The 124,141-nt window shown below is 41.1% G+C and overlaps 2 protein-coding genes across 4 annotated transcripts; both read left to right on the top strand.

The window, feature by feature from the left end:
• Positions 1-19,121: 19,121 nt before the first annotated feature.
• Positions 19,122-68,684, top strand: TRANK1 (tetratricopeptide repeat and ankyrin repeat containing 1). Of its 3 annotated transcripts, none has more exons than XM_032104773.1 (24): positions 19,122-19,147; positions 29,116-29,250; positions 30,330-30,453; positions 31,440-31,590; positions 32,586-32,704; positions 35,661-35,744; positions 38,490-38,628; positions 39,047-39,178; positions 40,900-41,067; positions 42,865-43,020; positions 43,380-43,631; positions 44,507-44,683; positions 46,107-48,980; positions 49,585-49,784; positions 50,246-50,383; positions 52,459-52,599; positions 53,307-53,463; positions 54,331-54,419; positions 58,418-58,521; positions 59,977-60,109; positions 60,966-61,111; positions 62,129-65,205; positions 66,776-66,877; positions 67,821-68,684. In XM_032104773.1, exons 1-24 carry the CDS (start codon positions 19,137-19,139, stop codon positions 67,931-67,933), a joined length of 8,922 nt encoding a protein of 2,973 aa, XP_031960664.1. In that variant the 5' UTR covers positions 19,122-19,136; the 3' UTR covers positions 67,934-68,684. The 3 variants fall into 3 exon arrangements, with proteins under 3 accessions (XP_031960664.1, XP_031960675.1, XP_031960653.1); XM_032104784.1 differs by lacking the exon at positions 19,122-19,147 and adding an exon at positions 19,304-19,357; XM_032104762.1 differs by lacking the exon at positions 19,122-19,147 and adding an exon at positions 19,414-19,644.
• A 24,029-nt stretch (positions 68,685-92,713) lies between these two features.
• Positions 92,714-123,473, top strand: DCLK3 (doublecortin like kinase 3). Its single transcript, XM_032104751.1, has 5 exons — positions 92,714-92,900; positions 106,068-107,956; positions 115,999-116,131; positions 117,027-117,194; positions 118,153-123,473. Exons 1-5 carry the CDS (start codon positions 92,840-92,842, stop codon positions 118,347-118,349), a joined length of 2,448 nt encoding a protein of 815 aa, XP_031960642.1. The 5' UTR covers positions 92,714-92,839; the 3' UTR covers positions 118,350-123,473.
• The last annotated feature ends 668 nt before the right edge of the window (positions 123,474-124,141 follow it).

The raw sequence follows: 124,141 nt of genomic DNA, 5'->3' as shown, positions 1-124,141 counted from the left end.
GGAAGAGCATTGCCAGCAGGTCGAAGGAGGTGATCCTGCCCGTCTACTCAGCCCTGGTGAGGCCACATCCGGAGTGCTGTGTCCAGTTCTGGGCTCCTGGGTGCCAGAGAGACTTGAGCAGGTCCAGAGGAGGGCAACAAGGATGACTGGGGGACCGGAGCATCTCCCTTACGAGGACAGGCTGAGGAAGCTCGGCCTGTTCAGCCTTGAGATGAGATGACTGAGATGGCACCTCATTAATGTGTATAAATACCTAAAAGGTGGGTGTGAAGGAGATGGAGCCAGTTTCCCTGGTGGAGCCAAGCAATACAATGAGAAAGGCAATAGGCAGAAACTGATGCACAGGAAATTCCACCTGAATATGAGGAAGAACGTCACTGTGTGGGTGACTGTGCACTGGAACAGGTTGTCCATAGAGTCTGTAGAGTCTTCCTCACTGGAGACATTCAAGAACCACCTGGATGCAATTCTGTGCCATGCGCTCCAGGATGACCCTGTCTGAGCAGGGAGTTTGGACCAGATGACCCGCTGTGGTCCCTTCCAACCTGACCCACTCTGTGCTTCTGTGAACTGCTACGAGCACTGTGGCATGTGTGTCCATCAAGGCTGAGCTCTGTGCCTATGACAGCAGGACTGCACTGGCTGTGTGGCTGCCACTACATGTCTCCAGTTGCAGGATGCTTTCCAGGGTGTTCCTGTGTCCACAGTGATATATGTCTGGGCAGTCACAGTTACATGTTCTTACTCAGTAATTACTTAAAAATATAAAGCAGATCCTTATTTGTGCAACGGCTAAAACTTGGCAGAAACTCCCAAGCTTTGGGGTCTCTTGAGGTTTGGAGACATTTGTCCAGCAGAGCTCTTGCTTTCTCTGCCAGTGCATATGGAAAGGGTGGTTAAGTATTGGAATGGATTGCCCGGGGATGTGGTGGAGTCAACAGCCCTGGTGGTGTTCTGTTACAGCGGGGATTACTGTAACAAGCATATATCAAACCAGGAGTCCCGTGGAAAAGAAGTATATAGACAGATTTGTGGTAGATGTTTCAGGGAGGTTTATTTCTCCAGCTGCATGGCCGGGGCAGTGCTCAGGAACTCCTCCAGTCACAGGACCCGAGGGTCCTTGGCCACACAGGGGAACACAAACCAACCAATGGGGAATGAGGCTGAGCAGGGGCAGGGAAACCCCGTGTCTCCCCTCGGGGCCCCTCTCCCAGGGCTACATGGCAGGGGAGGAGACCCCAACATCTCACCCGTTTTATTTTAATAAAAGGAGAATGAAAACAACTGCATAAACATAACAAGAACAGTTTCAAAACAAAACAAGCCACCCTCCTGAGTCTTTAAATGTCCAAACAGATTCTGTGGAACATCTTAGGGCTGACAGAAGGGAGACAGAACTCTCCGGGCATGCTTTGTGGGGAAACTGAGGCAGGAGAGGGTTTAATTTCTTCTCTCCCTCTTTTCATCCCCCCCTTGGCATCGGAGAGGAATTGTAGGGAAATGGAATTGTATAGGGAAGCCATGGGGTGAAAAACAGATTAGGAATAAACTGGGGATAGGGTAAACTTAGGAAAGGGTTCATATTGGGTATAGGGTAAAAGGGGAAAGTAGGCTGTGGGTAGGGAAATTGCTGGGATGGATATTGTTTATAATTTTGTGCATAATGGCTGCCTTTGATTGGAATACCCCCAGGCCCAGTAACATTTGCTGCTTGTAAACCCTTCTTTCCTTGCACTATATCAAATTGTACAACTTCCCCATCTCCTACACTTTGCAGGTAATTTTTAGGGTTATTCCTTTTAATGGCAGTTCTATGGATGAATAAATCTCCCCCTGTATCATCTTGTGTTATAAATCCATAGTTGTTTTTTACATTGTACCATTTCACAGTTCCTGTGACTTTCGTGGCTACAACTCCTCCTATCACGTGCTTGCGTGTTCGTCGTGGCTGCCGGTCCTGCATGGCCGCCGCCTCGCCGGCTCCGACGTCTCGGCCGGGCCCCCGCGTTGCGGCTGCTCCGCACCCTCCGAGCGGCGCTGCTCCGGCGCGTGTCCGGGCTCTGCACGGCCCTGCGTTGCCATCGCCACTGGCTCCGCGCCCTGTGAGCGGTTCCGCTCCGCAAACTCCACGCTGCTTTGAGAGCGGCCCCGTTCCGGCTCAGCGCTGCGCTGCGCGGCTTCTCGTGTCGCTGTGGGAACCACCGCTTCTCCCTCCGCAGGGCTCTCCGAGCCGTGTGCTCAGAGCGGGCTGCCACGCCGATGCCCGGTTCCTGGCTGCTCGTGGCCCACGGCACCCGCAGCGCCTGCGGCATCGCTCCCTCACTCGCGGCCGCGTGGCCGGGGACCCCGAGGCGGGGATGGGGTCCGCGATAAGGCGCGCGCTCCCGAGGGGGCCGGGCGCATCCAGCGCAGGCACCTCTGCTGGCACGGCTGCAGTCATGTGCTCCCGGGATGGCGGCCGCGCGGCCTCGGCCACGGGATAAGTATGATCTTCTGCTTTAGGGGTAATGGGACCATACAAATGCTCCTCAAGAGCTTCCCTGATTATAAGGTATGCACGGAAAGCTTCTCTTTGATCCCTTACCTTATCCCAGATCTCGTCCCAGAAACACCCCTGACAAGATCCAGGAGGTTCGATATCAAAAAGTAAGTCTCGAGAAATATAGGAGAACCTTTTGAAAAGCCAGATGAAAAAATGTTCTAGATCTCCCAGTTGCATTACTTTTTTGTTTTGTTGTTCAAGGATTCCTTTTACTTCTAGATACATTTTTTTCTGTGGCTCAGAGAGCCCCATTTCCCACGATTCTTCCATAGTCCAGAGAGAATATCCAAACCAAGATGAGAAGAGAGAGGTCTAGAGTGGTTATTTTACTCCCGAATCTTCCTCAGGGATTGGTATCGTTCTGCTCACAATTCTCTACCATTTTGTTACAGCGGGGATTACTGTAACAAGCATATATCAAACCAGGAATCCTGTGGAAACGAAGTATATATGGACAGATTCGTGGTAGATGTTTCAGAGGTCTTTATTTCTCCAGCTGCATGGCCGGGGCAGTGCTCAGGAACTCCTCCAGTCACAGGACCTGAGGGTCCTTGCCCACACCAGGGAACACAAACCAACCAATGGGGAATGAGGCTGACCAGGGGCAAGGAAACCCTGTGCCTCCCCTCAGGGCCCCTCTCCCAGGGCTCCGTGGCAGGGGGAGGAGACCCCAACAGTGTTCAAGAAACTGTTCTATGTGGCACTTGGTGCCATGGTCTTGTTGACAAGGTCAGTCAAAGGTTGAACTTGATGATCTCAAAGATCTTTTCCAGCCTGAATGATTCTGTGATTCTGTGATTCTGTACCACCTCATGCATTGTTCTGGGTCTCGCGGTTGGAGTATGACCAGTGTACAGGAGACGGGAAGCTGTTCCCTTCTTTGCAGTGGAGAAAGAGACCATGGCCCTGATGCAATGAAACCTGTTGCTCTCAGAGTGATCTTGACTAGAAGGGTTGCACACAAAGGAGTTAGTGGAACACACACGAATTAAACTGCTGCACACCCAGCATGGATTTGGGCCAGTTCTAATACATTCTTTTAGATATTATCCCCAAAAGCTTCTCCAGGATGCCAGTGTCACTGCAGTGCCTTGTCAGGGTGATGTAGCAAGTGTATTGCTTTGTAAAACACCAGAGTATATTCATGTTTGTTGTGTCTTGTTTGTAGCTGCAGTGCCAAGAAATGGGCATCATTCCACTTGAAGATGCTCTACAACTGGCATCTCTTAATCTAGTGTAATGTAACTTCAGCTTCTTCTCATCCTCTTCATAAACACCTGTCTTCATCTTTGAAACTACGCATTAATTGTGAAATGTTGACAGCAATAAACAAAGCAGTTTTCATTTTGCAGAAGAGAGAAGAAAAAAACTCTATCCTGCAAGTATCCCTTCACAGGTGTCACTTTAAACAGGATGATCCTGGCCAAGGGCATGAAGAAGATACAGTCCCTCTGAGGAATGAACATGTAAAGCAAGAAACAAAACCACTTAAGTGTGTGACTTGGACTGGTGGTACCTTGCTATAAGGTGCTTTGCCTTCCAAGGACATTTTGTCCTCAGCACTGTCTGGGATGGTTGCTACAAAGTTTTGCTCTGTCCAATTCCCTGCCGTGCCCTCAGGCATGACAGATCTCCACAAAAGACCCTTTTGAGACTGACTTCAGGTTCCCCAATTGTTGACCTTGGCAAAAATACCTGGATGGAAGACAGCAGTCCTGCCCTGCCACCTCCCTGCCTGTGGCTTCCTGAACCTCCAGGTTGCAGTGACAACTATATTGGCCACGGTGCACTTTTGCTTTGACTTGCAGGAAGAGATTCAGGAGCTGTTAGGATGAGTGGGGCAGGGAGCAAAGGGTTAATAGGGACAAAGAGAGGGCGACCTACTGTACACTAACCTTGACTTTGTACTGGCCTGGGAAGCACCAGGAGTGTGGGGAGCACTGAACTTCAGATCCAATGAATTTGGCTCTGCTCCAGGATCTGAACTTTGAGGAGGAATCTGTTTTCGATGGCCTTGGGCAGTCTGCCACAAGCCTCACCCAGAGCAGCTGGAAATGGGAGTAGGAATCTGCTGGATCTCATACTCAATCTGGGACAGAAGACATTTACTCCAATTCTTCCTTGTCCATGCTGTTGCTGACAGCTATTTGCCCTGTCAGTATCTGCCCTGGACCAGCCAGTAGGAAAATCTTCACTTTGTACCTTATACTGGTGTTACAGTTTGTAGCACAGAGATGCAGCTCATTTTACTGGATGTCGCCTGTATGAAGCTTTAAAATTTTGTTTGTCTGTGCCAAAATCCTAATGCCCATGTGGAAGCAGTGTGAAGAAGTCTATTTCTCTGTTTGGCTGCAAGCAGCCGTCAAAAGACTTTTTCATATTTGCATCGCAACTGCTCCAACTGGAGGTCAGCCCTGCCTGCTCATACCTTGCAAGCTTTGCTCTGACCCATTCCAGTTTGGATTGTTTTGTGTGACAGCGTGTTAAAAAATGAATTTGTTTTTATTAAAGCAAATAAAAACCAAATTATTTAGATTTCATTTTAAATTATTTAGGAAGATATAACCAGTGTATTTTGGTGCCAGAGCTCAGAAATGGTGTTGGGGCAAAAGAAGTGGTGAAGAATGAATGGAAACAGCCTGTTGGACTCTTAATGCTTTCCAAGATCCCAGAGAGGAAAGCTGATATATTTAGCAATCAATGCTATGAAATTTCAGAAGGCAAGAATTAGTTTCCTAGAAAGACATGAAACTGAAACAACTCCACAGTCATCAGAGAAATGTAGTGACTTTTTTCCATTGACACAAGGAGGATCATTTAATTTTAAAGAAAAAAGTAAATAATGCAATGGAAGAGCTGCAATCTTACCAAAATCTTTCTCATGCTCAGAAGAGGTGGCCTAAGTGTCAATAAACAATATGGATTTTGAATGCCTTTTTTTTTTTAATTATAAAATCTATTTTCTTAAATGCAAAGATCTGTCTAGTTTTGGGTCTGATAATATTAATCTAATATATTCTTTTAGATATAAGAAAGAAGTTTTTTATAATGAGAGTGGTAAAATACTGGAACAGGTTGTGCAGGGAGGTGGTGGCAGCCCCATCCCTGTAAACATTCAAGATCAGGTTGGATGGGGCTCTGAGCAACCTGGTCTAGTTGAAGATGTCTCTGCTCATTTCAGGGGGGGTTGGGCTAAATGGTTTTTAAAGGTCCTTTCCAATCCAAACTGTTCTGATTCTATGAGACTTTATACCATTTTGAAGTCCTACCACTCATTACCTGCAGCGCGTACTTACTATTCCAACTCAAATATATTAGGAACCCCAGGAAATATATTTGAAGCTTATTTGTAAGTTGTTATTGACCCCTTCAAAGTCAACATTGCTTTATTTGCCTTGAGCAGTTAAAAGAGAGTATTAAGAAATAGTAAATAAGGTTTAAGAAAGAATTGGAGCATGGGATTGTAACACAGGGGAAGCAAATAAAGTCTGGCTGGCACAACACTGTCTTCTGTGCGAAACTGGAACCAAAGACTACATCCTGTAACATGAGACATGGCTGAAAAAAAGGCAGAGATCTGCTACACTGAAGAAAGGACTGATGATTGTTGAAATCAGGTTGAAAGCTTAAGATTATTAGGGTTTTAGACTGCAACTCAAGCAGAATAGGAAGTTAAAAGATGAGGATTGCTTGAACAAAAAAAGCCTGATTTTTTGTTTGTTTTTAAAGAGAAGCAAGTTGAGCAGCATTCCAGTATGCTACTACTTTTACAGAATTCCTTGTAAAAAACAGCTGCTTTTTTTTTCTAGGTGACCTGCCTGTATCTGGAAATGTCTTCTCATTTGCCCTTGAATAATTTCCCATGATGTGCATGTTAGTGGAAAATGGCATATTTCACCCCTTCTTACAGTTTTTAATGCCAAACTGCAGCATAGTTTAACATAGTTTCTCAAAAATGTCTCCAGTTGCCAAGGAAGAGATAACTGAAAGAATGCAAATAACCTTGATTCACAGACCTCTGCTTCCTTTCAGCTTGTCTTGACAAGCACCCAGAGTGTCCAGACAGTTCTTTTAACCCTTATTATTGCAGAATACAGACCCACACTTCTTGCAGTGAATTCTTTAGGATGCAGAATAAAGTATTAACACAAAATTCGTGCAACAGAGGTTAGCCGTGTATCAACAACAGAAGAAACAGTACTGGCAGTAACGTTGTGTTACTAAAACTATTTACAGACAAGGAGCTGCTTTGAGTTAATGCAGTGCCTACCTAACCCCGCCTGTCCCACATAACCCCCCATCCCATGACAGAAAAAAAGGGTCTCAGACTCGTTCCACTGAAATCAGATGATCCCATATATAATTCAGGACAGTAACTGACATAGGATCACTTGTTTAGCCACAGTAATTTTATTCTGGGTTGGTCACTCATGGTCCAGGCTTTGGTGAAAACGTGCTTCTATGAGTAGAACAGCTGCTCAAGAGTATGTGTCACACTCTGTTATACACAGCATCAGGCATTTGTGTAAGGCAAGAGGAGTTTTTGCTGGACAATATTGCCCCAATTAAGATGAATTTTTTTCACCCTAGTTTATAGTGCATTTTTATGAGTTCTGAAGCAAAACATGTTCTGGAACCTCATGATGAGAAAATAACTGAAGTATTTGCATCCCCTCGTCACACCCTGCTCATGCAGTCCTGTCAGGTAAGGAGTTCATATTAAGTCCACTTGAGCTGGCCCTGGAGCACTCAGAGGAACAGGATGATTTGTGCAAGGCCCTATAGGATATGCCTGATAGAATTTGGAATAATTCTTTTTTGTCAGTGTGTTAACCATAATATGACTTCTCTACCTAGAATATGGGCATTTTTTTCTATGGACCTTAAACCACTCATAGTTGCATTTCCTAGGGAAAAAGAAATACTCTGCTGTACAAGCTGAAGATTTGTTACTCTCCAAGTCTTACAGGAAAAAATGGTGCACACTATATAGGTGGAGTTCCTTTAATGCAGTGTGTGTAGGGGAACTTGCTCTCTATTGGTTCCCAACTGTTCAAATTTCTGTTCTTTCTTTTATAACTGAACTGGTTTAACAAGCTTATCTTCCTGTAATGACCACTGTGGTTTGTCCTCCCAGCCTGGGATCTCTGGTACCATCCCATTTTTGGTTCTTTTACCTCCAATTTTGTTCTAGGATAACAGATAACGCAGTCAACAGAAAGTAACTTTGTGTTGTCACAATTAACTAAAGGTAACCTAAACCCAACGTGACCACTGGGTGGTTGCTATCGCCTCTAAAATCTATCAGAATCAGCCTGGGCCAGCATAACCCAGACAAATCAGACAAGTGCTGAGACCCTGCCCTGTCAAGCTGATGCAAATCCTTCAGGCTTTCATTTGTAGTAGCAAAATTGATGTTTACTTGACTGCAGACTAAGTCCTGATTTTTAGAGAGGGCACAAAGGACAGTTTGCATTTGTCCTTTGCAACCATACCAAAGCATTACTTGTTATCTCTTTGTCTGGCATTAAAAATTGTCACAAGCAAGATGCTTGTGACAATTAATCACATGTTATTATGAAGACAGCATTTTCCATGGTCTTAAAATGGCATAAAGATGGAATTTTTGAGACCAAATTTATGCCACCTTTTTTTTTTCCCCCATTACAGTAATTGCATCATTCCATGGTGTTTAGATTTTTCCACGGTGCTGTTCACAATGATAGTAGTTTTTCTGGTATTCTACTTATATTTTCCTGTGAAACAAACCATCTGGGCCATTCAGGAAGTATGAAACAAAAGGGCTGTTTTATTCCTTCATTTTTGTAACTTATTTCCTGTGTGACTGTGTATTCTTCAGCATGTAAGAGTTACTTTTATGAAGTACTTTGTGAGGTCTGGATGGTGTAATACTACTGCATAATGTTGTATGTATTCTGTTACTGGTTTTTTCCGAAGAGATTTAGTATTTCTGAAAGATCAGGTTTTTTGGCATAGTGTCAGAGGAAGCTTGAGATGAACTTAAAAGTACTATACTAACTACATAGAATTATTATATATTAGTGGAAAAAATTTGGAGAAAAAAGTTTTGAATTATCTACAGGTGTCTTCATCTTGAGACATAAGAAAGAAATTTTTTACAATCAGAACAATCACTTACTGGTAAAACCTCCTCAAGGATGCAGAAGACCCCTCCCATCACTGGAAGTTTCCAAGGTGCAACAGGACATGGTGCTAGATGTCATCAAGGCTCCATTTCCCACCAAAAATTGGACTGGGTGAACTTTGGAGGCCCCTTCCAACCTGGGCTCTTCTGTGGTTCTATGTTTATTGCATGACTGGTCTACAGGAAAAAAATTATTGTTTTCTAGTATTTTCATTGCCAGTAAATACTGGCAGTGTTTTAACCTAATTTTTATTGTGAATGAAGTCCCATTTTGATTTTGCTCCTTAACTTCAATACATTACAAGAATGGACAAAATACGTGTGCTGAAGTTTCAATACCTTGGCCTTTCCTGTAATAGATGAACTAGCTCTTGAGGGACATCTGAGTCTTGGGCTAAGAAATCTCTAAAGACCTCAATTTTACTGAACTTTCTAAGGTAAAATAAATGAAAAAAAAGCAGCTTTATTTCCAGAAAGAAGAAAGAAGTGCAGTAGAGGATCAGCCATATACTTTTTCACAGCCAGTCAGTGACCTGCATGCTTTAAAATGTACAAGTCACATTTTAGGATATAGGTGATTCAGATACTGGGCAAGGTCTGGAAAAATTTTACCACTGTTCTCAGGATATCTATTGTCTTTTTAATGGACATCAAGAGTAGCAAAAGCACCATGGACTTCAGTCAGCTCTGCCAAATTTTCACTTCTGAGTTTCTCTTGTGTGGAGACACCATGCTCCAATAACAAGAAAGCCTAAAGCAAATAGCTACAAACCCAAACAGAGAGAGATCCCTTACTGCAATATGGGCTATATTCCATAACTGTAAGAACACCATGACCTCCAGATACACAAAACATTTGTGTCATATTCTGCAGAAATTTCTGGGGTTTTTAGATAAAAATATCTGCAGCAGGTAATTCAGAACTGGTCGCCCGCTTGTGCTATAATGAAAAATATAATGAAACAGTTCTGTAAGCCTGTAGGAGTTAAAAGAGCTGTGGAAATCTTTCTGAGACCTTTGAATAAGTAGTATTCAGATGCTAAATTAAAGCGATCCCTGCTATTTTTGAAGGTAATCAGAGTATATCACAGCTATATTGTCTTCCTCTAGTAGTATGACAGTAACTGTGTAAAGCAGATAGGCCTTTTTTCAGATGAGGCTCTTTTTTTTGACAAACTGGAATGGACACATCAGCAAAGTTTTTCACAACTTCCTCTGTGAATGAGAGGGTTGGGTGTAGTGCTTGGTAAAAAGTATGTAATTCAGGAAGAGTAAATCCTGCCAGCATCTCCAGAACAAGACAAAAGTCTAGATACAGACCAAACGAGCAGTCCTACAGCTGGAGGAAACGTCCTGCACAGATGCTCAGTTGTGCAGGAATGGCTATGTCAGCCACGCTGTACCCCTGGGACGGAGGGGATCACACTGGCTCCACTGGAAGGTCCTGGAGGATGGGTGGCAGAGGGTGTCCTTTTTAGAAGTCTTTGTCATGGATTCGTTTTGAGAGTTTGAATCACAAAAGGGGACAAGAGAAATTTAGAAAAACTGTTCGCACTTTTGAACCCATGATGGCGGTGCCCACTGTCGTCACTAAAAACAAATACCTCCTGCTTAAAACTTGACACATACTCATTACAAAAACAAACACAGAAAATCCTGCCAATCTCTCCTGGTGTGCTGCCAGAAGCATGCTAGTGCTGAGATGCGGATTGGAACGTATTTGAATTAGCTGTCCTAGTAAATGTGCACAGATTCTTGACTAGTTTCCTGATACATAAACATCTCCTGACCTTTGGACGTCTCTTCCTAGGAGCGATCGTCTTCCTTTGTGTCACCAGACTGTCACCTCTGCTTCTCATGAAGTAAGGCTCAATGCCACTCTCTCTTGCTAAAATCCTGTCCAGTCCTTGGTGTTGTAGATGGACATGTTCTTTGCTGATTTAAACTTGGTCTTCGTGCTACAGAGCACCTGATAACCCTCTGCTACGGTTATTTTCACAACTGGCTTCATACAGTCCTAGTGATCTCAGGGAGTCGGCATTTGCATATCACACAATTGTGAGAGACTGAACTGCTGAGGGATAATGACTCAAAACGTTCCCCCATTAGTGGAGAAGCCAGGGTGCTTTGCTGAAATGGAGGAGGTGAGCTTTTGGGTGTGTAATGGCTAATCTCTGATCTGATAAAACAGAGGCTGAATGATGGGCTATGAATAAGTTAGGAGATAATCCTTAGCGATTGGATGGTGCCTCTTGTCATGTGTTGTCTAAATTGTCCTGCCTTGCACAAACCACTGGGTTGTGGGGCTCCTTCTACTCCTCAGATTTTCCTGGGGATTTTTCCCCACTATTTCTTTGGGACTTCACCCCCACCCGGTAGATCTGGTCTGCAACTACCACTTTGACCAAGACTGCACAGCAACCAAGTCTTGTCCCTGGGCCTACAGGTGGTGAGAGCCTCACCCCCTCATCCTTTCTCTCTCTCTCTTTCTCCTCCCTTGGGCACGTCCTTAGGTGATGTTGTTGCACTTTCGTATTGCGATGCTTCCATGTTGTTATATTGTTATAGATAATAAAACAACCAAAATGGCTACATTCCTGTTTTTCTTTGCAACCAAATTGTACTATAATAAACCCAACATATGTATATCTACAAACACCAACCCTTTAGTGTTTTTTCACTCTAATCTGCCCCAAGGGATCTATTGCCAACAACTTGGGTTACCTTTGCCTTCTGCAGTGGGTTGTAACAACCATACACAGGTGTCTGCACCCCATTAGAACATACTGGGATGGAAGCAACAAGGACATGAGTCTGAAGTTACTGACCCAAAATTACCTGAACAAGAGCTGGGGAAAATTTATGTATTTAATTCAAAACAAGAGTGTACAAACCCATGTATCTTTGTTTTATTTTTTCAGTTTTTTTCCAGGATAACTCATCTCTGACCACAAGCCTCGTGGTTTTGTTTGTTCTGCTGCTGCCAGCTGTTGGTTGCCAATTCTCCAGATTCCTTCAGGCACCACACTGGGGAGACTTACCAGTCCCAGCCTGCACCAATGAGCCTCAAGAAGTGCCTTTCCCAAAACCTTCATTATGTCCTCTGTTCTCCACCTTTCTATTTCTTCTTTTGCCCTCACTCCTCCTTGCTCAGCTCTTTTGCCTTCAAAACAAATAGGCTGAGGTGACAGGTGCAGAAGAAGCGTGTTTCTTTGCCCTGGTTACACTTATTACTCTCCCTGCCCATTCTTCGTCCCTCACTTGTCTCTGTAGAATTATTCAAACTGCTTCCACAGGAGTGACTACACTTTATGTAAGCAGTCTGAACTGGCTGGGTTATTCCAAATTGTTTAGCAGCCAGAAATAAAAATAGCAAAGGGAGGTAACTATTTCTGTGATACTAAGTGAGCTTTATGCTGTGCAGTTTCGATGCTCCTGTCAATAGCTGGGTTAAAGCCTAGCTAAGAGACATTGCTAGAGGTCTTGGCATGCACAACAGATTATATTGCTTTACTAACAGGATACACAGTTCTTGCTGCCATAGGACTCCAGTCCCGACTTAGGACATACTGTGCCACAACTGCTTTATGTATGTAAAGAATAGGACTGGAGAATGGCTGTGTTGGTAGCAGACACAAGAGGAACAAAAAGCTTTGTCTTGGAAAGAGCACCAGAGATTGTGTGTGCATCACTGACAACTGTACAATCATACAGACTTCTTCATGGGGGACAAATAGTCTTTCAGGTGGTTTTCGAGTATACTGGCCTATATGATTCTGGGACAGGCATGGTTAAGCAGTTGGGCTCTAAGGAAAAGGAGTAACAGAGAAGGATAACGTGGAAGAAGCATTAGACAGGAGAGATGCAAAGGGATTTTTCAGCATTAGGGCAACAGGCAGCAAAATAAAAACGTAGGCATGTATTTGCCATCAGTTGCACTGTCTTTTAATTATTATGTGCTTAATTAAAAGTTCTTTTAAAGCTGTTATTCTGAAGCACCTGATTTCTCTGTAACCTGTTTCTTGACCTCAGAAATAAGCCATGGCAAACAGAAGTCCATCACCAGTATTACTATATCAGTTTGGAGATAGGCTTTTAAAGTCAATTAAACATCCTGAAATAATCATGCTGGTGGAAGCTGCAGCTTTCCGCAAAACCACACCTACATCACAAACTTTTGCCCTCATAGCTGTAATAGCTGGAGATATTGTTTATGGCAGGTGTATTTTTGTTACCTAGCTGTCTTGTGTGGGGCACAAGAAATATACATACCAGGAAATACATGTTTTTCCATGTATGGTATCAGGAAGCAGCAGGGGCCAGTTTCTTCCCAAGGGTTGGTGACATGTGGAGATCCCCAAGGGACAGGTGAAGCAGAAGCTTCCTCAGCCAGGGTCCATTCTGTTGCCTTCAGTGAGGGAGGTGGCAGGATGGGGAAAAGCCAAGCACAGCCCCCAGCCCAGGGCCCATGGGGATGGGCTGAGGCCAGGTTGGGATATCTGCTTGCTGGCATGGGTCAGAAATAGGCTTGGTGAGGGGAACTAGGGTCAGATTCAGCCCTGGGATTGCCAGGCCCATGTGTTACCAAATCTCCAAAAACTGGAATAAGACACCTTAACACCATTTTTTTTGTGTTAAAGAGGGTGTCATTTATTTAGGTGCCTGGAAGGCATGGGGGATCACTCCTCCTGGCATCTCCCTGATTGTTACAAGTGTGTTGCTAATATACAGTTAATACATGCCTATTATAATTTGGCCATTACCATAAAAAAACATGTTCCCCAAGTTCCCAAACTCAGTCTTCATTTTGGCTGTAGCTGTGTTCCTTAGCCAGATGTCCCCTCTTTATCTTCCAATGTCCTTGCATGGAGAATAATTTCTGCACACCTCGCTTCTCTGCTAAAGGTCCACAGACCCAGTGTCTTCTCTGCTAAAAGTTCTCAGCCACAGTGTCTTTCTACTGAAAGCTTACAGTTACAGTAGTAATTGAATTAAACTTTTTGGTATCACATGGGCCAAAGGGTGCCCCAGGTGAGGTTGGTCAGGTCTCTTGGGGCTGGTGGGTGTCCCCAGGCCCTGAAGTATGGTGTAGTTTGTCCTCAGGGGAGAGGGAGTGATGTTTGTTTCCCAGTTCCAGTTGTGCTGGTGTCAGGCGCATGTTGCCACTGCAATAGATGCAGTGCCTTCAGCTGAGAGCTGAGTCTGCCTTGCACCAGGTGAAGGTCTGTGATAAGACACAGCAAGATCTGATGCAGGCTTGGCACTGTACTCTCAGGAGCCAGAAGATGCTGACTGCACAGGAGAGTGAGAGCTGCTGGTGGAGTAGCTCTGCCAAGCTCAACATGACCCAAGGCCTGTGACATGCACTGCAATTCTCTTTCCTGGATGTGTTATGAAGGGTATTCTTCCCCTCAAAGTGAGGTTTTCCCATCATTGAAAAAGAAGCAGAGATAAAAAGCAGGATTGCTAACACTATGCCAAGACCCATCCCTTCCATGCAATGGATGCACCTGCACCATGAGCTCTGATATACAGGTACACAAGGAATTTGGGGGATCTATTACTCAATCTCCTATGCAAAAGAAATGTTTTCCCTTGGAAATTTACCCACACGGACACCTCTACTCTACAGTGACAACAGAAGGGATTTAGGAACTATGTATAAAGGGCTTTATACATAATTTTCTGCTGCCTTACTGGGCTTTATGAGCACCTCCTCCCAGTGCTCTTTGTTCTTTATGAGCATCCCGTATCAACCAGTACACCTAACCCCTTACTGCTTACATACAGTACTGCCCCCCCAAGTGGGTCCACCCTTTCTGGTTTCTGCTGCTTCTCTGCTCATATAGATGAGGAAATGCAGTAATTTGAAGACTCAATAATTCACTGGCAATACATATGACATGCTGCATGAGAAGGAAACGCCCTGCTGCACCCAGAGAGGCTTGCAAGCTGCCAAGTTTCATTTTCACTGAGTTATAAAAAAAAAGAGTTTAGTTTTCTGTCTCATGACTGTTTTGACAAACACACCCACAGCATGCCAACAGATGTGACAAAGACTGTTGTGTCAGTGTTTAGGTCAGAGTCCCTTCTGAGTCAAAAAGCAATGAGTTCCACTTTCTGCATTGGTATTAAAATGGTTGGTCCTTGGTTTCTCTGTCTGCACATCCCTAAATAAATAACAATGATGGGGAGTTTAGAGGTGTCAGAGACTGTAAAGATTGATGTCTTGAGACATTTTGGGATGCATGTGTATGGGGGAAGAGGCAGGTGAGCCTTGCCCTGGCGAGGCAGTGTACTACCCTGTACACCCCTCCTGCCCTAGAGCCTGTATCCCAGCCCAACAGTCCCTGGCACAGCAGAGGAAATCTCTACACCTGCCTCTGGAGCCCCTAACCCAGCTCCAGAGTGACCAAACGACCAGAAGACTCGGGGGAAGGACCCAGGAAGGCCAAGGTGTATTTAAAGCTGAACATGAGGCAAGCATATGTCTTGACCCTACCTCCTCTTGGAACTTCTATCTGAACGCAGCTGGAACCCAGTAGTGGGTAGCTGTATGTGTCCTTTTCTGTATCTGTCTTTCTCTCTTCTTCTTCTAATTTCCTCTTGGAATTTTTGAGTAACTTAAAACTGAACAGGCTTAGAGTTTGCTAAGTTGAATGGGCCAAGTTAATGCTTTGGGAAGTGTTTCATGTTGGCTGAATGCTGCTTTAAACCTTTTGCTAAAGTTCTCTGATTTTCTAAAGTGGCCAGTAAAGTATTTTTTATTGTTTTGACCTTTTGAGCATATCTTGTCAGTATTTCTCTCATGCGCCTAACTCAAGAGTACATGAACAACTTTAAGCCCTTCTAAAAGTCCCATCTAGCAAATTTTTTTGGGGCCTTACAGGAGGTTACAAGAAATTCCAGATATATTAGCATCCATCAGCCACTCATTCCTATATTAGGATCTCTCAGCCACTCACTCCTCTCAACATTTATATCGTGTTGATTCACTCAGGCACTTTTGCCTGATTAAGAACTCCGAAATCTCACCCATGTACTTTGATTTCTTTAAGTCACTTAAGAAACAAGTTTACACTGTACTTTTCCCACCTTGTGTGGATGCAGCTACAAACAAATTTTGGCTGTATTTTCACTGCCTTCTTTAAAAGTGGCCTTGCCTGTTATTTTGATGCACTCCACTAGGAGCCAGGTGATACAAAACCATCTGTGCCAAGGTTAGTATTATGTCATTTCTCTAGTCCCTTAATGGGTAGCAGGGTAATTTATATGAAATCTCAGTGCAGAAGATGGATGAGTAGCAGAAATCCATTTTTAAATGAGAACGGGATGAGTTGACCTTGGCTGGGAACCAGGTGACCACCAAAGCCACTCTATCAGTCCTCAGCAGGAACAGAGGTGGGGAATAAAGTGGTGAAAAACCCTCACGGGTCAAGACAAAGTCAGTTTAATAAAGCAAAAACAATGGCTGAGTGCAGAAGCAAAGAATAACAAACGATTTGTTCTCTATGTCCCTTTTCCTGGGAAGTAGGGTTGTAGTATGCATACTGGTTACTCTGCCTTCTATACAGACAATTCTTGGCACCCCTCGATCACTGAAGAGATCCAGATGTGCTCTGTGCCCCTGTAGCCTGATGACACCAGAGTATACTGTACACCAATGCCTACCAAGGCCTTTTACTTCTGTGGTAAAGGTCTTCCACACCTAGGCATTAGTGAAGAAATTAAAACCCACTTCTTCTACCATTAGTGAAGAGCCCAAACCCAATCTTCCAGAGCCATTTGTGAAGACATTAGCACCCATTTTTCCTACCATTTGTCAAAGGACCAGCTTCTTGATCAGACCTTTACTCTTCTTCCTCCTCCTCCTTTACTAATTGACAATATGGATCCATTTATTTCTTCATCCACTGTTTCTTTTTCAGTACTGGGAGAATTGCTGTAGTTGTTCCTGTCTCAACCACATTCCTCTGAGAGTACTGAACTGGCTCCATAGGCACAGGCCAGGACCCAGTACAGTACTAGAAGCTGCTGGTTTTCACTGGGATAGGCAAGGCACCTTTCTATCCGTTTGTGGCACATCAATTTGTCAGGGTAACCTGCCTCTTCAGGTGTGAATTTCCAGGATTTAGTAGGTGATAACTGCCCCAGGAATCTGCCCAAATCCTTCCACACACCCTGCACCCCAGGACCAGCTGTCTCAGGGCACATTTCAGTATCACTTCATCCAAAAATTGTCTTCTCCTAGATCAGGATGATATCGGATTCCACAAACCCCATAATATGCTAACGGTGTTAATTAGTAGTATTAAACAGCTCATGTTGGGAGGAACAAGGACCTCAGAAGCCGGCACAATAAAAACATCTGCATCATTCCCGGGTATGGAGAGAGATATATATTTCCTCATTGTGAGAAACGAAGCCCATTCCTGTTTTTGGGGTTTTATATATTTAATAAGGGACGATAGGGGACAAGGGTCACTTAGAGCAAAACCGACAGCGCTGGGTGCTTGGCCGTGGCCAGAGGCACACAAACTTACACAAACTTCCAGTTTACATGCTTTAACATTATACATACTAATAAACCACAATGCATATGCATAATTTTTCTAAGAACTGATTTACATTTTCTTAGAAGGGATTAACATAGTTCCTCCCCCAATCTGCCTTTTAGAGCATGCATAACGTGATCGTGGGGGTCTTCGGGGGTCTTCTTCGATGAAGGCTCAAGGTCTTCCTCTCATCTGAACTTTTATACCTTGTCTTCGGAGCACGCACAGTTATGGCGTTTCTTGGTCTTTCTGGATCTAACTGGTTTAAATTCCCCACTTTGTGGCTAACTGACTTTACATTTGCCAATTTCTCATTAGTACATCCTGCTGCTTCCCAATATAGCGATACTTGTCTATTTTTGAGATTATTCACCTGGTGAGTTTCCATTTATTTAAGCATTAAGCGATTAGTTAATCATATACTAGCTATTACACTGTACAGAAAGTTATGATTCAGGTTATATTGGTATCTTATAACTCAAGCTACATAAGCATCTTGTAACTTTGACCCTAGTTATAATGTTAACTAGTTAATATCTGCATAGCAAAGTTATTCTTAATGTATTTGCACATAATATTTCCTAACATATTCTGATACATAATATTTCTTACATTTTACTACCTGTGAAAGCCAATGTTTCCACAAGATACTTCCTCCAGAAGAGCAAGGCCAGAAATACCAGGGCAAAGGACAGAGCCATTGTTTTTATTAACATGTTCTCAAGCTCAACTAAATAAAGAAATAAGCAGTGCAGCCAACAATCTCTGTGACCTGCATAGGAGCTTGATGCTGAATAACCATACAGCTGTAGCGCACTTCTCATAAAACTCTTGTTCTTTCATGCCCCATATTGGGCATCAAAAGGACTGTGATGGGTTCATTTTGTCGGGAAATCATGAGGCCATCAAGCTGCTCTGTCACTCCCCTCCTAAGCAGAATGGAGGGGGAAGGAACTAACATGGAAAAAACCCTCATGGGTCAACATAAAGGCAGTTTATTAAAGTGGAAGCTCAAGCAAAGGTAAAAAACTCCAAAAGATTACCCTCAACTTCCCATCAGCAAGCAACATCCGGCCATGTCCTGGGAGGTAGGGCTTCAGCATGTGTAGTGGTTGCTCTGGAAGGCAAATGTAAATAATGAACGCCCCACTTTCATACTCCTTGCAATTAGCTTTTATATTTGAATAAGCGTCATATGTTCTGGAATATCCTTTTGGCCAGTTTGGGCCAGCTGTCCTGGCTATGTCCCCTCCCAAGATCTTGCCCACCCCCAGCCTACTGGTGAGGGAGGAATGCTGGAGATGAGTGGCCAAAGCACCGATGTGTTATCAACACTTTCTAGCTCCCAAAGCAAAGCACAGCACGCTGGGGGCTGCTGGCGGCGAAATTAACTCCATCCCAGCCCTCCCGAATACAGGGGAAGACGTGCAGGCGATAATACTCAATGCCAGAGAAAAACTCGCTTAGAAACGTGATTCACAGGGAGGTGAATTATTGAACGATCGATCTCCTGTGAAGTACTCATCTTTGGCTTATTGAGCCGCTCTTCACAGTGTGAAAAGACCATGGGAAACGATAAATTAGCAAACGATTGCATCGCAGGAAGACAAGCCTTCATTCCCCAGGTGATCCCTGCACAGTGGAAGTCCAAAGCAGCCACAGCTTCCTCTAAGCGGGGGCTGCCGTGAGAAGCCAGAGGGACAGCACGGCGCCTCAGGACGCGGGGTGCCCCTGGCGCGGACGAACGCTGATTTTCCAAGTATCCTGAAGGCACCGCTAACGTCATTTTAAAAAATGGCACTTTCTACACTTCCCGCTGCGGAGGGAGCCCAAAGCCATCCCAGAGCCACTTCCTGAACGTTCCGCCGCGGAGATGGACTCCTGGTACGACCCACCCCCACTGCGGGTCGGGGGGCGGGGGACGGACATCCCCCGCGGGCGGGGCGGTCTCGTTTCGATTTCCCGAGGGCGATGGATTTGTTTCGATTCCCCCCCTTCCCCGGTGACGCGGGCGGTGGGGGCGGGACGCGGGGCGGAGAGTTTAAGGGCGACAAGCGGTGCGCGCCCCGGCGGCGGCGGGGGACGGGCGGGCAGGTAGATGCGCTTCCTTGGCGACCCCTTGTACTCCCCTCACTTCCCCGGTAAGGCGGGCGCGGGGATCGGCCGCCCGCCGCTCCGTGCGGGATGCCGGGGTGCGGCGGGAGAGCCGCCGCAGCGGGAGCTGCCCGCGCCCCCCGCGCTGCTCCGTCGGTGCTTCGTGCAGCGCGGGGGCAGCCGCGGCCTCCTGGGGGTGGCTTCCCATCTCGGTGGAGCTGCTGGGAGCTTCCTGCGTATTGGAGCAGTTCCGGAGAGGGGACGTGCTGCCCCGAGGAGGAGCGTGGGTGCGGGATTTGGCGTGTGGGCAGCGGGGGTGGCTGTGCTGGTTGGGAAGCCTGCCAGGGAATGTGTGGGGTGGTTGAAGGAGAAGGGGAAGAGTGCATTCTTGCTCCGGCCAGGCGTCTGGGAGTGTGTGTTGGCCTGGTACGGTTTGCGCGGAGGAGCTGGGGGAGATGTGATGCCGTGTCCGTGCTTGAAAAGAAGAGGGAGAACTCCTTTAGCGTAGCCCGGAGCGAAGCATTGTCTTCAGTGGTTTTGGATCCTTTCCCTGAAAAGCAAAACTCTTCTACAAGGTCATGGAGTGGTCACTTAACAAAACAGACTTTTTCGACTGGAAAGGAGTTTGAGCACAGTGTGCACTGCAAAAGAATAAATGCAAAAGGATCTCTCACCAGCTTTTGTATTTTTTTTTTTTTTGGCGATTTACAGAGAATTAACTTCAGATTTATTGCGAATGAGAAGAGGCTTTGCTTTCCCATGAAAACATGCCAGAGGGAGTATTTCCTACCAGTGTTTTTTTACCAACATGCAATTAAGGTTTGTCAAGCATTGGCTGTGAACTGCACACGCTTGAAAACCTTGGTGTTAGGGCAGTCTTGGTGTTTTGGTCTTGAGGTATTTTTCGTTTGTTTTTTCCTCATTCCAGAGTCAATACCCTCTGGAGTGAATCTATACAAAGGAAATATGCAGGCTGTTGGTTGCTGTTTCTCTTACCTGGTCATAGAATCATAAGAAATGCTGAGTTGAAGACTCACCTTCCAACTTTTCAGGATCATTGAGTCCAAGTCCTGGCCCCTCACAGGACACCCACCCTAATAATCACACCATGTGCCTGAGAGCGTTGTCCAAATGCTTCTTAACTGAGACAGGCTTGATGCTGTGACCACTTCCCTGGGGAACCTCTTTCTGTTATTCAATCTAAACCTCCCCTGACTCAGCTTCAGGCCATTCTCTCAGGTCCTGTTAGTGGGCACCACAGAGAAGAGATCAGTGTCTGCCCTTCCTCTTCTCCTCACGAGGAAGTTGCGGAGTGCAACGAGATGTCCCCTCAGTCTCCTCCAGACTGAACGAACCAAGTGACCTCAGCCGCTCCCCATACAGCTTCGTCTTCAGACCCTTCACCATCCTTGTGGTCCTTTGGATATTCCCTAACAGCTTAATGTCTTTTTGATTTTGTGGTGCCTGAAACTGCACACAGTATTCAAGGTGAGGCCACACCAGTGCAAAGAAGAGCAGGATAATGATGACAGGAACATTGCTAGGCTGAGCAAACAACTCCAGCAGCGTAAACATCTCCCTCTTGGACTGAGTTAGGTCTTGAATGGCTGAGCTAGACTAGGGATTTTAAGATTGTTGTTTCAGAGAGAAACAGAAAGGTTAACTTTTCCCACTCTTGTGAGGTTTTGGTGGTTTTTGTGTTGACATAGTAATGACACTGCGCGAACAGAATATTGAACATACTTTTGCATCTTTTTTTTGTATATAAAAGGGAAAATGCAAGTATTTTCTTAATTTACTGTAAATCATAGGTATTTGTATGTATAAACAGATGTGTTTCTTGAAAAAGCAACTCCAGACATGGCTCAACCTTATGTTTTCTTAGGTATAACTTGTTTTCGGTAGGTTACAAAGAAGGAAAAATCATTTGAAGCTGAAGGCAAAGAAGCCTGTTTTGTTTCCTTTAACAAAACAGGATGTGCTGGGGAGCAAGGCCAGACCTATTGCTGCTGCAAGCTGTGAAGCAGTCTTCAAGGAAGGCTAGTCACATGTGTTTGGCCTGAGTTCAGCTTGCAAGGAAAGGAGGAAGGATGTTCTGAGGTGTCATCTGGTTTTGGCTGGGATAGAGTTAATTTTCTTCCTAATAGCTGGTACGGTGCTGTGCTTTGGATTTAGGATGAGAATAATGTTGATAAAACCTTATGTTTTTGCTGTTGCTAAGCAGTGCTTATCCTAAGTCAAGCATTTATCAGCTTGTCCCATCAGTGGGGAGGCTGGGTGGGGGCACAGGAAGCTAGCAGGGGACACAGCTGGGACAGCTAACCCGAACTGTCCAAAGGGATATTCCATACCACAGAATGTCATGCTGGTCTGTCAGGTTTCTGTTGCCCTGTCCATGGGTTTCCCAGGGTCTAAAGTAGGTACAGAGCTGGTGTCCTGGGGTGTGTGCACCCATCTCTTTTTGTGAAAGGTGTTGTCTTGTTCCTGGTGATATGCTTCTGATGTCCATTTCCTTGCTGTGTCACTTCCTTGCCTGGTAACCTTTCCTGTGTGCAAGTGAACCACAAATCCCTGCTGTAAAGATCAGTAACATTTCAGTGTCCACGTATTGAGGTTTTGCATGGTTTTCTGCTCACCAGCAGGGCTGGCCCAACTTCTGGCTGGGTTTGGGTCCCGTTTCTGTAGTCCTGTTTGGTACTCACGCATCTGAAGAGCTGAGCTGCCAGGCTGTGTCAGCTGTGAGTTTGGTACGTGGCTAGCTGGAGACATCAGGTAGCTAGGCTTTGTTATTAATAGCAATTGCTTTCTGACAGTTTGCACAAACAGAAAGCAACAGAAAGCAACATACAGTGGTAATCTGAAAAAGGAGGACCTCAGGAGGTCATTCAGGCCAGATATGCCCAGAACAGGGCCCTCGCCCAGACTCTTGTTGTGTGTGTATTCCACTTATATCCCTTGTTTCATTCAGACCTTGCACATGTCTTCCCTATCTGGTTTGTATGTGGTGTTTGAGGTGTTAACAGGCCTTTGAGACATCTGTGCTAATCGAGTCCTGGGCTGCATTTGCCAAATGTTGATAAGGATGTTTGTCTTGTTTCTGACAATGTCTGTGCCCTACAATCATCAGTTTACTACAGAGCACATTTCCAGGGAAAAGCTTGGTATAAAATGAAGTGCAGCGTGGGATATTCTGTCTCATTCTCTGCTCTCTCACCCCAGCCATTTAACATCTTTTGGAAGCACAGCCTGAACTCAGAAGTCTCACAGCTGGCTTCTAAAATACAGAAATAGTTCTTGCACGCTAGACCCAGTTCAGGTGAGAATCCCTTCTCAATAGTGAGAGGTGCTTTGTGCTGTCAGGGTGTACTGATTCAGTGTGGCACTGCACCGGTGGAGCTACAGAACAGTAGCTTGATTTCCCCTAGTACTACTTCTGCCTGAACACTTAGGAAGGAAGGATATCTGGAGAAGCAAAACTCTGTAAGTGGTGTTGAGGATTGCTTGTGTCCAGTGATGGAGGTTGTGTACATGTCTCCAGTTCAGACTGAAACAACCCAATAAAGTTTTCTCTCTATTCTCTTACCTGGGAAATGGTTTGCTTTGTCTTTTTAGAGGCAAAGAGCTCCAGAGATGCATGCTGTCTTTATCTTTGGAGTACTGTGATGTATGGGACGCTGGCTGGCCATAGAGCCCAGAAGCAGTAAAGAAACTTCATTTGGTCCAATTTGTGCTGAGTTCAGGACAACATAATAACTGATAAAAAGCTATCACTATTCTGCTCTGATTACCCTAATCTAATCGAAATCTGCTTTAGAATCTCATTCATCATTTTCCAAGTGGTGCTGGCTTTTACTGGGAGCAAAGGGTCTTTGGCACTTCCAAGGTCTGTTACAAATCTGGCAATGTGACTTCTTACAGAATTTTATTTTTTTTCTTGTTTCATAGGGCTGAGTGAGAATCTATCTATAGATAGGCTATCTCCATCTATTTATCTGAATATATCCCTAATGGTAGGGATGTCTAATGAGAAGCTGTCTAAATTATAGGCTCTTCATTTGAGTTGACCAGTTTCTCCAACATGAGCTCACATTTTACAAGGGCTGAACATGAGATCTTCATGTTCTTGTTCATCTTCAGTATCTCTCTTCGTGAGACACTGGCTGAATATTCAATTAAATTATTGTTCAGATAGTTGCAAATACCACTGTGACCTTTTTCAGACTAAACAGATCCATGAGGATGTCCATGTCTAAATCTCAGCTTCTTTCCTCTCTTCTACGGGAGCTTTCCAAATGTGTCTGCTTGTAGCCTGGTCAGTTAAAAGCTGTTCATTTTTGTCTCTGCTGTTTCTTCAGGGTCTCCTCTGAAAGTACAGGTGATTTCCAGATTTTTCATTTGACTTTTCAGCATTCAGTGGAAAACTGAGAGAAGTACATTTTTCCCTGCTTTTCACTGTCAAGGTTAGGCTTATACACATTCAAAGGAGTCTGTGTTCTCTAAATATGTCTTTGGTAGCTGTTGTTGTCAGGAAAACAGGTAAAACTGGCTAGCAGGCAGAGCACTGCCATGGTTACGGCCTCTTACAGCCTTGTCAGCCTATATTTTTCCTTCTTTTACTGGATCTGCCCTGACATTCACATATGCCTATATCAGGTCACAAGGGAAGTGTCATTTGGAAGACCTGAATGCAGTGTCCTTTTGGTGGGTGACTGCAGGGCTGCCTGCAGGTTCGTGCCAGTGGTGGGCACGTGGCTGCTGGAGTCCGACTGGTGTAGCAGAAGGGGTGACATGACAGTTCTTTCTTGGTGGCATCATGCTCTTGGAGCCAGCATGCTTTTGTTGAATGAGAGCTAATAGAGTCCTAAGGTTTCCTGTTGAGAAAACATGAATTATTCGAATGCTGATGAAATGTATTTAGTTGTAACTAAAGCCATAGTGTAGATGCATTGTTGGGCTTTTTCTCTCACTGCCTATTGTCAGTTTGCAATGTCTGCTTTTTGGGTTAATGAGGAAGAATGAATGATTCATCTGCTTAATAGGACTGAGGAAAGCACAGTCTTTAGAAGTCAGATCTCCTGAAAATAGGATTCTTATTTGTCACCATTCTTTTAATTCAGATGCAGAGCTCCTGAGATTGCTGTACTTCATTTGCTGCTTGCTTTATGAAAATCTACTGTGTCCAGAGAATAATGTTTTTATTCTGCCACTGAGTAATGCCATACGGATGTATCCTTAAAGCTTAACTTTCAGGATCAACAATAATAAAAGCATGGCTGTGTAGCCCTTGTACTTTTTTTCCTGTGAATTTAACACTGTCATGCAGTTTCTCTTTTTAAAAAGTGTAAAGCAGATGCAGCCAGAAAAACCAATGGCTTAGGTTCACTCTCAAATTTCTAAAGTTTTTAGCACTGCCAGCTTCAGATGTTCAGAAAGCACAAGCTGGCCTCTTGAGACCGATAGCTGGCATAAGGAATACAACATTTTTCAATAGTGACAAATGGCTTTTCTGGGCAGCCTCCATTTGTGTTTTCAAAATTATCTTCTGAAGCGAGGGGAATCAAAACTTAGCATTGGAACCACTCTAAATCTGCCCTGCTTCTGACAGCAGTCTGACTGAAGCAGTTCAGTGGGACACTGACCAGCACAGTAACATAAGAGTTGACAACACGTAAAGTAAATGGAAATTTTGACCGCTGGCAGCAGTAGGGTTTGGAGCAGATTGTTTCTGACTTAACTGTATAATCTTTTGTTTTAATTCTGTGAGTAAAAATTAATGTGCTTCGTTTTGCTGTCATGGTTGTGCTGGTGGTCTCAGGAGTCATAAAAAACCTAAACAAAGTAGATCTTGTTGTCTGATTTTTTTGTTTGTTTTGTTTCTGTTTTATTTCTGTGATTGATAAGGTCTGAACAATGCACTTCTAGACCTTAGGGTGTCCCCACACCTTTATGTGTTTCATAGACTCCATAGCTTAGGAGAAATCCCCGCTTCATGAGGGGAACAGGTGTCTGGCTGGGATGGAGTTAATTTTCTTCATAGTAGCTGGTATGGTGCTTTAAATTTGTGAGCAAAACAATGCTGATAACACAGTAATGTTTTAGCTGTTGCTGAGCAGTGTTTGCACAGTGTTGGGGCCTTCTCTGTTCCTCACTCTGCCTCCAGGTGAATAGATTTGGGGGGTGCACAAGAGGTTGGGAGGGGACACAACTGGGCAGATGACCCCAGCTGACTGAAGGGATAGTCAGTGCCATGTAGGATCATGCTCAGCAATGATAATGCAGAGGAGGGGATTTAGGGGGTTAGCCTTCCCTGTCTTGGGAACTGGATGGGCATTATTCTGTGTAGGGGAGGTGGTTAATGATTGCCTTTGCATCGCTTGTTTTGTTTTCTTTCTCTCTTCTTCCAAGTCTCTTTTGGTTACTGAACAATTTTTATCTTGACCTACACATTTTCTTGGCTTTACTTCTTGCTTTTCTCTTTCCCCATCCCACTGGGCGGGGGGGGGGGAGGGATGCAAGCACTTAGCTACCCACCAGGGTTAACCCACAGCACTTACCCCCAAAAATTCTATCTATAGTTATATCCAGATACAGCTTTGACTTTTACCTGTGCAGTTAAGGCAGAGTAATAGACAATAGTTTTGTTTAATGCTCCTCACTCTCAACAGACTTTACATAATAGGCCCTCAGTTAGTCCACTGGTTTTGAGTTAAAATTCTTTATGCTGCAGGAAGATGTTGAGCAATAGCAGGACATGCTGTGCTAGTCTGCACGGCAATTCTTTTGGATCATTAACTTAGATGTCAGATTTGCATGCCCACTGTATCTCTTGGGTCTGCAAACTTGGGTGTAGTTGCTAAAGCCCTCAGCAGACGTCCCAGTTATTCAAAAGATCTACAGTTTGAAGGTTTGGCTGGGAAACTCCAGATCTGGAAAAGGATGAGAAATTGTGTTCTGGTGAAAATTCCTGTTGCCTGGAAAGGGGAGGGCATGCCGCCCTCTGGTCTGAAACAGGGAATTCAGTTCCAGAATTTCTCAGCACAGGACACGTTTGAAAGGCCTTTTAAAATGCTTGTTGCTGCTTCTGCTGTACTGTGGAAAGAACAATCTTTTACATGTCCTGTAAATATCTTTTATTTGTACTTGTACTTTTAGTATATTCCAAAGAAAAGTAAGATAAAAGTATAATTCTGGGGGAAAAAATCACACTGAGCAGCAGCATAGGTTTCTTAAAAAAAAAGAAAAACCTTGAAATTCAGCCATAATTTAGAAAACCACCGGTTCACGTGTATTGTTTCTTGAAGAAACTGCTGTGTAGCTGAACTATTTTGGTATTATTCTTGAGATAATAATTTCTCAAACTTTTGGATGATAAAGAATTGAAATCTGAAAGAATTACACAAAAGATGAGGTAGAACCATCTTTTAGCACTTGTTTTTTTTCCTTTGTTCTGTTGCTCTATTTTTTCCTTTTTCTCACCTTGATAAGGCTCATACCATGCAGTGTAAAAGAAGTCCTGAATATGTTATGAGTACACTTAGTTGGCTGTCTGGAGAAGTAGTATTTTTAAAGTGTATGCTGTACATACGTTGCTCAGTAAAGTGATTACTTAATTTGCCTGGGATAAATGTAAAAATTACTCCTCTAGCATGACTGGTTGTTTTATCTCCCCCACGTAGATGGGACCTCTTTTTCTTCAATTTAATTTTTAGCCAGGATTTAATCTGTTCTTGGTGCTTCCCTGGAATTAGCAAGGTAATGATTTGATTACAGACATTAGCATGGACTGTTTATGTGTTTAATTAAGACATAACTTCTGACAGGTCATTTCCCAGCCAGTCTGAAGAAGTTTGGATCTGAGCTTTATGGTTGCACCTGGTTCTTCTGCTGTTGCCTCCTCAGAGTTGTGGGCTGCTGCTCTTTTGTCTGCTTAGTTCATTTTGAGCCTGACAAGTGCTTTTTGTGCCTGGATAGATGTGAAGGCACAGTACCATCCATAGTGTGCCTCATCATACCTCTGTGTTCACAAGACAGCCCCAATTCTCAGTGTTTCAGGCTCGTTATGAGGAATACTACAGAGAAAATACGTCAGTAATGTTTCTTGCTTTGTCTGTAAATTCATATACTTAAAAATACCTAGTTTGCTCTGTTGTCAAGAGATCTTGCAGATATTTTAGTCCTGCTTTCAGCTGGGATAATTTTCTGCTCAGTAGCTGGTACAGTTCGGTGTGTTGGATTTAGTATGAGGTTAGTGTTGATAACACACTGACGTTTTTTAGTAGTTGCTGAGCTGTGTTTGCCCTAAGTCAAGGACTTTTCAGCTTCTGATGCTGCCCTGTCAGCTGCAGGGGGACTCAGGAAACTGGGAGGGGACACAGCCAGGACAGCTGACCTGAACTGGCCAAATGGACACTCTGTACCATAGAATGTCATGTATATAAATTAGGAGGGAAAGCTGTCCAGGGGCTGCTCCTCAGGAACTGGCTGGACATTGGTCAGCGGGTAGTGAGCAATTGCAGTGTGCATTCATTGTTTTGTATATTCTAAGTTTATTATTAGTAGTATCGGTACTAGTATTTTCCCTTCCTTTTCTGTCCTGTTAACTCTCTTTATGTCAACACACAAATTTTACTTTTTTCCCCTGATTCTCTCCCCGATGCCACTCGGGGATTGGGGGAGTGAGCTAAGGTCTGTGAGGTGTTTAGCTGCCTGCCAAGACTAAACCTTGACATTATGTTAGCAGGTTGCGAAGGTTACAGATTTTATGGGTTTTGTTACAGGCCTGTTAATACCTGGATAATAAGGAAATCTGTGCATTCCTATTTGGTGAATTAGTCTTACTTAATTGCACCGAGATTTGTGAGATTCATACAGGTTTTTACAGGTAATGGAAACAGCTTTTAATAATAAAATCAATCTGTGAAGAATGATTCTACACAACACTTTACCATTGGATATTTCTCTTGCCTGTTTCTAGTGTGCTGTTTCTCAACATGTAGCTGGTTTTCCTCTTGTGTTTGTTTCTTTCATCTAGCTGCCTGACCATGTGATTAGTTTTGTTTAATGACCCTGATTTTAGAATTTTAATGATGAAATAAGTTCAGTAAGTTACAGTTGAGTCTGGTTTCAACGTTTGTTTTCTTTGGCCGCTTCCTATTTTCATTTTCATAACTGTCTAAGTGTGATTCAAGGGCCTCACGCACCATTACTATACTATGTTAGAATATTTTCTTACAGTAATTAAGTTTCTAAGTAGTTTTGTATACATTGGATTGTTGAGTGTCTAGACAAAGGACCTGGACAAAAAAGTCATAAATAAAAAGCAAGTAAATGAGTTTTGTGTTTCATAAATTGAAATGTATAGCTTCATGTGTTTCTTAAGTATATAAATGCTGTTTGTTTTCTCAGATGTTTCCTCCTGCATTGAGTTTATGTGCACACATTGAAATAATTTTGAATCTTAATTTAAAAGATACAGTGTAAGACCTGAGGAGAAAAACTGAAAAAAATGGGTGGTAGATCTGGTTAGCTGAAGTTTATTAAAAAATAGGTGGGAAGTTGACATCAACAGCAAAGATGAGGCTGTCATCTGAGTTCTATTTTACTATTCCAACTGCAGCAAACAGAGAAGATGTGCTCTTTTGTCCTCCTTTTCAAATATGCAAAAACTAAGATAAAAATTTAAGTCAATTTTAGAGAAAGAAGTGTCTAATAAGTCAGTGGTTTTGTTTTTTTAATTTTTTTTTTTTTGTTTTCCTTAGCATGGATCCCATGACATATGCACAGTTGAAGAGGCAAGCTGGGAACCAGGATTTTAAAAATGGAAATTACTCTTTGGCCATCAAAAACTATGATGAAGCTCTACAAACGCTTGGTTATTTAATGCAATGGGTCCCGTAAGTATTCTTGAATTGTGAGATGTAAACCACAAGACAAGCCTGAAATATGTTAAGATGTACAGTTGTACAGTTAATTCAAAACTCTATTTTTTGGCCTAACACTTGATATTCTTGTATCTTTTTATAGTTACCCTGTTCATTACATGTATGTGGGAGATTAATTAATGACTTAAATCTGAATATTTTTACATAAATTTCAATTACAAGTTAGTGCAATTAAAGCTCAAATTGATTTTCCATAAACTGCTCTGGTTTCTGTTAAATTACTTCTGTTTCTTAGTTGACATGTTGTGGATTAATCCTGCTGTGATTTTGCCATGTCCTGGCCTGTTGTTACATGAGTCATTTGATTATCTGTAAAATGATTCTTGCAGGTTGCTTTGTTCTTGTTATTTGGTCTTCTTAGTATTCTGAGGCTTGTTAAAAATAATTTTTCAGCAGAAAATTCCTTTGGGTGTTTCTTTCCAGATGTTAAGTGCTTCTCCTCAGTTAACATCAGTTGTTAATGTTATTAATGATTAAATAGCTGAGTATTATGTTGACTATTAAGTATTCATTACTACTGTATATTAACACTGCTGTTAACCTAACTTAACACCAGCCAGTCATTTATTTTAAATGTGGATTTTTCTGTTGACTTCACCATGTGGTGATAAGCTAAAATGCATTGAGGTTGTTTTTTGGTGAGTTTAGTACTCTTTCCATCCCACAGCTTCCATTCATGTGTCTGTTTTCCCCTATTCCCGGCTGCTGGCTTTCACTGAGCCATATGTAGGTGTATTGAGGTGGTCTGAACTCTTTCTAAATCCTCATACTTCATTATTCCAGTGGGTTGGCTTTCTGCTTCAGAAGAGACCAGGTTATCATTATGGGTATCACTAAGGTATAATTAGGATGTCTCTAAGACATTTTATAGCCAATATTCAAATGATCTTTATTATCTACAACTACGTTTTTTACCTCTAGTTTTGTTACGTGGGTGAATGTGTAATTTTTTCAGTTTTTTCATATCGCTAACTATGAAGTATGATCCTTTTTCAAGTGAATAAACAGTAATGCTAAAACCATATCTTTAGGTGCTCCCGGGACATAGCTGTGTTGTTGTGCAACAAATCAACTGCCCTGTACTGCCTGGGCAAATGGAAGGATTCAATGGTTTTAGCCCGCCAAAGCTTACAGTGGGATCCGGAGTATGTTAAGGTATTCAGATGCTTAAGCTGACAGTTTTTGCATGCCTTCCATGCTTTTTTGTTTTTTTAATAAAAGTGTAATTATCTTCTTTTGAGAGAGGTACCAATGCTTTCAAGAAATGTAGCTATTAATATCCCAAAGAAGGGTTACCTGTTAATAAGTCGCCAGTTCCTGGGAGTGGTACTTGGTGATTGTGGTCCTATTGTATTTCCAGTGAACAGAACAATACACTACACTTAGCTCGTGATTAAATACACATTGATTAAGTACACCTTGACTCAAATAGCCATCTGTTAGGAATAAGTAGGAGTTGTACAGTATTTATGATATGGAGGCATACTCTTGGATTGGCTTTTATGTGCAATAAACAGTCTTCTGGTCTAACCACTAAAGACTCCCAGAGGCTTTAGTAGAACGTTTTTGATTTAGATATGGTAAAATTGCATCCAAATACCCTTTTAACTTGTGCTGTGTTGCAGCATGCCAGTTATTTGATTTGAACAAATGAACTCCACTGTGACCCTGAGCCGGTACAACCTAATTCAGGGATGCATATAAACACATTCAGGTGCTGTTGGCTGAAGAATATATGCAGTGTGGGAAATACTGCAAAACGCAGTGATGTGGAAACATAAATATATATTCTGGACCTTGTGACACAAAAAACCCCAGTCTTGTCCAGAGGAGGTTAACATACAGCTGCTGAAAGTGTGTCTTTCAACCTGTAGCTAATTTCCAAGCTTTGTATTTCAGGATTTATCACTTTTAGTATTCGTGATAATATCAGCAGAATATTGTGAATTTCAAGAGATTAGAATAGAATAGTTATTGCATTTTTTTTTTTGGATCTGTGTATAAGAAGCTGTAGAAATAGTACTACATGTCATTTTTATAACATAATGTGAGAATATAAAAAAAAAATTACAACATTTTGTTCTGTAGTAAATATCTCTGAATATTTTCCCAGTATCTTTTTATTGTCCTTTTTTTTCCAGGCTTATTATAGAGCTGGCTACTCATTAATCATGTTATCAATGTCTTATGAGGCAGTTGCTATGTTCCACAGAGGGTTGGTTCTCCTGAATTCTTCTGCAGATCGAACTCAAATTGCTGAGTTTATAGCAGGAATCTTCATAAGCGTCAATGGTAAACTCAAATTAAGAGCTTAATTTTTCTAAGAGCCTTCCAGTAGTGATGACAACACTTAGTAGCATGTCCTTTGTGAGATCATTCCTTTGATCCTGCAGTGCCTCAGGTCCGTTTGAGGATTATGAGTATATTGAGGATGTGGTGAACTTGGTCCATTTTGTATACAGCAGATGCCAACAATCTCAAAACACTGCAGGGGAGCGAGTTGTCTCACAGGAACATTTCAATTATGGAATAGTTAGAAAAAGTCAAAATTTAGAGTCAGGGAGACAAAATTGGAGGTTTGGAGCTCCAGATCCTGGAGGCTTTAAGTGTGTTTTCTCCAGACCACTCTGCTTTTCTTTTAGCAAGATAGATTTGAAGATAATTAGAAGATAGGCGGTTAAAGCATTTTTACAGTGCAGTGTATTTCAGTGTGGAGGACTTTCCCTCAGCTAGTAACGGACAGCAATGGAAAGAGGAAATGTGACCTTCCTGTGGCACTGTGTGCGTTTCTTTGAGCAATGTCCACCCTAAGTCTCCCTGTCCTCCTCTCAGTCTCTCCTCCTCTGCTTGCTTTTTAGTCTGTTTAACATGCTTCGTCTGATGGGCCTGCAGGCATGCCAGAAGATTTCAGGTTGTGCCTCTGCTGCCTTTTCTTGAGCCTGTAGCCCCATGTTAAGCCCCTTGATTAGTTGTTACAGTCAGTATCTGGTTGACCCGTAAGTGGGAGACCTGCCATGAGGTTCGTTGAAGCCTCAATGTCTTGGGGCTTTGAGGTGTTTCCTGAGAGCAGGAATTAATTTTTTTGCCCTTGTTTAATGAAGTCTGGTGACTGATAACAGGGTGCTAAAAATCAGTTGTGTGACCAGCATTTCTTAAGCCCCCACTGGGCAATCCCCTGGGTATTAGTCAGTGCTAAAATTATCACTGTGCGATGAATTTAGTTGGAGACTCCAACATTTGAAGTGCTGTGTGTACCAAATAGTTTTCTCTATTGCTTATTCTTGCAGATGACCGAATCTTGCCGCCAACTTTCCACCCTGCATATGATTACATTTTCAGTGCAAGTTTCGATGCACTGATTTGGCAAGCGGTGATAGAAAGGCTGGCCCAGAAAGGGAAGTGGCGGGTAAGTGTGTCAGTGTGTCACCATGTCACCATGTCACCTCCCACTGGATGTTGGGCATTCATGTCTTACCTCTTCAGCGTAAGCTCGTGTTACCTTTAAAAGCCAAAACTGTGAATATATGTTGCTGTCTGGTTCAAATGTCTTGATTTTTAAGACTTTGAAAAATGCTTTTAGTGATAAATAATTCCTGAAATTCCTTTCTGAAAGGGATACGATGGACTTGAAATCCTATTTGTCTCGTGCTGCTGTCTGTTGTCTCTTATAGTGCGACCTAGAGTCATTATTCAATTCAATAGTATTCAAATGAGAGAAACAGCCCTGTGAGCCCCGGGGGTGGAGAAGGAGGAGGTGCTCCAGGCCCAGAGCAAGGGGCTCCTTTGCAGCCTGTCACAAGCAAAGTGGAAGCTTCAGTTGGGGTTTATCAGGGAAAACCTCCTGTTGAGTCATAAGGTTCAGAAGGGACCCACTTGCTTTCCAGACTCCTCAGAGAGGTGCCTGGGTGTGGCTGGATCCAATCCTACTCCCAGACTTGGTGAATGGTTTATGTTTAAAGGATTATATATATGTAATCGAGCCTCTATACAACTTTGTCCCACAGGATTAAGGATGACAAACCAAATATATCTATATGAATAAAATAAATAACTTACTTAAATTGACAATGATAATGATCAGACTAAAATACTTTAATCAGAATTTTTTACCTCACAGTATAGATAGTTATAGCAGCTAGTAAGTATAATGTACTATTTATTGAAGCAATATTGACGTGTAGGTATTAAAGATAGCAAAATAGTTATTAAGTAGAGATTGATGTTACTCACCCATGCCAGTGGCCATGGGCAAAACTCTTTTGCTCAGCCTCCAGGAGTAACCTTGAGGGGAATCTCCACTCAAGGGAGGAATTTACACGCACGCTTCAGGAAGGGGTTTGTTAGAAGACCCTGCCTTTAAAAAGTGTTGACTGTGCTTTTATAGTATAAAGTGACTGTCAGTCATGTGTTTCTAGGCTGGCTGTGTCAGCTTAGCAGCTTTCGATAAGTTATCAGTAGTATCACCTGTTGGTTCCTTTATCAGGAACTTTGCTGCATCGTCACTGGTACCAGTTTCTGTCAGGAAACATTGTTTTTCACATCCTCAGAATGTGTAACTTTGGGATTGATGATTCAGGCGGGTCTCAGCATTCTTCAACACCATAAGCAGTGTGACTCTCCCTTCTCTATCCATCACTGATAACTTTTACAATTTAGGTAAAGTTCAAGCTGTTTTACCACCATTTAGGGTAGAGTATCGTGCTACACAGCCTGTGGAGACACCATGAGGGAGCAGGCTTTTGACAGGAACCATAGCCTATGGAGGATCCACACTAGAGCTGTGGACTCACTGCAGCCCCACATTTCCCATCCAAGCCTCCTGCTGTGGGCAGGGACATCTTTCACTAGATCAGATTGTAAAGGGCCTGTCCAACCTGACCATAAACACTGTTAAGGATGGGGCATTCAGAGCTTCTCTGGGCAGCCTGTCCCAGTGCCTCACCACCTGTATCATAAAAAATTTTTTCGTTATGTCCAATAAAAACATACTCTCTGGTCAAGACTGTTGCCTCTTGTCCTGTCACAAATGCCTTGTTAAAAAGTCTTTTTTCTAAACCCCATTTTTATATTGACCTTACTGCAATAAGGTTTCTCTGAAACCTTCTCCAGGATGAATAACTCCAACTTTCTCAGCCTTTCATCATAGGAGAGGTGCTTCATCCCACTAATGATTTTTGTGGCCCTCCTCTGGACTCACTCCAACAGATCCATGTTTTTTCTGTGCTGGTGACCCCAGAGCTGGATGTAACATTCCAGGCTGGTCTCAGCAGAGTAGAGAGGTAGAGTCACCTCCCTTGACTTGCTGACCATGCTACTTTTCATGCAGCTCAGGATACTGTTTGTTTTCTGGGCTGCAAGCCGCATTGCTGGCTTTTGTCCTATTTTTTCATCCACCATTATCCCCCAGGTCCTTCTTCCCCAGTCTGTATTGATACTGGGGATTGCCCTGACCCAGGTGAAGGACCTTGCACTTGGCCTTGTTGAACTTCCTGGCGTTCCCCTGGGCCTGCTCCTCAACCCTTTCAGAGTCCCTCTGGATGGCATCCCTTTCCCTCGAGCGTTATCAACTGCATCACTCAGTTTGGTGCCATCTGCAAACTGCCTGAGTGATTGAGGGCACCCCACAGTCTGAGTGGTGATGTCATTGGTGAAGATAATGAATGTACTGGTCCCAGTACAGGCACTTGAGGGACACCACTCACTACTGGTTTCCACTTGGACAGTAAGTCATTGACTAGAGCTCTTTGGGTGCAGCCATTCTGCCAGTTCCTTATCCATCCAACAGTCCAGTCATTAAACTCATATCTCTCCAATTTAGAGCTAAGACTTGTGGGGGACTGTATCAAAGGCCTTTCAGAAGTCCAAGTAAATGGCATCCATAGTTCTTCCCTTGTCCTCTGGTGAAGCTTGGTGGGTTTTCAAGGAGCAAGGCAAAGTCTTTTAGAGAAACTGAGAAAAAAGAAGAAAGTAGAAGAAGATACAATATTTATTTCTTGCTCTCTGCTTGGGATGTTGGTGTTAGCTGGAGAGTCTTGTACCCAATGTAAAGGTCCATTCCTAAAGCAAAGGGTTACTTCCAAGTGTTGGAAGTATTCCAAGTATTGGAGAATCTTTTAGAACCTAACCTTTTTACATGGTTTTTATTTCTGAGGAAACGTTCATCACTTGCAGCTTCCTACACTCTACTGTATATTACATGAATTCAGGTGAAAATTAGAAAGGGAGATTCAGTTGGGATCTTACGAAAAGATCTGAAATACTGTTAGCCTGTGGTAGTTTTCCTACAAGATCTGATGAGGCAGTGAAAAACAAAGTTTTAAGTGTACTTATACGAGCGTTAATGTTTGGGATTTTTTTTTCAGTCTTGTCTGTTGTTGTTGTCTGAGAAGCAAGAGTTGCCCCATGATCTCAGAGTTAACCAGGTATCTCTGAAGAATCTCTTTGAGGTAAAGTAGTGTTTTTTATTTTTTCCTTGTATTTATTTCTTTTCTTCCTGATCACTTTAGTGAGAGATTTTCCATCTCGAACCAAGAAAAATAAAATGAAAAGTAATATACAGACATTTTATGATTATGCTTTATCATCTATTCATTTGAAAATTTAACTTCATGTAATGTAATATTTCTGAATGAAATTTAGTATTTCCATGGTGTATTAGTATTACAAAGGTGTAGTTGGCAGTTTTCTGTGAGCCAGGAGCTGCTGGGAGTTCACCAGCTCTGCAACTCAGGAGCAGCCAGTTTCCATAGCAGTGACATATCAGCTTTCTAAAGGCATCTCACAATGTGTGTGAGAAATTGAGAAATTCCATTGGGCTTTACCATAGAGTCCTAGAATGATTCGGGTTGGAAGGGATGTTAAAGTTCCACCATGGGCAGAGGCACCTTCCACATCCCAGTTGCTCTGGGCAACCTGTTCCAGTGCCTCACCATCCTCACAGCAAATAATTTCTGTATTTCTTACAGTTTCTTCCCTGGCAGGAACTTTGGAAGATGTTAGCTGTAGGCTACACAGGACCTTTGCTTGGTGTTTACTGCCTGGCAAGTTAAGGTTGAAGGCATATTTGTGGAATATGCTAGAATTTGCCATTTGGCTGTTGGAGTGCTTGTGGTACTTGTCATAATAATTTCAAATGGGTGCTTTTTCCATGATTGTATTTCAGTTAGGTGCCTGACAGAGTGAGCAGGAGTAATTCTGAGGGTAATGCAAAGGAAGTAAATTCACGTCTCTTCCCAGGCTTGTTTTTAGGGATAGAAGAAGAATTAGTGAATGGATAAATGCAAACGTGTCTTGGTTGGGTATCATTAGGCAGATGTGCTGTGCCAGTGCTAGCAGAGTAACTCCACTCTGGAAATGAAGCATGGCAACACAGCAGAAGACCCATGCAGAGGGTCTTAGCAAAGTATCTTCCTGGACAAGCAAAGCAAAATGCCTCATTGAGATAGGAAAAGCGGGCAGCCTTTCAAAATAGTACGTCCTTTTTTTGTTGAACTGGCCCAACCAGTCTTATCTGTTCTGGTGGGTTTGTTGTGCACATGGCAAGCTGAAAGAATCAAGATGAAAAATCCCTAAGTGCTGATTCTCTTTTGTGAAAATTAGAAAATATGGCTTTCTGACAGCTCGAACTTCCCCTGCTGCTGCTACATTCTCCCTGTAATCTGTTATATTTTGATTTGATAACTGTGCTCAAAGAGTATTCTTGCCAGTCAAAATTTGGCATGAGGTATTAGAAAAAAATATTTATTTGTAAACGTTGGAAGCATGTGTGAAAACTGCTATTTAAAGAGATGACTGGCACAAATGGAGAAGTTTTGTCTGAACACTGTTTCCGACCACCTCCTCATGTCCTGATCCTTCTGGCATATTGTCTCAATTTCCATCCTAGCTTCCACTGCACACCTCCAGAGTACCCTATATTGCTCTACCCCTTGTAGACTGTGCTTCATCTTCATTAAGTCCTTGCAAGAACATACTTTAAATTCAGCTGGCTTCTGCTCAGGCTGTGTGCTTTCTCACAATCCCAGAATCATCGAGGTTGGAAGAGACCTTCAAGATCAACCCGGCACCACTATAATCTCCCCTAAACCCCAAGTGCCACATCCAGATGCCTGTTGAACACTTCCAGAGATGGTGACTCCACCACCTCCCTGGGCAACTTATTCCAATGCCTGACCACTCTTTCAGTGAAATTTTTTTCCTAATATCTGATCTGAACTTCTGCTGGCACAAGTTAAAGCCGTTTCTTCTCCTTATTTCACCTGGGACATGTGAAAGAGACCAACCCCCAACTGGCTACGGCCTCCTTTCAGGAAGCTGTAGAGCAGTGAGGTCTCTCCTGAGCCTCCTTTTTTCCAGGTTAAACACCCCCAGCTTCCTCAGCCTCTCTTCATCAGACTTGTGCTCCAGACCCTTTACCAGCTCCACTGCCCTTGTCTGGACACGCTCCAGCACCTCAATCTCTTTCTAGCAGTGGGGGGCCCAGAACAGAGCACAGGATTTGCAGTGCGGCCTCACCAGTGCCAAGTAGAGAGGGACCTTTGCTGCCGCGATCCTGCTGGCTACTCTATTCCTGACATCAGTTTGTCGGATTAAGTCTAGGAGAGGCCACCAAGATGATCAGAGGAATGGAGCACCTCTCCTGTGAGGGAAGGCTGACAGAATTACAATTGTTTAGCCTGGAAAAGAGAAGGCTTTGTGGTGACCTAGTTGCTCCTTCCAGTACCTGAAAGGAGCCTACAAGAAAGATGGTGAGAGACTTTTTACAAGAGCATATGGTGACAGGCAAGGGGGCATGAATTCAGACTGAAAGTCAGTAGGTTTAGTTGAGATATTAGGAAGAAATTCTTTACTCAGAGGGTGGTGAAGCACTGGAATGGGCTGCCCAGAGAAGTTGTGGATGCCCCATCCCTTGAAGTGTTTGAAGCCAGGTTGAATGGAGTTCTGAGCAGCCTGTTGTAGTGAAAGGTATCCCTGCTGGCAGCAGGGATGTTGAAATTAGATGATCTTTAAGGTCCCTTCCAACCCAAGCCCGTTCTATGAAAGTCTGTGAAATAAATAGTTCCATTTTACGGTGAATATGGCTTGGTTGTTGTTCCACTGATTCTCGTCATGAAAATATGGAAAATATTAAAAAAGAAATGCTTTTTGTGTATGTAAAAATAATGTGTTGTAATTGTTCTCTTTGCTACCAGACTTCTGAGTTGTATGGTCGCGGTGAGAAGCTGCAGGAGGTAGCAGAGTTAGTCAAGTGGCTGATTTCTATTGGGGCCAAGGCTGAGTCCATCGGAGTGTATCCGCTGCATGCTGTTATCAGACTGTGTATCAAAGCAAGTGAGTGACATCTGCAGCTAAAATAAAACAATGCTGGCTTTTATCAGAGAACTGACAGCTAGACCTTTTTTAAATTAAAAGAAAGTCCCAACAACTCAGGTCAGGTCATCTAGGTATAATCTTGCACATGCCAATAAAGCACTTGCTTAGAAATGTTGTAAACACTCTATTTGATCACCCATGCCTGATAGTGGTGGAAACCTAATATAATTGTTCTCTTCTGTGGTTTGAAACAAAAGTGTGATTGATATGGCTCTTCTGTAACCCAAATATATCAGCTTTAAAAAAGGTACAGTGTTTCTTCCTGCCATCTCAGTGTGGAGCAACAATTTGTGTGTAATAGATTTGCATCTTGCCACTCCATAGGGGAAAAAACCCCAGGATCTGTTTCTTTAAGAGCGTTTTTTTATCATTTCAGCAAAGAACCGTCTGTTCAGATGGTTGCTGACTTGGAGGCCAGAGCTGAAGGAGAGGATCAACCAGAAAGACAGAGATGGACAGACCCTGCTGCATATTGTGGCCTCTTCCAGTGAATATTCACAGAAACGCAGTACGTACAATTTTCTGTGTGTGTGTGCGTATGGTTTTGTTTTCATATGGCAAAATCTATAATGGAAGAAAGTTTCAGACCCTGGTGTTTACTGTTTCATGCTAAGGAAGAAAATGAGAAAGTATCTGAATGTAGACCTGTAGTGGCAACTGATAATTAAACATTTCAAGAATTCTTTTTTAAATTTGTGTGCCTTATGTGTGACCATTTCCTCTGCTCTTTGGTTTGGCTGGTTAGGATTTTCTCACAAGTATGCTGCAGTTTTTAGAATCACAAAAGTTACCTTTTGAATTTTGATGTGCCCTTAAAATCATGTTAGACCACCTGGAGGCCTGAAATGAGGAGTTTTAAATCTCACAGCAAAAAGCTGTGAGATGAACATTCCTAATAACAATGTTGTGTCAAAATTGGGAACATATTGGGAATTTATTTGCCACAGACATATTCAAAGAAACAACAATTTTCATTCATTTATATACATTATAACATCCAACAGTTTTTTTATAGACACTCCCAAAAGCCCACCCAATTTCTTGCATCATGGTATAGGTGTTTTGTTCCTCCTAATTACCACCAGAGCATCTCATCTATCTTTGTTTAATGGATAACCCAAATTTTATCCAGCTAAACAGTGCTTTATTATTACATTTGCTGTCCTGGTTAGACAATTACTATCGATTAAGTTTTCTGGGGTGTGTAAGCCTATGAATTGGCTCCATTACTGCACCTTCAAAGTATTAATCACGTTTTCTGGATTGTATAGGCCTTTGACTCCTTAACTCTCTCAAGATACCTTTCTTGTTCGATGGCATTTAATTCTTCTCTAGTTACATTACACCATTAGGCAATCCTTTATTGAATTTTGTTCTTCAACTATTAAGTTCTCTAAGGGGTATGGGTCCACAGAGTTTCTTTCTGCAGGTCAGTGAGGTAATTTCTCAGGGTTTTCTACTGACACTCAGCCAACACAGATCTAAATTAAAACCAACTAAAATGACACAGTCAAACATTCCTTACCTAAGTAAACATAGTTCATTACAAAATTTTTAAAGGCTCACAAAATTCCTGGATAAGTAAGATACAACTTGCTGTCAGGCCTCTCCTGTTCCTTTAAATAGGTTAAAATTAAGACCTAGATAGCAGCCTTGTCAGAGGAGGAAAACGAAATGCTTTCCTTCACAGTTTCTGTGGCATTTATGAGCCTAGCTTTTTCCCTTGTATTTCTTACTCTGCCCACGAGGTGGCAACAGGAAGCAAACATCAATGCCTAGGTAACACCAGACTTATGGGTCGATGTTTAAAATTTATTTAGTAATATTCATATGGTATTTTTTATAAAGAGAGTATATATTTTAGTATGTAATTATTTATTTTATTTTGTATCTTTATATATTGTATATATTAGTAGAAAACATATAGCTTTACATGTATCTATTAGTTTATTTTTTTATAGCTATATATTATAAATATTATAAACCCTAAAATCATAGAATACAATCACAGAATCATTAAGTTTGGAAAAGGCTTCCAAGATCTTCAAGTCCAACCTTCGACTGATCATCACCCTGTCAGCTTACGACACTGGAAAAATTTAGACTTTTTAAAGTTAAAATTGTGCTAGAAATTGTGCCAGGTAATTAAAAATAAAAAGGAAAACAGAACAAAACTCCTGAACAATGTGAATTATTCTTCCTCTAATTTTTATTCATGTATTGCTTTAGGACAAACAGAAGATGTGATCATGCTCCTGAACTTTGGGGTTGATCCCACTGTTCCAGATGCACAATCAAGATATGTCATAGATATCTTGAAAAAGAACAAAAACTTTGATGCTGTAAAAGAAGTCAGCAAGCACATTGAGAAACACACTTCCTCTGGGAAGCAGACAGGTACTACATACAGTGTATGCTTTTCCTGTTTTAAAATTATGACCTTTAGGTACAAAATTGTTTTATTTCAAAGAAGTAGTAGTGGGTGTGTTTTATGTAATTTTCCCTGTGAGTTGTCACCGTGATCTCCTACCAGTCAATAGCGAACGTTTTGTCCTTGCCTGAAGGCAGCTGCTGTCCAAGTGATGTTCAAATCAAGCTTGGCATAAAGCAAAGATTTTAGGCTACATCTCAGTTTTCATGTGTGTATTGCATATACGTTTATTGGAAAACACTGGGTTTCATTGTGCTTGCAGCTTACGGCTCCTGGCAAAGAAATTCCCACAGTTTTTTTTCTTTGCCATGGAGATCTCTACTCTGGAGAAGGTTTTAGCACAGTGGTTCTCCATTAGGAGGTTAACACCAATACCTCTGTGGTAATGATCTCTTTGGTTGGCATTTCAGGTTGCACAGCCTATCTTCTGTGGCCAGGGTTTTTTTTTTGATTTTGGGGTTTTTTTGGTGATGCACAGCCCACAAGAGTTTTCTAAGCTTAGTACAAATGAGAGGCTGGAGAATAAGCTCCAGCTTCACAGGGGCTTAACAATCTGAGGTTAGTCCTTCTTTCTAAAAAGATGACCAGCCTTGTCTCTCTCTTTGTCCTAAGAGGTAAAGCTACTGTTTTGTTTGGTCTTTCATGTATCTGAATTCCTTAAGGCATTTAGGAAATTCAAGCCAAGTTTTTTGGTGTTTATTTGAGGGCATTTACTGGGACATCATTTAAAATCTGCTATTTCCCATTACATACATATCTCTTTAATTTGCAGATAACATTTTGGTGTGGTGTATATTTTTGTCTTTGTTTTTTAGTTTTAAGAGGACAAATTCTTTTATGGCTGTATTTTTGAAGTGACACTGAGGAATCAGACAAGCCCATTAAAACTGTGCTCTGCAAACATTACCAGGTTTAGTCATCTACTCTAATGATATAATTGTGAGGCAGAATTTTCCTGCCTGCATACAGAAGCTATTACAGTTTTCAGCCTAGTGAATTATGGTAAACAGAGCCATGGTTTGACCTCAGCTGGCAACTAAGTACTGAGCAGCCACTCACTCGCTTCTCCCTCCCTCCTATGGTGGGTTGAGATAAGAACAGTTTAAAATTTGAAATAAAGTAGGTTACTACCATTCCTATTATTATTAAAGTTATGAAATGCAGAAAGAGAGAGGAATAAAACCCAAGAAACACAAGTGATGCACAGTACAATTGCTCACATCCCACTAGCCGATGCCCAGTCTGGCCCCAGGCAGCAATGGTGCCTTCATGGCCAATTCCCCATAGTTTATATACTGAACATGACATTCTGTGGTATGGAATATCCCTTTGACATTTGGGGTCAGCTGTCCTGACCATGCTCCCTCCCAGCTTCTTGTGCACCTGCTCTCTGGCAGAGCATGGGACATGGAGAAGTGCTTGTCTCAGGGTAAGCACTGCTCAGCAACAACCAAAACATCACTGTGCTATCAACAGTATCCTCATCCTACATCCAAAGCATGGCGCACCATACCATCTACTAAGAAGAAAAATAACTCTAGCCCAGGCAAAACCAGGACAAGAGTGTATTTGATGAAAGTATCAGATTTCCTTTGGGGTCAGAAATCCATCACAGGACTGGCATTGGCAGTAGAAGTTTCAGCCATCTGTTTTTAATCTGCCACTACACATTTCTTAGAGCCCTGGGATGTAATGCATTACAGTCTTGCCCTGAAAACATCCTGGCAAGGAAGTGGATTTTCAATTTCTGTAATGTTTTGCAGGAGAGAAGGAAAGTGCCACAGCTGATACAAATTCTCTCCAGGATGTTGTGGAACAGTTTGTCCAGTTCTACAGGTGTGAAAATGGAGCACATAATAAAAATGTATTGAAGGAAGATGCAGTTAAGCAATTTCTGAAATGGCTGTCTTCTGTGAAAGGTGCAGTGAGTTCCCATTTCTTCCTTTCACAAAACTTAATTGCTGTGAAAATTGTGCTTGATGCTAACATACACTTATTGCCCTTTTACCCTTCCTTCTCTTATCTCTTTCTGTAACTTTTATGACTGGAATAATGTGCTTTTAATTATATTTAATGTCGTGTTTTGCACTCAAAACCAATGGAATATGCACAGAAATTCATGGTGCATAAAAATGTTCAAACTTTCTTGGATGGAAAGATACATTTTGCTGTTCCTTACTTTCAATTTAATGTGTTAATTATTCTGAAATTTGTTTACAGTGAAGTGGATTTCATTATATGGCTTTGAGTGAGTTACATTGTCTTGACTGTCTTGTAGAAATCCCTGAAGAAATCTCATGCAACATCTCCAATGCCTGTGCTAACAGCTTCATAAAACAGTTGCTGGCGAAGCAAATGTGGCATAAAGTTTTGCTGCTGCTAACAGGGAAAGCCAATGGGGAAAATCCATCAGGTGGAGGACTCTTCAAAACCTGCAGTCTTTCAGATGTTGACATTGGCAGCATTATCCAACAGTGTGAAAGATCGGATACACAAGTGCACCTCATGAGATGCTTGCTTGAACGAGGAGGTGAAAAACTGCAATATTAATGTGCTATAAGAGATCTAGTATGTTATTTGACATGTTGGGAGCAAGATGGTCTCAGAAATACCAACACATGGGGTTTTTTGTGGCTCTGTATAAGTGCAGCAGCTTGTTGGAGTGCAGTGCATTGGCTGCATCTGCTGTGTGGGACATGGGGAAGCTAGTAAGGCTAAATGGGTGGAAGATGTTTATCAAATGAAGTTTGTCTGTTAGGGTTGGTAAAAGGCCAAGAACTATTGTTGCTCCTGCGCCTGTAGTTTGTTTTGGGCATTAATTTCTATGTCTTCAGCCACAATATTGTCCTGACAGAAAATGTAAGACACAGTCTTTCAGTTCAGTCTGCTGTTATGCCACAAGGAATGGACTACTTAATTGATTTCAAAGGCATGACCAGATGTCTTTCTTTTTTTAACTAGTGTAGACATCATCGTACTTGTTTTGCATGAGCTTATTCCTAGGATCACTCTGGCATATTTCATTTAATCTTATAGCTTGATGTTAGCTGTAAGCTATGGACACATGGTCCTGTTGAAGCCTTGTGAATGCCAGAGGTGCAAGGAGGCTTCTTGTTTTAGTCAGTGGCTGACTGACTTGGAGAAGGTGTGTTCTGGCCTTTATGTCTTCCTATCGCAACAGAAGGACTGTTTGCTCCGTTTAATGGGAGACAAAGGGAAATGATGAAGATCTTCTTAGTCAAAAAGTGTTTTAACAGAAACATGTAAAAAGCTGTGAAAAAAAGAAGCAGCTTACTGTCACCTGCCAGGCAATCAGCATCTGACTGCTTCTGTTCAGAACTTTCTGTAGTTAGCAGATCAGTGTATCAGTTTTAAACCCTGGTATTTTCCTGTCCTTCACACCAGCTCTGCCTGATGGGATTGGAAGCAGTTCTGAAATACCACTAAAAATATGCCTCAGAAAGAATTATTTTGAAGTGGTGTATTTGCTGCTGACCAAAGGCGCAGACCCTCGAAACCTCTCCATTACACAAGGAGATACTCCTTTGCATGCTGCAGTTTTCATCTGTTTAAATAATAAAGGTAAGGCTTTTGCTGTTGACAACATCCCCATTCCTTCCCTGCCCCTTCTGCTGCTGCAGGGACAGTGGATCAGGTTGTCTTACTGTGTCTCACTCAGCCCCCAAAGTCTGCAGGCCAGAGGATACACCCAGTCTTTGTTAAGCTGATGTGCTCTTGTTTGTGGCGGTGGTGGCTGGGACTGTGAGGAGAGGTAATGGCAGCTCAGGTGACACGGGGGAGTCAAGGAAGGCTCCTCTCTGAAACCCTGTAAAATGAGTGCTAGGTGGGAATATGTGGGGTGGAAGTATGTTGGAAGAAACAAAGGTAGAGTTAGAGCAATGGCAGCAGACTTTGGAGGAAATCCAGCAGTGGCATCTGAAATCTGTTTATCAGTTTTTGTTCAGTCGTAAATCAAGCGAAGTTTTCTTCAGGGGAGAATTGAGTGAAAGAACTGTAGGGCTTATGTAAAAATATAAAAAATTAAGACAAACTGTGAAATTAAGCCCCCAAATCAGGTTTGACTTTAACTTAAAAAAAAAAACCCAACAAAACATTTTTGAGTTGAAGGATTAAAATAATTTAAAATATTGAATTTATTCATTTTTAAAGCACAAACATTTCATTGAATGGCTTTAGGGATATTAAAAGCATAGGTAATGCTGGTTGTCATTTTTAAATCAAAAGATTAAGAAGTCCCATGACAATATGTTCTCTTAAGTATTTTTCACTGTGTAAAGTTTTTGATGTGCAATTTCTTTACAATGATTTTGTCATGTCACTGTTTTACAGCTGGAAAAGAAATGTTTCACATATGTTGTCTCATATAAATCACATAGATTATCTGGGGGAAATCCAGAAAGCTGTAGAATATATATGTATTTTCTTTCCCCTCAGGGAGGTAGCTGATCTTGTTTTGTAGGAACTTGCTCCAGGGACCTCAAATATAAGGAAATAATTGGGATTTCCTGCAGGTTATTTTATTAAAGCAAAGTTATCTGCAGCAGATTACTTCTGGGTAGCATATTAAAGTGAACCAAATGACCCCAGAGCACTACCTCGAGCTGCTGCTTGTCTGGATGACAGGTCACCAGTGTCCCTTGGGTAGCAGTCAGGGCTGATGTTGGAAAATGAACAAATCTGTCTGTACCCGGAGGTTAAAAAAAGAATGAAACTGAATGATGCTATGGGAATAATTGCAGCACAAGGGATTTCTAAAGCTTTGCTGCCTTTGTATTGTTTTCCCTGAATCTTGGGAAAGCTCAGTTTTGAGCTGTTTTACATAAGCATATTCTATAAGCATGAAATGTAGATTTTGTTTTTCTTTTTAAAACAAATTTATTTTAATTTAGTAGCAGCAGAAAAAGAAAGTATTGAAAATTGTTGGCATGCAATGCAGCCTTGTAAAGCAAGTTAGTTTATTTTCTGTTGTTTCTTCTGCTTTCAGATGGCACTGGTTTAAACATCCTGAACTATCTACTTGACCTCTTTGCTTCAAGACCATCTGACTTTCCATATCTTAATCCAAACATACAAGATGAGAATGGAAATACAGTGATGCATATTGTTTTCCAGAAAGGATTTTCAAAGCAGACTAAGAGAATAACAGAGTTACTGGCAAAATTTGACATTAACTTTAACATAAAAAACAAATCAGGAAAAGATGTGATGCATAGAATTAAAAAAAAAGATCCACTGCTACTTGCCTGGAATAATGCTGCACAGGAGAAGAAGAGGCACCGCCAAGATAGAGCAGGGCAGTTGGGTAAAACGTCTAAACCCATTCCAGCTTCTGAGATTTCACAGTCAAAGATCACAGGGCATTCTTCATCGGGGTTCTCATTAAAGGCACCATCTGGCAATGCAGTGCATAATGATTTAAAAACCCCATGTTCTGTAAAAACAAGAAAAGATCATTTGGGAAAGCAGGAAACAGAAGGAATGACCAGCTCCTTAACACTGCAGGAAAGTCTTGTGCAGGCAATCACAGCTTTAATTCAGCAATTGAAAGTGAGTGACACCGTGAAAAAGGATCATCCTCTGGTGCAAAACCCATCGTCAACCCAGACTAATTCGGAAGAGGGAAGGAGTTCCTCACTACCTTGTGAAAGCATAGCTCATCCTGAAAGAAAAGGGGATGACTGGGAGAAAAAGAAGGGAGCAGGGGAATTTAGTATGGCCCTGCCTAATGGAGAGAAGGAAGAACCAGAGGAGGAAAAAGGGAAGAGTCTGGATATTGAGGCATATGTGCAGTTTGATAACATGACTTGGGAAATAGAGTGCACTCCTGAAATGCTAAAGACTTTGAGCAGCAAAGCTGTGCCTCATTATCTGAAAGCTAAAACTATAATGACAATTAAGCGGCTTGGCAATGGGGAATGGTCTAGGGGCCTTCAGAAGCCACTGAAACACTTGAAAGCTGATATCCAGCTGTATGAAGCCAAACTGGGCAAAGGTGCGAGAATGCTATGGGAACTTGCGATTGACTTTTCTCCTCGTTGCAGCGAGAGCCCAGAAAAGATCATGGAGACAGAACAGACAAAAAGTCATTCAGAAAAATCAGGTAGAGTTTACACAGAAATAATTAGAATTTGGGCCATTGTTCTTGACCACTGCAAGCTGAACCGTGCCTTAGAAAATATATGTATTTCCTACAACCGTGGCTTGTCCTGCATTTTGAGGAAAAAGCTCAAGGGTATAAATGAAGGACATCAGAACCACAGTGTGACAGCACAGAAGCGTGTTCCACGTTGTTATGTTGAAGACATGGAGGCAGAAAAATCAAAAGAACATACCATGCCTGAGTATTTCCCTCCAGCTAGTGCAGCAGAACTGGAATACAATATAATGAAATTTCACAGCTTCAGTACTAACATGGCACTTAACATTATAAATGATGTGCAGTCTTCTGTTGATTACCCTTTCCGAGTTGGGGAGTTGGAGTATGCAGTAATTGCTCTCAATCCAAAGCCTATGGAACCAATCATTTTAATTGGGCGAAGTGGGACAGGGAAGACGACTTGCTGCTTGTATAGACTTTGGAAGAAATTCTATTCATACTGGGAAAAATCTACCTTGGCAGAGGGACCTCTGCTGGAGAGGCAGACATGGCAGCAGAGACAGTGCAGTGATGTTGAAAAAGCTAGTTCAGGGAAGGAAGAGAGTGAACTAAAACACGAGAGTGATGATTCAAGTGAGGAGCAGGTGAGTGATGAGCAAGACCAGGACAGTGAAGGTGAAAAGGTTTCTGTGGGCACAGCTGGTGCAGAAATGAATTCGTGTGGTGTCCATGAAGAAGACCAAACATGTGGTGCAGAAGCATCAAACGGGCTGGAGCACCTGCACCAGATCTTCGTAACAAAAAATCCTGTCTTGTGCCGAGAAGTTCAGAGGAATTTCATTGAACTTAGCAAGTCTTCCAAGGTGACCAATCACTTCAAGCCTCTGGACCCAAATATTCACAGGCTACAAGACATTAAAGATGAAAATTTTCCACTGTTTGTCACCTCCAAGCAGTTGTTGCTGTTACTAGATGCATCCATGCCTGACCCCTTTTTTCCAAGAAATGAAGATGGAAGTCTTAAAAGAGTCATTGTTGGTTGGAGTCCTCAGGAAGACTTGGTTGTTCCAAATTGGCAGGATGAGGATGAAGAAGCTAATCTTGAAGCAGAACATGGTGATGATGGAGGAGCTGCAGATGCATGCTCTAGGGAAAGTGATCCTTGGACTTTTGTGACTTACAATGTATTTGCAAATGAAATATGGCCAAAAATGATAAAAGGTAAAAGCTTGTACAATCCAGCACTGGTTTGGAAAGAAATAAAATCCTTTCTGAAAGGCTCTTTCGAGGCACTGAGTTGCTTTGGGGGCAAGCTTACTGAGGAGCAGTACAAAAAGCTAGGCCGAAAGAGATCACCAAACTTCACGGAAGACAGGAGTGAGATCTATCACCTCTTCTGTCTTTATCAGCAGATACGATCACAGAGAGGTTACTTTGATGAAGAAGATTTGCTGTATAATTTATCTCAAAGACTTTCAAAGCTCAGGGAGCTGCCGTGGTCCATCCATGAGTTTTATGGTGATGAGATACAGGATTTCACGCAAGCTGAGCTAGCCCTGTTAATGAAGTGCATCAATGACCCTAATGCCATGTTTCTAACTGGTGACACTGCCCAGAGCATAATGAAAGGAGTTGCTTTTCGTTTTAGTGACCTGAGGTCACTGTTTCATTACGCAAGCAAGAGCTCTGTGAACAAGAAGCAACGTGTTAGGAAACCGAAAAGGATATATCAGTTGTACCAGAACTACAGGTCCCATTCAGGTACAGTAACAAATTTATTTATAACTTCCGCCTGTGCTCTTCAGATGTCACTAATTATTGAAGTTTTCTACTGGCCAATTCAAAATCAGTCTCTATGTGGCCTGTTTTTCAAAAAGATTAGATGGACAGCTTTTTCTGATTTGTCAGTTCTGTTTTTTGACATCTCAACTGGAAAACCAAAAATGAATGTTTTTAAAATTTTCAGTTTTTGAACACTCATGCTTACTGCATGCCTCGACAGTGTTTGTGTGAGGGAAAATTTAACAAATGATCAGACCTGTTTCTGTTGTCTTACCCTCAAAGCACTAGATTTTGCAGCATTGGTGTGCTGCTTCTGCTTTTCTTACTTGTTTCTCATTTGTGACCTTTATTTTGTGAGAATGCTGCCATGCTGATGTAGCATGTTTTCTGATCTTTGGAGGCCCAAGAATGACATCCACTCAAATTGGCAGAAACATAAATTGAAGCTTACAGGTTCAGTCTTCCCTGACTAGTGTTTTTGTTGTTGTATTTCTTGATTCCAAATTTCTAACAAAATCTTGTTAAAAGTGTCTTTTCAAGGACTTTAGGCTGAAGTTTAAAACCTGTATTCTGCTTTTTTCAGGCATCCTCCGTTTAGCATCTGGAGTGGTTGATTTGCTCCAGCATTATTTTCCAGAATCTTTTGATCGCCTTCCTCAGGACCGTGGTCTCTTTGATGGGCCGAAACCTACGGTCTTGGAGTCCTGCAGCGTTAGTGACCTTGCAATTCTGCTGAGGGGCAACAAAAGGAAAACACAATCCATAGAATTTGGGGCACATCAGGTTTGCTTTTCTTAGGCTTTTTGCAGATTCTGCCAGTTCTGTTGCTAAATAATAATTTTGTATGAACTGCCCACAACTTTCTTTTTTAAGCCCTTGTCTCACTGATAAATCAGGCTTTTTAAACTTAGGAACCTTTTTTGTGTTGGTTTCTCTTTCTTTTTAATACGTCTGGTACTTTTTGTTCTTTTTTTGGCATGGGGTATTGTCTGACCTGTTCCTTTCTAACTCCAAATTTTCTTACACCAGATCTAAAACTGTCTGCACATACCACGCATTTGTCAGTCTTCTAGTGGCAGCTTTGTGACCTTTCTTGTGGAGTGTGCTGAAATATCTCTGTGAAATGTTGTCTCGTTTTGAGAAGGCTCTTGTATTATCATAATGTTTGTCTTTCTCTGTGCAACTGTTTTTTTTCCTTCTTTTTGTTTCCTAATATGGTTTTTTAATAATGTATTTTGTGGCAGGTGGTATTAGTGGCAAATGAAACTGCAAAGCAGAAGATACCTGAGGAACTTAGTTTGGCACTTGTACTGACAATTTATGAAGCAAAGGGCTTGGAATTCGATGATGTACTCCTTTACAACTTTTTCACAGATTCAGAGGTATTTAATTATTCACCATTTTCTGCATTTTTTCTAAAGTCGATCTTATTTGTAGTCTAATTGGTGTTGCAGCTGGGAAAGGATTCCCTCTTCTCTGAAAACAGAGGTCATAGGTTTATAAATTGAGAACATGTTTACTTAAGTGCTGCATTTTCCACCAGGCTTACTGTTACAGTTTAAGGGAGAGCCTTGGGGTACACACAACATTGCACCCACACACACACACACAGACACACACATACTTCTCCTGCACACCAAGACTACTGCTTTGCCCTTAGCCAGGCAAGTATTCCTTACTGAACACACCTGCAGATGCTCCATGTACCCCTGACTGAGTTGCTCTGCGATTAAACATTCAGTGTGAACAGCCCTGCTGCAGATGTCCTCTGCCTCTACCCCTCAAAACAGTGTCTCATGTGGTTTTCAGCAGATGAAAACCGCTAGAAAACTGAGGGCAGCTTACTGGTGGCTCTTCACAGAGGTTAGTGAATGTTATGTGATGAGGGCAGAAGGAAGGAGCTTGAGGTAAATACTGGCTGTCATTTCTCAAAGTTAGATTTGGTTCTGGTGATGCAAGTTGTAATCAGAAAAACAACAAGCCATTTTTCAGAATTTAGCAGAATCACTTTAGCAGAGTTGAGTTGTGTAGAGCATTTTAGCTTAGACTAATGTATGTCAGGCCTGCAGAACTGTTTTCATACAATTCTTCCATGTTCCTGTGACTCATGAGTAATTGAGTTGATTTGAGCAGCTAAACAAGCAGTCAAGAAAGCAGCTCACCCTGAGTTTTTCTAATTTAAAAAAGCTGAATCTGTGAACCGTTGTAAGCACAGCAGTGTGGCTGTGTGCACTTTGTAAAGTGTTGGGTTTTCTTTTTATTTGTCTTGAAAATGAGATTTAAGAAGAGTCTTGTTTCAGGAAGCAGATGTGACTGAAGAATCTAGAAGGCAAAAAAGCCAAATCCCCAAAACACAGCAAGCTCTTGAGCAAACTGATATCTTTAGTTGGTTGTCACATTACAGTCTATGAGGGCTTAGGAATGTTTTCATTGTTGATTTTTTAAAATCTTAACTTCAAAATACATTTTGCAGGAAAGATTTCCTGCTTTTATCCCTCATGGGAAGACAGTTAACTTGTTTGGTGTTGCTCAAAGCTCAGAAATATATAGATTGTAAAAATGTTGTTATGGCGTTACCATGAGTATTTTTTATTTTGTGCCAGAAACTTGGCAGTATTTAATTGCATGTCAATTAAATACCAAAAGGGAGAAATGAACATAACTTAGAATATAGTCACGATTTAAAGGTTATTAGTTTTGCAGGGGATGAGGAACCTGCAGAATGGTGTGATCAGGAGCTGGCATTTCCAACATGTCATGAGAGTGCACAGCACTGATCTGCTGCCACACTTAACTTGTAGTTAAGGGTGTCTGTGCATATTTATAGACATCTTTCACATGTCTCTATGTTGGAGTCCAATATTTTCTGACCACGCTTTTTTAGACTTTCCCCATGAGTGGGTTTTTTTGCTCACCTCTGAGTGTTCTTACAAGAGGAGGTGTTGGCAGGTGCCATTCCACCCCCTGGCTGAGACCAGCACTACCAGTTACTGGTGTTCAACACCAAGCTTAATACATTCATCACATGAATGACCAGCCAGATCTTTTCTGGGAACCCTGAGGGTGAGAATATATGCCAGCATGGGATTTGTGTGGGTCTAACTCACCAAGCTTGTCAGTTTGCAGAGTCAAGGAGACTTAGTGGCTCCCCATCCTAACCTGCAGGCCAAGTTCCCTCCAGCGTATCTTAGATAGTTGTTTATATGCCTTGATGACCACCTGGTACAGACAAGTATCTCAAGCAAAGGTTGTGTTGAGATGAAGTTCAGCTTTCTTGATGAAAATTGCTGATTATTCTTTACATTCTACCCTGAGATAATTTTTTCCCCTAATCTCCTCCTCTAAGCCTCCTTGCCTTGTAGGGGTGAATGGGTCACAACATACAACCTTATCTTGTGCATATGTAGGCAGTAGTGGTTACTACAAACAAGTAAGCCTCATTCTCTTGATATTTCAGGCTAGCAAAGAATGGAAGATAATTTCTTCTTATAGTCCTGATCTGGATGTGCAAGTGGGAAGCAACTTGCTAATTGAAGTGCCATTAGAGGATGACAGTGGTATGCAGGAAAGGACTCCATTTAATGTAGAAATGTACAAGGTGAGTTTTTTGTTAACACTGGAAATGGGAAGGACAAATTAAATTCTTAAATCTTAAAAGTAGGGAAATTTCTTAAATCCTTTCATCCTGTAGTTCCGTGTTTATCGAGGTTGCTTCCCCTAAAATAACTATCTTTTTGATAGTTGTTCACATTTGTATAATATCATAGCAATAAAATATAATGTAATACTATACTGATTTTAAAAAAATAAGAGATTATTTGCAAATGTAGTTTGATTAGAGTACAAAAACCTATGTCATAGAATTTTGGGTATATTTGCAGAACAACTGTGGTTAAAGCAAATAGTAAATCAGCTTGTCAATATTTATTATTACTGTAGTCTGGTTGCTGATTGGTGTCATTACCTTGAAATTAAGGAAGTTTCTTAGAATCTGGTGAGTCAGATATTTTCAGGATTAAATGGTAAATAAATAATTCTATGTGCCAGTGATTAGAAGGAAAATAGCCTGTCATACCTGCAGCTGATTTGTACCAGTGGTTGCTTGTAAGTTAGCTGGACAATGGCTTATGTAATTGAAATCCCATATTTAATATTTAGTCTTGCTTACTTAAAAGCACTTTCTTACTTGTTATTAATTCTGTATAAATTCTCTGTTTTCTTATAACTTCAAAGTATGTTTCTTTCTAGCAATTTAGCTCATCTGGTGTTTCATTTATTTAATTTAATTTTTTTGTTCTGCTTCAGATGCTGAATGGAGAACTCAAGCAATTGTATACTGCAATTACAAGAGCCAGAGTCAATCTTTGGATCTTTGATGAGGACCGTGATAAACGGGCTCCAGCTTTTAAGTATTTCATCAAAAGAAAATTTGTTAAGGTTGTCAAAACAGATGAAAAGAAAGGTAAAGTTGTCCTAAAACCTTCTTAAAAGACTGTCAAACAGGACAGCCTACTCATGCTTTCTTGCTTTTAGGCTGTGTAATAAAGAAGGTTAAATTCCTTGATCCTTCTAACGATGCGCATTGATAACTGCCCTTGCAAATTTCCACTTATTTCAGTGGATCTTAATTCTTTTGTTTCTAAAGATCAGTTGTATATGTTAGAGTATAACTTTATTGCTAACTCACTAATTTAAGTTTTCTTGTTGTCACAGGAGAAGAGTCAGTGATCCTTCAGACAGATCTGATCTTGTAATTAGTTTATTGAGTTCTAGCCAGTAAATTCAGATATGTAAAATATTCATTAAGTACAGATGAATTGGTGGTCAATACTCTACTTTTTACATAAGCCTGCTATACCTATCTTAAATGTTACACGCATGCAAAAATGTCATTTACCAGCCCGTTGGTGTCTGGTGTCAGGTAAGGGATCTCTCAGCCTTGAGGGGTGACCTTGAGAGGTGTTCCTACATAAAGGGAGATCAGGTCACTGCCGCTCAGCCAGTTACCGTGGAGAGAGCTCAATGGACCCTGATGGCTGCAGATATTTATAGCCTAAAGTGGTCAATTTGTAGTCAGATCTTCTGCTGAGTTAATGCAGCTTCAGCCACTTACCAGCCCAGTCTCCAGCCAGACTCTGGGATTTTTTGTGTTCTTACTGGTAGCTTCGCACAACAGTATTAACACACTTGACTCATAGTTACTGTTAGTGGTTTAAGCACAAATCATAGAACTTGGAACATTGTGAGATAATGCTTAGTTTTGGTACATGATAAGTGGTTTCTGTGGTTTATCCATTCTAACATAAAATGGTTGCCCCTGCCCTTGTAGACTTAGATGATAGCATGTTTGCTAAAACTTCAACCCCAGAAGAATGGATTGCACAGGGAGACTACTATGCCAAACACCAGTTCTGGGAGGTAAGAACATAATGTTTATTTGAAATAAGGATTCTTGCTTATTCTGAAACCTTATTATTTCCTCTGTCTGCATAAAATCATCTGTAAACCTTCAGTTGCTCTATAGCAGTCTGTCTTAGTTTGTGGTTTGTAGCTGTGTGTCTACTTGTAAATGACTTACAAGAAGTGAGCAGGAAGCGGAACCCTATTGTTTGTAATCTTAAATTCACTGCCCAGAAATTTGCAGTCCTATGAGGGAAAAACATTTTAATGCACACAAACAAAAGACAGTTGGAAAAACAATTATTAGTAACAATCAGAATTGACTGAAATGTGTGAATCTAAACCATGTTCTTGACAGTATCGTTGCACATACAGTAGGAAAATGAAAGCATTTTTTGGAAGTGTATTAATTTGGGTAGTAAAATGATGGTTTCATCCCCCTTCTGTTTAAAGAACATGGAGATTTTACAGTCTTTGGTTTCCTAGCATCCTAGTTAATACAGTCCACATATGGGATGACAGTTAATGGGATGGAAGCAAACTCAGTCAGGACAACAACATCAATTAAATATTCTGCAGGGGGATAAGGGATATCTCTAGATCAAATGCTCTTGTCCGTATGAGTAATTTTAACTTCCCAGACATCAACTGGGAAAATCATACAGTGGACACAAAGAGGTCCAGGAAATTTCAGGAGCATGTTGAAGACAACTTCTGGGTGCAAGTACTAAAGGAGCTGACTAAGGAGAGGTGACCTCCTGCGTTTGTTGTTTGTGAGGAGAGGCGTACTTGTGAGTAAAATGGTGACTTGTGTCTGTCTTGGTCACAGTGGCTACAAAGTAACTGAGTTTCAAATTGTTGTCTATAGAAGAAAAAGTCTTGCAAACCTTTGACCCTGGATATGGGGAGGGCAGACTTGTTCTCCGGAAGGAGCTAACTAGTAAGGTCCCTCGGGAATTCATGAATGCTAGGCACTTTTTAAGGGCCATCTCTGAAGAGTGCAGAAGCAGGAAATTCCAAAGTGTCGGTAGCCAAGCAAGTGTGGCAGAGTGGCTTGGCTGAATAGGAATCTTCTTCTTGAACTTAGGGGAAAAGGGAAAGTGTGTGGACATTGGAAGCAAGGGGAGGCGACACAGGAAGACAACAGAGATTCTGTTTGTCACTGTAGGGAGAAAATTTGCATGGCCAAAGCTTGAATAGAGTTCAGGCTATCCAGCACTGTGAAAGACAACAAAACAGTTATTTTAAAACACATTAATAGCAGAAGAAGGATTGGACATAACATTGGTCCTCTACTTGATGAGGTCATTTACCTCACAAGAAGGGACATAGGCAAAGCAGAGACATTTAAAGCCTTCTTCACCTCTAACACTGGTGATGTGCTGAAACACTGTGACTTAGGGAATGATAAACTCCCAGCTGACTCTGCATTAGTTTGAGACTGCTGCAGCTGGATGCACATAAATCTATTGGGCTTGATGGGATTTGTTCCAGGTACAGAATGAGCTGGCCCATTTTACTGTAGGGCCCCTTTCCATTGTTTTTCAAAGGTCTTGGGAGTCTGGAGAGGTCCCAGTCCATTGGAAGCTGGCAAATGTCCCAGTTTTCAAGAAGGGTAAGAAGGAAGACCCTGGTAATTACAGGCCTTTCAGTATCACTTTGGTGCCTGGTAAAATTATGGAGGAGGTTATTCTGGGAGTTACTGAAAATAACACTTGAGAGACAATGCCATCATTAGTCATAGGCAGCATGGGTTCACTCTCAGAAAGTCCTACTTAACCAACTTCCCTTTTGTGACAAGGTCACTCATCTAGTTGACCAAGAGAAGCCAGTAGATGTGGTACATTTTGGTTTTAGCAAAGATTTTAATAGTTTCTCTCACAGTCACTCTTCATTCTGGATGAAATGTTCAGCACACAGCTAGACAAGTCCATAATACATTAGGTGAGAAACTGGTTGACAAGTCTGGCTCAAGGAGTTATAATAAATGGGGTTATCAAGTTGGGGGCCAGTCACTAGTTGGGATTCCCCAGTGCTCAATTTAGGGGCTAGTGCTCTTTAATGTTTTTATAAATGATTTGGACATAGGAATGGAGTGTACATTAAATATGTTTGCCACCAATACTAAATTGGGAGGACACTAAATTGGGAGGAGCTGTTGATTCTCTCAAGGGTGGTGAGGCCCTGCAGAGAGACCTTGACAAACTGGTGGGCTGTCACCAACCGTATGAATTTAACAAGTGAAGTGCTGGTTTCTGCACCTAGGATGGAGTAATCCTGGTTATACATTCAAATTAGGGAATGAGAGGCTGGAGAGCAGCCCCATGAAAAGAGATCTGTGAGTTTGGGTTGATGGCAAGTTGAATATGAGCCAGCAGTGTGCCCTGACAGTCAGAAAGGCAAACGGTGCATCAAATACAGCATTGTGAACCAATCAAAGGAGGTGGTTGTCCCTCTCTGCTCTGTGCTGATGCAGACTCACCTTGAGTACTTTGTGCAGTTTTGGGCACCACAATATAAGGACATCAGACTATTAGAGTGTGTCCAGAGGAAGGTGACCAAGATGGTGAAAAGTCGTAGAATCGTTGAATGGTTTGGTTTTGAGAGACCTCAAGAATCATGTAGTTCCAACCCCACTGCCATTGCCATGGGCCGCTCTAGAGGACACTTCTTAAGAAGAGCAGCTGAAGTCGCTTGGCTTGTTCAGCTTGGAGAAGAGGTGGGTGAGGGGTAACCTCATCACAGTCTACAACTTCCTCAAGGGAAGTGGCAGAGGAGGAGGAAGTCCTGATCTCCTCTCTTTGGTGACCAGTGATAGGACATGAGGAAATGGAGTGAAGTTGCATCATACAAAGATCAGATTGGACATAGAAAAGGGCTCTTCACTGAGAAAGTGGCCTGCCGCAGGCACCCCAGGAAAGTGATAATGGCATTTAGCCATGAGTTCAGAGTTCCAGAAGCATCTGGATGACACTTTTAGTCATGTGGGTTTGTTTTAGGTAGTCCGGCAGGGAGCAGTAAGTTGGCCTCTGTGATCCTTGTAAGTCCCTTTCAATTTGAGATGTTCTGTGATTCTGTGAAATAAAATTGTAGATACTTTTTTGATCATGGCAGAGGGAAAGCTTCTGTGTTTTGCTGGTAACAACATATAATTCTCTGAAGGGAAAATAGATATTTATAACAAGGCAAAACCCCAAAATAATCAGCTGCTACTATACAGACAGTCTTTATTTCCCCTTGAAAATAAAAGGCAATTTCCTAAATGGACAGAAAAGAGTTTAGATAAAAAACTCACTCAGCTAAAAAAAATTAATCTTGAAATCTGAAATGCATTACCTATATTATCTGCTAATCTGTTTTCTTTATAACCCTGATCTTTGCTTGTCAATGCTACCTTAAGAAGACATTATCTGATGACTTTGGCAGTTCTAAGAGTGGCTTGCAATGTGCAATTTCCAAACAGAAGCAACACTAAATTAATGGATAGAATAAAGAAATCATGGTGTTGCAGAATAAGCAGGATGATAATGAAGCCAAGCTCGCTAGGAGCATGGCAACTCCTGGTGTTTCTGTTTAGTTTTCACAGAAAGGGCCCAGTATGATAAAAGCATTGAGTAAATGTTCCTTGCTTTTTGATTTCACTTGCACATGTTGGTTTTCTTCACTTTTATTAATATGGGGCAGCTGCCTGGTGACTTACCAGTTAATGGTTTAGGCTATCCTTCAAATTGCATATGGTATTAGTTCTATCAGCTTACCAGGAATTCTGCTTTCACTACTTCCATGGACAATATTGTAATTAATATTCTAATTTTGCTAATCGCATGTGGACTGACTTCAAAGCTTTTCTTTTTGTCCTAAAAATATACCACAATGTTTTACCTTTTCCTTTTTCCAGGCACCCTGCCAGTCTTTGTGCTTTCCATTACAGTGACTGTAAAATTAAGTATTGCTTTTATGTGATAAGCCATGGGCTGGATGCACATCTGTGAATGCTGTGTGTGATTTCACCCCAGGTGGCCGCCAAATGTTATCAAAAGGGAGGAGCAGCTGAGAAGTCAAAACTGGCCCTGACGCACGACGCTGTTCTCAAAGTGCACGCGAAGAAAGCCAGCCCAAGGTAAGTGTCAGTGCAGCCGAGCGAGTGCCACTCTGTGGTGCCAGACCCCTTGGGGGTGCAGGGGGCGAGATTCACACCACAGCTGTGGGACCGGACCGGAGACGTCGGAGAGCAGTGCAGGAGGGGTGTCTTTAGGTGTCTGTGGGTTGCAAAAGAGATTTAAGAAATTGGAAGGTCTCGCACAATAGGATCCAGGGCACTGCTCCCTGTGGAGAGTAGTGGAAGAGCTGTCTGAATGAAATGTGGCCCTTGCAAGGGCTTACTGGTTGTGTGAGAGAAAAGCAACAGGATTTGCATTATGTCAAGAGGCTTTATGTCCTTAGATATGGATAGAAGAGCATATGCCATCAGCAGTGCTCAACTTCGGTTAATCCCACTGCATATTCACTCAACAAAGAAGAAGGAATGGTGGTGTACATTGGGGAAGAAAAGCTGCTAGCAAAAGTGAGCTTTGGGTAAAATTGGTGTTACAGTCAATTTAAACTAAACAAGCTGAACTAGATCTGAACCATAGGACAGTTTTAAAGGAACAGATTTTGAGATGAATCATTTAGTTCATGATTTCAGCTAAGTAAAATAGCTCAAGGATTTGACAGGGGAGAGAGTTTGCAGTTTCCTGAAGAGGCTTGGAAACTCTTTGGGACTCATCTCAAATAAGACAAGAAAAAACTTAATGGAGAAAGATCTAGACCGAAGTGAATCAGTTCCTGCTCCTGCTGGGGAGACCAGAAGCTAGCAGTGATAGCAGAAGGGGAAAGGAATGACTAGATCAAAGGAAGCTGGCACACAAGGGGGAGGAGGGAAGGTCTGAAGAAATGCTGTTACTGGAGTTAGTTGAGATTTTATCTTCCTTAATTACATGCTTTATGTTAGTGGCCTGGGTTAAAAGTATAAGGATGCTCATAAAATTTCATGATTGTAGAGAAATTGTTGATGGGACTGATAAAACTTTTTGTCAGTTCCCTGTATGTTGGGGTGCTTGTCAACTGCGTAAAATTTGAGGAGAAGGAATTTGATGTATTAGGATATGTTGACAGAACATATGTAATAATGAAGCTGCCAAAGTTGATTTTTTTTAATAGAGGTATTAATGCTGGTGTAAAAAGCTTAAGTAAGATCTTCATATGAAATGTTCTGTACAGTTCTGATTCTCCAGGCTTGGTGCTTAACAGCAGAAAGGAGAGAAAAAGTTAAGAAAAGAGAAGCAGTACAAAATCACAGTACTATACATTACTTAAAAAAACCTCAAAAGAATCTGCCAGAGCAGTCATATTTTGGAACAGATTTCTGGACAGAACAGTGTCATCCCAAAATATAACTAATTGTAAGATCATAACTCATCAGGTAATGTGTGAAGAATAATGTGTGATGTCAGTGTTGGTTGGATTCAGTGAAGATCACATGATCCTAAACTTAATTTGGATGTTAGTGGTAATTTTCTCTTACTTTCTACAGGGAGAAACAGATGGAATATATGACATTGGCTAAAACTTACTTGGAATGTGGAGAACCAAAACTATCACTAAAATGTCTGATTCAATCAAAAGAGTTCCGTCTTTGTGCAGAACTGTGTAAAAAATTAGGAAAGGTATTAAATCCTCACCTTTTCACTTTCCTTTTCCTACACCTTGTTTTCCTCTCCTATTACTCAGAAAGTATTAGTATCTTTTTGTGTCACGGTAATAGCTGAATGAAACAAGCTCTTTAAGCTGGGCTGTTCAAAGAGAATCATTTGTTAGAGAATAGGCAGAAGAGGAATGAAGTGGAGAACGATGCAATTATGAAGGCTGGCTTTATTTCTTTGGCTTTCCTCAAACACCATCATCAGTCATTTGCAGTCAAAAGTTAGTGAAATGACTGATGTCCTGAAACTTAAGCTGTTGCTTCATTCAGTACTCTGATGATACTGAAACTTCACTGATTACAGCCATTTAAATGGAACCTTAAAACTTGGAAATATTAGTGTGTTAACAATATGTAATGTTTTTTATTTGCAGTGTATTTCCACTAAAAGAATGTAAAATAAATGTTCCCATATATTTGAAGTTCAAGGTACAAGGCTAGGGTTCTCATTCTGCATCCATAACTGTTTTAATTTAGTACTATCCATTCTGACAAATTTGTAAAGCATCAGAAGCATGTGTGGTGTTTTCTAACAACAGGCAGAGCTGGGTAGATAGAATTATTTTGAAAATCCTGTATAATACCTTTCATTTTACACTCTAGTTTTTCAGACACAAATATTTTGAGTTTTTTCTAAAATATTTTGAAGTTTTAGTGATGGTTACTTTAACAAGTATTTGATTACATTCAGATAGTTTAATTACACTTTATTAAAGTGTACTTCTTAATGAGACACATGATGGAATGACAAGATTTATTCTGTTCCTATAGTTCTGACTGTTTACAGCACTTCAGTTTCATTACTGACTTCTGCATTGCAGATGAAAGATGCTGCAGTTTACTATCAGAAAAGCCAGTGCTACAAAGAAGCATCTGAATGTTATGAACTAATTGAGGAGTTTGATCTGGCCATTAAAATGTATTGTCGGGAAGAACTCTATGAAGAAGCAGCAAAGGCCGTTGAAAGGTGTGTCCTGCAAGATGGTATTGGAATATAATTATCTTTTCCATTTCCAAATTCCATATAATGCAGCTGGTTCACTGGGAAATTTTCAGAAGGGTTTTGTCTGCTGACTTTGTTTTACATAAATCCTTTGTGATGTACCTTTAGTAATGGTAGCTGCTTTTTTGAAGGATTAAAGCTTCTTTAATATGTAAAGATTGTTTGATGACCAAAAAGTTCAAGCATTAAAGGCACTTTACCAACTAACAAGTTTTTAAATCAGCCCCCCAAACCATTCATGCAAATTTATCAGCATAGACACAAAAAATCTGCACTCTGAAGTTTATCATGAGAAGATGATAACAAAAAGCTAACGATAATTTACTCACCCAACAGGAAAAAATTACTCGTTCTCAGCTTGCAGGAGAGACTATTTCACAAAACTGGCTTAGGGGATACCTTAATAATTTTACATCAGCCATTAACAATGAATTACTGAATATTCTAAAGTGCATGTTACGAAAGATGCAACCAGGTGTTTTGCTCAGACACTCAATAAGCTACAAAGTATATGCAGATACGTACAACAGACTTGAAAGAATTCTCTCTAAACTGACAAGTTTATGTAAATTTTACAGAATATTGTATATATTGACCCATGGAGAATTCACTGAAACTCATATTTATTTATAAATGGAAGATTAACACTGATAAAATGTGTTAAAACAATTTTTACATTGATTTGACAGTGTGGAGAATGCTTCACTAATGCTGTAAACCTTGTGATCTTGTTTGTGCCAGAAGTTTTAATAATCGTGATTCTGACAGCCTCATGTTGTAATTAATTTCCTTCTGTAGATCTTTTAAGATGATGTGATCCTCTTTTGCCTGGCTGGCATATCACATGAAACAGTTGGCCTTTTTGAAGGAAGGGCTTCTAGGAGCAACTGTTTGTTTAATGGTTCTTTTTTTTATTGCAGTGCTTTTTTTTTTGTCTAGATTTTTCATCTGTGGTAGTAAATTGATGTATCTGTATTTCAGATATGAAGATACGTTGAATGCAAAAGGACAAATGGTTTCCAAACTCTCCTGTACAGCAAATCAGTTGTATTTGGAAGCAGCTGCAAAGTACCTGAGTATGAACAGGACTGAGGAAATGATGCGAGTCCTCTCAAAACTTGATACAGAGGATCAACTTGAGTTTCTGAAGTCTCGTGGATGCTTGCACCAAACAGCAGACTTACTGAAAAGGAAGGATCGCCAGGAGGAGGCTGCAAAGTTGATGAAACAACACGGGTTTGTTCTGGAAGCAGCCAACCTCACGGCTATAAAAGAGTTTCGTGCATCGTGTTTGCTTGCTGAAGCGCGTGCCAGGCTGAGTCGTGGTTCAGAATTACACCTGGGGAACGTGGAGAGCATCCTAAGAGAAGCCCTCGAACTCTGTGAGCAAACCAGGCAGAAGTCTGGCATTGCTGAGGCTGTGTTTTTGCAGGGAGCTCTGAAAGGAGACTTCAAGAAGCTGAGCAACGCGTACAGTCAGTTCCTATCTCTGAATCACTCTGCTGGTGCAGTTGAAGCTCTCTTTGCATTATGTCGCTGCAGCACTCCTAGTCAGAACATCCTCTTCATGGCAGCACCTGGCTTAATGGCTCTTCTGAGTCTTGTTAGCGGTCTGAATAAAGCAGCCACCAATGCAGAGAAAGATATGGTGAAGTTATGCTTTGCCTATTTTGGGATTGTCCCAACAGGTGACAGTTGCCAGGTGTCTCAGAATGAAGCTGAACCCATTCTCAAGTTTTTGTTAGACAAGCTAAGTCTAAAAGAGAGGAAGGCAAAAGGTGATTTCTCAGTAAGCACAGAGAAAGTAAAATCAGCTTTGAAGCAGCACTTGTTAAGCAGGTTGTGCTTTATCACACGTGAGTTACTGAGCAGGAAGTACCCTGATATTTGTATGAAGTTCATTGCCGGATTGAACTGTGAAGATGAAACCTGTGAGGGTTACCACAAGCCCTTGTTGCGCCATGAAGCAAAGACAATATTTCAGTGTAAAATGCATCTGGTGGCAATAAATGGACTGTTGTTGGAAGCCACATGCACTTTCCCTAAAGAGCTACTGAATCAGTGCAAAAGCTTCAAGGACATTTTGACTTCTGACATATATGCATCATGTAAATCCCTCCTAGGAATGTTTTTTCCTAATCATTTTCATTTGAGAATACTGTCTGAGAACCCAAAGGCATGCAAAGAAATATTGCAATTCAGTAGTATTATTTCCAAACCTTGTAGAGAGATGTTGAAGAAGTACATCACATATAAGTTTACTAATGAAGACACTGCAGCCAGAAGAGAATCAACTGACTTGTGGCTAAGTGCCATGAAAGTTCTTATCTTATCTTCAGGATATCCTGGAGAATTTGAGAAGCTTCTTTTTAAAGAAGAGGATGATTATAACAAAGAGCTAAAGTTTGCTTTGGCACAGGCAAAAAGTTCCCCAAAGAATAAAGGCCAGGGAGAAAAGACCAAAGGAATAGAAGGCAGACATGGTATGTTGCTACCTGACAAAAATGCTGAAAATGCAGGAAGAACACACTTGTGCTTCATTCGACTTCTTGAAAATTCACTTGAGCAATTCTATGTTCACAAGAACCCGGAAAACTGTAAAAGATTTTTTTTCCGTTTCATGAATGTCCTGATCAAGAAATGCACAAGATACCTGATTCCAAGCATAGGAAATACGGTGATGTTGTTGGAATTCCAGTATATTCTCTGCTGTGCTGTCCTGATGCGACTCTCCAAGAACATTATTCTCAGCCTTCCAAAGAGTTACATTGCTCTCCTTTATTACTGGGACTTTTTGTTCAGACGCAAGGACCATTACAAAGAACTTAAAGACACATTTTCTATTATACAGGAGTACAGACCAAAGGACACAAATGCAGCTGTATACCGTTTCAGATCTCATCTCTGTTACCTGTCAGAAGTCTTGTGTGGTGTTCATGGAAGGTTCAATGTCCTCCTGGATGCATTCAGGGATCCCAACTGCATAACTTCAGGGGAGGCTGAGCGGACAGTAGTGCTGTGCTTAGTGATGTTACTGAATGCTGACCAGGTGCAGAGTTCTAAAGATAGATCCCTCTTACGCCACCTCTTTCCTGCAATCAAGGCGATGCTGGAATCAATGAGAAAAGCCTCTCCCTCTAAAGTACCTGGAAGATTGCTGAGGGTCGTGGAACAAGTGAGTGATGCTACACATGTAAGAGAAGTTGCTGCAGGCCTGCAAGAGCTGCTGACAGAGCGAGATGAAGAGCACTTGGTTGACTGCCGCTGGAAGTCGGACACTGCCTACACTCAGGGGCATTCACCCATACGGGGCATCCAGTATGAACGCGTAAACCTTGACAGATTTATAACCTCTTTGGATGAAACAGAATATGCTGATGAGCTGGAAGAGGAATTTGAAGAGGTTCATTGCTTAGAGGACCAAAAAGATCCCCTGGAAGTCATTGCACTCAGCAAGCAACAGAAGCAAGAGCAGAAAGCATCTGCTCAACGCCAGCTGTATCGTGTGTTCCATTTCATTTCTCTATACATGAAGTGGAAAAGGAAGGCCCGCTCCAGAGTTCATCCTGTTGCAATGAAAGAAGAGGAATTTTTATCAGAGATATTCAAAAGAGCAGATATTGACCAAACCCAGTGTGACCTCTGTGGAGTCAGATTCATCCAGAGCTCTGAGAACTATTTCAGCCGGTCAGAAAGCATGGAGGCAGACACTTCTGAACCTCTGACACCAACAGAGAACAGTGGGGAAGAAAAGTTGCATGCAGAAGGAAATGCAATTTCTGTGGCCAATGAGGCCTACATGGAGCACAGAAACACAGAAGAACACACAAATAACCATGCTGCCTACAGACACTATGCCGAGTTTTTCAGAACAAAGATAGATCCAAGAATACATGATGGACTGGAAGTAGCGGAGGCCATTAGAGAAAGGGGTTACACCCGAGACGGTTTGGCATATAAAGAAGGTTCCAACTTATGCCAGAGGAAAATCAAAGAGAATATTAAAAAAATTTCAGATGCAGTAGAGGAAATATATGAGAAAAAAGCCTGGGCTAAAGGTAGGACCTTTCCAGTTTTCTTTAAACAATTTAATATGTAATTTTTTGGCCAGACCTCTAGACCTGACAAAACTCTGTTTGAAAATCTTAATGTGGTCAAGAGAAAGGTACTTCAGGTATCTGAGGAAAAGAAGAACTGAGAGAGCTGGAAATACTGAAAATGTATTCTAAGCTCTTACAACTTAATAAATTACATAGTACAGGTAAAGTGAATAGTAGTGATTTTTTATAGGTAGTAAAGTGAATTTTAACCACATGGTCAGGTGTACTGTGTTCTCTGAACGTACATAGTTTTACAGCAACTTCACATTTTTACTGACAGGTCATCTTTACTAATTTTTCTACTGTTTCTACTGTTTCCTATTTACTTCTTCCAGGCACAGTAATTTGGATATGCAGGGGTAGTAGCATGGTGGGAGTACTTGGAGTCTTTGACTAAGGGTATCGCTGACTATTCTGCCCTTGAACTTGTAATTTTGCTAGGGCTGAACAGACATGGATACTTGACTACAAATCTGTGGTGTGTCAGGTACTCAAAGGCCACCCTGGTATTAAAAAGTTCAGTAAATTACAGTGCTTGAGGTACATATTTTGATATTAGATTCCCCCGCCTTATATGCTTAAAGCGTTATTCTATGCTGATTTTTGCAAGCAAAATTGAATTACTGAATGAGTGGCCTAGAAGCAAAATTGTTTGGTGTACTTACTTCAGGAAAGTGACAACTTAAATCATAACATTGTTACTGGCTTCAGTTGTAGAAATCCACCAGTCCTGTCAAGTTGTCATTTTGCCTGTGATGTCTGACAGTAGTGAAAACCTGTAGTATTTGATATGTTCATCAGCTCTGATCAGTGAAATACGTTAAATAGTAACTAAATGTTAGGTTGTGCTCGTCACGTGTAAGCTTTATCTTTAGTCCTAGTGGAAAGTTTTACATATGGATGAAGTCCATGAAGTTTTGCTTATTGTTTACTTGGCTTTCTGCTCATTGAACCATGATAGTGATGAATAAGAGATGTAGTAGGCTTAATTAGGTAATGGTGGATTTTGTTATGACAATTGCTTGATGAATGTTACCTTGTTCTTCCACTCAGTGAAAATATATATACAGAAATTATATAAGTCTCTGAGATTACTTTTTCCTCTCTTTATAACAGGCATTTTTCAGGTTCTTAATGGTGCAGTTCAGCAAAAGCTGCAACATCTCAGGTCCATGTTTGATTTGTATAATTTCAGAGAGATAACGAAAGTCAAGAACTTTAATACCCAAAAATAAAGTAGAATGTTTTCAGGATTCAGGTGTAACTCAAAAAGGGCAGCACAAGGATGTAGAACTTCTCTTCTGACAGTGCTAGTAATGCTGATTGGAATGGGGAGTAATACATGCATGATCTTCATGCACACTAGTGAAATATGCCCCGTATGAGATCACTGGCGACCGTGACTTCTGGGTTTGCAGCATCATCATCCAGCATGGCTCTGTGTAATGTCATTTTGTGCTTGACCTGTAGCTGCTGTCCATTTCTCAGCTAAGTGTTCTCACAGAATGTTAACTGTGCTCCATTACAGCTGAAGAAGTAATAACCACACACGCCAACAAATTGGTTGGCACCATTGATGATGCTCGTAAGTGGCTGAAGCAAATGGACTCTCACAGGATAACAGAAGAAGGTATGTTTTAAAACTGCACAGCTTTCTGTGCCCACTACTGAACAGTAGTGGTCTCTAAGCATCACTTCAGTCTCCCTGTCAGCAGCATTGCAGATATTCGCTGAGCTTTGAGAGGCAGCCCCACAGGGGCCCTCTGGGAAACATGAGATAACCAGGCTTTCCTCAGTGGCTCTTCAAAACAGGGCAGCTGGTTGCAGGGCGACCAGAGTGGAGCAAGCCTTCTCGCTGGCCCTCGGTGGATCCCAGCTTGTGTTTGTTTCTTTTATTTTCACTTGCATTTCTCTTGGTTTCGTACAAAAAGTAGCATACATTGATGCAGTCTATTGCATCACAGATCTCTGAGGGCATGTTTAAGACTTCCTTGTGCCTCCCTGAATGTTCAGGTTTAAACATATGTTTAGGTAGTGGGATTACAACAATTGCAGAAACAGGCAGCAATGAAGTGATCAGACTTAAAAAATGGACCATATGTAAAGCATTAAAGTAGCTCAATTTTAGAAAAATTGGTTGTGATTAAAGCCTTGTGTTGCATCTTCTTATTCCAGCAGATATGGGTAATAAGACTGGAGGTGCTCTTGTAGTCCCAAAAGCAACCTTAGAGTCTGTCTTGAAAGTCAGCAAGCAAATGTAGTGTCTGCTGAAACGGAATCTTGAGAGAGAGATGAGACAAACTTCTTAGAAAAGTCAAAGGAAATAACAATAGAAACAGATTATCAGTGTGAAAATTAATTAGTAGTACAGCAAGTGTCTTAGCAGTTGCTGCTTCCTTGCAGAGCTCTTAAGCACATTGTCATATTAAGCTAAATACTTCTTAAACATGATTATGCACATATGAAGGTATATTGCTGACATATAAAATAGCAATGGCATAGCTTGTCATGCTGTTAAGAGCAAAAAGTGTTGGGGTTTTCCATTCTGCATTAATTTATTGTTTTTAATATAGGCTTGGTGCATGATAAAGACTTGGAAAATGAAGTGGAAGATGAAATTATGGCTTTTGAAGAACTTGTCCATAAAAAAATCTCAAGGAAGAAAGGAAGACATGGGAAACTATAATTTGAAAAATTATTCCAGATGGCTATTTTATCCTCTTAACAATCTAAGTTTAGAATGAAAAATTTTTTTAAAAAATAGAGGGATGGGATCAGAAATGGGAAGAATCTGAAGAAAAAGAGCAGCTTATGCTGTGTTTTGTTTTGGGTTTTTTTTATTGCTTGTATTGTGTCAGAATAATTACCTATGTTATGATAATGTAATTGTTAAAACCTATGACTGGACCAATTTCCTTTCAAACCTGTGTGGTAGCTTAAAAGTAACAAAAGCCAAAGAAACAAGCAAGTAGAAAAAAATGTTAATGTTCTGACTTATCTCAGGGGTATTTTTCCACTCAGTCTTTTTTTTCTTCTTCCTTGTAAACTTGCATCATCATTCTTCTGAGCTGGAATCCTCAGAAAAATTGATTGATAGTTTCTCTGATTTTGAGTGTCCTGGTATGTTTAGAACTTTTTGAGTCTTCAGGTGAGATACTTACAGTATCCCTCTTTTCTATTTTTATAGACAAGAAATCTCTAAACACATTCATATTTCTGACAGTGTATATTCTTCTGATTAGATAGGTATGAAAGTTAAGGGTTGTCTTATTTGATAAAGTTTTGATATAAACTTCTACCTGTACCTGTTGAAAAAATGGATAATCTTAATTTCAAAGAATGTTACACATTTTTAGTGCTTTATAATTGTAAGGTTTAATTGATACATTTTTGTAATGTATGATGTTTTTATAAAACCTATAAAATTTTTAAAATCACTTGATCTTGTCTTATTTTTTGAATGCTTTCCAAAAGCCGTATGAGTGGGATTTGTAAATTGGGTCCAGAATATCAGTTTGTTCTGATGGGATCTCAGTGGATCTCCAGCATACTGTAGTGTGCTGGTTTTGGCTGGGATAGAGTTATTTTCTTCCTAGTAGCTGGTATAGTGCTGTGTATTTGAATTTAGGATGAGAATAATGTTGACAACACACAGATGTTTTGGTTGTTGCTGAGCAGTGCTTACTGTAGGTCAAGGACTTCTCGGTTTCCTGTGCTCTGCTAGAGAGCAGGTGCACAAGAAGCTGAGAGGGAGCATGGCCAGGACAGCTGGCCCCAACTGGACAAAGGGACACATTCCACAGCACAGAAACATCTTCTCAGCACATGAACTGGGAGGAGGTGGATGGGACGGGCTGATCACTGCTGGGGAGGGGCTGAGCCTCAGTCAGGGGAGTGAGCAATTGTATTGTGCTTCACTGTTTTTCTTGGGTTTTATTCCACCCTCTCTTTTTTATCTCCCTTTTCACTAAAATTATTATTATTGTCATTAGTACTGTATGTTACTTAATTTCAATTATTAAACTGTTCTTATCTCAACCCACAGGTTTTACCCTTTCTTCTGATTCTCCTCCCCATCCCACAGGGAAGGTTGGAGGGTGAGTGAGCAGCTGTGTGGTAATTAGTTGCTGGCTGGGGTTAAACCACAACACGTAGTCTCCTTTAGTAACCCTTTTATTTAAAACATTTGTGTGTTAAACATAATTAGAGTATTATTTAGTTGTTGAAATATTTTGCCTTTAAAAGGGTTCCTCTTTGTATACATAACAAATTGCTTCAATAATTACCTTTTGTCAAAAACATAATCACTTATTATTATGCTCAGTGTTGTGGAAATGGGACATTTTCATGGGTAAAAATGAAATGCTGCTGTAGAATGGAGCTACGTGGGTAGCAGTAATAATTTTCTATTGCATTGTAAAAGATTCTTTCCAGGTGTTTCTTCTTAAAGAAGTCTTATTGCTTAAGCAAGCATTTAGAAGATAGTTTAGAAACATACATTGATGAAATGTAATGCAAGTCACTTGCACTGTACAGAAGTCAAGAATTAAGAAAGCTGTATCATTAATGTAACTAATTTGGCTTTGTTTTCTGTTATAATGGGTATTTTGCAGAAACTTTTCCTGTTTGGTTTATCAGCTTCACTGTTTATGTTTGTGGCAGCAAACACTACCTAAACCTTTTAAGGACAATTACAATTTCAGAATCCTGGCTGGCCACATTTTAAAGACGTAATGATTATACTTTTTCTTTCTCTTTATGGAAAAAAAACCCAACTTAAACACTATCGTGAAATACCAAGCAAAGGGGGAACAAAGAAAAAGAAATAAGAACAGAAGTTGCCAAGAGCTTAATCTTGGGTACCTTTCCTTGGGTACCTGTGATCCTTGATGTGGTTCCATGCAACCCACTGGTTTTTCTCTGACTTTGAATCAGCACTCCCAGATGGAACTTATTTCAATAACATATGAAATACTGACTGCTAGACAAAAATAATGGGAATTAAAATTTCAGAGGTGACAGTTTCAGAGATTTATTAGGTCAAAATTTCAGTAATGTTCAAGCTGAGATGGGAAATCTAGCTGGATCTCCAGACCAATATCACTGCTTTAAGGTTTTTTTTCCCATGTGCTGATCTGCATAAATAAACATGAACCTTCCCTTTCCATGGCAGTCTCTTCAGATAATAGTTATCTCAGTGCATTAATCCTATTTACATGTTACATTAGCAAAATGAGTTCATCCAGATATACCCTTAGGTTGTGGGGATTTTTTGCTCTATTTTTTTCCTTCTTTTTTTTTTTTTTTAATCTTTCCCACCTCTGGTGGAAGCCCCAGTGTTCTGGCATCAGCTAATGCCTATGACTCAAAGGGCTTAAGACCCACGACAGGTGCCTTGGTATGTGTGAGATGCATATTGCACTGAAACCTTGGAACTAAGCAGTGGATGCAGGCTGTTGAGCTAATCCACCCACTTCTGCCTGTCTAAGCCATGTTGAAAAGAATTTTGAAAAGGCTTCAAAAGCTCAGAAACTGGTGACTTAAAATCCCTCTCCCTGGTGATACAAAAATGACACCTAAATGAAAAAGAAGAACAAACTATTTGCTGCAGTTGGAAGATGGGGTGTGTGGTCCTAAAGAAGACCAAGTCTCCAAATTTCAGACTCTCCAAGAAAAAAAATCTCTTGCTTGCTTGAATCTCATATTAATACAAAGGACTGTGTGGTAAATGATGTGTACTTTTCATCTTTTTCTTTTATTTCTTTTAAAAACATTTTTTCATTATACTGCCAAACCAATACATGCCCACAGTTTTATTCCAAAACACTTTCCTAACAGTCAGCTGTTACAAACTCTGACTCAGCAAATCATTTAAACACTTGCCATTTTTTAAGCATTTGCTGTCATTCCTAAAGGGAAGCCTTTTACCTCTGTACTTACTGAAAATATAGGAGGAAAGAAATTGTCTTATCTCTGTAAATAAATTGAAAGGTTTTCCTGCCAGCAACCCCTGTAAAAGTATTTGCTGAAAACCAGTAGGAAGCACCCTTCATTACCATGAAAGGGACCACAGCTGTTGCTACCGAGCTTCAACCTTTTTTTGTTGGAGTATTTAGAAAGGTAAATACATAAAAAAAGAACTAAAAAAAAATATAACCAGCAACAACAAAGTGGCAACTAAAATAATGATAGACAGGGACACACTACTGTATCTGTATTCACTGAAATGGTTATTGCTGATCAACACAGGAAGGATGTAGACCTGCTAGAATGAGTACAGAGGAGTGACATGAAGATGGTAGGAGGGCTGGAACATCTCCCATGTGAAAACAAGCGTGAGAGAGTTGAGATTGTTCAGCATGGAGAAGAAAAGGCTCTGGGGACACCTTAGAGTATCTTCTACTACCTGAAGGTGTCCTAAAAGAGAGCCAGAGAGGGACTTTTTACAAGTACATGTGATAGGACAAGGGGGAAATGCTTTTAACTGACAGAGGATAGGTTTAAATTAGAGATTAGGAAGAAATTCTTCTATGAGGGTGATAAGGCACTGGAACATGTTACCCAGAGAAGCTGTAAATGCCCCATCTCTGGCAGTGTTCAGGGCCAGGTTGGATGGGGCTCTGAGCAGCCTGGTCTAGTGGAAGGTGTCCCCGTCCATGGCAGGGGGGTTGGAACTACATAGTCTTTGAGGTCCCTTCCAATCCAAACTGTTCTATAACTCACTTCTCATTAAAACCTTCACATCTACACTTACACAGCAAGACCCAGAGACACCTTGGTGTTAGATTTATGGCATGTCTGCGTTAGCTTGTAACTCAGAAATATATTAGCAAAGTACCAGGCAACACCCCTACTCTTTATCTTCTTCTGGTAGATGGCAGAAATTTTGAGTATCTTCCCTCTCTGTAAGAGCTGGTGTGGTGGGGGTGGAAGAGTTTACATACTTTAGTTTGTAGTTCTCATGACTACATTCGTACACCAAGATTTCTGACTCTAGACATACTCAACATCAATGTGAAATACTTAAAGAGTCAGATACCTAAACACCAAAGCAGTTGAATTGTCAGATTAATAACCATTGCAAATAAGTATTCTGTGAATCAGAGCATTTATTTCAGTTTTCTGACATGGACTTCTGTAACTGTTTTCAGCCTGTCATCTGAACATGCATGTGCACAGGTAATGTCTATTCATATTCTTACCTTTGCTGTGTTCATCCTGCCTTGTTGCAAGAGGATGGGTTGCAGTGTCTTTGAAGCCTGTTACGGTCATTCTGTGCTGCTTGATCTATGGAAATAGTTCAAATTTCTTTGGAAAGAAATTGGTAGGAGATTCTTAACCTCCCCATATCCCATCTTCTGCTTAGGCCACACACAAAGTTTCATGGTTTAAAGGTGTAGTTGCTAGTGATTTAAGTAATGTTGCTACTCTAGACATTTAGAAGTTACTTTCATTGGTCGTCTGATCAACTGGTTTCTAAACTGTCCTAAGTAAACCAGCGCTGAAACTTTAGCAAATAATTGACAGAATTAGGTTGCCTCTTCAACATTCTGCAGACAAATAGTGATACCACAGTTTTCATAAGGTCTTGTAGAAGTAAATCCTTGCAATTCTCTTTCAGGGAGGGGTGAGTAGATCATTACTGAAGCTACATTACGTGAGTATAGTGCTATATACCACTCTATACTATTCATTGTAGAATTAGCTGGTCTTGTACTACATTAATGGTAGTTTTGGACAGGGTCCACAAAACTAGAAGAGCCTTTGAACACAGAGTAGCTTGACAGGATGCTGAAGCAGAGTAATTCAGGTGCCTAATTTCTATGGAGAAAGTTGGGTACCACATTATGGTTTATGGAGCAAAAGAGCACTGAGCTGAAAGGTGCTGGTGATCTGAAATGGCGTTTCAGATACCAGAATTCGTGCAGAAAGGAAACTGCAGAATACAGGTAAGTTACCGACCCTGGTATCACTGGAGCTTTGACTGGGGAAGTCTGGGTGAAGGAGTGTCTGAAGTGTGGAAACCTTCAGGCATCTCCCTGTCAAAAGAATATATCAGAGTTCTTCACTTCCACCAGGAGACAGACAAAAAAAAGTTTGCTTGGAGGAATACGTGATGATGAATACTTATGTAACAGCTAAGTGGCTGGAATACTTCTCCAGGCTGCTGAGACGGCCAGGATTCAAACAGCCCTCCCAGGAGGATGCTCTGAGCCATCGGATGCCAATTTGCCTAGAAAACATTCACTGCAGCTGCTGCTGAAGGTGCCTAATTCAGGATATTTTGGGGCCAGAGAGAGGGTGGAAGTGGGACCCATTTGAGAAGGGAATGCGTGCATTCAAGTTGCAGGTGTTAACACAGTAGTCCTACACGTGAAAAAGATCCACCAGATCTTGGAAGGGGACCTGCGCCTCCAGTGCGGGTGGTGCCTGGTTTCCAGGGTGCGGTTGAGTTCCCTTTCTTTGATAAATGACTGCTGAATTCATTGTGCAGTGAAACAGTTTCAGTAAGAGAGGCGGGATTGCCAGCAGCCCCCCAACCAGGCTCATTGCTGCTAAGTGATAGGTGGATGTGGAGTAAAACCTGGATCTCCTGTTCCCTGGGAGAACGCTCTGATTCAGGAGCTAGTCAACAGTGACTGTTTTATGAAGATGCCCATGGTATGCAAGAACCTTGGGGAGTGCTTTATTGAACTAAAGTAGATGATGAGAAAGAGCTGCCTTTTTCTGGATCCTGGTTGGACTTGGTGGGTACGTAACATGTTGAGCTACCGAATTTGTCAAAATATGGCAGTTCTGGGCATATAATAGAGGTACAGGGTCAAACCAAGTGTGGTGCACACCAGTATCTTGGGTTCGATACTGGGCAACAGCTAATCCCACCCATTTGAAGCCCTTTCCCCCAGTCATTCTGCTGCTGTGTAGGGTCACGTTCAAAGTGACATTACCTTCAAGGTAAGGAATGCTGCGTTGCAGGCCAGACCCATACTGATGAGGCTACTCCTGCCCTTGTGTCCCTTAAATGCAGATACTAATATTCCTCACATAACTCCATCAGTTTTAGAATTGAGAGATCTTAGGGCAACTGGTGCTTTGCAATCTTGTATGATAATCTTTCACTGGAGCAAGTAAGCAGTGCTGTTGAATTTATTCGAACCATGATTATTGGGCGGATATAAAGCACTTAAATACTTAGTTTTAACAAATCATGCAGAACCATATTTTCCACAAGGAACTCTTGGTTAGAGACCTGCATAAAGAACAGAAAGATCAAGCTGAAATAAATAAGTAAGTTCCAAAAAACAGTTTCCAAGTTGCTCTGCTTGTCTCTGTAAATAACATGCCTGGGTAACTATCACTTTTTTTTGACCCTGTCACTTTGAAAGTCTCTGCTGTTCGAGCCAGTGTTACTCAGACAAGATTCAACACCAGCTAATAGGAAGGAATTTCCTGGTGTTACGTTCACAGTTTGTCTCCATTCTTTACTTTTGCTGGAGGAGTCTGATGTTTAAGAAAGGAATAAACTTGTAGTACAATGAACTGTACCTGTGAGCTGGGGTATTTATAGCTTCATGCAGCAGTCTGGTTGCAGGGGTGAAGAAAAGTCTTTGGTTGTTGTGTGGAATATGTTTTGCATTGTGAATTAAAATTAGGTTACTGTTTTTTACTGAACAGTGACTATCGATATGGAGAGGGGATTTTTGCCTATCTCCACCACCAGCCTAAGGACGTAAGTCCTTTATGGCCTCACCTTGCCCACTTGGTGTTGTCTAGTTCATAAATTGCTAACTCTGCCTGGTTTTTGCTGGAGGATCTTTTTGAAGTTCTTGTGTCTTGTGAATAGGCAAGATAAACATGATGAACTTCCCGCTTTTGAGGACCTGGGTTGGACAATCTCCTTTGTCTGGCAGGAGCTGTAACTCTCTTGAGAAGCTGTCAGGATTGACTGAATCTTGTCCAAGGCTGGGGTCACCACCTGGGACTACTCACTGTTCCCCAACTGAAAAACATTTTCTTCTAGGAGTAATGAGTTTTTAATAGGAGCTGTAATCACCTAGTAATTTAGCCTCAGCCTCTAATTGGAAACACTGATGTATCTGCTTGTCTGACTGAAGCCTTTTGATTGAAACTACTAGAGCACAAACTGAGAAAGTTGTGTCCTTATGGAAAAAGGACACAATCTGTCCAGGTTCAAAGTTGTAGTGTGGACCTCCATCCCCATGATGCCTTAGGATTTTGGCTTTTATATTTTTCAGATCCTGTACTGCTTTAGTGTGTAACTCTAAAACTCCATATAGCCTGTTAGCTACTGTTCTCCCATTCTGGTTAGACATAACAAATCCTCTCTAGGCCTGAGACTCAAGGACACCTTGTTGTCCCAGGCCCCGAAATATGTAAACAAAGCCTCTTAAAAAGGGGAACAAACTTGGGGTAATGACATCATTACCTGAAATTGTAATTGGAAGATTAATCCCAATATGCGAATAGGCCAAACTTATAAAAGTGTGAAAAACCCATGCCCCATCGTCCATTTTGAGTGTAGCCCTAGGGCTCTGTCTGCCCATGGTCTACCTTATTGAAGGCCCTTCAATAAATACCTGCTTTTATCCTCGTAATTTTGTCTAGCCTCTGTTTTTAGGTAGGCCCCCAAGGCATCACCATTATTCCTTCTAAATAAATTGGGGTGAGAAAGAAGAGAAAATGCCATGTCTTGTCTGATGCTTATCTTCAAAGCATTGTCCCAAAATATGGTTCTTCAACCTGGTGTGCATGAGGGCATTCCAAACATAGAGTCAAGGTATTTATTTACAGTTCTGCACAGAAAGGGATGCTGGGTGGCCAATCCACAAAGCCATCATGATGGCTATCAAAAATTTTCACTATTTATACATTTTAACAAACAAAGGCATTAATATTCACTTGCTTCAAGTTACACAGTTCTCTTATTAATTAGTATTCTGTCTTCTGTTGGTTGAGTCCCTCACTTCTTATGCTGATTGGTCCACGTGCTCAATTTTTCTCTTCAGATAGTGGGTTTCTTGAGTCAGTGGTCACGAAATCCCCCTGCCAGAACTACCTTTTACCCACTTGGAGCTCATTTCAGCACAGTTGCTTGAGTTGACTTGTTAGTTTCTTCCTTATCTTGGGAGTTTTTCCAAACGTCCTTGTGGCCCGTAAATTCTGCATTCTTTTTGTCTACTATAGTAATACATCCTTCTCCCCTGAGATCATTGAAATGATCAAGCCCTAAATCTTAACAAGGCAATTCCACCAACAACCTTTCTAACACCTGAGTATTGCAGCCATCCCCATTTTTTAACTCATTCTGCAAAGATTACTAAAAAAATTACCTGAAATGGGGAATAAAATTATCTGTCCACCTAGCTTGATTGATAGATAGACCATTATAGGTGCTCGAGGGAAAAATAGTTCCTTTGAGCATTCAAACTGAAAAAAGTCCCAAACCATACAAACTTTTCTCTTTATGAAAGCTGCAATATCCACAGTAAGAATTAAGTTGGGAGGTTTTTGAATTTGAGAGGTTTCACCTCAGTGATAAATGAGATGTCGTCTCTCTTTTTTCCTGATTTTTTCTGTGTTTCCTCTTTCAGCAGCATCTCAATTCCAGACCTTGAGATCTGGACTAAAATACTGTCTGAACACAGGTTTTGATATTCTGCTTAGTTACACATGGTGGACAATTTTGTATTCCATGACCACAAACTTCCCCCCACTCCTCATACTGCCAGATTCACCAATTTAGAATTGTTGCACAATAGTTGGCTTAAAGCCATAGGATTGCACTGTGTGTTTAATGAAATTTGATACCTTTATTTCCTGAGTTTTTTCGACTGTCTTCAGCCAAACCTAGTTTTCCTCCCCATCCAAGAGTACTTGACTTACTGCTTTCTTTAAAAGAAACAGAAAATCTGAAGTGAGCACTTCCTTCCAGGAGCCAGATATCAAAGATAAATACCAACTGGCCGTACGACTCAGGATTAAACCTCAAAATTTGGAAATAGTGAGATATATGACTGAATTTGACTGTGGCAGGGAAAAGAGGAAGAAAAATAGTCTTTATTGTCAGATATCGTCTGTTTCTTTCTGTTCCTAATAGGTAGGGTGGAGGTGATCAGCAGTGAACACCATGTGGGATTTTACAGCAGCTTTTTAGTCATTTAGTCAAATGGGCTGTAGAAGCCTCTTCTTACACAGGGGATTAGCTAAGAAGCAATGTCATATTTCAAAATGAAGCACTTGGGCAGTGGGTGTGTGTGGAGGAGAGAGTGGGATTGTGCTGTAAAAAGTGCTCACATTTTTAGCCAGACAGCAGTTCTGCAGCAAATAAAATCTCTCTCTCCAACAGATGGAGGAGAGGTGAGTGGGAGGGAAGTTTGGAAGCGCACTTTGTCATTTCTGTTCGCTCACTGCTTCGTCTGCAAGGGAGAGTGCATGAAATACCAGTTGATAAAAGTGTGGAATAAAAAGTGTAGCAGCATCAAGGAGATAGAGGCAACTCTCCATGGAGCAGCTTCCATCTGGAACTGTCAAAATGCTTTACAAACACCAGACAGCTGAGCTTTGTGATATCCCGGTGGACAGGTATTGATCATTCCTATTTAGAGATTAAGAAATTCAGGAATAGAAAGTGCATGGCGAGATTTAGGTGCAAAAGAATATTGATTTGTAGGGCTGGACTTCATGCTATTGTCATCTTCTGCTTCCAGTACAGGACCTCACTCCCTGTATGTTGTTCAGACTTTGACTAGCTGCCTGGAGTAACATGGACAGTTCTGCCTAACCCAGCCTCCCCTTGGAATACACTGCAATTTGCTTTCCATGATCAGGCTTAATTTACCTATCACTTTCATTAGAACTGATGACTTTAAAACTCTCCTGGAAAGCAAATGTTCTCATCTGAAAATGGCAGGGAGAGAATCACGAAGTGAGAGTATCTGTATTGTTTCCACCTGCAAAATTTTACTTATTCCTCCCTCAACCTTTGTTTTAAATAGGGGGTAGGGGGGAGTAAAAAATCATCTCTGATAATTTGTTGCAATATAAATTAATTAGCTTTCTACATTTCCTCAAAAAAGGGCTGCTGTTTCAAAACAAGGTCAAAAACACGGTTACATGAAGATATATGTATTTGGGTGAAATGTTTAAACATGAGCTCAGAGAGAGCTGTAAGTTCTGCTGCCCCTGCACTGGAAGGAACTATATTTGCACCCAGCATAAATGCTTCCAAACACATCTTAATCTTATTTATACTTGTGGAAAAGTGGAGTAAACCTGGTAAAAATCAGATTACTTCCATTGCCATAAAGGCAAAACAAGCAAAATCAGAGTCAGGCTCTTGAGGTCTTACTTCAGGGCAGATAGGTCTCAATGTGCAAGCTGAGGTGTACTTTCTGAACTACACCAACCTCCTGACCTGTTCATCTAGTCAGAAATCAGAACAGGGATGTTCTCTTGCCAGCTGGACTGGACGTGGATATTACTGAATGGAAGGCTGCACAGCAATGAAGCTCTAGTTTGCTTTCTCAGGCTCTAGAAAGTGTTTATTCCTGTGGCTGGGAGAGTGTGTCTCTGTACATAGGAGGATTTCCTCAGCTGATGGTCTCAAATGTTAAGACTGATTGCTGTTTTTCAGCCTTTGTAAGGTGATTCTGCCTGTGTTGCACAAGGGCCTGGTGTTCTGGCTGATTGATTAGGTAACCAAAACATGGATTCACCCCTGGGTTTATGCTTTTGAACTGTGCTATCTCAGATGAATCAGTCCTGTTTGTTCCTGCCTTGCTAAACTGAAGTAACAAAATACAGTCTGCAAATGTCTGACATTCATAATCTGACTATATTGCAAACTATTTATATCATTGCAAACTATTTATATCTTCAATGCTGACTCACAAAGCAAGGTATTTCACTGAGGCTGAAAGGGAAATGACCCTGCATCTTTTCCAGCTTATTTATAATTTCATTTTTTTGTCCCTCTTTGGGGATCTCTGTCCTACTTTCCATCACACATATTAGCCTTGGCCAATTGATATGACAAGATAAAGAGCCTTGAGCAAAATCAGCCTTATAAACAATGATAGAAAATTATTTTGCTTCATGTATCAGGAAAATACCTTAAGCAGAATGGAAGAGCATTAACTGACCCATTTCCAGACTAAGTTATGAGTAGGTTAACAAAGAAACGAAAATGTATAGTTTGCTGGTTTATTTTTCTGCCTTGGTATGAAAAGACAGAATAAAACAAGAGTGGCTTCAAAAAAGAGCTACAGCTGGGCCCACCGTCATGAATGCTTTCTACTAAAATGTGTTTACTGCTTATGTCCTGAATATTGCCATGAAAATGTGTATTGCAGATTAGAGTTATTATGAAATCCTTGTAAATTATGCCAAGGAAAATATCTGTATTTGTTGTCAGTCACAGAAGTCCAGTCAGTGTAATAGGCGAAATCACCTCTTGTGATTTGGTGCGTAGGATTTGCTGAAGGAATAAATTATATCCTTTTTTCTGCATGAAAAGCTAAATTCAATACAAGGACCGTTAGAACTTGACAAGTTGATTGGGTGTTGAAACCTGGGTGGAAGAGAATTTACAACCTAATGACAAACCTTGAAGAGGAGGAGTTAACCTCCTCTGCTTCTAGATGTCTTGAAGGACATATGACCACAAAGAAGTCCTTATTCAAATAGTTTTAACTTCAAAATATAATTCAATAAATGTGTTGTTATTAATCATAATATTCCATGTAATTATATTTATTTGCTTAAAGTAATCAAGTTTTTGCCTATTATATATAATTGATATTTCCATCCAAATTAGCTTAACTCAAATCATGAATAGAAGGGAATCCCCTTAGAAACAAAAAGCATTATCTGCCTTTTTCTAATAGAATACAGTCTAACAATTAAGTTACCTAATATACATTCTTCTGGTTACCAAAGAAAAGGTACCAAATTTAGTATAAACGCCTCACTTACTTGCAAAACAGCATGCCTTAATAATTGCTAAAAGTGAGAATCAATCTTCAGAAAAATAACTAAGTATAACCAATGTGAGATAAGAATAAAACCACATTTTGAATCAGGATGTGTTCTTTGCTGAACTAAATCATGTTAAAATTAGCTTTTCCAGCCTTACCCATATGTTACCTTTCTCTTTGAGCTCTTGTAGGATTTCTGTGCATTTGATGATAGCTGCATTTGTGAGGTTGGTTTTTTTTTTTTTGTTTTCTTTTTGGTATCAGTTGAGTAATGAACAATTAATAGATGACCTCAAATGATGTGCAGATCTCAAATGTACATCTTTCTTTTCTGTTTAGTGAAAGCACATTAAGGCAAATGTGTTCAGTGAATGTGTTAGGCACTCAAATGCCTGGTGCTTGGCTCCACAATGAAATCCAAAATCTTCTGTTCAGAAATATATACAGTTCATGTAGAGAATAAAACTCTTCAGGATGTGATCCAGTGCATCCATTACACTTGTTTTATGAGATCAGCTAAAATGTACAGCTGCTTCAAGCTAGGCATGTGGAAATAATGGGGAGAAGAATCAATGTCTGCCTGAGGTGCCCTGGTGTCTATATGGGATCCATCTCCCTGAGATACCTCCTAGAGTTCCATCCTGAAGGCAACAGTGAAATAGTGGGAGCATTTGTACACAAAATGGTAGCACAGAGAGCCTTTTCTTACCCGGAATATTCAGACCATCAATATCTCCCACTCTGAGACCATAACACAAAGCCAAACTGGAGGAAAGGTTCCCTCTAAAGCCTGGTCCTTTCATGTAAACAGTCATTAAGAGACTTACTGGGTGAGAAAGTCAGGGGGTCCAGGGACCAAGATCTTGCTGCCCAGTGCTGGGGTGGTGAAGCCTGATTACCTCTCTTCACTAAATTCTGCACTAAACAGCTTCTGGATAAAACAAAGGTGCTCAGAGAACTTAGATGTGGCTGAGGGGAAGGGGAGATGCTTAAGAATGTGATTTTGGTTTGGTGAACTTAAGTCTCATTTCTATGACTTTCAGCTCTTAAATCTAGTCCTTGGTCACTCCTCTGAGAGTTTAGAAGTAAAAGAACCAGCTCCACTTTGTTTCTCAGCACATGAGTACTAATTGTTTCCCTTTGGATTTATGCCATGTCATCTAATATGCAGTGAATAAACAAAGCTGTAAGTCATGTGCAATCATCCCCAACCTACTGGAGTTACTAACAGCACCCACTCACAGACGTTTTAACAGAGACTCAGCTTTCCTTTAAATTCTCTCTTGGAAAAGTGGCCATAAAATATCCCAGGCTCAGATAGACTCCATTCTGAAAGAATTCTTATTGAAAACTTTCAGTATTTACCACAGCATGATTCTCCCTAAATTGTCCTCCTTTGCAGTGCTAGCTGAACATTCAAAACTAATAAGCTGATAATATTGCCTCCAGAAAATTTCTATGCCCTTGTAATATAGTTGCTTGTATTACTGTAACACAGAAATTTGATTGAAACCTTAATTTTTTTACACGTCTAAAATGAATTGATTCCCATTACTGCTTTAAACACACCCAAATTTAAAATATAAAGCAAGAATTTGTTGACATGGTGCTGCTCTTTCCCTTATCAGCTCACTGGAGAGGTAATTTTTTGTTACAATCTTGATTTTCAAGCACAGTTCACGCTCACCACAGGACATGAAGTACTGAGTAGAGTGAAATAATGGGTGTAGCTTCCTTAAATCTTCCAGTAGAAAGGGCAGGGGAATAGCCAGTCTGCAGTCTTTTCAAAACATAATATTAAAAACGGTTCTGCACAGACTGAATTCAGTTCCTCATCTCCGATTCTTGGGAGTTTGTCACACACTGGACAGTATTGATGTATGACCAATGTGTGCATTGGCACATGTATGATCTATGTATTTAATATACTCTGTATTTAAAGATACCTGAAACTCCAGATATTCTCAGCCAGTTACTTGAAGTAGGTGAAATTTATACATGGAATACCCATTTTCCCTTTAAAGAGCAGAGTCTCTACGTTTGTTCCTGAAATGAGCAAAGTTATCCATAAAAGCTTCTCATCTCCTTGGTTTAAGCAGACAGACCATGAGTTTTTACATCTTGGCTGACTCTCTCTTTTATTCATATTTGATGGAAAACTCAGTAGATAATTCCAATTACTCCGATACAAAGATGGAATATTGGTCTCTATCTGCAGTTTCACACAAATGTCTCATGTATGCCACACTTCAGCACCAGCTTCTTGTAAGGGAAATGCATCCTTGGAGTGTGTTTCACAGTCTTATGGTGATCTTCAGCTCAGGCATGGGAGGATAAAGCCTGGCTAACAACTCTGATCAAGTTTTCATTGTAAACTTCACTCCTTTCTCTATGAAAACCGTAAGACAGATGCTGTATTTGTATCTTGTTAAGTAAATAAAAGACATAGCTGGTGAGATGTAGGATTTCTCATTCAGCTTAGCTGGCACAAACTATCCACAGGGCTTTGCTGGTGATGTGAAGAAGTTGCCTGGGTAGCAGAATATTGTCCCCAGGCTCCCAGGCTGAGAACAAGTACAACACTGCAGGCCTGTTTCTAATAAACATAGAGAGATTAGAAAGTGATTGCTTACTTTGACCTTCTTCACTTTTGCTTCTTTCCTTGAGAGAGATTTATGGATCATTTAAGGGAGGGAAAAGAAAACATGTTTGCAGGGGATAATTTAGAAGTGAACTTCAATTTTTGGGGACTTTTCATGTTTTTTTAGACAAACTACTGCTTAACTAGATGAAGTGTTGCAGACAACAGGTGTTCACTGCATTGTGGTGTCTTTGTTTGAAGTGAGGTGCCACATGGACTTTTGTGAAGTGATCTGCAATGGATCTAAGATGGCTGTAGAGAGACTGAATTTTCTCAGATGGAAATTGCAACCGGTGTTTCTACTCTCACCTTTTCACCATTAAAATGTCAAGTCTAATTTTCCTTGGTTTAGACAGAGAGTGTCAGGAACACTGGAAAACGAGAAAAGTATAAATTAAAGGTTGTAGCCATCTGTAACCATAACAATAAATATCATTGTCTGTACAGTTGATACTTCATCCATGTCTTCTGCCTGAGAAGACTGAAAAAGCATTCATGTCAATGCACTATTCCTCATTATTCTGCTCGTACAGAAAAATTTTATCCCTTTCAGCAGGAGGAAAATTGGTCTAGTCTCAGGTCTTTGAGTTCAAAGCAGTTTAAAATCTTGGCATAGCTGTTTAGGAATGAAATTTGAGTGGAGGTCTGGTAGAAAGATGGTTTTCATCTCTTGCAAAATGGCTAATTTAACGCTATAACAGGTCATTTCTGCAATGGCGCACCTACATTAACTTCCAGTTTGAATCTCCCATCAAAGCAAGACATTAAAAACAGCATTGGGTAGAGCAGTAGAGAATGAGCTGGAACCACAGATTTGTGTCAGGGAAGGAGGGACAGAAAACTTTAACAGAACATCTTATGCCAAGTTCTGTTCCAACAAAATGTCTCTGAGATAGGGGCAGCTCTGATCTGACTGATGTGGGAGATGGAATGATGGATTGTGCCCGCACCATTTGATGTGTGAGCTCATTATGTGTCTGAAGGACACGTGGCAGAGGAAAGGCTATACTAAGCAGAGTCCTCTTGTCTGAGTAAGCATAGTCTGGGATACCCCTCAAATTTTTCCCCCCTTTCTTGAGGGGAGAGGGACAAAACCAGAAAAAAATTATCTTTCTGCCATGTGGCTGTGTGCTAAAGCACCATATCCATAAAAAAATCCTAATAAAGCACTTAACTGCCTGTTCTTGCCTTTTGCATCTTTCTCCTTGACTTAGGTATGAATACACTGGCAGCTATATAGAAGCACTTTTAGAACTGCTTTCTCTGGGGTTCATTAGGGCCAGTGGAAAACCACACACTTTCTCATTAATTTTCACCTTGTCCAGTTATGTGCATCTCTTGCACTCTAGTTTTAAAGGCTAAATCAGGAAAGCAATGAAATTAATGTATAAAAAGCTCAAAAGCTTATAAATAATGGATTACATCATATTGGCCTAGGGAGCAAAGAAAGTGCTATCAAAAAAAGGTGACAAGTCTTTTAAGATGCTTTTCTGAGGGGTCAAAATTAATGCCATGTGCTGATTTTACTATGTTATCCTAAGATTGACAGTGTGTCTGTGGTCCCTATCAGAAAATCAGTGAGATTTAAGTGAGTTTTCTGTGAGCAGGGGGACTAATCAATCCTGCTTTCCTATGAATTGTCCTTTGCCTCCAGTCTTACCTCTTCCTTCATACTTTCCTCCAATTTGAATAATGTCAGCCCTCCACTATGTGCTGTTGATGCAGCAGCTGTCGATGCTATCCCAGAAAAACAGGGCCCAGGCTAATGTGAGGCTGCCCGTGGATGATTACACATGTTCTACTGCCAGTTGGTTGTCAGCAGTTGCATATGTGAAGAGCAGCTACATCCTGGTTGCTTCGCTCCCATGAGGGAAAATAATTTGGCTTGCTATGTGCTAGCCAGATTCAAGTTTTCAGAAAATGTATACAAGACAGTTAAATTTCAAATGTCTACTCTCTTGTCAATTTTGGTAGAAATTAGTCAGTGCTGTCAAAATTATTGGGCAAGGAAAGGAAAATAGACAAATGAGAAATTGAAGAGAAAATCACAGCCTCAAAATTCTTTTTTTCTTGGGAATTCAGGCCTGAAACAGTTAATGCCAGTATTGCATATTTGTCTGCTGCTTCTTCAACCTGTAATGCTGGTATTGTCAAGGTACTCTTTCTCAATCAGGAGGGCTGAGCATTTTTTTATGGTAATGCAATTTCTCATATAACTGTAGCTGAGGCTTCAAAAAATACTTGTTAGATTGTGAGATTAAGGAAATATAAAAAGTAGCCAGGACAGCTTCTCCTGTTTTGGTTCTCTTGATGATTTGATATCTCGTTCATCAAAGTCCAGAATAAATAGCTCATTCTAACTGGAGCTCCCAAAAGTTATGGCACCAGTGGCACCAGTTGTCCTAAGCATGCAGAGAAGGAGCAGCTGGTGACTGTTTTTACACACAATCTTCCTCTAAATATTAGAGGGTGCTTTGCAATGTGATATTATTATTTACACCTCAGTAATACCAAGAGGTCCTAGCTGAAAGTGGAGCCTGAAGGTACAATTTTTTGGATCTACAGTGCTGTAGGAGAGAGTCCTGTTCTCAGTTTCCCTCTGTCTATTTCCTCCAAAATATCACAGCTAATTAGGAAGAGGAAAGGCAGGCGCCATGAAATGAGGTGACTTGTGCCAGGCTCCAGAGCAGATCTGTGCTGTGTGTCCTGAGAATAGAGCTCAGTGTCGTGCTGCCCAATGGGAATCTCTTCCCTGGATTCCCTGGCTGCATCTCAAGGTCCCAACTAAAGTGTTGCATTTCTAATACGGTTTTACAAAACTCAAAAGTTTTAAGGAAACATTATAAAAACGTGGTAAATATAGACAACTCTTCAAAACATTTGAAATACTCTGGGTACAGCTGAGCAGTATTCATTCACTTTAATGCAAGGTTGTTAAAATCTTTATTGAGACAAGGGGAGAAAAGGGGGGGGGAAGTAATTTGTTTTCAAGGATTCTGCTTCATTGCGTGCTTTTCAGACACTCATGATTTGTCATTCGGCTGTGATTTCTTACGAGAATTACATTCCTAATAAATACATTTGTGTTTACCTTGTCATTAGCGTAAATGTGTGAACACTCCATGCATTTACCATGCACAGGCCTTGTGAAAGTCTCTTGGCCTTGTGAAAATGACACAGTTTTTTCCCCCGACACATTCTATTCTTTAATATACTTTTCTATTTTGTAGAATGCTGCTTTTTTTGTTACTGCCTTGGATCACAAATGGTCTTCATTTCCCTATTCTTCTGAACTAAATAGCTAAAAGCAGGTTCCTGTGGATGTGAAAGGGGTTATGAATCATACAAATAAAAATATGTTAACTTCTTGATAACTTCTTGTGCGTGCTGTAATCCATTAGAAACATTCTTATTCCATGTGGCTTAACCTTGTACTTCCTTCCTATTTTAAGTGACAATCATCAATTAATTGAAGTGTATTTTGGACCCAGCTCATCAGACGGTCAGAACTGTGTGTTGCAATGCATTAAATATAATTCCAGGTGCCACTTTACATTGTCACCTCTTAATATTACTGTACTATGACAATAATGGATTCAATAACTGCGATTGCAAGGCAGTCTTTTGGGGGTTAGTGTGATAAAAGTGAAGGTATGTTACATGCTCTAAATTCTCCTCCCTATTGAGTACAAAGTCCTTTTGCAGGGGCTTTATATTTCCATATAGAGAGAGATCTGGCTCTCTTCAGCTCTCAGTAAGAGCAGGCTGGTCCTATCATTCCAGATGGTTTGACCTGCCTGATGTGATTGCCTAGGAGTCCCACTGAGGTCTCTCTGTCCATGAGATCACCACCTGTGTAGGCTTTCCCCATGAATTCTCCTTGGGGAGAAGTTTCAAAATGCCTAATTCCTGTGCACTCAAGTTCCTTCTATGTCACGTGTGCTTCTTATGCTGAGTTGGAGAAGGCCATCAGGAATGCTGCTGTGGCTGACTCTGCAAAAGCATGGGCAAGAAACAAGTTCTGTCCTGGATAAGAAATAGAAAAGTGATGCCGCAAGTAAGCAGAAAGTAGAGGTGATAGTGCCCTGTTTGCTGTCTGAATTTTAATTACAGTGGAATGTATTCAAGAGTGATAAGGAAAATACAGATTCTTTATCCATTTTTCCTAAGAATCATAAGTATTATTAATCAGACTGGCACTTGCACAAAAGACATTTTTTCAAGTATTCTTAATGAAAGCATAGAAGATGGGATTTTTTTTATGACAATGCTAAAGTCCACATTTTGTATTATTTGGGAGGTTTCTCAGATAAAATCTGCAGTTTTCAAATTTTTGCTTTTCCAACCGGTTGTTTGGAAAAACCATAGGCATTGTTGGCATGAAAAGTCCTTATTTCAAAAGGGAGGTGAAAAAGAATTCAAGGAAGATCTACCGCTACATTACACAGAAGACTGACTGCAGCATCTCGGTCCCTCCTTTTCGCACGTATGAACACGACAGCTTGTGGCCACATTTCCCAAAGATGTAGCACAGGCTGGTCAGTCTGATTCCTGTTCACCCACTCCTGAAAACAGAAACACCTTCCTTGTTCCGGCCTTTTCATTCAGTGCAGAACTGAGGATTTGAATTCACTCATTAAGCCCAGCTGCTTAACATAGAGAAACATCTATTGCCCCTCAGATTACCTGAAGAGGTGCCCAGAAAATCAGTGATCCCTCTCTTGCCTTCCCAGTAGCAGCCACTTTGCTCTGGTGTCACTCACAACTCCGGCCTGTTCATCAGTACTGACCAGTGTTAGATTAAATGACCTTGGGGGAAAAGATGATGTCAGACTGGTATTGCTATTTCTGGTTTACTGGTCTGTTTTCCCCATCCATCTTTATTTTTCTGGTAGTGTTCCATTTCTACAGTAACAATATAGATGTGATTAGTAAGTATAAACTCCCTGCTTCCAAACACTAAGAATTGTGTCATTTAGAAACGTATCTGTACAAACACTGTCTCACACTGTTTGCAGCTAAATTTTCTGTTGCCTGAGCCATCAGTGGCAGTGAAAACCAGTGTCTCCAAGAAGCTAAGGTTCCTTTTCTCTTTACATGAGGCACGAAATAAGCTGATATGTAGCAAATAGAAGTATTCACAGCAGGAACCACGTTCAAAACTTCAAAGCAAGGAAGGGAGAGTAACTTCTAAGCAAGGAGAGGAGTGTATTTTCAAAGCTATACTGTCAACCAGGGGATATGGCTCCTAAAAATCCACAAAGAGCTTACCTAGGTGTATGAATTCCTAGGGTGCTTTCAAAAAAATACATCCAGCATCAAATATTGTAATAACAATGGCAAATATTGAGGCACACAAAGTCAGGCAGTTTGGGTTTGGATTCTATTTCTGTGGCTTGCTAGGTGACCCTCATTGAGTGTCTCTGTGTTTCAAATTTCTTACTTTTAATATTCATTTGAGGTACTTACATATAGTTTATGTACCTTTACTGTTTTTCTCCAGCTCTAGATTTTGATCAGGTCATCTATTAATGAAGTTCCTACATGCCTTATATCATTGTGAAAGATTTCACTGAATGTTGATGATCTTTGCTATACTTGAATGAAAGACATTATTAAATGCAAAATATAAATATAATAAATATAAATAAAATAAAAAATGTCTCCTTTGAGAAGTGTCCTAATGATAAGCATGCCATTCTGTGAGTCTTCCTAGAAGGCAAAAGTCATAATTCTGTATGTATTGTTTAGCACAGGTAAAGCTGAAATCTGGCATGTCAGGGGATGTCAGGTAGTCACATTTCTACTCATTTGATACAACTGAGTGTCTCTTTAATACAGTAACACTTTCTAAAACAAGTAATGGAGAATTATCCCACATCATCAAAACACTGCCATTTATAAAACACCTATTATCAATGCCCTTTTCCACTGTAGTTTCTAATTATCTGAATTTGACACTGATTAAGTATTTTCATGACTTAGAAGCTGAAATAATGCAGCATGTTAGAGGAAGATAACAGAACTTACTTTGGTAAGAATACAATGCTCTTTTCTAAATATGCCCTTTAAACAAAAAGTTATTTCTGGAAAGAAGTAGACAATTATGTTCATTATCTTCTTTCTTGGTTAGGTAATAAGTTGCCAAAGTCTGGTTTTTGCTTTGGATATCTGCTGGCCTGCTGACTGTGGCTGAGGAAGCTTTGGATCCTGACTTTTAAAATTTGATCTTGTAAATTTGTTCAGTGTTGTTGTTATGTAAATGCCCATAATATCACTGTTCTGGCAGTGAAGAGTGATATCATAGATCAGACTTGATTCCAGTCTGGTATTAGAATTTGGTTTCTATTGGGAACTCTTTCCTTCATGACCTTTAGCATACATCTAAGGAGTAGCATGGATGTAAACTCTTTGATTTTTTAAAATTTATTTTTGAGGGTGGAGGGTAAACCCTGCATTGTTCACATATAGCTTGGCATTTGTTTTTTGTGATTTGAATAATGCCTGTCATTTTTGGTATTTTACTGATGGCTTTTTGATTTCTTATTAGCTTGGAGCTAATATTTCAGACCTAATATTAATGGAGCTCTAAAAGCAGCAGACTGTTAGCTACCATCACCTTCATTCAGATTAATTCCTTCATCTTTTGCCCCTTGTATTTCGTATACTCAAGCCATAGAAGATGAGGTAGAAAGGTGGTTTAGAGAGAACTCAGTCTTATTTTTATTTCTCTGAAAAGGTCAGGGTTTTATTTGCTTTTATTTTTTAAATTAAATGCACTGGGTTTCTTTTTTTCTTTAAAGGGAGCAATATTAACTGCTGTCTTATTTACAATCTAGGTATTTTTGCAAATAGGAAATCATCCCTGATAGTTCTGCCAGAAGCAGCAGTGTCAGGGTGCCTGTCACACGTCTGCATTTCAGCCTCTGTGTCAGTTGAAGCTACTTTACAGCACATGATGTGACAAAGTTTAATGTGCCCCAAGCAACCGTTGGCTCCTGGCGTTTGGAATATCCCAGCCACATGGGATATTCATATTCATCTGAAAATGATAAACACACTTTTCTTTATAGACTACAGAAAAATTACATTATAGCGCTGGGCTTTGAGATTTCAAGCCTAATTTGCCACCTCAAGGACTATTAGCAAAAGCACTGTGTATGAATGACTTTCACATAAAAATGACAGACTAACATTTTCGTTACTGAAACCACATTATGAAGCTGCTATTTCTATGCCGATTTATTCAATATTCTAGATTAGATTTCTGGACATTAGGAAGACAGCTCTCATCAGACTTTGTGAATAAACTGATTAAGTTTAAAGTATATGCTTTTTTCTTGTCAAAAAGCAATTGCAATTTCTTTGAAATTATGCAAAACAGAGGAAAATATATATAGTAGCTCTTGCTACTTCTTCCTCACTTGGAATGGTGTTATAGGTGATTTACCATTTTCAAAGCAATGTGTTGTGATAGCAGAAGGGATGCTCCTATCTGGGATGTAACTTAATAGGTCCACCACGAAAAAATGTGGATTTATTTTTAATGATATATTCTTAAAAATACGACAAGAAACAAAATACAATTGCTGAGCATTGTCATCTAGAGAGAATAATTCCCCAAGAAGATCAGTAGGAATTTTTGTTTTACGTATCTCCTTTAATTTAAGTACAGCCCTTGAAACAGAACAGGTGCCAGCAGAATCCTGGGTCTCAAGGGAGGAGAAAAGGGAGAGAAAGAAGAGGTGGTTTCTAAGGCAGAAGGAAATTGCTGATTTTAGGACAAGGCAAAAAGGAAGTAGGATTTCTTACTAAAAGAGACTGAATATCCATTTCCAAGGGTGTATCAACAAATCTGTTGTCAGTCGTAGCCATATGTAGATACTGTGTATGAGCTGGGTGTGCAACACACAGAGACCTGTATTTGACAACTTTCTGCTGATTCATTTCAGTCTGTGAAATTCAGCTTTCTTACAGGTTAAAAAGGTATCACTGGGAAGGCAATCTCGTGGTTCTTGTTTATCCTTATTAAGAAATGGCAAGGAAGCAGCAGATGGTTTAGTAGAGGAATGGAGTGTTTGAGGTCATTGGCTGGTTAAAAAGTGGATTAAAGGAAAAACCACTTCACTGACTGATGAAGGCAGAGGTGACAATTTTCCAGAGGCAAGGAGGAATGAGGTGTCTTCAGAAGTCTGTATTCACTCCTCATCTGTTTTTCATATTACAATAAGAAATGAGAGTATTACTGATCTAGTGTTGATTTTCGGGCGATGTTACATTCTTATTTTGGAAGCCAACTGCAGGGAGTAATATAATTAAGTGATACTTAGCTGTTCTAAGGATTTTGCATCTATCAACAGCAAATCCCTTTAACTGATGTTGTTATTCACATTTTACATTGAAAAGGTCACACACAGAAAAGTGGAATGACCTGGTAGAGGAGTCCCAGAGACAGGAACTGAACACAGTCCCTGATTTCTTAAGATAGGTTTAATAACTGAAATACCAACAACTGCAGAAATTAGTTGTAACATTGTTTAAAGAACCAGAGTATATGTTTAACATGTTCTGCTTCGTCCTGTTCACACAGTTTGAGGCCAGAATGATGTAACACTACATCTTTTAGTCTGACCTGGATATCTCTAGCCACTATTTTGCATGTAAGTCCAACTTCTTTATTGGGATGCTGTATTTATCAGTTATTTATACAGTATTTATATATTATTTTCCACAGAGTCATCTTGTGCTATTAGGAGAGTTCCAAAGAGTAAAATACAGCTTCCCTCCACAATTTGTGCCAATGATTATTCACTCCCATCGATAACACTTCTAATTTGAATTTACCCACCTTCAGCTTTCAGACATCGACTCTCTTACCCATTTCAACTACAAGACTGAAGGGCCTTTTAGTTTGTGGTATTCCTCCATGAAGGTATGTACATGTTGCATCTCCTTTTGTAGCATGGTAAGCAGTCCAATCTCTATTTATACAACACTTAAATCAGCTTTGTATCTCATCACTCCCCTCTCATATTTTTCAGGCATGCCGGCCATGTAGCATCCCATGGGCAGTCTGGATGAAATAAAGTCCCTTCTCATATTTTACATAGATGTTGGGCAACCAGTTGTTCACGCATCCAGCGTGCACTTTATATACATCGCTTAGTGCTTGTCTTTTTTAATCCAAGCTAAATTGAAGTTGCATCAGGGCAGGTTTAGGTTGGGTATCAGGAAAAGGTTCTTCCCCCAGGGGGTGGTTGGGCACTGGAACAGGCTCCCCAGGGAAGTGGTCACAGCACCAAGCCTGATAGAGTTCAAGAAGTGTTTGGACAATGCTCTCAGGCACATGGTGTGACTCTTGGGGATGGTGCTGTGCAGGGCCGGAGTTGGACTCGGCCGACGATCCTTGAGGGTCCCTTCCAACTCAGCATTTGCTGTGATTCTTTGAATGATTTACCAAGTCTACTTGGCATCGACAGGGCGACAATAAAAGCGTTTTCACCCATGAGCGGGCTGGGAGCAGCGCCCCACATCCCGCCAGCCAGTGACACCCCCGGGGACGCATGGAGCCCCCCCGGCCACGGAACAAACACCCGCACCCGGCGGGCGGGCGCCCGGCTGGGGGGCAAACGAGGACATCCCGGTGGCTGGGGCCGAGCTGAGCGCTGGGGAAAGGCGGGAGGCGGGCGGGGAGCGGTCCGGGGGCGGGCGGGCGCTGAGGCGGCGGCGGCGGGGCGGTGCCGCCGGCGGGGCAGCCCCGGGGAGGGCGGGCAGCCCCGGGGAGGGGCGCGGGGGTGTGACCGCCGGTGTGGCCGGTGCGCGGCGCCGCCTCCCCGCCGGGTCCCCTCCCTCCCTCTCCCTGACTGCCCTCGCAGGCGGGAGGCGGATCAGAGGGATCGTGCGGTGCTGTGCGGGCACCCCTAGCCCCAGCCGAGCCGAGCCGAGCCCCCGCACCATGCCGGCCGCCGCGCCGCCCCCGCTCCACCCCGCGGCGGGCGCCTGCTGCCACTGCCAGGGTGAGTGTCCCTTCCCTCGGCCCCTTCCCCGGCCCCTTCCCCGCGGGCAGCCCCCGCGCCGCGCCACCAGGACCTTGCTCCGACGGGTCGCCAGCTGGGGGGCTCGTTTTGGGAGGAGGGGGCGAGCTGGCGGCGCCCCGGCTGACGGGGACGTGGGGCGGCTCCGGCGGCGGCGGCGGCGAAAGTTCGTGCCCGGGTCCTTGCGTGTCCGCGGGGAGCGAGGGAAAGCTTTCGGTGGCGTTTGGGCTGGAAATGGGGGCTGGAGACTGACGGGGGAAGGTGCGATGCCTCTCGGCCGTGGGATTGAGGCGAGGGCTTTGGGAGGAGAGGGAGGTGCCCGAAGGTCCGGAGTTGGGGTGGTTATTTCACGGTGTTCCTTTAATTGCCTGTGTGTTGGATTAAAGAGAAGCCCCTTCGCCCCCTCCCGTTTTGTACGGTAGTGGAGACTAGTGAAGTGGATTCGTTGGGAGGTGTGTTGCTTTGGGAAGCAGAACGAGGGGCTGCTACAGGATGGAGAGCCAGTCTGTGCTGGTGGGTGCGGGTCACGCCGTCTGTGCCCCTTTCCGAGGCTGAGGCACCACCGCGGCAGCTGTGCGAGTACCGGGGCAAGCTTTGAAGTCTGAGTGTGAAGTCAGCGTTTGCCGCTCCAAAAGGCACGCACGGTGTCATCTGTACTGCCATAAAAATTGAAGATTTGAAGTAACTTGCACTCTTAATAGTCAGCATGAGTGTACTTCACTTGGAACGAATGCTTGTGGGCTGCCTAGGGCACACTGATGCGCTGCAAAAAACAGTAAATAGCATGCAGTATAACGGTTTTAAACCACTGGACAACTGTGTGTTAAAACACACTTGAGGCCGGTGAATCTTCTCTCAGCTGGGAAATCACCAGGGCTGAAGCTACACGGGTTACAGGCAGGGGCTCAAAGGGTGGGGAGGGCTCCTGTGTCAGATGGGGATGCTGTGACTTGTGGTAGCCAGACCTCTCTCGGGAAGAGTGCTGGCTGTGCCCTTACATCCCCTGGCTTCTGTAGTTATATCACTTGTGTTTGTTCCTATTTAATAACTGAACAGATATTTATAGGAGAACTACTCCATAACTTTTCACTGTGCAGTGTTATTTTCTGCCTTCCTCAGGGTACATTCAGTATGCAATGTCAGCAGGACTGGACGGGCCACTGGTTTGAGCTAGCGGAGTAGTTTTCAGGTTGTGAGACACAGTGTTTGGGAACAACCCCATAAGCTGAAACTTCTGCTACACTGAGTTCTAAAAGGTTTCCTTTTTAAAAAAAGAACAAGCCCAAAACCAAGAACCCAACCAACCCCTTGCAACAGCATGAAAAGTTTCTAGCTCCTTCCTCTGAGCATTTAGATTGAAACCTATCCTGTGTTGGGGTATAACCAGTTTAGCCTCAAACCTGATAATTTGTTATGCATGCCTTTGATACTAACTTTATAGAGCCATGAAAATGTGCATATATACAGGTTTGCATGCAAGTTTGTCTTCCCACCTCCTTGTTTCCTTTTACTTTAGCCCCCCTTTTTTCTCTTGATGCTTCTTGTGGTTTTTTATATGATCTAAATGCAGTTTTGACACTTTGAAATGTTGAGAACTCAGCAGACTCCCAAAACAGTTAGCAAGTGAAATGAAGCTTACAAAACATATTACAGCTGCTTTATGTAGTAGAAGTGCAGTTATTATAGCAACTCATGCTCTTCTCAAGAGGTGACTGCATTTTATATCTCAGGAAACCACCCTTCAGCTCTCCAGATAAAACTGATCCTGCTGAGTTAGTCCCTTTCTTGTAGTATAATGGGTGTAGATCTTCGGAAATAGCATGACCTTTTCCATTAGAATTTTTGTAGGATGTTCAGACCCATCAGCTGAGAGTTAGCTTCTGACAAATCTCCGTCTGTGGTTTACTAACCTGAATTGGCTAATTGGACTTAAACTGTCAGCAAAGATAAGATAACTTGGTTTAATTCAAGTTAGAGGCAGCTGCTCATGCCTCTGAATTTGAGCTGTGCTTAAGTTACCTTGTCTATATTGGTTTTTCTTATACTGAAGTTAATTACCTTGGGCATGGCTACTAGCCTGACTTTAGAATGTATCTTTATCGGGTAGTGTCACTACTTGCTTTGTATCTGTTTTCACTGCTGCTTTTTCTGGTCATGTTCCGCAAAACGTCAGAATTTTGGCATCGGCTGGACTTACAGCGTGTGGTGACTAAGGGAAGTTGTGTGGGATTCATTTCCCCATTTCTAAGATTACCTAGCTTAGCTTGTTTTCTGCAGAAACATCTATAGTTTTGTAAAAATAAGGGAAGTTCATGGTCCTTCCTTCTCTTCCAACAGCTCTAGGGCACATTGAGTTGGTTTCTGTCACTGATTTTCTCATTCCCTTTAACTTGATGATTCCTTGACATTTAACAACATTTGAAATTAGTGTTATATAGATTTCCTTGTAAATATAATTAGAATCTTTCTTGTAAATGTAATTAGAATCAGAACATTATGGTGATTTTAGCAGCTTCAAATCTGATCCAGATTTCACTGAAGCTAATGGGGATCTTTTAATTAGCTCCAGTGCAACTTGGATCAGAGCTGAAAATGTGGTAGTTGAAGAGGTGAATATGACACTTCTCTTCTTAACAGTATACTGTTTTCTATGTTTTTCTCAATTTCAGGGTATAGGGTGTGTCCTTTTGGAGTGTTCACTAGATTCTGGAAACAATGAAAAAGAGGGGGAGCTACTGCCTTGGTTGATTCTAATATGAATTTGGAGTTTTGGTAATGCTTGCGCATTGTCCATCTTACCTAGCAGTAGTTAGCTTTCACTGCAAAAGAAAGTCAGCCGTGTTTACCATCTTCTCTCTGTTGCTGGCACTGTTTACTCAGTCTAATTATTGTAAGAATGCGAAACAATGATACCATATATTCGTGGAGGAAGCTCTCCGTAGACATTCTGAAAACACCATCTCCCACTCCATCAGTAGTGCTAGCCTGCACGTATTCTCCAGGTTTTAGTCTTCTCATCACCCCAAATAATGTAGTTGATGGAAATGCTGAGAAGTGTCTGGTGATGTGCAAATCATGATCTTTCTGTTTGTCATCATGCTTTTGAGTCTAATTAGCACTGGCTTACAGTTTTCCCTGAGAAACCCATTTTCTTTTATAAGTCCTGTGAAACAATTTATTTTGCAATGTTGTCTTTAATAGACGAGTCTCCTCTGAGAAAGCGGTTCTGTAATAGTGGGGTTGGGAATTCTACTTTTGTATGTGAGTTAGCATCTCTTAAATGTGCTATATTTACAAAGAAAACTTCTGTGTGATTTCCCCTTTTGCAAACCAGATGGAGAATCAGACTCTGGCTGGGTCTTTCCTTCAGTTATGCAACGAGGTTATTGGTAATAAAAGATCTGGAAGCTTAATTAAACTCTCGGTGACACCTCTGCAGGCTCTTTTATTTTCACTGGGTTTGCTCAGTTGCAACTGATTAGTCATCAAGTTGAGATTTAGGAAGCAATGCAAATAAAGTCTCCCACAAGAAGAAACAGAATCCTGCTCCTTTGGGGCATTGTTGGCTAACAGGGCTAAAAAGCTGTTGAAAGCTTACTTTGTAATGAAACATGAATAATTAATTTGAAATATAAGGTACTTCAGGAGTCAAGAGCATCAACGTGAAAGTGAAACTCCGTGTACAGTGAGCCTGGAGAAACACATGGAGAGCTTTGCCAGATGGATTCTGGCAAATGCCACAGTTGTGTAAGATGTTTTTGTTTCCCTCTGTCAGTTCTGTCCCTTTCCTGAAAGATCCCTGATGGAAGTTCCTGGACTGCAGAGCTGACTTCCCTGGTTACTGGGGCAGACCCTAAAGCAGTCAAACTACAGAAAGCAGCCATGGCTGCTCCCAATAAAATACACAGCCTGTCATCTTTGAAAGAAATTAAATAAATGAGCAGTTTCATAATATTCTTTTTTTGGTTTTATGCAACTTAAACCAAGCCTCACACCTCCAAAGGCACTGATTCATTTCACGTGCAGTCTTACATTTCACATAGTTCTTTACAGATTATGCATCTGTATACTTCTCTGTAAGACTTCCTTTATGCTTGCTTTTTAATTTGCTACCCTTAAAATGTCAGAAAGGAGATAATGAAAGTGGGGTTCTGCTCCAAAAAAAAGTAAAAATGATGGTACTTGTGAGTCATTACCAGACTCCATGAAATCTTTACCTTCATCTGCTGCTCTGGGTGTGATTCAGCTCAGTTTAACACTAACACATGGCAGTAACCATCTGTGTTTGCTGTAAATATTTTATTTTTTAATTACAAATGGCTTGATTTAGAAAACCTGCAGCGGTACAGTGGCGTGGTTGTGAGCCTGCAGGGGAAGAAGATAAGCAGCTGGGAAGGTAATTTTTGCCCAGCCACTGTTGCCGGGTTGGAAAGGGGAGTGTAACACAGAGAGCAACCCAGGCTGCCCTGCAGCAATCCAGACCCTGCTGGTCCCTTCTTGGAGGAGCTGGACAGGAGAGCACCAGTACAGACTGCAAAGGGGCTCTGAACATCTAGTGGAGAAGGGGGGGCGTGGTGAGGGGGGAAGAAGTAGAGAAAACTCTAAGTTTATCTTCTTTGTGGAGAAAGAAGGAAAGGTGGCTGCTAAATGTCACTTATCCATCGTGATTCTCATACAGTAAATACGGTCACATGCTGTGGCATGCTGAGCCTCCTACAGGCATTTTGCTGTGGGATAACACTCACACTGGGGCTTAGGGTTTCACAGAGGCACCATCCATCCTCAGAATGGAAAAGTCCAGAGCTCCCCTAGCCACAGAGAGGGATTTCCAAAGTGGGCATCCCTCAGGCTCCCTCCCTCTGCTGAAGTCCAGCCAGCTGCAAAGTTTTCCCTTCAGTCTGTCATTCTAGATAGTCCTTCCCATCTTAGGAACTCCTTTGCTGTAACATCAGCCTGATTTTAGCTGCTCTGGTGCTCTTTGTCCTCTAGGATCTCCCATTAATTCCAAGGTTTGTGTCTCAGAGCGGGCAGTGAAAAGGGAGTGAGATAAAGGGCCAGGGGGTAGAGAGTAGAGTCACTTCTTTCTTGCTAGTGTGAGAGACTGGGGAAGAATGAGAACAGATACTTATGAGACTGAAAGGTTTGGGGAACTCTAGTTTGCAGTTTGCATGACACAGTGTATGTTTGTTCTGAAAATAAAAAGCAGAAGTGCTGAAGATAAGGTGTACAATGCAGAGTTTTGAAGTCGTCTTGCCTGCCCTCATGAAGCCAGGGAGTGGGTCCAGAGGTGCATGTCTCCCATAGTCCTGCAGTCCAGGTGTAGCCACTAAGGACATTTTCCTTCCTCGCAGCTGACACTTTGGAAACTCACCTAATGGGACCAGACACATTTGGCCGGGAGAAACTTTAATTCTGTTGGTGATGTATGGGACAGAAGGAACCCAACTTGACACACAGCTGAGTTTGCAGGGCTGACAGTTAAAGGAAAAATAATATTGCATGCGAATTTAAGCATGCTTGATGTGAAATTGTGAAAGACAAAGAACTTGGAATCCCATCATACTAATTTTATGTGATCTTTTAGGGCTAAAACTGTATATTTATGAGATAGAGATATTATTCTGACTTTTTTTTTCTTTCTGTATGTGAGCCCAAATTAGTTTTTCTTCAGTGAACTTAGAACACTCTCTGAACTGCTGAATGATTTTCATTTTCTACAAATCAGGTTAGACTGGGTCAGCAGTTGATCTCCACTACACTGGTGCATATCAGACATGGAAGTGCTGGCATGAGTATGACTGGAAATGTCCATTAGGGTAGCAGAAAGGATGTTATAGAAATTAAACTGATAACTGATTCTGTGCCCCTCCCCCCCTTTTTTTTTTCATTGTGACAGTATTAAAACTGTTTTTGAAAGAATCCAGCTGGTAAGTGATATTCGTGATATTGAACATGGTTTTGTTTTCCTTCTGCTCCAGTAGCTAATGCAGATAAGAATTCATGCAAATACCATGATGACTTTGTTGGTTTTTTTTCAAATTCAATTAATCTAATTGAATAAAATACACCTTGTTCATCTAAAAAGACTGTGCTTCTTTTATTTGGTTTAGGAAACCATGGTTATAACACCATATAATTTACAATAATATTTTATTGCATAGTATATTTTATAACTGCTTTACCATCAAATATATTCTGAACACGTACGGCTTGTTCAATGCTTTTCTTCAATGTATTAAAACATGTATTTCTATGAGGCGAGGTACTTAAAATCTAATATTATTCAGGTTACAAACTCAAGCTTTTATGACTATTGATTAGCACTGCTATTCCCCCAACCCATGTTCCCGTGCATTAAGAGATACACATTATTACGTTACCAGAAGCTGCTTTTTTTATCCCCAGGGGCTCTGTCTCCATCAGCGTACGTGATGGACAAAGCTTTCCTAATGAGCATCTACTCTGCTGTTTACCCTGGCATTTCATGCCTCCTGCTGAGTGTTTTTTGAACCCTGTTGTTAAAACAGGCTTATTAACGTCTGGGCTTTTCTGTCATGGTTATTTCTACAGTAACAGATATGGATTAGCCTATCTCTGATACCTGAAAAGGGAGGGCTTGTAGTGCATTCAGTGGCAGCCAAGGCATAGAAAATAAAGTCAAAAGTACTGTAATCTGGGGAAGAAAGCAACTTGAGATGCCCAGGTCCTGAATTTTGGGATGATTTAACATTATCTATGTGTTGTGTTGTATTATCTTGTTGTCTGAAGTGCCTCTTTCAGTATATGCCCTTGCACCTGTGAGCACTGAGCAGGTTTGTGGATCCGGTCTCAGAATGTTGTTTTGGCTACCAGACTCTGATCCTCTCTGAAAAGCATAGATTACATTGATTACTTTGAAACTCAGTGGAATTGGTTGAGACGAAATCCAGTTCTTCGGGGCTGCACTTCCCTAAGCAGAGAAACTGTTCTTCCTATATTTTTTCACACACTTTTCAGCTCTTCTAGTTATGTGTATTTTCCTACAACACAGTCCTTAATCCAGTTTACCTGTAAAAGAGGATCCACTGTACCCTGGAGTAGGCATTAGAAAAACTGTATGTTTCTAAACTGTCTTGTATGCAAGGATGAAGTGAATTCCCAAAGTAAGTGATTTGGGTTGGAAGTGACCTTGAAGATCATCTAGTTCCAAGCCCTCTGCCGCAGGCAGGGACACCTTATACTACACCAGCTTCCTCTGAGCCCCATCTTGAACACTGCCAGCGATGGGGCAGCCACAATTTCTCTGCCAACCTGTATCACCACCCTCACAGTAAAAATTTCTTCCTCACATCTAATCTAATCTAAGTCTCTCCTCTTTCAGTTTAAAGCCATTCCCCCTTGTCCTATCACTCCATGCCCTGGTAAAATTCCTCTCCAGCTCTCTCCTAGGTCTCTTTAGGTTCTGAAAGGCCGTTCTAAGGTATGCACAGAGCTGCTGCCTTCTCCAGGCTGACCATCCTCAACTCTGTCTGTCTTCATAGGAGAGGTGCTCCAGCCCTTTGATCACCTTCATGCCCTCCTCTGGAGTTGCTCCAACAGGTCCACATCCTTCATATGTTGGGGGCCCCAGAGGTGGGTGCAGCACCTCAGGTCTCTTGAGAGTAGAGTGGTGTGGGAGAATCACCTCCCTTCCCTTGCTGGCCACACTGCTTTTGATGCCATGCAGGATGTGGTTGATAACTTTAATTTTCTCCTGTCTCACTGAGGACCTTGCTAATATTCTCTTAATGTAGTCACCTGTTTGTGTGCATGTAGTTCTTCCTGTTATTTAAAAAAATATAAATCAACATAAGCTAATAGGGCAAGTGACAACAAAAGCAGGTAGATATCCTTTATGGAGAACTGCAAAGGGGCAGACCCTGTGAGGATAGTTCTGTTGCTGACTTCCAATCCCATCCCTTTGTCTAAGTTTGGCATTCTACCTGACTTCTTGATCCACTCTTATTCTCATATTTTACTGCTTCCCTATTACAGTCTCCATCTGCTTCCACTGTGTCAGTAAAGTTCAGGGAAATTGCCATCAGCCAGTATAAAAGTTCATAGGAACTGCTGTGTGTCAGACAGTGTCTGACTATGGCACTCTTTGCTTCATTCTCTGCAGTCTGTCACAATTCCTCTTTGCTCTTATCCTCCCAGTCCAGTTCTTCACTAGGTTTCCTTTTCCATTTTCAATTCCATACCTCTGAGTGAGCTGAGTGAGCATTTGGGGCTTGCTCAGGCTGGAACTAGCAGCAACTGTCCTGCAACGTTTGACACTGTCTTCATCCAGTCCTTGTGAAATTTGACTTTCTTTTCCTACTCAGGATTTTATCTGGTCAAAACGGATGCAGCGTGTCTGCCTCTTGTTGTTGCTGAAATAACCACCAGTCCTGACTCAAACAAAATCTCTGCCCTAAAATGATGTAAAACATGCCAGGGGAGGAAAGAGAAGGTATGACTCCTTAGAGAAAAATTCACCAGTAGTGTTTCCAACAGTATGGCTGTAGATAATGTAAAATTTACTTGCTGTAAAAGGATGCCTGTGATCATGTTTTGTTTCTGTGCATCTAATTTAGTGAATTGGGACTTGCCGTACTACTGCTTCAGTCCTGGGCACTAACAGTGTGCATTAGCCCTGGAAGTTGCAACTTTAAATAATTTACAGCAAGGAGAGGAGATCAAGATGGTACATTTCTAGAGGACTTGGATTGTGTCCTGGAGCCAACTGCTGATGCACACGGGTAACCCACACAAGCTACGTACTTGGCTGCTCCAAGTTCTGTGCCAGAGGCATTCTTCATACACAAGTACTTGAAGATACTTGTTAGTGCTGTGAAATGAATCAAACGTTTTCTGTTACAAGTAAAATTATTCTTTTTTTTCCCCTGTGGTCTTTGTTTTACGTGCCCTCAGCAGGAATTTCCTTAAGGAAAAAATAGACATTTTTACTCCTGTCCTTTCTCTGCCCATTTGAAACAGTGTTTTGTTTGTCCTATATTGGGACCAGTCTATCAAAACAACTCCCAGATACACAGTTTGTCATGTGCAAGTTTAGTTGCTGCTAATGTTTTGGGGTGTTTTCATGGTTGCTTTTGTAAGTGAAGCCTCCTAAAGAAATTGGAGGGCTTAAATAACACCATTTTATTCCCAGAAAGCAACGCCATACCTAGATCCTATTTCACTGCCGCCTCCTGTTTTAAATTGTGTTGTAAAACTCCTTGTAAAAATTTAATTCCCCTTCAACCTGTGACTTGATAGCAGAATGGTAAACCATTCAGTTAATTACTGAAACTGTAATCACCAGCAGGAGAGCCAAGAAGAATGCAAGCTGAGTGGCAATATTTTAATTAATGAACAAAAGCTTATGGCCAAGGGAAAGGATAAGTTTTGAAACACAAATGGCAGCAATATATTTTTACCTGTGGCAAGTCCCATTAGTCTACTTTTTTAGCTGGTGTAGCCAGGCAATTCCTTAAGATATAGATGTTGATTCTCTGTATACACAACTTCTTCAGAGCTTAAGTCTTCAGAATTAATTTAATCTTACTCCATGTCCAGAATATGATCCAAAACACTCCAAAAAAAGGTCTTCTAGAGGACTTTTTGTGATTTCTCCCCCATAGTTTCCCACCCTCCCCAGCCCTACAGTGGGTTGGACTCTCATGATCAGAAACGATTTGTAAATTTTAAAAATTAACCACAGCAGCTGTGCTCCCTGCGAGGCACCACATTTTCTCCCTAAGGAGCACGTGTGCTTTGGTCATAGGTGCTGAATTTCTTGTTTCTGCTACCTGTTTGAGCCCCCAAATCCCAGTTTGTTCCATCCTCTATGCTCCTCTAGGGACTTGGTGTGAGTGTTTGCCCTACAAGACCATCAAGACTTCATGATGTGGATCTCTGTATTGCTCCATGGGTTCCAGTTTTTGTTTTCCTGTGCCCATGGGCACAGTTTAGGTGGTGCGCAGGGTGCCCTTGACCAGCTGTGTTGCCTCACCCCTGCCTGTCCACAGTAGCAGCCTCAGCATCCTCCTTGGCCATGCTGCACCATTGATAATCCATAATACACCAACATATGTGGACAGATAAAACCAAACACACTCATCAACCCATTTTAACATTTCTAAGAAATACTTATATTTAATAATCATTAGCTCTGAGGAGGACAGCAAAAGAAAAAGCACACTTTATTCTCAGATGTATAATTTGCCAGTACTTGAACTCATTGAAGTGTGTTTCTCATACCACCTCCCTCTTCCTCCTTCTCCCACTTGTATATAAATATGGAAACAAGATTTTGAAGCAATATAAATTGTAGCTATAGGATTTGGGTATGCTTGTGACCTTTGAAGGCTTTCTAGAAATGCTTGTTACTGCTTTAAGCATGTGCATTTTCCTGACAGATTGAGGCTCGCTTCTTGTATATCAGTTAAATATAGCATAACTGGAAAACAACAGAAATTATGACTGAAATAGTTGTAACAGGCAACTGAAGTGAATTTTTAATTGTATGTAATATACAGTCATTGTGACCACCACTTTGACAAAATTTGACACTTCCCTTTTTCTTGGAAAATATTAGAAGATTCTTTCATACATTGATTTAAGCAGTTATTTTCTTTCCCATCATAGAAAAAGATGCATGTTGCATATTGCAATTCTACTCTTATTCTGAACATTGTTGGATATCAACTTGTGGCTTTTGTCAAAGTGCTTTTGGCTAGGAATCAAGTCAGTTTAAAAAGAACAAAACATTCCTGTATTGTTCTTTATAATGACATAAAACTGCTCTTATTCCATTAGTTACAGAATTAAAAAATAAACTTGGCTTCTCCTTAAGGCCTAGCCAATTTAGTGAAGAAAGGAAACATAATTGATGCCTGGGTAATTGAAACAATCAACAGTACAACCAAGCACTTAAAATCAGTGGTTTATAGAAAGGTATAATAGCAGCATGACTGGGAGGAAAATAATCTGTGGGAAAAGTCATTATTAGTGCACCATTGTTTTTATGTTGTACCAAGATTATAAGCAGTAAAAATGTCACTCACAATTCCCATAAGCAAGATAAAGCTTTGATGACAGTGGGTACGCAAGAACCTGGAAATGCTGATTAAATTCAGAGCTTCATCGGTTCCTGGTAACTAAGATGTTGTGAAGTTGATTTAGATTTCAGAGAACTGTTATTACAGCTGATTTTTTTTTTTTTTTTTGCCTCCATTCACAGCAAGCTTTATTCTGGGTGGAATGTAAACACATGATTGTTGAAAAATCACTAGCACGTATGTAGTCATCTTTTGATAACAAGAGATCATCCTTAAAAAGCAGAATGAAGACAGAAATAACTTGTACAACCACCAAGCATTAGTCACACGTAGCTCTTATATAATGCTTACGTCTTCAATCAGCATGCTGGCAGCTGGGCTTCTTTGTAATATTTGTTTGGAGAAGAAGCATCTATCTCATTTGGCAGGAGAAGAAAATGAAGCCAAGAGTTAAGGGACATGCCAGGGGGCACACAGCGCTTAGCTGGTGAGAGTATTACAGCTAAGGGGTGTCCATCATCCTGCATCAAGCAGAGCCAACAGCAGAGTGGATTCTGTAACAGTGTCTCTTCATGTGCTTTCCACACTCAAGCCCTGGCCTATTGGGTATTTTTTGAGGCAGGGCAAGTGAATGCTGTGTTGCAGCACTTCTGCAGTTTTCCCTTTTGTTTGTTGTTCTAGGTGAGGAGGCATATCTCTTCTTCACTCTATTATCCCTTGATGGAAAGGGCAAATAAAAATACATAGCATGAAATACTGAAAATGGCTTTTCTTGCACTTGAAACCCAAAATGTAGTAGGCTTGAGCCTAACACCAAGAGAAATGCTGATATGTGCAGATTTTCTTTTGAGGATTTGCCCACTGCACTGTAACTATGCAATCACAGTAATGTATGAAAATGGACATGATTCTCTGGGAGATGAGCCACTGGTGTACAGAAATTTCCTTGTAATGGTTCAGTAACCATTTTGGCTGTTTTCTTTTGCATTGGTACTGTTAGTTCGTATATATTGAAGGTTTTTCCCAACTGAAGAGCAAGGCTATTAGATGGAGTTGGAAACATGGTGTGATCTCCTGAAAGTTTACTTCTTTAGCTGAAAATAAATGCATTGTAAGCAGGTTTTAATCATAGCAAGTACAACAGCTCACAATACTTTCAGGGGACGTTTTTGTTCTTAGCTTATTGTTGATAGACATTATGTTAGAGCTTGGTTTGTCCATAACCATATGTTATGTTTCTGTTTTTCCTTTTCACAATTACACGTAACAAATGGTGCCATTTTCTTTGATGATGTTCTAAGATGAAATGTCAATGTCTCCAGAGAATACTCGGAACCTTGTGCGATTTTACATAATTTTTAGAAAAAAAAAGTCAAACCAAAGTATTGAAAACCATGACTGCAATTATCAAACAAAACTAAGATGGCCTTTCTTTAAGACAAAAAGTTAAGTTACATTACTATTAGATGATCTATAAAATTGTTGTAAAAATTATAGCAAAAGTAATGTGTAATTTCATTTATTTAATTTGCTATAGAAGGTCCAGGGAAAATGAAGAAGAGATAATTATTTATAAAAATGTAAGGTTGCACACAGAGTGCCATCTGGTAGTAATTTTAAAACACAAGTAATTAGTTTATTTTACTTCATGCAGTGTAATTGTGGAACTTGTTGCCATGGGGTTTATAGAGGCCAAAATTGCAATTGGGTTCAGAAAAGAATTGAGTGAGTTTATGGGAGATATATTAATAAGAGAATGCTAAACAATCTGGATGCAATTCTGCTATTCTTTGAGGATTTCTGAAAGATATGAGGGTTTAGAAAAAAGATCTGTTTGTGTTCAATATTATTACTTTTTTAATGATATTCCCCTGTCACAAAATTAATTTAAATTTTCTCACAAACTTGGCAATGTTTGTAGTTGCAACTATGTGGAGATACTCCTTAGTGGTAGTTAAAAGTTCTTTATGAGCCTTGAAGTCACCTACCCCTACTCTCTGAAGTCACATGCACTGACATGTAGAAAACTATTGCTGCAAAAGGTCTGATGATGCAAAATAATTAATAGCCTGCTTTTTGTTTGCCTTAGGACGCCAAGGCTTGTTGGACCATTCACCACACGATGCAGGCTCAAAAGTAAAAGAGAGGAAACTACACGGGACTTGTCCTCCTGTTGGTCGTGGAAACTATGGGAAACCGTGTTTGGGTGAAAGCAGCCACAGGTCCTCATTTTTCAGTCCCCGCAATGGTTTTCACACGATACATTCAGAGCACAGTCCTGTGAAGCCAAGGATAATTACAGTGGTGAAACCTGGCGGCCGCACGCTCAGGAGGATAACCTTGCTTCTCAACAAGAGATCAGTCCAGACCTTTGAGCAGCTGATGGCTGACATTTCAGAAGCTCTGGGATTTCCTCGTTGGAAGAATGACCGTGTGAGAAAGCTGTACAATCTGAGAGGCAGAGAAATCCGAAGTGTTTCTGAGTTCTTCAGGGAAGGTGATGCGTTCATAGCTATGGGAAGGGAGCCCCTCACTGTGAAGGATCTGGAAGTGGTATTACAAGAACTTTATCCTGAAAATCCTTATGCTTGCAGTGCTGCCATTCAGCAGAATGAGGAGCAGTCCCAAAAACTGAAGAGCAGGCTGTATGACAAGGCCTCGAAAGTAGACAGTGGCTTTGATGAGACAGAAATGACCAAGAACTGCAGCGATGGCTTGTCTTCCCAACTGGTAGCTGGACATGAAGGAAAAAGTCAAGCCAAGACAAAGCAAGAGGAAAAAATGAGAACCAAAAAAAAGTGGACTAGAGAGAGCTGGAGTGGTGAGCCTGGAGTGAAGCCTTCTAGAAAAACACGAGAAAGTGAAAGATACCTTAACCATGAGAGGAGTTCTGAGGAAGGCTTAGAAGAGAGTTCGGAGGAGGTGCTGAGGTGTGAGAAGTGCGAACAGGAAAGGCAGGCCAGAGAAAAGTTACAGAGGGAAAGGCAGGCTGAGGCCTCGTTTGAGAACAGAGACTTGAACGCAGGTGCATGTCAGAGGTACCATGTAGAAAGAAATGCAAAAGTCAGGAACTGCCGAAAATCTTCTGAAAATTGTCTGGAGGGTGAGGAAGTTGGCTGGAAAGATAATGGCAGTAGGAGGATGTGGAAGCCGCTACACAGGATTGTTAATGAAGGGCTGGAGAAGCAAAAAAGGAGCATTGAGAAAGAAAGGGATGTGGAGAAGCATGAAAACCATGGGAAGGAAGTAGTAAAAATCAGGAAGAATGCTGTAGAAGGGCTCCAGCTATCTCATGAAGTGAAGGAAGATAATGGAAGTAGCTGTGTAATGAACCAAAGCGGTTGGCTAAAGAAAGACACTCTGAGGGATGCTGAGAAAATGTCTAAAACACATAGGGAGGGCAGAGAGGGACAAAGGTCTAAAGAGGAAGCTGTCAGAAGAGAGGGGAATGTCACATGTAGAGAGAGTGACATGACTCGACGAGAAAAAACAGGGGAGCGCAGAGTGAATAAAGAAGACAGCAAAGCTCAGGGATTGGAAAGCACAAGCCGGAGGTATGCCATTAAAAGCAGAACTGATGTGGAAAAACACTATGAGATTGGCAGAACTATTGGGGATGGGAACTTTGCAGTGGTGAAGGAATGTCGCCACTGTGATTCCAATCAGATCTATGCTATGAAAATTGTTGATAAATCCAAACTGAAGGGGAAGGAGGACATGATGGAAAGTGAAATTCTGATTATTCGGAGTCTCTCTCATCCCAATATAGTAAGCTTAATTGAGGTGTATGAGACAGAGGCTGAGATCTACCTAATCCTGGAGTATGTCCCAGGAGGAGACTTATTTGATGCAATCATAGAAAGTGTGAAGTTCACGGAGCATGATGCTGCTGTCATGATCACTGACCTGTGTGAAGCACTGGTTTATATTCACAGCAAGAACATTGTCCACAGGGACCTAAAACCAGAGAATCTTTTGGTAAGTATTGTCTAACATTTGCATATGTGCAGGAATTGAATTTATTTTCCTTTCAGTTATGGTTTTCTGAATTGTTTTAAGCAAATCCCATGCAGAAATAATGTGCCGTGGCAGGACTGTTTGGAAAAATGGATACAATTTTGAAGTGAAATTACAATTGCAGTTTGCTTTACATAGATCTGCTGTGCATTGCAGATAGCAGTGGTTGCAGAAAGGTATTCAAGTAAAAATTATCAGGGGTCGCGAGCATTTGTATTTTTCAGAAATCAGACCTGTTACTTAGCATCTGACTTTTAGGTGTCCAATGATAAATCAAAAAGCATCTTCCTTGCAGACTGAAATTTATTAAAATTGCTGATTTATCTTATTTATTTGTTGGACTTTTTGTCCACTGCATTTGCGTGTCTTGCAGACTGCTGTGCTAGTCCTCTAGTATAGTGATTTCTATCTTGTGACAATTTATTTTCTTAGAAGCAGAATTATTATGAAGTTGATTGAAATAATCTGACAGTAAAATGTTTTGGTGAATACAGCATTAAAGTCAGCTCAGATCATAACTTCATGCCAAAGAGACAAATTCTTGTTTCCATCACATTTCTGAGGCTGCATTCTTTGCATGCAGCACTGAAGTCAATTGAGTTACTCACATGTGTGAATATGCATAGAAATGTTTGTAGTATTGACACTCTACAAGATACCCATTGTAGAACTGTAACAGTAAACAACTCTCCCTAAGTTGTGTTAGCTAAGTGTGTGTTACTCTCTTGTATTAGGGTTCCAAATTTCCTGAAAAACAGATAAATAGCAAGTATTTGCCAGTCTCTAACAAATTGGATTTGATCAGCTTTTGTGGAAGATCATGGTTAGCCAAACAAAGTAATAGATTATTTAGTCCTGTGGGCCATTCAGTGCTTTTAAGAGAATTAATTTTGCACAGAGATCAGTTTGAATTTCTGGAGAAAAGCAGCAGTGTAGCCTCGAGGACAATGCAGAGGTTGCACAAGGCTGGGCTGGAACGGTTTAGCCCAAACCTTTTAACTAAGCAATAGCATCTATACTAGGTCCTGCTATGAATCTTGCTTAGTTTTGTGAAAGTCTTTGGTATGTGATCTCTGTGTAAACAAATGAATGAATGCAACTGTGAATGCAGTGAATGCAACTGGCTGGTTTGCAGGAAGAAGTGGGCTTGTAGGCCCTGCCTTTGTGGTTCATTTGCACAAAATTTGAACAAAACTTCACTTAAAACTGCATGGCTTTTTCCGGAAGCTGGTTTTCCATTATGAACCAGGTCCTCCTCCTTCTCATTTGCTGAAAATAAGCTAGTGCATGTGAAACACCTGAGATCTGATGCTTCATTTCCCTCTATAATACATAATCATCACAGTGATGTAGATAAGCAAACAAGGGCAAGATAACGGTCTGTTCTGGTTGTTTTCACATTTATTTCACAGAACAGCAAAACAAAGAATGCTGGGCAGTGGCAGTGTTGTGTAGCACTGAAATTATCATGTTGCCCATTCTGAAAGTCAGAATACATTTTTCAAGGACAGAGCAGCTCCCAGACTGTAGGTATTTTGTCACAAGAACAGTGTTACCTAAGCACTATGGGAGATAAAATTTTGCCTGTTCTAGTTTCACCTTGCTGTTGATTTTCTGTGCACACCTGTATTAGATACCATGTGCACAAAGCATCCTTTTGAAAAGCAAGTCTCTTCAACCATGCAAATGAGTTTATAAGCTCTTGGTAGTATTGGATAGGTCACCTGCTATCTAATAGGTATACCTACAAATACAGGCCATTTGAGCAAGATTCTGGGTTTTCTTGCTTTTTAGTGTGCTGCCTCTGTCTCTTTAGAGTGGCTGGAGCAGAAAAGTAGGAAGGAGAGCTGCCACTAATCTTACCATCAGCCAGTGCTGAACAGCAACAAACAGTATTGAAGCAAATTTTGTGGGTTCATCTGCAGCTGGTGGGAGTTGAAGCACAGTGCTTCAAGTTCTAGCATCCTGCAGAGATGTCTCTGTGGGATACCTCTTGTTATACTGAGGATGTTTAAATCTGAATTGTTCTACCTAGACTTTGTACACAGAGGTCAAAATACAGGTATGTACTTTTAGGCTGTTGACTTGTTTGTCCTACTTTGGGTCTTCTTTTGGTCAGGTGAACCTTGTAATTTCTTTATCTACTTCAAGCAAATGGGAAATGGAAGGGAAAGGATCCTTGGTCTATTTTACTAAGGAAATGTGTATGTCTACTCTAAACCTGCTTTGTGTCAGAATCTAACCCTGTTCCTAATGACTTATAAACATATTGGCTAATTGTCATAAGAGATGACAGAGAAGCAGTAATCTGGGAAAAAATACTTCCATAAGTTTCATGAAAATAAGCAATTGGGGAAAGAAGGAAAACAGTTTCTGTCCCCACAGAAGAAAAGGTAGAAATATGCTTTGATGTCTAGTAAATTGCAAAATTATTGACACAGGAGAAAGTTGGAAACCTGGTTTAATTATTAGTTCACTGCACTTCAGTTTCTTTTACGGAACTGTCCTCTAGTTATAAACTTCTGTACCAGGCCACCATAATCTTTTCTGCTTTTTCCCCTCCCTCTTTCACTACTGTGTCTTCCCACATTGATCAGGCTCCTTGCAGCATAGCTGCGAGGCAGAAGGGTGGTGACTTGCGCTACAAAAACAAAATCTGTTTGACAGCTGGTGTGAAGACAGCTGCTACGACTCCCTCCCATCTGCTAACAGAATCACCTCATTTAGGACTAGGTGTTCAGCAAGAAAACCTTTGCTGCCAAGGATGGGCAATGTGGTGTGTTTGGTCTCACAAATGAAGACAGTCACTTCTTTCATGCTATCTCGTGGAGCAGGATTTGCTCGCAAGGTTTTTAGGAAAGGGACAGATTAACTCTACAGCTGCTGGCATTTCTTCACTTTTGAGTGAGAAATTAATGCCCAAAGTGTGGTGGTGTTTTTCCAGGTTATAGCTGTAAAAGAGACAAAGTCGCCCCTTTTTAGGGGGAAGGAAGGGGGCCGTATTTGTGGTTGTGTACTCACCACCTTGTACATTCCCCTCACATGCTAATGTGATAATTGTTTAACACTCAACTTCATAAATGTTATAGCTTTTTATGCATTTGAGATTACCCCTCTGCCCCTTTTTCTGTCTCTCAAGTTTTCATGTATATATGAGAACTTCAAGTATAGCTTTTCTGCCCTTGAACTTTGTGACACTATTTATGTATATACAAAGCACTGTCCATTTTCCAACAGTATTTACATATATACAAAACACTGCCAGTTTTCCGAGTTCATGTGAGGCAAACTCCAGGTTAACCACTTACCTGTCATAACTTTCAGTATGATAAACCTACACAGGGAATTTTTTGTAAGCTTTTTCACAGAGATTCTTCTACTTAGCAGCAAGGGATGTCTGAAACTCAAATGTGTAAGCAGTAGTTTTTCTTAAGCTCTATCTATTTCCAATGTACAAAATGTCACATGGGCTAACTGGCTTTCATGATGTCCATAAGAAGAATCTGTGCTACCATATGCATGTGCATACAGAGAAATACTAATGTTGTAAATCATCATCCTAAACACACTGATGGATTTAACAAGGTAGATATGAAATCAAATGAGCATTAAGTTCTGGGAGTCATCCACGGACAGGAGAGAAGGCGAAAGATTATTTTTTTTCTGTTCTTTGAAGGTGAATTTGGCCTTATATTGTAATCTTCTGGTTGTATGGCTGGGATAGCTAGAAATCCTCAGACAATATTCTAATCATCTGTCTTTGAGAAGATGGTGAGCAGTTGACTACCTTTAGTGCAAGACCACCAGATGCTGGCGTGCTTTGCAGTTGAAGGACATAAGTATTTGTATGGCCTAAATTTGCTGTCTGTAGAAAGTGTATCGAATACTGGTCTTTCTTACCTCGATGAAGTCTATAGGCAGGCAGCACTATTTTTGCTTTGTTCTCACCACTGCATGGAATACATACTGTAGATGTCAGAGGTTAGATTTCTCTCGAGCAGGTTGTACGTTTCTGTAATACTGCTGTGAGGAAGTAGTCTGGCCCGAGGAACGATTGAAAATAACGTGAAGCTTTTGTTTCTACAGTGAAGCATATTTGCATGCACAAGGTGATGCCAGGTGATGGAAAGGTAGATGGGAGGGTAGGAAGGGGATGAAGAGAATGCTCTGGGCTGACTCTGAATTGTTCTGAGCAAAAGCATTAGTGAAGCTGCTGAGAAGTTCTGGGTTGAGGTTTTTAGGCTTGCTGACAGGTTACATGCTGTCTCTGAAGAGATTGTCACAAAGCTGTGAAAATATACCCACCGTGCCTGCTGTTCCTACCTGCTCTGTTGTTAAGTAAAATGAAAGCTCGGTGGTTTTGTCCTGAAAGAACAGATGGTGTGCAGTGTTGCCACCTTGTGCTGTAATGGGAGATTAGGAGTCTGGCATCAGAAAAGAAAAAGTACAAAAGTACAATAGTCTCCTGAAGATTTTGGGACTGGGATTAAGGCCAGTGTGTTCTCCACCCTTCCCACCACCCTGCTGTTTTCTAAAAATGTATATGAACGTTTTAGTATTGTTTGTCTTAGCACAGTAGCATGCAGGGTAGTTGAAATTCCATACGACATACTTTTGTTATATAATTTTAAAAAATATATATAGAATAGGAAAATAAATTCATGCTCATATTTTCATATTGCATATAAAATTGAGCATTTCAATTGTGAATTTTTGTAACATCTTACCACTATTACCCCTATTAGAATATAAATTCTATAGATAGATGTTGTTCTAGAAAGCGAGTGTTACCTTTATAATTTTTTTTGCCATTTTCTTCAGTTTGTGTCCACAGTGCATGATGGCAGAAGATTGTCACATAGTTGCCTAATATAATAGAGAAAATGGCTGTGGCATTTTAGCTTCTTCTTGCAGAAGTTTTGACTTCATGGTTGTAGTAAACTTTATTTTTGGTTTCACACTGAGGAATACTTTTTCATGGAAGAGCAGCAAAAAAAACCACCTCAAAATGTTTTGCTTAATCAAAACTAGAAGAGTGCACAAAGCCACTGCTGATTTATGGACAACTTGTTGTCCTCTGGGGCCTCCTTCTCTGCAGAGCTGCTTTCCAGCAGGTCAGTCTCCAGTCTGTACTGGTGCCTGGGTTATTCCTGCCCAGGTTCTAGACCCTGCACTTGTTTTTGTTGAATATCAAAAGGTTCTGTCCTGCTTGTCTCTCAAGTCTGTTGAGGTCCTTCTGAATGGCCATGTTCTGGGACATCGGTCACTCCTGCCAGTTTTGTATTGTGATTTTTTTATAAAGAAGGAAGAAAGGATTAGTAAGCTATACTGTATTAGTTTGTATTGTCTTTTTTTTTTCTTAAAAAGAAATAAAATTCTACCAAAAAGTCCAAACTCATTTTGCTTAATCAAAATTGGATGAGTACTTACAGTTTCTATAAAGATGATAAATGGGGACTAGTCAACTGTAATGTACAAGAGCAAATTTCATCCCTTCTGTGTCCTTAGTTATCAGGTGATAGAGACAATCCTGAATTTTTGGCTTTCTTAAGTGGTGTCTGATGGCAAAGTGTGAGGTTAAAGCATGGAGTATACCTGTCACATTATATTCCAGTTTGTCCATTCAAAACCAAGTCCAGGTTTCCTTGACTTTTTTGTAGACATTTTAGCTGCTGATCCGTTCCCCATAGTACCAGAGACAAACAGGTTTTCATTTAAAGGAAATTAATGACATTTTTTACCTCTCAAAGAATATTTAAGTGTCAGTCACTAGTATAAAACATACTGATTTTTAAAATTATACTACTGCATTGTTTATGACTTGGCCTTTGAATATAGAATCATAGAATGGTTTGGGTTAGAAGGGACCTTTAAAGGTCATCTAGCTCAAACTCTTGCAATCACCAGGGACATCTCAACTAGATCAGGGTGCTCAGGCCCTTGTCCAACCTGACTTTAAATGTTCCCAGGCATTGAGTATCTACCACGTCTCTGGGCAGCCTGTTCTGGTGTTTCACTACCCTCCATAAAACATCTCTTCCTAGTATCTAGTCTGAATCTACTGTCCTTCAGTTTAAAGTTATTGTCCCTTGCCCTGTTGCTGAAGGCCCTAATAAAAAGCCTGTCCCCATCTTTCTTTAATTATCGAAAGACCACGATGAGGTCTGTCTGGAACCTTCTTTTTTTCAGGCTTAACAACCACAACTCTCGCAGCCTTTCCTCACAGGAGAGGTGCTCCATCCCTCTTTCCTGGCCCTGCTCTGGACTTGCTCCAACAGGTCCTTTTCCTTCCTGTGCTGGGACCCCAGAGCTGGATGCAGCACTGTAGGTGGGGTCTCACCAGAGCGGAGCAGAGGGGCAAAATCCCCTCCCCTGCTTTGCTGACCACATTATTTTGGATATGGTTGGCGTTCTGGACTGTAGCTGTACATTGGCAGCTCATCCCAGTTTTTCATCCACCAGCACCTTCAAATCCCTCTCCGCAGGGCTGCTCTCAATCCATAACCAAGTCTATACTGATACCAGGGATTGCCCCAGCTCAGGTGTAGGACCTGCACTTGTCCTTGTTGAACCTCATGAGGCTCAACCTCTGGATGACATTCCATCCTTCAGACTCACCACTCAGCCTGGTGTTCTCTGCCAGCTTGCTGAGGGTGCGCTCGATCCCACTGGCTATGTCATTAACATATTTCATTTCTTAAAATAACCCTTCATTAACTGCATTATAAAGTAATGCTAAAGACCAGTACATACAAAATTAGAATTGGAAAAAGTGTTTTGACTACTTGCCAGGTGGATGTAGGAGATGAGAACTGCTGAAAAGGCCTATTTAGGAGGTCAGTATACATGGACCTATTTCTTCAGCTCTTGCTGTGTGGTGACCACTACTAATCTAGTTTCAGAGCAGCAGGTAGAGTAGCAGAGTAATTTGGAAAGAATGTAAAGCTTTTGTTGGTTTGTTTTTTGTTGTTAGACCAGTATGATGGATATACACTTTTCATGTGTCTTGGTTTTAGCTGGGATAGAGTTATTTTTTCTTCCTAGTAGCTGGTACAGTGCTGTCCTTTGGATTTAGTATGAGAATAACATTGATAACACACTGATGTTTTGGTTGCTGCTGAGCACTGCTTACCCTAAGTGAAGGAGTTCTTAGTGCCCCATGCTCTCCCAGGTAGCAGGTGTACCGAATGCTGGGAGGGAGCAGGGCCAGGGCAGCTGACCCAAAAGCATATTGCACGGCATGGAACATTATGCTCAGTAAATAAACCGAGGAGAGTTGGCCAGGAGTTGCTGGTCTCTGCTGGGGGGTGGGCTGGGCTGAACAGTTGTATTGTGCAGCACTTGTTTTACTTGGGTTTTATTCCTCTCTCTTTCTCTTGCTCTCTCTCCCCCGGCCCCCCTTCTCATTACAGTTGTTACCATTCCTACCATTGTTATTATTATACTTCTGTTTCATTTATTAAATTGTTCTTATCTCAACCCAAGGTTTTTTGGATACTCCTTCCCATCCTGCTTTGGGCAGAAGGGGGATGAGTGACTGAGCAATTATGTGGTATTTGGTTGCTGTCTGGGGCTAAAACACAACTATAAAATCAGTGGTTTACCTGGGCCCTTTACATTTAAGCATAAAGATGTCCACAGCATTCTTCTTTGCTTTCCTAGGGAAAAAGAACCGTTTATTTTCTCAAGAGGAAATAATAATATTTAATTGACACTTGGCTATTTTTTGTGTTCCTTCTATTAATTTCTTGGAAATTGCAGTGTGCCAGAGTTTGTAGAGCAAAGTTTTCTTTTTTCCATAATTGCTTATCCTCTTAAATATACCCTCTTAGTATATGGGGGGAAAGAGCCATGTTCTGAAGACTGTTTCCATTATTAGTACTATTATTAGAATTCCCTTCTGTTTAATTTTCTGCTTCCTTTATATTTTGCTGTTTTAAAATGCATCTGGATTAAACATATATGTATATATATATTTTTTTTGTTTGTTTGTTTGGGTATAGGTTCAGCACAACGCAGATAAATCTACTACACTGAAACTGGCAGATTTCGGCCTTGCAAAGCAGGTTACAAAACCCATATTTACTGTCTGCGGAACACCAACGTACGTTGCTCCTGAAATACTTGCTGAGAAGGGTGAGTGTATATCTTTATAATTTGTCATAAATCTTACAATTATGCTGGACTTTCTAATAATGGAAATAGTCCAGAATGTTCCAACCTACTGATACATCTTTTCAGGGTAGGAGGTTGGCTAGCACTGTAATTTGGGAAAGCAAACCTGTTAGTTTCTAACAAACACAAGCATGACATCAGTTATATTTTCACTATTAGTGTCTGTGCTAACACTGACTTCTAAGCAGATAAGCCATAAAATATCATAGATAATGATTGCTAAAGTGGGAAAATGACCAAAAGTTCTGTTGCAACCTAAGAGTAGGCAGCCCCATTTCATTACTGTAATCCAAACAACTTTCCAAAGCCCCTGATGCTGCAAAATCATTGTGAACATGTATGTTAAATTTATGTAACTATCCAAAACATGCTTTTCATTACAAGGAATTTTGAAGATTTCATCTCCAAAAGGATTCAGACCTGGAAAGAAGTCAGTTTTGTTGGTGACTCAAGCAAATCTATTTCTGGTTTTTGTTCTGCGGAGCTGGGTTGCACATCTCTAGTTATATCCAATTTCAATGGAAACTTGGCAGTCTTAGCTCTTTCTTGAAGGGAATCTGAGGATGACTATTTTGGAAATATGTGCTGTGTTTTCTCAATTAGTCTCCAGTTGACACTGGCCTTGTGAGACGGTGTTTGTGAAACATGTTGTGGAAAAGACAGACTCTGTGAGAGCTGTAGCTAATAACGGGCAGCTTGTAAGCGTGGTGTACCAGCCACTTATTCTTTTTCTGACCTCATCTTTCTGAGCAGAGATCCTGTGTTTCTTTTTCATTCTATTTCCAAGAAGCAGTTCTCTTGCAGCTGTGAGTTTTCTTTCTAAAACAAGACTTACCGTTTGTCCCTTCTTCCTTAGGTTATGGACTTGAAGTAGACATGTGGGCAGCTGGTGTGATCCTTTACATCCTGCTCTGTGGTTTTCCCCCTTTTCGCAGTCAGGACCGTGATCAAGAGGAGCTGTTTCAGATCATACAGCTGGGTCACTACGAGTTCCTATCCCCTTACTGGGACAATATTTCTGCAGGTAAGATTCTGCATTTGTAGCAGATCTGAGAAATGGCAGTCTTCTCCCCTGAAGTGGGAAAATTTTTTTTTTCAGGGGAGTGAGCTTGATCAGCTTGGGGTGTTTTACAGGTCTCTCTTGTATGAATCTGTGCTTTAAATGTAAATTTAGTCCTCTGGTAATATCGATGGCTATGTTTCTGCATATTAGTTCTGAATGCTTTAATGGAGTCCTTGATTCTTCCCTTTCTAGGCAAAAGCAAGGATTTTCCTCATCTTGTTTATATGTCACTGCAGAAAAAGGTGCCAAAATAATCTCAAGGGTTATGTTAGATTTTAAAGATATTATCAAAAATCTCAAAAACTGAGAATGAGATCCTTGCCCTGCAGAACACAGTATGGATTTCCTATTGACAACAATGGGGTCTGCACGTAGTAGTTTTGTACTTCTTACAGGCTAGTACAGTGTCTTTTGTGCACTCTTTAAAATCAGAAACCCTAAAATTCTTTTACACCCTGCGTACAATCTTTTAAAGAACACATTCCACAGGATTTTACAACATTTATGCTCCTTAAAGGAATGAGATACCCAGTGCCCATTCCTGTGAATGTGAACACTTAGCCTGATGCCTTCAGCATGCTTTTGAGATTAAATTACCCTCACTTTCTCATCTTTCTGAAGGGGAGAATGACATCAGTCACGGAGATTTAATATCTCCTGTCACTAATTCTAACGCCAGTTGTTAGAATAGCTCCTGGGGATAGTCACAGAAGTCATGGTAAAACTAATGAAAAAAATAAGGAGGACATTTTTTGTGGGTATAACTGTCATCATCACAGAATGGGTAAGGCTGGAAGTGACCATGGTGGGTCATGTGTTTCAAACACCCTGCTCGAGCAGGGTCATCCTAGAGCATGTTGCACAGGATCATCACACCACTGTGCTTCACCCCTCTCTCCTTTGCTTTCTTTCATAATAGCAGCGAAAGACCTCATCACCAGGCTGTTGATAGTGGATCCCCAGAAGCGCTACACAGCACGGCAAGTACTTCAGCACCCCTGGATCAGAACAGCTGGGAAAACTAACAGCAGGAATTTACAGAGGGAAGTGACAATAAATATTGAACGCCATTTCCGGGCCCAGCGCCGAAAGGAAGTTGCTGATGGGGACACATGAAATCTTTCAAGCTCATTTTGTCTTCTTTTTATTGATTAATAAATCATTTATGTTTTCTTTTCTAAATTAATTGGGAATTTAATGTGTAGCTGTTGGTGGCTATTGCCATGCCTCTTTTTTTGATTCTGAGATTCTGAAGGACAAAGATCAAATTCACATCCACCTCCTCTGATGTTACTTGGCAGTCTCTCTGTTGAAAGCAGTGGGGACTAGATAAATCCTGGAGAGTGTCTATTATTTTTCTTTAAGTACTGATTTGGGCTTTTACATCTGTTTAAGATGACAAATGTTTGCTTCTGTGACTGACACTAGTGGTGAGTCTTCTCTCATCATTTTTGTATGGTATCTTCGAGGAGTTTTGTGTTTGTAATGTTTTCAAAATAGCTGTCTGCATACACATCCTGCACTAATTCTTTAAACTGTCTTTTCACTAATTCCTTCTGGCCACAGAGAAGGAAGAATAAAAAGTGCATCTATTCTTTAGCTGTAGGATATATTAAATAAGCAGCCAGATACTGTATTTATTAAGTTGTGAGGGAATACAAACCCTTATTGACTAAATCTGATGTTTTATGATGTCTCCCTTGGCAACCTATTTCATTGCTTGCTCAGGATAGTAGATGGTAATAGATGGTACAATGTTACACGGTGATGGTGCTGTGCAGTATGAGCTCATTTGTCTTGAAAAGGGGGAAGATATGGCTGATACCTTTTCAAGATTCTAATAATAACAACTTTCAGAGAGGTTTTCTTCCTGTTCTGGGAAGCAGGAAGTTAAGCGATTCTAAGGGCACTTTGCTTCTTTCCCCAAAGTCATAATTATGGAATGATAACTCATGCATTTTTCCATATTGAGTTTTTTACCCCTTGGAGACATCCATGTGCATCTGTGACTTTTCTATGCTGATGGAGAAGAAGAAGCTGGGAAACTGTGAGCAAAGTTAATACTTGCCCTCACCATTTCCCTTTCATCAACACACTTCCCAGCTGAATTGCTTTTTTACACTTTTTCAGTGTAGTTTAGCAATTGTTTTGCTTGCTTGGTTCGGTTTTTTTTCATATCTTGTCCTCCCTGTAGCCTTTTTCTCCTTGCTTCCATGAGAATAGGCAACAGGATGAAATTAGACTAAAATCCCACTTGGGGAGAAACAGCTTGTTGGCTATGGAAAAGTCTCCCAGGGGAAGTGTCAGATGCTCTATTGCATGTGTTTTTAATGTTTTTATTGGATGCAGTTTTAAAGAAATCCTGAGAGGAAAAAATACAGTCCAGAGAGGGGCCATGACCTAGAACAGCTTTTGAATCTCAGAATTTTTGGTTAACTAATTAAATTCAAAAAGCACATGAGTTTTCCATTTTATAATTCTTTGAGTTCCATGTGCTATCAAATAATATTGATGTTGGAATATCAGTGGTGTTAGCATTGAATACACAGCCTGTAGAAATAAAGGAGGGTATTTTACACTTGGAGAGCTGCTGCTCTGCCTGTGTATTTCATAATGAGAAATGTCAGAAGCATTTCAGAATCAGTGGAACATTTTCACAACTATATGAACCAGAATATTATTTTTTGGTGAGTGCTAATATTTTGTGTGAACTTGCTGAATAACCAAAAAGTGTAGGGTGCTGTCATCATATTTCTGTTTCATCTTGTGACTGTTCTGCTGCAAGAGTTATGTATAAAAGTAGAGATCCCTTTACTCTTAAAGGAGAATTGCACTTTAAATTGAATTAGCTTATTTGTAATACTTACTGGAATAAGACTTGCTGTGGAGTTCAAGAATTGGTGAAACAAACCAATCAAATCTTTACTGTATGCCCAAGTAGTATGTCATACTTCTACTTTGGCGTCTCTGAGTCAGGAAGACTTTTCCGGAAAACAAAAATGGATTTAAGTGCTTCCCTGAGTTAAGGGAAACTAATATAACCGAATGTTATAAAAGTATTACATAGTATTTGAGTACTAGTAATAATGTATCCTCTGTTAATTTAAGTATATTTTGAATAGGAAACTGTGGAAAAATGGCTTCTGATGTGCAATATTATATTTTGTAATTATTTTTAATATAGTTGTTTAGGAATAAAGTCTGAAGTGACTAAAAGTATTTAATGAGCAATGAATCTGAAAGTTTGGAGATTGTGTTACAAGTTGCCTTTTTTCATTTCTAAGAACCTGTCTGCAGCCTTATTCATAGTGCAGAAGATAGAGAAATTGCTTGTAATGATTATAAAAGTAGTTATTTTTTCAATGATTTTGTTTTTCTTTCAAGTTCTCTGTGTTCCAGACAGGCTAAACGTGGACTGTGCCAGGTAGTCACTGCATGGCACCTGTAAGTGCAGATGCTACTGTGGCAGTGCTGAGGCTCTGGTTTGTCACTGTTGCTAACAGACCTGTGGCATTAGGCCCTCCTCCTTCAGGCTGGAGGCTGAAAAAGCTTCCAGGTGCTTCTCAGGGTTTTTACTTCTTTCTTTCTGTCTCCTACTTTGTTATTCCTTCTTTTCTCTTGTTGCTTCCAGTGTTCTTGCTCTGCCTCTGTGCTGTCCTCAAGAGGCCAGGTCCCCAAACTTTATAGTTTAAGTTACTTGTAGCAATGAAAACCCATATGATTTTGGAGAGCTCAGCTTCAACATTGCTTGCTGATGTTGACAGTAATGTTAGGCAGGACTCAGACAAAAAATGGTGAAAATCCTCTGTCATCTTCTACTGCCTTTTCTCAGGCTTTTGTCTGCCCACTGTGTGACATTGCAATACAGACCTGATCTTTATGCTCTTTAAGGTGGTTTCTAATATATGAACCATGTTCACACTCCATGATTGAGGATTATCACTGTTCTTTGTTTCCTGATATTTTTCTAACGTATACTCTCTCCTTGGGTTTTGGAGTCATCTTCCCCTTAATGTTTGCATTTCGTGATTGGTTCCTTTGTCTACAGTAAGTCTGAGAAAGCTCAAAGCTGGGGGAGAATACAGGCTCAGAGAAAATTCTTGCTGATTTCTTAGGAAGAGGAAATATCCCTCCTTTCCCTTCCTTAAGTCTTTGTTAATTAGACTCTCATATGGCTTTATATTCCACTGAAAATAAAATAAGTTATAGTGTCCTCATCTCTTTAAATACTAACAATGAAGAGAGTGAAAATATCAGCAAGAAACACCCCTCCCCCGTCCAAGAGCTAAGTGCAAAGAATTAATTAATATTGCAGACCTCAACAGGAAAGTTCCACTTCCAGAGGATTTCCTGGGTCTAAGGCAATAGGGTCTAAGGTAATAGAAGGGAAGAACCTGTTTATTTGCTGCAAGCTTTAGCAAATCAGCTGAGTAGGAATCCTTTTATGCCTCATAAAAGGTGTTGGTTGATTCCTAACTCACACTGGAGGTCCTAATCAAGTTCTAGTTATTCCAGGGTTATTTCTTTACCATCTGGTATTGGCTATTCAAAATATATTCTCCTTTTAGAAACCAGAGGTTCTCCATCATCTTTAACCATTGACTTGGCTCTTCTTTAGTTGGTTGCAGCTTTTAAGCATACTTGCATTTTTTCATGGCCCTAACTGTAACATTTCTCAGACTTGAAGCAAGCACGAAGATCCAAACATATAGAATGAGTCATCAATATTTCATTTTGTAGTGAAACACGTGCCTAATAGACAGAATTGGTTTTTTTAACCTTTCAATATTATGATGTTATGTTATTTTAGGGTCAACACTTAAAATCACAGTCAAGGCTTTCAACTACAATAGTTACAAAAGGGGCCACTAAAGGATAGTTGGGGTTTTGGTAAGGAAGTGCTGTTCCTCCAGGTCAGCCAAAGAGTACTGTGAAGCATTTTGAGTATCCTTAGAAGCCAGTGTTACTAGCTTTGTGCATCATAAACTTTCTTTGTTTGGAGTTTACTAACATTTAATCCAGGCTTTTAGTGATTGCCTGTGACTGACAAACTAAGTAGTAACTCTCTTTAGTGGCGTGCTTTCCACTGTCTGAAGATAAAGCGGTCCCTGTATATCCCTTCCATTTGCCACAAAGGTCAACTTTTCAGCTTCCCCATATGCTATTACATTTCATTGGTCCTAGACTTCACCTATATATTTTCTATCACCTGTCATCTGCCTACTGTCGTTGGCCTCTTATCCCCTTGGATGACTCCCATTATTGAAAGGTGTAGTGAAATCTGCACATATTAATATGTTTTTCTTCAGAGAATTCTGGCCTTAGAAATGGGAACGAGCAAAAATTTTTGGAAGTATTTAGGCATCTGAAACCGTGCAAAAGACTGGTGTTTCACATTGCACCGTGCATAACTGCCTGAAAATGAACAGTGGGAATTTGGTTGTTGCTCTTCTATTTAGTCACCTAATATTTAAAAATGTGTGCCCAGGAGACTTGTGATTGAAGCTTGGCAGTACAGCAGAGACTGTTTCCTCTGAGACAAAGACACTTTAACTTCTTTTATTCAGGGACCTTCTTAATCTAAGTTTGTGTAGCAGCTGTGTAGAATAGTTGCACTCAAACACCATCAAATCTGCCACCTCGCTTCTGACTGGCATTATAGGTGGATTTCCTGTATCTCTGTTACTGCAATTTTTGGCTGTAGGGTGATGGAGGGATAGTGGGATGTTATCCCCTGAGCTTAGGCCTCTTGGGTTTTGGTCCTCTTGTTAAAGTGAACTTACTGAAGTCAACTGCTTGCTTTTCTGCAAGTACCAGATTTGGGGAGGTATTCAGACTGTTTGAAAATATAGTAAATTTGCTGTGCTTATAAACTGATCTTCCCAAAGACACTTTAGTATCACTGAAATATTTTTCCTATAATTTCTCCTGTCAGCTAGATTTCTTTTAATTTAAGCAATGTAAGGGAAATGCTTTTTGTTTCTGGGCATGCATTTTTCTGTCTTTTCTAAGTCCACTAGTAACACTTTACTGTTGACATTCTTGCTCCTGAAAGGAATTATGGGCACTTTAACTGGGCTGACAGTGTATATTGGCACTGTTTGTTCTACAACATGGTTCATTTGTAACTAGGCTGAAGGTGTAATTTTCTAAATTAAAGTACATTGTAGACTTCAGCAGAAAAAATTGTTATTCCTTCCCCTGTACCTCCAATAAAGGCAAATGATACAGTGAATGTTATGTTTCAGTTCTTTCCAAGGAATTGGGAAACAACTGTGTGGCCAAGTATTTTGAGCTTGGTGTTGGTTTTTTTGTTTTGTTTTGTTTGTTTGTTTTCTGGCAATGTATCTATTTGGGAAATACTTGTTTCTAAAGGTTTTCAACTTCAGTAAGTATTGTGTGTACCTTCATTTATGAGTAGCAGAACCCATTCTGCTGCTGCAGTCCTTTGAATACTTACAGATGTGTTTTTCTTTGCTGCTGCATGCAATCCTGAGACACTGCCTGAGACAAGCCCAGAGGCAGGCAGGCGTCACTGCAGACAGCCCTTGGCAAGCGACTATCAGCAGGCAAGGATGAGCCCCTCAGCTCCAAGGGGCGAGCTCCAGAGTAGGTGGCAAGCATGTCGGCGGAGATGAAAGAGACAGAGGGGTCCTCAGTATGGGCTACACAGGTCACGGCTTATTCCAGCGCAGTGAAGGGTCCAGGGACGAAGAACAAGAAACACAGGAGGCTCCAGGGATTTTATACTCGAAGGAATTGGGGTGGGGACAGAGGCGATAACCAGTAGGGAAGAGTGAGGTGGGAGGAGTCCATGGGGAGTTAGCCAATGGGAAGTGCTTGTAGGAGGGGCAACAGGGAACAACAAATGGGGCATCGAATAACGTAGAACTTTCCAGAACTAATAC

Source organism: Corvus moneduloides, chromosome 1, assembly GCF_009650955.1.
Source record: "Corvus moneduloides isolate bCorMon1 chromosome 1, bCorMon1.pri, whole genome shotgun sequence".
NCBI lineage: Eukaryota > Metazoa > Chordata > Aves > Passeriformes > Corvidae > Corvus > Corvus moneduloides.
Note: the sequence above shows the minus strand (reverse complement) of the source record. Positions and strands in the feature narration are given on the sequence as shown.

Coding starts and splice junctions, on each gene's coding strand:
- TRANK1 (XM_032104762.1), top strand. CDS start 19,448: ATGCCGGGGTGCGGCGGGAGAGCCGCCGCAGCGGGAGCTGCCCGCGCC. Junction 50,384..52,458: donor ACTTTTTCACAGATTCAGAG/GTATTTAATTAT, acceptor TTGATATTTCAG/GCTAGCAAAGAATGGAAGAT. Junction 53,464..54,330: donor CAAAACAGATGAAAAGAAAG/GTAAAGTTGTCC, acceptor CTGCCCTTGTAG/ACTTAGATGATAGCATGTTT.
- DCLK3 (XM_032104751.1), top strand. CDS start 92,840: ATGCCGGCCGCCGCGCCGCCCCCGCTCCACCCCGCGGCGGGCGCCTGC. Junction 92,901..106,067: donor CGCCTGCTGCCACTGCCAGG/GTGAGTGTCCCT, acceptor TGTTTGCCTTAG/GACGCCAAGGCTTGTTGGAC. Junction 116,132..117,026: donor TGAAATACTTGCTGAGAAGG/GTGAGTGTATAT, acceptor CTTCTTCCTTAG/GTTATGGACTTGAAGTAGAC.